Source organism: Taudactylus pleione, unplaced genomic scaffold (assembly GCF_031769625.1).
Source record: "Taudactylus pleione unplaced genomic scaffold, aTauple2 ptg001150l, whole genome shotgun sequence".
Lineage (NCBI taxonomy): Eukaryota > Metazoa > Chordata > Amphibia > Anura > Myobatrachidae > Taudactylus > Taudactylus pleione.
The window spans coordinates 1,310,235-1,454,413 of record NW_028285551.1 but is presented as its reverse complement, the minus strand read 5'-3'; the positions used below and the strand labels follow the sequence as shown (position 1 = coordinate 1,454,413).

The window sequence follows — 144,179 nt, the reverse complement described above, 5'->3', positions numbered from 1 at the left end:
CTGTTGTCATGGATTCATGTTTGCATTCATTTATTCACTAACCTTTATACTTACTATGGTAACACCTCCATCCTGGTGGGATTTGACTGCTTCTCCAAGCATGTCCACTTCTTCGCTTTGGAAAAACTTCCTTCAGATTTACAAATTCTCCCTAGACCTTCAGATGATACGCAGTTGTACCTGTCCTTTGCTCTGGTTGCTGTTAACCACATACCAAATACTTAAAATGGCTGTCTAGCTGAGCTCCAGGAGTGAATGATTGCTATTTGGCTGATGAAACAGACATTATGATAGGAACTGACTGCCAAAGAACACAACTACCGACTTATGCTTGAGTGTTCAGAGGTGCTGAATCTTGGTGTTGTCCTGAATTGTGCCTCTCTCAGCCAAAGAATGCTCAGCCAAAGCATTTATATAGGAAATACAGTGGCTGAGCCCCTCATTCACGAAGTATCATCCTTAGAGGATGGTACCTGTCTGTGGACTTGGGTAATGGCATTTTTTTATTTTCTGAAGATGTGGATGGCTACAGGAACAGAAGAGGACCGAAACAAGGGGTTGGTGATTATGGATTTTTTTTTTACAGATTACGTGGATGCTACAGGACAAGTGGACATGATTGGCTACAGGGATTATAGGTGAGTATGTGTGAATGTGCATGTATGTTTTTAAAATCCTACTGTCACAGTGTGTGTTGTGGTAATTTTAATATTTATTTTTCAGGTGAAATAGAGGTACCAGCATGCCCTTAATGCCCCACATGCTGGTACTTGTGGTTCTCCAAGAACAAACCTGCAGGAGAGGCTTGCTGGGACCTCTAGTTCTACAGTAAAAGACAATATTAATCTTCTATTTTTTGTACACAACCGGCACCCACCACCCAGGGGTGCTAGGGATAGCCCCAGCTATCAGCCCAGGTGTGGGGTGCCCTGCAGAGGGGGAACCCCTTTATTGGGGGGGTACCCACCAGCCCAGGGATCCACAGCCTTGGCTGACTAGTGGTCAGGTGTCAATGTTTAGCCAGGAGACCCGGTGAAAGGGTTCCCTAGCTGTGGCATTATACCCCACTAGAATGATTCATGTGCTGGTTTAGGAAAATATGGTGGACCCTTACTCATTTTTCCCCATATTTTCTCAACCAGGAACAGTTCAACAGAGTCTGGTGTTGGTTCTTAAAATACAAGGGAACCCTACCTATTTTTTTCCAGTATTTTAAGAACCAGGACAGGTTCAAGAGACCCCAGATTTTATGGGGGAACCCCACTTATTTATTTTTTATTTTTACATTTCATTATTTTTATACACACATAAGCATGCACAGATCTCATGGATCTGTGCATGTATTGGTGTATCTTGGGCCTGCTCAGGCTAGACTCGCTACTCTGAAGCAGGTCTGTTTTTGTCACAGTTTTCAGTCAGTAATAGTCTGCGAGTTAAACATTCACACTATATTACATTGCCCGCATTGTATCCTCACAATGGCCAAACATTTGGATACGTGTTTTGCCATTGCGAGTTGCGGGTGTGTGAGAAATATGTGAGTATACATGCTCCCACACCCTATTACATAGGGTGAGTTGTAAAAATGTGCAAATTAAGCTCTATACTCACACATTTATAAAACTATTACATCTCTCCCCATATCTGAGATATGGAAAACACTATTAAAAAACAAGCATCAAAACCCAATGAGAATTTTAAAATGGAAACTGAATTCAAACAGCAAATCACAGGCCTCAGGATTGAAGGCAGAGTAACAGCCTAGTTGAAATTAATAATTGATTATAAAATAATATTTGATGACACTATGTATCTGATGAGAAGTTGCAGGAAACAGGGCCTATACGCCTAGATGAGAAACTGGTAATGGATGGCATTGCAAGATACAAAAGGACATGAACGCCCCAGTAAAATATAGTAATTTGCCTATCAAACACACAAGATCTTGGCAAAGCCAATAATGAAAAGTGGTGACCAATGGAATTGAACTTGGGCTCCCCTTCCCTAAATTGTATATTAAAAAGAACATGCACAGTTTAACATAACAAACTCTTCAGCAACAGAGACTGCCACTGTTGTGGCTGAACTGCTTGGATTGTTTGGGCCTCCACAAACCGAGCTACCAATGGGTTTAAGTTGGCTAACAGTGTTGTTAATCATCTCTACAGTTGGAAGATGTCATTATCATCCTCACCCTCATCAGTGTTAATATCATCATGACACAATATTACAGATGTATCTGCATACATCTATCCTCCATGCACTACAAGTCGCGCTACACATAACTTGGGTCCTCCGTTTGACTCAGTAGCGCAGAGCGTGTTTTTGTGCGACTTTTTACCTTCAAATGTGTCTTATTTGCACAGCTGTGTGCGACTACAGGTGTATCTGCATACGAAATGTTACGTTACAGTGTTACAGCTGCTGACATTGTAACGTAGCTTTTCATATGCAGATACACCCACAGTCACCCACAGAGTATATATATGCTGCATTTCATTTTAATCAGCAGAAGCTGCTTGTTCTAACTACAGATCTGCCCAGCTATTTTGTTGCTCATGGCGTGGTGTGCAGGCCTCTGAGTCGCGCCATGGACTTGTGGCATGGTGTGCAGGCCTCTGAGTCGCGCCATGACTTGTGGTGTACCGTGGTATTCTTCAACGAAGGATATGCTATGGCATGTAATACAGTGCTTAACCGCTGGGTGGTGAGTGCTCCACTGTTGTAATTGCATGTAATACAGTGCTTAACCGCTGGGTGGCGAGTGCTCCACTGTTGTAATTTGTACTGAATGCCTTGTACTGAATGCCATACTGTTAAACTTAAAGTAAATTGGATGGATATCACATTCACAGCATTTGCATGTTCGCACAACCAATATTTTTAATGTCACATAATGTACATACAGTACAGTACTGTACCGTACAGTAAGATCTTGCAAATCACTGCACTTACAGTATTGTACATACAGTTCAGTAACTGAACAGTAGAGAAGTTGCCCGAGTTGTTATCACGGTATAACCGATACTGTAGATTAATGAGATGCAGGCACAGCTTTCACTGAGATGGGATGAATTACAGTATGACAATTTTTTTTAAATTAAAAACAGCAGCGGGAGGAGTGCACAAGGATGAGGCCGCTCTGTGCGGTTCAGTGTAGCTGTCGTGTGGGCTAGTGGTTAGGTGATCACTTTGGAAGAATTATGGTCCCGGGTTCGATCCCTGGAAAAGAATATACCGTATACTGTATATTTTTTTTATTGGCACTGTCTGTTCTGGACACTATAGTGAAACTATTTTAGTAGTGTTGTACTGTAATACTGTAGTTTTGTTGTTTAAAAGGCTGCTTAAAAGTAAAACATTACAAACTGATTGTGTGATTAAATAGTGCAAAACTTTCATCAATGTCTGTGCTGTGGTGGCTGTCTGCTTCGAGGGGTTGCAATGGGATTTCATGCGCATGCCCAGTGGAGGGGTTACAATGGGATCTGTGGCGCCAAGCCATATGCCATGTAGCTCTATGCCATGGCGTATGCAAGATCATCACTGAGCATGCACAGTTGGCTGTATTACTGCAGTTGGTATGCTGTTGAATTTTCATCTTTGGTGGGCGCATGCCCAGTAGGAGGGTTGCGATGGGATTTCTGGCGCATGCCCAGTGGGCTGAGAGTCATACACAGTGCATCAGGTCCCTTCCCCCAAAGCAAGCAAGAGCCTCTCATTACCATAATAAAGGATGCTTTGTTAATCCATTTAATGTAATCAGTCAGCTCTGCCCTAGTGTCCTGAAAAATGCTATGAATAGTGACCATTGCCAAGGACACCATCCCCCATCTGCTAGGACAACTAGTGTGCTGTTATGAATGTGTCTGTACTGTATATTAAAAACTGACCGTGCCATTGAATTTTGCACCACACAATAGTGATTTCATAATTGCAGAAACTGGTAGTGAATGGACTGTGTATAGCGTTACACCACAAACTTGTGACAATGTAGTGATAGTGATTTCATGACTTTAGAAATGTTTAAATCCCGTGATGCCCACACTACTTTGCCACTACAGTTATGACTACACTACAGTGCACCACAGATGCCTGCCGTAACGAGTGAATTAGTGCCTGCCTCATGCGTCGTGCGTTGTACGCTGAACGTTATGCATCGTGCGTCATGCCTCACTGGCTATTGAAAATGGCTGCGATACACTTTTATTTTTTAATATTATTATTACACAGTCAGTGTGTAATATGGAGATCCCACTTTCACTGTGTGTGAATCATGACCCGCTACTGTATGATCTTCCATACTGTACGCCATGGCATAATGCTACAAGGGTATGGCTATGGCGCAGCACCACTGGCAATGCATTGCAACCCCACCACTGGGCATGCACCAGAGATCCTATTTGTACCGTAACCCCTCAGAACTGGCTATAAGTCACCACAGCGCCAACTGTGCAGACATTGACGCAATTTTGCGGTTTAAACACAGAGTCAGTTTGTAATGCAGAGACCTCTCTCTCAAACAGAGCCAACTATCAGTTACTGAACTCATTAAATCACTAAAGTTTCCAAGTCTGGGAAAGCATCGACATTGATGCAAGTTTGCGCTCTAAAGCACAGTCAGTTTGTAATACAGAGACTTCCCTCCCAAACAAAGCCCACTACTGTAGCACTTTCTGAAGTCATTAAATGACTATTGTGTATACTATAAGTCTCGGACAGTGCAGAATGGCACAAGTGTGAAAATTCAACAGTACTGTAGGAATACAGACAACTGGGCATGCGCCATGGCATAGCACTACTTGGTTTATGGCTTGGCTCCACTGGGCATGCTGCGCACATTCCATTGTCATTGTAACCCCTCCACTGGGCATGCGCTGACATTGACACAATTTTGCGGTATAAACGCACAGTCAGTTTGTAATGTAGAGACCTCTCTCTCAAACAGAGCCAACTATCAGTTACTGAACTCATAAAATCACTAAAGTTTCCAAGTCTGGGACAGCATCGACATTGACGCAAGTTTGCGTTCTAGAGCACAGTCAGTTTGTAATATAGAGACTTCCCTCCCAAACAAAGCCCACTACTGTAGCACTTTCTGAAGTCATGAAATGACTATTGTGTATACTGTAAGTCTCAGACAGTGCAGAATGGCACAAGTGTGAAAATTCAACAGTACTGTAGGAATGCAGACAACTGGGCATGTGCCATGGCATAGCGCTACTTGGTTTATGGCTTGGCTTCACTGGGCATGCAGCACACATTTCATTGTCATTGTAACCCCTCCACTGGGCATGCGCTGACATTGACGCAATGTTGCGGTTTAAATGCAGTCAGTTTGTAATACAGAGCCCACTCTCTTTAACAGAGCCCACTACCAGTTGATGGTCATAAAAAAATCACTATAATGTCCAAGTCTGGGTCAGCGCCGGCATTGACGCAAGTTTGCGTTCTAAGGTACAGTAGGTACAGTAATAAAAATCCAAATTTCGCTGTTTGACTCCCGAAGCACTGGGCATGCGCTCCATATGTACTGTATTGACTACTGAATATTTTAAGTGAAGATTTAAAAAATAATAAAAAAAAAACATATTTTCAAGTTCTCGAACCCACGGAACAAGAAGAGGGGAGAAGCAGTGAGACTAGGCATTAGACTGCTAGGCCACACGCTTCACCCATTACTAGAGTTCTGTAGTTTGTAAAGTAATGAAACCACTACAATGTCTAAGTCTGGGACAGTGCCGACAGTATTTACATTTGCGCAAGCATGATTTCAACCGCACAGTCAGTGGGTAATACAGAGCTTAATGATTTCAAACTTTATTAGACATTCTTCTACTGCTTTATTATACCGTACATTCCTGATTCCATGTGGAAAACGCTGTAATACTGTATAGTGTACCGAATAACCGCTTCTGTCAACCAATCATCGGGCGGTGATACAGAACATACCGTACAGTACATTGGAAATCACATTCATGCGCTATGTAGTTTAGGAAAAGTGACATATGGTGGGCAAAAAGTTGTATTACACGTAATTACTTTTTTCCAGCGTTACGCTACGCTACATTACTAAACTTTCTTTGTGGTGCGACTCATGGCGTGGTGTGTGGCACGCCATGCGTGGCGTGAGAGATAACGCTGTGATGCCACGTGATACCTGGGCTCATCTGTATTTGCATCACTGTGTGAATAAGATGCAATTGAAGGTCACACAAAAAGACACTCAATGCTACCGAGTCACGCCACGGCATAGCGCGAGTAGAAGGGCTGTTTAGTGTACAAGTTGGCTAGATGTAGGGCACATCTGTAGCTCTTCCCCACTGGAATCCACCATTACATAAGTCTCTGTACTTTGTTGTATTTGGCCGCAAAAGTCTTTCTTATAGAATTTGTAATTCATTTTCATGAACAACAGTTTTTCCACAATCTTAGGAAGTAGCCTCCTATGCCAATCACTGACAGGGTTCCTGGCTTTGCTAAGCACTCTTTCTAAGTACACACTGGAGGGTGGGCAGCTTAAGTAAAGCAAAGCCAACTTGTGCAACGGCCTCCAAATTTCCATTTTTCCTGCCAGTAGTCAAAGTGACTGTCTGACATGCCTATTTGGTTACTGCCATTAAAATAATTATCAACTATTACTGTAATGGTGATCATATCAGATGGAGTCATGGTAGAGATGTCACTAATTTGGGGCAATTCTTTTAGACCTGACCAGATGTCAAAATGTTGTGTTGACTCATTTGCACCATCAGTGGGTCTATTAGGAAAGCTATGTTTTTTTCCTGGCAGCTGCAGTTGCTGGAGAAACTGAAGGAGGAGATGTCACCATGTCATGTTCTGCTTGAGCTGGCAACTTGCTCGCCAGCAGCTCTTTGCATCTCTTAAGATCTGTGTCCATTGGAAAGAAAGACAAAATCTACAATTAAGACCTAGGATCAATCACTGTTGCCAAAATGTAATGATCTGATTTTAAGATGCTAACAACCCTTGGGTCCTGGCAAAGTGAATAAAGGACTTTATCTACAAGTTTGACATACTTAGCGGAATCACTATGCTTCAGCTCCTCCTTCAGTTTCTCAAGCTGCTTTTCCAAAAGTTTTTTTGACAACTCTTCTAGAGTGAGACACTCTTGCATCATCATGTGAGGCAGAAGAATATGCATTACTGACAGCTGTTGCAGAACCACCGCTCAGAAATAAAGGACAAGGCCTGAGACTCCATGCCACTGCGTGTGGTATATGGCATGTTGGCCACTTTATGTTTTTTAATGGAAATGTTCCCTTTATTAAAGGTATTTTTTTGTTTAGCAAAATATGTTTTTTTTTTATTTTAGAAGCCCTGATTGAAGCTGCTATGTCCTGGAGCATATGCTTTAGTAGATGGTGTTGAAGCATTATCATCATGATCACTGGTGGTGGTATCAGCTGCAGCACTATTGCTTGGTTGCTGCTCTTGCTGTTCTATTGATTGATCATTATGTTCCATATCAATGCCTGAAGTTTTTTTAACAAAAAAACATGCCCATAAACTGCAACACACAGTGCAGATAGTATAAGGTGGTTGCCCTTGACCTACTGACCATTACTGTCTGTTACATATCACAGACACGGTATCATGGCCTGAATTTTTTTAACAAAAAAAATAGATTTTTTTCTAACAAAAAAAAATGTGCCCACTGACTGCGACACACTGCGCAGATAGTATAAGGTGGTTCATTAATCAAGAACTAGAGGCCAGAAGTCAGTACAAGTAAATGGAGGTTGGCTATTTAAGAGAAGCTAGATAAAGGTTTTATTGATTGATTAATTGATTGATTGATTACAGTGTTAATGTAACTATAAAAAAACAAATCTAAGACATGGAACAAACTATTACAAAACAAGCATTTTCAGTAAAATCCCAATGAGATTTTTAAAGTGGAAACTGAATCCAAACTGCAAATCACAGGATTTAGGATTCAAGGCACAGTAACAGCCTAGTCTAAGTCGTTAATTTAATTATTAATTATATGATTTTACACCTGGATTAGATGCTGGTCATGGGCGACATTGTAAAATACAAAAGAACATGAATGTACCAGTAAAGTACAGTAACATACACTGCCTGGCAAGCACACACAATCTTTGCAAAACCCATAATGAAAAGTGGTGCATGATGGAAATGTCCCACCCTTATATTGTATATTAAAAAGCACATACAATGTTTAACAAACCAAGCACTTCAGTGACAGGGACTGCAGTTTTTGTGACTCGAGTGCTTGATTTGTTTTAGCCCCCACAAAACAAGCTACTAATGGGCTTAAGACAACTAATCATCTTTACAGTTGGAAGATGTCATTATTATCCTCACACTAATCAGTGTTAATAACATCACACAATATTAGCTCATAGCCACTGAAATCCACCATTACAGAAGTCTCAGTTGTAATTGGCGGGAAAGGGCTTCCTCTTAGACTTTAAGTTAATATTTATGGAAATCAGTCTTTCACATTTTTAGTAAGTAGCCTCCTATGCAGATCGCTGACAAGGTTACCCGCCATACTAAACACTCTTTCCGAGTACACACTGAGGGGTGGGCTGGAGTACTGTGTTATATAAAAAAACACCATTAGCCCTTCATCAGGGTGCAATAAGGGCACCATTAGGAGTAGGACTGTCTATGTAGGACTAGGACAAAAACTGTAATTGTAGCTAAATGGAGTATGTACCTGGGAAGAGTTACTGCAGGGATTGCATGTGTGTTTGTTGTTTATCACTCATACCAACTGCACACTCACACACTGCAAACAAAGAGGTTACTGGTGCTGTTGATTATTTTTTGTTTGTTAAAGTGAACCTGCACTTTTTTTCTTCTCAAGGAAATTTATCACTGCAGAATATTGTTTATCTGTTCAAAAAATACTATATTGTATCTGAGCTCAGGATATTGTACATAAAGAAGACCTCTTGGATTTCAGTCTTTTTTCCGGTTATAAAAACATTTTTTTTTACGTTGTCTGTTGTATATTCCTGATTCAGCTTAGGACGGAATTGCAAAGCTGCATGCAAGCAGCTTGGCAATTCCGTCCTTGCAATTATGGTAATGCAGCAGGAGGCATCTCCCCTCCTGCATGCATTACTGTGTTTTACAATACAGCATCGGATAACCTGCGGGAACACCGGCCGGCTAAGTGACCCATGGGGTCATGCAAGCCGGCCGCCGCAGATGAGAGAAATGGTCCAGGAAATCTCCATTGGCCAACGGAGACCCTGGCCTCTTCCCTCTCCCCCCACCGGTGGTGACACGCCTCCATTTCGGAATATGGGGGCCGTCGCCACCCCCATTCTCACCACAAATGGCAGCAGACTGTCAATCAATGCTGCCAGTCTGCATGCAGGAACGGGTCAGGCACCTGCGCAAATTCCTGACAGTCGAGAATCTGCGTTCAGCAGTGCATCAATGTGCACTGATAAATCAGGCCCTGTGTGAGGTGGTATCCCTCCATCATTCTCACAAAGGAGACGTGTTACTCCTAGCAAGTGAAAACAATTGGCATTAGTGTGTTTTAAAGGTGCTTATGTGAGTCCTGTGCAGGGCCGGATTAAGGTCTGTGGGGGCCCCTGGGCAACAAACATGTGGGGGCCCCTATTACGTGCCCTTTATGCAGTGCACCCAGTAGTAGTGCCCCCAGGAGTGTTGCTCCTTATGCAGTGTCCCCAATGCAATGCCCCCTGTAGTTATACCCCCAGTAGTAGTGTTCCCAATAGTAATGCCCCCTGTATAAATACCCCCAGTAGTAATACCCCTGTAGTTGTTCCCCCAGTAGTCATGCCCCCTGTGTGTGCTCAATAGTAATGCCCTCAGTAGTAATACCCCTGTAGTTGTGCCCCCTGTGGTAGTGGCACCAGTAGTAATGCTCCCCCCTGTAATAATAACCCCCCCAAGTAATGTCCCCTGTAGTAATGTCCCCCTCGAGTAATGCCTCCCCCCCGGGTAATGCCCCCAGTAGTAATGTCCCCCCAGCTGTGGAAAAGCCGCTTGCACTAAAGAGAAAAAAAAATCATACTTACCTTAAGCCCCGCTCCCGCTGCCTTCTCATCCGCTCGGCTGGCGCTGCACCTCTGCACTATGGGAGAGATGCATGACGTCTCTCCCATAGTTCACTGCCTGAGCCGGAAGCTGGAGCTCATGGGTGAGCTCTAGTCTCCGGCTCTGGCTGCTGCTGCGGGGAGGGAGCTGGGTGCCCGCTGGTTACAATCTCAGCGGGCACCTGGTGTCTCCGTGCAGCACCGGGGTTAGGTGTCCGGTGGAGGCGGAACTGGTTCCGTCTCCTCCGGTTCACTTTAACCCTGATGGCTGGGTGTGGGGGCCCTTCAGGTGTGGGGGCCCAGGGACGATCGCCCCTGTCGCCACCCTTTTAATCCGGCCCTGGTCCTGTGTATTTTGTTTCCACTGCTCTAACTTGCAAGCAATAAAGTTGACACTTGAAATACTGTTTGCAGTTATCACCTCTGCCTTACAGTCATAACTTATGTCTTGTTTTAATAACTTTGTTACTACCATATGTGACCCAATGCCTCTGAGTGACACATAGGCCGTCCCTCAGGATTTGGAACATTAATATATAAGTACAACCCATTTGGGTAACAATGAGCAGCTGCAGGAATAAACTCAGGTGCTGATGCATCAGTGCAAGACGTTATTTATCATCTCATTGTCAATGCTCCAGGCTAAGTAAGTATCTGTAATATATACATGTGGGTCTCTTTTATTTTTCTGTAAACTGCATACAAATATTTTCGTAAAGCAAATTCATATTTCAAATATTTTATTTGCAAGATGCATTAGAGTCGTAAATACTATCCTTATTTTAAGGTATTTTAAGTTTTGCAATATTTGTGCAGCCTTATGAACTGCTGGGTAAAATGATGTGTTTTGCAGTTATTGCATGTTTAGGACTAATCTATACCTCTTGTGTAATTTTATAATTGCCAACCATAATAAAGACAAATACAAATGTTACATTTATAAACAATACTCTGCACATTTCAAAATTAGTATATATTAAAAAATATATTCTTTGCTGTTGTTTTTTCTTTCTTTTTAGACACTTGCTGACTGACATGTAGGTAAAGTAAGTTGTATTAATGCTAACTTAAAGTATACATTTTCCTGTCTGGTTTTGTGTTAAGTTATGGGACTATGTAGGGAACAGAGGGGGTGATTCAGGCTCCGATGGTATTGATATCGCCGCTGATAACATGGTAGCAACTGCAATAGCACTATTATGGTAATGCAGCAGGAGGCATCACACCTCTTGCTGTATTACTGTTCCGAGCTGGGTCCATGGAAGCAGAATCGGAACATCTGCGTGATCCTCTGCTGGCCATAGGGTCTCTCTAGATGACAGCCATTGGTACATAAAAGAGGCAAGGAAATCTCTGTCAGCCAACGGAGATCCTGACCTCTTACCTGTCCCCAATGGCGGCAACATACTTCTGTTTTGGGAAACAGAGACCAGGGCCGCCACCTTCCAGCCCAGAAATGACAGCAGACTGTCAATCACTGACAGTCTGCTGCTGCTCTGCGTGCGGGATAGCAGACCTGTACTGCACATGTGCAGTGTGGGTCATGAGCCGGCGCAGTGGAGGAACAAACGGAGATGTGCGCTAACCATTGGGTTAGCGCACATCCCTGAATCAGGCCCATAGAGCCAAATACAACTCTTATATTATCTTTAATCATTCGTTAGTAGAATGTACCCAGTCTTTGCCAATCCTGAATGTTTTTGAATTTTCAGTGTTGACCACACTAACTCCACACTGTTAGGCCCAAATCTCGCCATGTTGCAGATATTAGTGGTTTGGATAGAATTTTGTAAAAGCTATTCACACTATTCAGTTCAACCCTGATGATGTCAGATTTGTGACACTGCTGATTGAGCAGCTGCCTCACAAAATATATGAAATGCTGCTAGAAAAGTAAAGGATAGACACATTATATTACAGAATGTACCTAGCTAACAACTAAAGATAGGATGAGGGGGGATATTTTGAATATGCTGGTTGACGGGATCCCGGGTATCGACATACCAACACCGGAATCCCGATGCCCAGCATAATGCCGATGAAGCTATCCCGAAGACATCAGGATACCGAGGTCAGCATCCCGACCCCCGCCATCCAGAAGGTAAGCATATGGGTGACTATTACACTTAGCCCGGGGATGGGGGTTAGCTTTAAGGACCCCCAGGGAGAGGTCAGGGTTAAGCACCCCCCCGGGGAGGGATAGGTTTAGGGTGCGGGAAGGGGAGGTGAGTGTTAGGTACCACCAAGGGAGGGTTAGGGGGGAGAGGGGGAGGGTTAAGGTACTTACCACCCCTGTCAGGATTCTAAACCTTCAGGCTTCCGGCATCGGGATTTGAACCGGCGGCAATTCATACCCAATCCCGGATGAGGGTTATAGCTGCAAAGTAGAACCATTGAGCTTGGCTCTGGTTACATGCTGCCTGATTTTTGATCTATTGCAAAAATACCATATATGTGAATATAGTGTATGTACTTTTATTACATAGTGCAATCACATATAGTACATTAGGGTGGACTAGTGATTTAGTGCTGGTTCTAGAACACAGTCACCATCAAATGGTCTTTAAGGAGCCAAAATCAGGGCATGAAAGTATTTTCAGCTCCTTATGATGTTGCCCTGGATCTTACAGTATCTAATGATATTTTACCTGTTTCCTATGATACAGATACATCAGTATAAATCCCGATGGACCTGGAAAATGTGACGTGGCCAACAGAATTCATTCTCCTGGGATTCTTCGAGTGGCCAGAACTTCATCTCATCCTCTTTATTATATTTCTCCTAGTCTACCTGATGGCACTGACTGGTAACTTTACTATAATCATGGTTATTTCCTCAAACTCCAGCCTCCATACTCCCATGTATTTCTTCCTGTGCAACCTATCGATCCTTGATATTACCCTCATATCTGCTATTATTCCCAAACTGTTAGACATTTGCTTAACTGAACAGCATTCTATTACTTCCATGGGGTGCCTCATCCAGGTGTCTTTTTTTGTCATATGTGTTGTGGCTGAATATATGCTTCTAGCTGCAATGTCCTATGATAGATATGTGGCCATCTGCTGTCCATTGCGTTACTCTTCTTTGATGAACCTGAAGATCTGTGTCCAGCTAGCTCTGACTTCCTGGGGATTTGGTCTTATGGAATCACTGTTCTTAACTGGAATCGTTTCTCGATTTTCATTCAACAAATCCAATAAAATTAATCATATGTTTTGTGACCTTAAATCGCTCCTCAAGCTGTCCAGCAGCAATACTCAGGAAGCAGAACTGGCCATCCTTGTAAGTGGAATTCTGTTTGGATTCATTCCTTTGGTCTTTATCCTGGTGACCTATGTCTTCATTATTTACAGTATCTTAAATATACGAAGCAGTGAGGGAAAACAGAAAGCATTTTCTACCTGTTCTTCCCACCTTACAGTGATAGGCTTGTTCTTTGGGATTATCCTAATTATGTATATGAGACCAAAGTCTGCCTACTCATTAGAGCAAGACAAGGTGCTGGCTATTCTGTATACATCCTTCATTCCTATGCTTAACCCTGTGATCTACAGCCTAAGGAACAAAGATGTACATAAGGCTATAGAGAAATTTAGGGTACAGCTTACAAGGAAATGGTAGCATCCTGAAAAGGAACCTAGTTAACATACAACAGACAAGTCTCCAAGTCCTTCTAGGAGTATTCTAGCCCTATGACAAGAAGTAGTTGAGAAGTGGAAATGAGGTTCCAGGTTACCAAGGTGTCCTACTAAGGAGTAGTCAGAAGCACAGCATGGCAAACACTACGCTGTATGTGGGAATTGTTGGGGCCTCCTGTATAAACATCTACTGTAGATATGAGGACACAAATACTGCTAATATAATACACAAACAGCATATACATGGCAGAAGCACAGATTAGTGTAAGACACTGATAAACAAATAGAAAGCAAAATGAAAATAATTATATATATATATATATATATATGTCCCAAAAATAACCGGCACTCTGAGACTTGAATCAATATAAACATGTATTAGAAGGCCTTCTAATACACGTTTATATTGATTCAAGTCTCTGAGTGCCGGTTATTTTTGGGACATATCTGACATTATTTTCTGAGCACCAGAGCATTTGCATTTTTTAAGAGGAGTGCCAACAAAATAGGATTCTACATTCTACATATATATATATATATATATATATATATATATATATATACATATGTACTGTATATATATATGTATATATATATATATATATATCTCCACATATCAGAACGCATACACCTACAGATGCAACTCGTGGGTGCTAGGTTAATTCATCCAGTACTAGCACCAAAAGTTCTCCAGCAAGGTAAACTTGAGAAAAACCAGCACACCACCACTTAATTTAATGTCCAAAAAGAATGTATTTGGTAGAAAAAAATATATCATCATATAAAAGCCATCATATAGACAAAATAATTATACTCATCCATGTGCTGTGGAGGAGTATTAGCAGCATATAGAGGCAGGGATGGCCATATACTGCCTCTATATGCTGCTAATGCTCTTTCGCAGCACATGGATGAGTATAATTATTTTGTCTATATGATGGCTTTTATATGATGACGTCTTTTTGCTACCAAATACAATATTTTTGGACATTAAATTAAGTGGTGGTGTGCTGGTTTCCTCGAGTTTTACATTTGCTGGAGAAGTGCTAATACTATATATATACAGGTTGAGTCTCCCATATCCAAAATGCTTGGGACCAGGGGTGTTTCGGATATCGGAACATTCCGTATTTTGGAATATTTGCATAATATAATAAAATATCTTGGGAAAGGGACCCAAATCTAAGCACATACAGCTTTTATGTTCTATATACACCTTATACACACAGCCTGCAGGTAATTTTATACAATATTTTCAATAATTTTGTGGCTCAAACAAAGTTTGTGTACATACATGAAATTCATTTATGTTTCATATACACCTCGTACACAGAGCCTGAAGGTAATTGTATACAATATGTTTAATAATTTGTGCTTTAAACGAGGTTTATATACATTGAACCATCAAAAAGCAAAGGTTTCACTATATCAGTCATGCTAAAAAAACTCTGTATTTCGGAATATTTGGATATGGGAGACTCAACCTGTATATAATATATATATAAGTTCAGCTATGCAATTTATCAGATGAGGATGTTTTCATATGTTCCATACACAGATCAAAGCCTCTGAATTGGTAAGTCTGAAGGGCCTCTACCAAACACTTGGCTGTCTATCTAGTTTTCACTATTGTGACTTGTGAGTATAAATCTGTCTTGGATAAATAAATTGTGTTTTTATGCACTTGGGGCCTGATTCAGCAGTGCTCTCCCAATTTTTGTGAAGCTACGCATGCACAGGACCTATTCTGCAAATGTGCAGAACTGGTTCTGCAAAATCACACGCAGACCCCCATATGCCTCTGCCTGATTGACAGGCAGGAGTGTTTGTGGGGTGGTGCGGGGACGGGGTTGGCCTGCTTTCCCAGAAATGGGGGCGTGTTGCCCACCTTTTTTCTGGGAATGGCAAGGCCAGGATCTGCATCAATGCGGCAGACTTCCTGGCCTCGAAGGCTGACAGGACCAGGCCAGGCTGTGGTAAGCCTCAGCCTAAGGGGCAACCATTGCAACCGATGGTCACGATGTAAGGATTGCAGAAGCAGCAAGGTGATGCCAGCATTTTTGCAGGACATAATTGCAAAGCCACTGAATAAGGCCCCTGGTGCACTATAAATGTTGGTTGTTTTTAGAATAATTGTCCTCGTCAAAAATAAGGAACACAAGTTGGGCTGACCCTCTGAATTTGAGGGATTGATGCTTCATCCTTATAAAGTAGCTACATTTGCTCACAAATGCTATGGTTTTCAGGGCCTGATTCAGCAAGTTTGCATTGTGATCGCAGTGGTTTGGTTTTCTACGCAATATTGTGATCCATAGTGAATCAGGCCATCAGTCTTTTGTATAGACACACACATATGTATGTGCACTCATGCAAAAATTAAATTAGCCCAAATGTTTATATTGCCAAAAACAGCAATGTGATGCTTTCTCAAGCTTGGGTCCTGATTCAGACCCACTCGCAGCCGCTCACTGGGTCTGTGGGTGTTTTTTTTTTCTCTGGCTGCTCGCAAAGCTGTGGGAGACCACCCACAGCTTGTGCGAGCAGCCAGGAGACCATCATGATTTTCGCGACCCTCAGCCTTGCGACAAAACCTTCGGTAGGATCTAGGCTGCCGCAAGGCCGAGTGGACTCCCTAAAACAACCTATGTCACCTGAGGTCAATCAAGGAGATGGCCCCAGTGTACCCGGCACTAAAATAACCAATATAAAGGTAGAATATAAAGTACTAAATAAATATCCAAGTACACAGTGCTGCAAAATCTAAATGTCAGTTGCTAATCTGACACAAATAAAGGACACAACCCAGAAAAAAGTGGAGTAGACTGTGCTACTGTGACTAGATAATATCATGTGCTTGATTGATAATTGATAACACCTTAGCCTCTCTGAATCAAGAAATAAACAACATTTATTATAACATACAATAAAGTTTAAAAATAGATAAAATGTATCTCTTAAATAAGAGTATAATTCAAATTGTACAGTTGTTGCAACAACTCATATGGCCATAAAAAGTATCCACCCGTAGTTCTTTTACCCAATGCGGAATATTACTTTGTTGTAAGTTCAATTAGTGACAAATAACGGGTCAAAAGCTCACCATTTCTCATATACACATAGTAGGAGCAGTCTGCACAAACTTGATGTAAATATCCAGTTAGTACTTGTAATATACCGGACTCATGTAGTGGAGATATAGTGGCGGCTGAAATAGGGCTTATGTCCGCTCTGTGCTGCAGTCCTGGGTCGCTCCCCCGTTAACAGCAGGCAATGGGCTGGACGTAGCCCTCAGTGTGGACAGAGCCGTAAATTGCCAATTGGTATAGATGGTAAGGTGGCAGCTGTAGTGGGACTGGCACCCGTCCTGTGCCGCAGACCCAGGTAGTCTCCCATTGCCAGAAAACAATGCGTAGAGCAACAATCCACCAATAACTGAGCCGCTAGCCTTAACACTCCGGTGTGCTGGGAGCTCCCATCTCTCCGTGCCTCGTGGATGATGGTGGCAAAATACAAGCCGCTGAGCTGCTGAACACTAATCACAGTGTTTAACCCCTTCGAAGTACACCGGAGTGTTAAGGCTAGCGGCTAGAGAGTATTCTGCAGTGTTATGGACTAAGGTACATTCCCCTTCCTACCCCTATGTCATGACTTTTTGTATAGGTTTGGATGGCCTGTTGCTCTTCCTCCATTTTTTTAAGCATATGAAGGGTGGAATTCCACCTGGTCACTACCTATTGCTTCAGTTGGTGGCATGGCAATTGAATTGTTCTTGCAGCCACTGCAATCTTCTACATGCAGTTGCTGAATGCCCAGAAACATTTCTGGCCAGGGACAGCATCTCCTGAATGCCCCTTTCATTTTTTTTTAAATTCTGAACCACCAAAGTTATTGTGTTGTTATCAGCAATGACAAATCCTGAGGAGAGTCCTAGCAGGGTGAGCCATTTTGCTATGACACCTCTGAGTTGTTCTAACAGGTTTACATCTGTATGCCTCTTAGGGAAGCTGGTGAAACAGAGAGTAGCCTGCCTGTGAATGAGCTGGTGTTGTGTGGTAGATACAGCTGCTGAAGGTGATACACCAACCCAGTGGGCTGTCATAGTCATATAATCTTTTGTTTGACCAGGACTGCTTGTCCACATATCTGTGGTTAAGTGGATAGTGGGTACAATGGCATTTTGTAGGCCAAGAACTATTTTTTATTATGTCTGAGTACAGGTGAGGAATCAAGATGGAAATTGGTAGTGGAGAAACTATCTAAAACCACATGCACTGATGGTGGATATTCGATACAGATCTAATGCTAGCATAGCCGTCTTGGCTTCAGTGATCCACTGAGCAATTGGATAGCTGCTTACATATTTGCTTCCTCTTGCAAAGGATTGTTTAACAGTCAACATTGTTTGAAACTAGTCTTCTGGGTTGAATTATTCACCCCCAGCAGCAGAAGAATCCTGGATAGAGAAGGAATCAGTTAGCTTTTGCAAACTGGATGCAGGATCTTCAATCGTTAATGAGGAGATTGATAATTAAGGTGTTTGTGGTGGAGATTGCATGTGCTGGGATCTATCTATGCTCCTGGCAGCTGATTCTGGACTGCTTGTATTTTTTATTATTGTACAGGATTTTTGAAATTCTTACAAATAATTTGCATGGACTTGCTGCAAATGACGTAACAGGGAAAAGGTTCCGAGATGGTTATCGACCCTACCTCTACTTACTTTAGCTTCACAAATGGTACAGATAGCTTGATAAATGTTGTCAGGACTTGGGTAAAAATAATTCCACATGAAAAAGGTGGCATTATTGGTGTTATGCCCAGGCATGACAATGTCCTTTTTCTTATCATGGAAAAGAACTGCTGCTACTAGTGGCTGACTTACTTTTACACAAACAAATTCTCATCATCAACATTCCCATTAGTGTCAGATGCACATAAAAACCCTCATCCTGTTGCACTTCCACAGTAGCATCCTCATCATCATAAATTTACTTTTACTGCTGCTCATCTCCACATTGCAGAGGTAAAGGAAATGGTGGAAGTTTTGGTGAACTAATTTGCCTTTTTTAAAAGTGACACATTTAGACATGTAGAGTGAGAAGGTGTTGCATGTGGGGTTGCAGAAGATGCCGGACTTTGTGTAGCTCTGGCTTCCACAATAGGCATTCTAGTGCATAAAATATCAGTAGCAGGACCACCACTTGCAAAGAAAGACCATGGCCTGAGCTTTTCCTTGCCACTGCATGTGGTGTTTGGAATGTTGCCAATTTTAAATTTTTCAACAGTAATTTTTCCTTTATTATTAGAGACGATGTTTTCTTTATCATTCTGAAATATTGTTTAGATTGCAGTTGCCCTGTCTTAAAGTTTATTTCCCCTGAATCACCTTTATTAGATGTTGAAGTAGTGGGTTGCTGTTCCTGCTCTTCTATCGACTGATCAATATTGACTCACAGCATATAGAATAAGCCAGGTGACACCCTAATGACGTTATGTTTTGTTATTGCAAGTTTTATTGTCACATTTTTTAACTGTGCCTGAACTTACAACAAACTGCCTCACAGCACCCTGAGTATAAGCCAGGTGGCACCTTAATAATTATGATATATTTTTTAACACAATTCTTATTTTACATATTTTTAACAGTGCCCGAACACACAACAAACTGCCTCACAGCCTTCCTAGTATAAGGGTGCCCCCCTAATAATGACATATTTTTTAACACACAAGTGTTATTTTACATTTTTTTAACTGTGCGTGAACACACTACTAACTGCCTCACAATGCTCCGAGTATAAGGTTGGCACCCTATTGATGGTATTATCAGTTTTTTTTGTTTTATAAGTGCTCCAGTAGGCTTTTTAAGTAACACAGTGTTGCAGTCCACTCTTATGGCATTTTTTGTGCCTCACGGTGCTGCAACAGTGCCTCAGTAGGCTTTTTTTATTTTAGTAACAAACAAAGTGCTGCAGACCACTACTACGGTGTGTTTTTTTGTGCCGCACAATGCTGCTGTCAGCCCAAAATACACAGTGCTCCTAATCATTTTTATATATATATATATATATATATATATATATACAAAGTGCCCCTATATACTGGAATAAGTGCCCTTTATGGGCTTTTTCTGTCCTCGCCTCTTATTGGCGTTTATTCAGTGCTGCAGCCCAGTCCCCACACCCTCTCCCTCCGGTCACCACTGTGAAATGGCGCCTGATTACGAGGGAGGGATTTTAATATGCAATCCAAAATGCGCAAGATCTTATGCCGGGAAGATGACATTTTGCCTCATTTTGAAATCCAAAAATGGCAGGAAGCCCTGAGCCCTGGCCCCTAAGTTTGGGTATGTTCGGAAACTGAACTGCACATCTCTGTGGAAATCCAGTTACTGTAGAACTACACATCCCAAAATGTCATGCCACAATTTTAGCAAGCCCTTACATGAAAACTGTGGCAAGGAATGATGGAATGTGTAGTTCTGCAGTAGCTGGAATGCCACAGTTTGGCTACCCCTGTATTACAATATATTATTTGATTGTATTTTATATATGACCCTGGAGGTATCTACTGTACTGTATGATATTAAACAATGGTGACAATGTCCATGTCGACATTCTAAATATAATGTAGAAAAAAAAGGGGAATTTTCCCTGCAAATCCATGGGAAGCTGCTAGGCCACGTCATGGCTATTTTTGGGGTGCCCTGCGCCCCGGACGTGAACCCCTTAGTGATAGGGACTGCTAGTAACAGAGAATCCGTGACGAGGCCTAGCAGCTTCCCATGGATTTGCAAATGCATGCAACTAATATCTCTGAATTTCTATCACCATATAGTCTTCGTGTATTGTTGCAGGTACAATTCAGTGTGCTGAGGAACAATAGGGGGTTAAATCCCCCTTTTTTATCTACTTGGTATGACCCCCTCCCTTTCATGCACCTGAAGAGTACTGCCAGATTGATTTGAGCAGCTGCCATTTTCTGTTTGACATTCTAAATATGACATCCAGACTGTATGTACATTTTGGTGTCGGTATTCTGAATGTCAACTTTTTGTATCACACTCCTCTCCTTGTGTCTTTGATGCTTTGGGGTCTATTTACTAAGCAGTGTTAGGAGACAGAGACCCGTATTCAATTTGGGAGCGAAAAGTCCGTGCTGGACTTTTTGTTCCACAACAGAGCTTTTCCTGGGACAGAGGACCTCATTCAGAGTCAGTTGTTGCGGCCGCACGGTCGTACGCCACCGATGTTCGCTAAACTGCGCATGCGTAAAGTTCGCAATGCGCGTGCGCAAACTAGCTGTTACGATCAGAAATTTCTCTCTCCTTGAACACAGCCAGGTCGGTAGTTTGAGTGACAGAATGAGGCGTTTGTGGGTGGTAACAGGGGAAGGTGCTTGAAAACGGGAGAGTAGAGATCCGAACGAAGGCGTGCCTAATTATGCGAACGGCATTTTATGGGAGTGCATAATTAACAAAGTAGTGTCATGGCACACGTGACATGGGTGGTTTGTACACTGACCTGATCGTAGTGCTTAAGAGAGGGTATGGTCAACCTTAAGCTCTACGATCAGGCCGCAACAACCAACTCTGAATGAGGTCCAGAGTATCGGGAGCGCGCCCGCTTTATCCCCATATTCAATTTAAAATCAGCGAAAACGGGACCCGGCGAATTGGGATCTATGAAAAAAACGGGAATTTTCAGGAAATAATTGTAGGGTCCCCTAAAGATGTCCAGAAATGAGAGATAACTATGGGTACCTCCGTTTTTGCCTGCAAAAGAAAGTCGGGTTTTTAAATAGCCGCGACAGGTGTTTTTTCCCGTCATTGAAGAAAAGATGCAGAAGAGCACTTAGGTTATTGTTTTTTTTTTTTTTAAGTGGTCCCATCAAATTTGAGGTAGATAAAAATGGGTACTAGCATATTTTTAAGTCCCTAAAGTCATTTTTTTTAAAATTCTGCGAAAATGCACCTGCCGCTATTAGCCTATTCTAGAAAACACCTGCCACATATTTGCAGAACTTCCCTGAACCTATTTCCCTATTTTTAAACACTGTTTCCACTTTATTTGGGGTGTCCCTATTTATTAAATTTTTTTTCTACTTTTTTTGACACAGTTTATTTTAAATGACATTCCCAGGGGTGCAGGCTATTTTTTTTTTAAGCCTGCACCCCTAAACCCTAATTCTGCACTTTTTTTCGCCATGTAAAACATGGTGAAAAGTTTTCCCCGTTTTTATTCAAAGACTTTTCGAACCTGCAAAAAGTTTTTGAAATTGAATACAGGGATAACTGAAACATGCTAAAATGATGTCATCACCGATTCTAACTTTTCGCATCCAAATTGAATACCCCTCAGAGTGAAAAGTGATAAGGTGCCAGCCAATCCAATAACTGCCATCTCACAGGCTGTGTTTGAAAAATGACATTTGGGAGCTGATTGGCTGGCACCTTATCACATTCTTATCACTTTTCACTCTGTCTCCTAACACTGCTTAGTAAATAGACCCCTTTATCTGTTAAACTTCCTGACTAATTATGACATTCTTATTTAACTCACTTTACTAACTTCCTCTTTCATTACATGTATTTATTCTTAATCAATTATTTACTGTAAACATTGTGCAGGTTTAGTTTATTTGTAGGACATTACAGTTTTATTGTTTAAATGTAATGTTAACTTTGTTAATGACTGTATCAATATTTTTGTGAAATGTGCACTATATTTTTATAGACATCTTGGCACCACTAATGCAAGAAAAAAGAGTGGTTCCAAAGTGGAATACTATTTTATGTAATTTGGAATATTTTTCCCTTCTAGGTCATTTTCAAGTTTTATAAACTTTGTATCTTAAAAATGTTTTTTAATGTGATGAATCACAGATTAGTATTCGTATTCTGTTATTTAGTATTATATTGTATATTTGCTGTCTTTTTCTAATAAAACATTCAAAATATATAGTGAACTGTGCCTCTCATTCATATCTTTGTTTGTGGCCTTGTACTTCCAGTCATAGGACCTCATTTATTATATAGGACATAGGACCTCATTGATGATACACTCTAAATACACAGTGAAAACTAGTTTGGATGTGCACAAAATATAGAAAAAATGGGTGCAAAAGACTGGGGACAGGTTTACAGGCAAACTGCTGCTTCCAGCAAAGATGGAACATTGTAACCTCCATAATTTAGACTAAAAATAAAACGGAAGTGCTGCCTGTCAGACCATTTAATTATATATTATATAATCATAAAATAACATGAAACATTGAAATAACTCTGCTGCTGAATACAGCATAAAATTACATATTCAATGTTCAAGGTATAATGCAAAACAGACTATTATTATAGCCTCGTAACCGGGGTGTATCTATAATGGGTGCAGGGTGTGCAGGGTAAAGGGCCCCCGGGTCCAGGGGGGCCCCGCAGTGCACACCCTGCACACATATTATTTAAAACTCACCTGTTCGTGGCCCCGCGTCAGGTGTCAGCGCTGCACAGAACACCGGAAAGTGGCCACCGCGGCCATTTTTCCAGCGTTCTGCGCATGCGCAGTAGACTCTGGGCACACTCTAGTGCCCAGAGTCTACTGCTTCTGCGGTGGCTGGCCAGCCACATCAGTTGGCTGCCGGCCACCAGGGAGAGAGGAGGGGGCCCTGCACAGGGAATGCACATGGGCCCCCTCCTCTCTTATGACACCCCTGCCTCTGAAGTGTGTTAAATATCTACCTAAATATGTGCAGTTTCCAATATAATTGTCCAAGTAAAAAAAGTGGTTATTAGGTGGTTAGTAAATACACTGGAGTTAGTTCAAAGCAAAAATAGCTGTATTAATTGGAAATATGACCTTGGTGTTAATATAAAATCCAGTTGAATTATGTGTACTATTTATGGTAATAAGAAGAGTAATTGAGAACACCATTGGAATCATCAGATGCTCAGCACAGCCCAATCCTTAACTCAGTGGTTCCCAAATGCGGTCCTCAAGGCTCCCCAACTGTTCAGGTTTTAGAGAGATCCATGGTTAAGCACAGGTGGGTAAATCAAATTGACTGAGATACTAATTAAGTCACCTATGCTCAACCATGGATATATCTAAAACCTGAACTGTTGGGAAGCCTTGAGGGCCATGTTTTGGAACCTCTGCCTTAACCAGTGCTTTGGTTTATTGTGTAGCAATCTGATACTACAGCCATACTCACAGTTATATGCACTTAGGGGTGAATTTACTAAGAATCATGTCTGGCCCAAGCTTAAACAGGCTTAGCATCGTAGGGACAGGGGGAGTTTGTCAGCTGAAACACTCCAACTTACTGAGAATAATGTTTTGCTGAATCGTATATTCTGATGGTGTATGAGATTGCATTTTCTCCCCCCATGTTCCATGTGTCTGACTGTGGCCAAACACTTCTGAACATGAAGCCTGCACAAATAAGTGAGATCCAGGCTTGTGTGTGTATAGTGTAAAAAAAGTGTAAAAAAATAGAAGAAAATGGCATTAGATCCCCTCCCCAAAGCATAACCAGCACCTGGCTTTTTGAGCCAGTCCTGGTTCAGGAAATGTGGGGTAAGGGGTTCCCCTATATTTTAATGAATCAGCATCAAGCTCCTGGGCTGGTCCTGGTTGAGGAAATATGAGGAAGAAATGCATAGGGTTCAATCATATTCCTTTCAAACAGCACCGGGCTCTTGTAATGCCACATGCTTCACGGGGTCCACCGGCCAAAGCATTAACCCCTCAACTAGTCAGCCCAGGCAGGGAATTCCTCAACAAATGGGGACCCCCAAAACAGGGGTCCCCTTTCCTGAGTATACCCCAGGCCCAGGCTGATAGCCCAGGGCTCTTCCTTGCACCTTTTGGTATTGAGTGCAGGGGTAATGGTAGTAATAATAGTACAATATTGTTTTTCACAGTGGGACTATAGGCACCAGTGTAACAGCTATTTGGCAATTGTAGAACTGCAAGTGCCAGCAGGCAGCCGAAACCAGTACCCCACTGTGAAAAATGATTAAAATAATGATAGTACACACACACTAAATAATGTAGTCCTTAATTAAACATTCACTCAATCATTCACTTGCACTCAACCCCTCTCACACTAAATGCTTACCTTGTCTCTTGTGCAAGTTGGTCCTCTTCTCCAGTAGAAGTACCGGTCTTCAGAAAACAACAAATGTGTTACCAGGTCCACATATCTACAGTATTGTACTTGGTGATTGATAGTCAGCCCACAAGGTTCTCTGCACTTCAGGAGCTCTTATCCAATTAGCAACTGTTGTCTGGGTAACCAGCCACTGATTGGCTAGTACTTGTACTTGAATTTCAGAGTCTGTACCATTTGCTTTTATGGCAGTAACTGAGCATGATACAAGTCATGGACTTTGAATCCAACTTGCATCTTCTTTTTTGGGTATGTGTACAAAGGTGGCATTTCCAAAAACTCTGAGATGCATGACACTTAGTTTTCTTCCTGACCACACTTCTTTTGGTATTACATCTTTTTATTCATTTTCCAGCACAATTATTTTCTTTTTCTAGACAATTTCTATTACAGATGATGGGAAACAGTCATGGGGACCAGATTTGTAGCAAGCTACTGTTTGCAAACCTATTCATGAAATAGTCTGAACAGTGCTAAAGTGGTTATACAGTTATAGATATATTAACCTAAAAATTATTTGTTTAATAAAAAATTAAACTGTTTGTTATATGTTAATCTAACACAATATATGTTACACTAATAAGATTGAATAGATATAGGACACAAATATCTAAAATAAGTTCTGTTATATCATATATTGGAAGCAACCCTATTGAAAGTATAACACATATTAACAGTAATTGTCATAGGCAGTTCATTATGGCCACATATATGATGGTTTTCTGGATTACAACTAATTAATAAAGTAAATTTTAGCAGTTTGTTGAAACACCATGCAATCAGTAATTAGCAAAACTGTATTGCAAAATGGTGGATGGCTGATTGTTATCTCCAGCTAAAGAAAAACAACTAAAGTGATCTTGGTCTGGATATGGTATAGGGGTAACTTAATGTGCTTTATTGTTAAACACAGCCCACAACTTCCTCAGTGTGTGGAGGGGTGGGTAAAGCTTGTGTCTGGACTTCTATGTCTGTTAAATAAATAATATTTCTATTATTTGGGATTGGGATCTGAGCATGACAATCTTTTGTTCCTTCCTTTGACATCATTTTTTTTAATTATCCTTCACATACACATATGATATGAATCTAGTTTACTTGCTAGACCCTCAAGGCAACAGCCACTTATACAGTTACCTCTAATTATTGTAAAGTGGGCAGTAAAATGTAACTACATTTTTCAAGTCTTCATTATTTACCCTGGACAGCTCAACATTTAAAAGACATAACTGCAGTAACAAGCATGGCAAATATATTAGAGGATTTCAAAGCAAGGGAAAACCTCGCTAAAGCTATGAAGGAGGTCCATCTAATGAAAAAGGATGATTTGATTCAATACAAACATAAAATGTAAAAACTTAAATTAAAATGCTAGCCAAAAAAAAACCTTGGAAAAACTAGGCAATTTATACAGAAGCTGATACAGAAAATTAGTCATAGGTTTCAATTGAACATAATGTTGCATTTATTTCCAAATTCAATTGTTCCTCATATAGTATTAAGAAAATGATTCACGATAATTCTGACATTCTCAAACTGAATTCTTTTCTAAGGCTGATTATTCGTGATTACCAAGAAAGAATAAAGCCTTAAAAATAATTATTAGCCCTGACTTTATTGAAAACCATGAAATAAATACCTATAATGATCTTTAATCCCCAATTTACCTGGTTTCCATGAAAAAATCTGTGTTTTTTTTAAATGTGGGAAAAATACATGTTTAATTTGCAATCATGTACAAGACAAAATATATAATGTAGAAGAAAAATTGCATATTATAAAAAGTTTTATTAATTGTGATACTAAGGGGTAAATTTACTAAAGTGAGAGTTTTTAGATTTGGAGATGTTGCCTATAGCAACCAATCAGGTTCTAGCTATTATCTTCTAAAAGGTGTTAGTTAAATGTTAAGTAGAATCTGATTGGTTGCTATGGGCAACATCTCCTTATGTAAAACTCTCACTTTAGTAAATTTACCCCTTATTATGTTGTGTATTTATTAACATGTACATGTAACAATACATATTTTGGGAGAACTACAAGAGAGAAAGATTTCACAAACATTGCAGACATGTTTTTCACAAGAACAACCACAGTGTATTTTGACATTTTTTAGAATGTCATAATGGGAAACCATACGATATGAAGTTTATAAACTTAGAGCATATTCCAGCTACAAGGGGGAGAGGCGATAGATTTAAAACCCTCTGCCGCTAGTAATATTTCTGAATTTTTATAAGTCCATAGCATTGACTAGAATCATCTAAGGAGGGTTTTTTTGAGAATATTTAAAATATGTTAAGAAAATATAGTATATGTCTAAAAGAAGCTCACATGAAAAAAAAACCTGCACAAGAGTCAAAACAATAATTGCTCAACAGATCATGGTCACTGTGCCCATATCTCTTTTTTATATTATAACATTTATCAATCATATATTGTTGAGAGGTGCACCTTTGAATATAGTTATGTTAGAATCAACCATAATATTTATATCTCTCAAGAAGAAAGATAAAGATAAACACTTATAACATCTATGAATTTATACTAATTTGAAGATGCTATTTTCATTTTCTCTGTTAATATTGTCTGTGCCAATGTGAGTACAATTTTATTAGAAAATAAAACATTTTTGCTACTTAATACATATATGAATAACTCTCCTTTTTGCTACTCTTTACAAATATACTGTATAATATAATAATTTAATATTAGTATTGGGGTATTAATTTTATGTTACTATGGACAATGTCCCGTTAAAATAAATACTGTATAAGAAAGATACATATGGGTAATTTTCTTTGAACTAAAACAAGTTTATCAATATAGATTATGATTTACCATTTATTTATAGATCTCATAAAGACAAAAGGAAGAGGAAAAATTATATTCTAAGTAGATAATTGGATAATAATAATAATAATAATAATAATAGTAATAATAATAATAATAATAATAATAATAATAATACATTGACTATGTAAGAAATACTTTATCTCATCTACTTGCATAAAATTAAGAAAAAGTTATATTAATAGTTTGAAATATGCACCTACTATGAGAAGATAATTGCATTATTATTTTGTTCTTAATAATTAATGATCTGTAACTTTCATCCTTAATCACATGTATAGAGGTTCATTGTATGTATAATTCTTATATTTGATAGAAAAGAGATTTGTGATTACATAATTCTTAATACTAAATCAAACATAAATCAATACTTAATCATCTATATGTGTTAAAATACATTTAACTTGTTATCCACACATCCTGTTAGGATGGAACAATGTGAAACATTTGTTAATTTATTATCTTTATACCTTCATTTTGTAAGTTTTTAAGTTTTATTAGAGCATAATGAAGAGAATAAGTAATTTGCAATAGCACCACCATGAGAACCACATTTATGCAACTGATTTGTTTTAGCTAATTAATGATAAGCTTTTTACAGATTGTTAAAGATGCCATCATTATGCCTTTGACAATGTTGCATCACATAAGGAAATGCATTAGGTGATGGTAGGTGATGTTAGAGGTTCCATCCACATTGATCAGAGATTCAGTGGTCACCGTTTTTACCAAATTTTACTCACATGAATTTTGCGACATGAATATACCCATACAGAGGACCAGGTTAAGAAGTTCAGCTTTGTCTGCTAATCTACCAAGAGAATGTAAAGCGCTAATAGGGTCTAATTAATGTGCAATATATTTGGTTAAAATAACCATTAAACTAAAATAAATCTAATGAACCAGTTCATATGAAACATATATACATTTTTACTGATTAAAATTGTGTAAAAAATACTATAAAAATATATAAACACAAAGGAAGGTCAAATCATACACAATGTATACAATATATGCTTACAATAAAAAACTAATAATCTTTATTGCCTTAAAAAAAACATTGGAATTGCAAATCTAAAAAATTGGGCTATGAAAACAGGCATTGACAGTAAAAGTGACCTACCTATGTGCTGTATGTTATGGCCGCATAATATCTCGAGTGGTGTAATCTGCCTGAGCTCTTCTTCATTGGAGGAGAACTCCAGTCAGAGTGGTGGGCCTGCACCTGTACGATCTGCTCAGTCTGCTGATTAGTCATGTTATCCAGGGCTGGTTCTAGACCAAGTGAAGCACACGGTGAAAATTTATTTTGGCCCCCTCCCCATAAGAAAAAAGAACTTATTAATGTTTCAGCATAATGATACGTGGTGCAAGGCATGGCACGGGTCACTCATATCGGACCTCTGACTTTTCACTTTTTTATCCAGATTGTGTATTTTTTCCTTCATTTTGCATCTTAATTCAATAATAGAGTACTATGGCCCTGATTCAGACCCGGTCGCTCTGACAGAGTGCTCGCTCTGAATCAGGGCCGGGCATTTTCTTTTTTTAGAACGGCCTCCTGGCTACTTGCATAGCTGTGGGTGACCACCCACAGCTACAGCGAGTGGCCATTATGATGGTCGCGATGGTCAAGACCATTGCGACCATCGGGCTTGCGACGAGACCCTTGTGGTAGGGTCTCTTGGCCGCAAGCCCCAGAGAGCTTTTGGCTCTAACAGAGCTGGAATCTCTCCACTGACATCACTTGTGATGTCAGTGGGGCCACCCCCAAATGACAGGCATTCTCATGGGAATTCCTCCATTTGGGCAGCCACCCCCCTGGCCTGCCCTCCAAAGGGGGCGAGCTGTCACTAATCATAGACAACTCGCACCCTTTGTTGCGAGACCTGGAGCAATGTAGAGCCGGCTTCGTCATGCGCATGCACTCTGGGCCACCATCAACCCGGTTGCGAAAGCGCTCAGCGCTTGCGACCGGGTCTGAATCAGGCCCTATGTACTTAAGATTAGTATTTGATTCTGACTTCTCTATAGCCTACACTATATTAATGACCCCACACTTCAACACTGACCCCTCTGTACCCTATACTACATCAATGACCCCTCTATACACTATATCACTAACCCCGCTATACCCTACACTACAACATTGACCCTTCTATACCCTACACTACATCACTGAACTCTCTATACCCTACACTACATCACTGACCCCTCTGTGCCCTACACTACATCACTGACCCTTGTATACCCTACACTACAATACTGACTCCTCTATACCCTACTGTGCACTACATTACTGACCCCTCTATACCCTGCACTACATCACTGACCCTTTTATACTCTACACTACATCACTGACCCCTCTATACCCTACACTACAATACTGACCCTTTTATACCCTACACTACATCACTGACCCTTTTATACCCTACACTACATCACTGACCCCTCTATACCATAAACTACATAACTGACCTCTATATACCCTACACTACATCACTGACCCCTCTATATCCTACACTACATCACTGACCCCTCTATACCATAAACTACATAACTGACCTCTATATACCCTACACTACATCACTGACCCCTCTATATCCTACACTACATCACTGACCCCTCTATACCATAAACTACATAACTGACCTCTATATACCCTACACTACATCACTGACCCCTCTATATCCTAAACTACATCACTGACCCCTCTATACACTACATCACTGACCTCTCTATAACCTACACTACATCACTGACCCCTCTATATCCTACACTACATCACTGACCCCTCTATACACTACATCACTGACCCCTCTATACCATACTTGACATCACTGACCCCTCTATACCCTACACTACATTATTGACCACTTTATACCCAGTGCCCAGAATCAAATCTAAAAGTGCAGTGTAAAAATAAAGCTGTCCAGATTTATGGGCTACATGCAAAAGCAGCCAGTATTTACCGCACATGCAAAAATAAATGTATTTGCACCCTTTGCAATGCAATAGGGATTGTCCAGGTGCAAAGTTACTTGCTTTTTTGCTGCGCCAAGTTTAAGCCCCTTTGTCAGAATAGCACTTGTGTAAATTCTCTACATTGTGCTTTTCATGGCCAATGGAGTTCACTACATCATAGACAGACTGTAATAACTGCCTTCTCAGGGGCAATGAAGTTTTATGAGCTAGAGTATCCAGAATCCTTCATACACTGACACTATACTATGCACCATGGCACATTCCTCCTCATAACTGAAACAAACATTGCACGTTACTTAATCTTGCCAGATGCACAATAACTTCCTGCCTCCTCTTCACTACCTCCTCTGCCCTATCTTCACCTCCTCAATTTACTGTTGGGGTACCTGTACCTCCTTCTACTACTCTCTAACCTCTTTATTCAAACTCCTACCACTCAATGCAGAATAATTAAATGCAATAGAAGCAGACAATAGCATGCAACCCTCACACACATATAGCAGGACAGACAAACAAACATAAAAGACAAGGACCAAAAAATTAATAACGAAAAATATATACTAGACACACAAAGGCAAAAATACAACGCAATCAGAAATCGCAATAGAATATCAAACAATCCACCAACCTCAACCACAATCTCTTCCAAAACCTCAAACCCTCAATTTAAGCTTATATAGGACTAATTAGGTCATACTTCCGTGACTTCAACCATCCAATGCCTAAAATGGTTTCAGATAGAACACATGCCATGTAATGCAAGACACTATCAAGTTGGAGAGGTTTTCTATGAGTTTCAGCTTCTGGCCAATCGATGGAAGTCGCATCGAGTTACGTGGGTATGCGTTACAGTACATGGGTACGAGTTACATGGGTACCTTCAAACATGCTGACTGTTACTTGCAGTGAGCCACGATGTGCCAGAAATGCACAGTCTATGACATTTACCCCTTTGTATGTGTGGAGTTATTAAAACCCTTGAGAATCCAGCAAACATCACTAACCTGTTGAGTAAAGCTCCATATGATTTATCTTGACTTTTTAAAACCTTAAAAATTTAATTTTACATTATGGGTGGAGTTCTCCATTCATGTATTTAAGATTATATTTTATTAGCCAAACAAATTAATCAGTTTAATTATGCTTAGGGATAACTTTTCTTAAATGTAATCTAGATTACAAAAAGTCTCATCCAATTCTGAAATGTAAACTGGTACTGTATAATGATAGACAATGTAAATTCTCCAAGCTCCAACTCACATAGGACCTAACATGACTATAAATACTGTACCACACTGTTCTTCTAGAGCACAGATACAGAGTTTCATCTGACAGGTATATTGCATTTCTATAACCAGAAATGTGCAGACTCTATCTAACATCTGTAATAATAAGGTTATGATTACTAGATTTTATGTTATAAATGTATTTTTTATTTTTTTTACCTAACTCCATTAGCAGCATTTAGCTTCCAAATGATTTGCCCTTGTTACAAACAATAAAACACAACACGACTAAGCAAATTTTCTAGGATTTTATCTGGTTTCTTTCATCTCATGACAATAATTTAACAGACAATTTTTTTAAGTGTTAGTAAATGTGTGATTAGCCCCAGAGACACAACATCGATTTAGATCAATTTAAAATTGATCAAAATTGACCTTTATACTTTATAGACCTAAGTTGGGTGCAAAGCAAATAAAAAAAGCAAATAACTTTGCACCTTGGTAAAACCTTTCTGCATTGCAGGTGGGGCAAATATAAAATGAACAGAGAGCTTTAAATTTGAGAGGTGTGTGTCCAAACCCACATGTAAATGTCCAGCATTTACTGGCTACAGTACATGCGAAAGCAACCAGTATTTACCCTGCATTAAAATTAAAAATGTATTTTCAACCCTCGCACTGCAATAACGTGGTTTGTCCAGGAGCAAAGTTACTTTTTTTGTTTTGCTCCTAACTTGGAATCACCCTCTATATATTGTGGCTCCATCTGTAGCTATATCTATACTGTAAAGCTTTTCTTGTATAGCAATGTATTGTGGGGGGAGGTTTAAGCGCAGTAAATATTAAAATCATTATTATAAAGCATTTAGACAGCTAAGCAACAATACAAAAGCAAAGCGAGACTGTTGTATAGTGAACATGTAATATTGTATGCATACTGTGGGGATCAAGATCGCATGGCCGGTGGTTCAAATCCCGACAGTGGAGGCCCGGCAGAGGTGAAGATCCCGACAGCAGGTAAGGTGAGTTCAAACTAACCTAACCCCCCTAACCCTAACCCTCCCTTAGGGGTGCCTAACCCTAACCTCCCCCCCAAGTGCCAAACCCTAACCCCCTCTAAGTGCCTAAACCTAATCCCCCTTTCCTGCTGCATAAACCTAAGTCTCCCAGGGGAGTGCCTAACCCTAACCTCCCCCCGGGGGTGCCTAACCCTAACCCCCCTTCCCCTAGCCTAACCCTAACCTCCCTGGGGGGTGCCTAACCCTAAGTCCTCCTCGGGAGCCCCTAACCTAATATCAAAGAGCTTTAGATATATGCGGTACAAAACAATACAAAAGCTAACATGACTTACCTCAGTGTTAAAATACTTAATTCCCTGTTAATATTTTTATTGAGGGACTCTGGGTCTGACTAACTGCGAATACAATAGCGATTATGCACACAATTCAACTGCGATAGTATGCTAACTCATTGAGATCACTTTACCGCCCACTTTACCTTACACACATCCGTAATGATTAGCAAGACTGCGAAACCATCAGTATAATTGAGTACCATCGCAGCCTCACGCACACTTGCACAAGGTCTGACCTTACTCAGAAATTGCTAACTTCATCTCACGCTATGAGTCCATAGGCTGCGTAGGGCATCGCAGTGGATTTATGCATGCCCGTGCAACGGCGTTCAAATGCACTGGCACGCCTGCGTTTCCCATGCCACTTCCTACCAATCACTGTGCGATGGGTCTGCGTAGCCGCTGCGATCACAGTCCCGATTGCAGTGGCCAGTTACCGCATGCGCACTGCTATGCATATGCATGCGCAGAACGCAACAAATGTCCGATTGCGTTCCTTGCTGAATCAGGCCCTTCGTTCATTCCTATTAACCATTATTTGCATCACAGTTTTATAATATATTAATTTAGTGTTTTTTATGACAACAATAGAGCCATTGCTATCAAATTATAATGTTATTTGAGTTTCACCAATTTTGACCAATTTTTCTTTACTTTACAGTTATTCTACTTTTTGTATAAAATTATATGATTTACAGATCCAGAATTGGAGCCAATACATCTGTTTAATATCTATCTATCTATCTATCTATCTATCTATCTATCTATCTATCTATCTAGTATCTTTCTATAGTATCTATCTATCTTTCTTTCTACAGTATCTATCTATCTATCTATCTATCTATCTATCTATCTATATATCTAAATGTCTGTATTTCTAAAGTATTTATCTATTCATCTATCTTTGTACAGTATCTATCTATCTATCTATCTATCTATCTATCTATCTATCTATCTATCTATCTATCTATCTATTTGTCTATCTACTCTATCCATCTCATTTCTATCTATCTATCTATCTATCTATCTATCTATCTATCTATCTACATTTTCAGTCTTACAGCAGGATGCTGGGCATGGCAAAAGAAATTACTCACAACCAAACTCCGGAATGCTAAATCCAATAGCATAGCATTCCCTATAGAAACCTATGGGGTTGCACTGCTGTTGGACATGAAGGGACAGCAGCAGATATCAGACAAATATCTCTATAATACATCAGGGGCATACTAAATATTTGCGGATATCCCCAGAAAACTGAAGTTTTTCGGGGAATATGCCGCAAATATTTAAAGATAAATGAGCCCCTTACTGTACCCATAATACTCCTGATATTATACCATTTTGCATATCTTTTCATTTTAGATTAACTTGTTGTTTCTTATAAGGATTGTTTGTACCTTCTCCCTATGGTGCTACGGCTCATCCTTAAAACATTGTTTACATTTACGGCTACAGTAGGTGTGATATTAAATGTTAAGAAATGGAAACTTGGAATGGAACAGAAGTCACAGAGTTCCGCCTCCTGGGATTTTATGAGCTGCCTCACATGCAGTTCTCTCTGTTCATTACCTTCCTTTTAGTCTACCTTACGGCATTGTCTGGGAATGGAACTATCCTCATGGTCATTTATATGGAGCCAAGTTTACATACACCCATGTACTTCTTCCTGTGCAACTTATCTTTCCTTGACATCACTTTCATATCAACTGTTCTCCCTAATCTTCTACACATCTGTCTGACTGGGGACCAGAACATTACCTACCTTGGCTGTGTCACACAAATGTTTTTCTTCGTCATGTGTGTAGTGTCAGAGTATTGTCTTCTGGCTGTCATGGCATATGATCGATACGTGGCTATCTGCCATCCTCTGCGTTATTCATCTCTTATGAGCATTAGGGTTTGTATCTGTCTGGCTTTGGTCTCATGGTTCTGTGGCTTACTAGACTCAACAACTTATTTATCATTGTTGGTACAATACTCCTTTTGCAAGTCAAACATCATTAATCATTTATTTTGTGACCTTAAACCTCTACTAAAACTTTCCTGCAGTGGGACCCAAAGTATAGAGGCAGCTATACAAGTGTCTGGGGCACTATTTGGATTTACACCACTAATATTTATTTCAATTTCCTATATTTTTATTATCTCTTCTATCTTACGTATTCGCTCCAACAAGGGGAAACGCAAAGCCTTCTCCACTTGCTCCTCTCACATTACGGTTATCATTCTGTTTTTTGGAATTATCCTTGGGATGTATATGAGACCCAAGAAGGCCTATTCCATAGAACAGGACAAAGTATTTTCAGTGCTGTACATATTTTGCATCCCACTGTTGAATCCTGTGATATACAGTCTGAGGAATGATGATGTGAAACAGGCTTTAAGAAGATTGACAAAAAAGTTCTGCAGATGACAATGAAAACTCACATTGGACACAGATAAAACCATCTACTAATTCTATCATTAGTGCCTTGTTTGTTACAAATAAGTTGTTCTTATCTTCAACATTTAATAATATGTTGATTGCTTTTATATCTCCAAGCGGATATTGAGCACGCAAACATTATTCACTGTAAAAAAAACATTAATAAATTAAAATAAACAGTGACATTTAGTAAGGATATTTTGTATTACCCATTCTTTTTAGAATTAATTTTAGAAATAAAATAATCTGTAATAAGTACATTTTTAGGATATATAGCTCTAATTTATAGTCCTAAAGTGTTAAAGTGTTAGCAAGGTGCACTTTGTAATGATGATTGAAAAGGTGAGTTGATGAAGGTGCTGTGACCTAGGGATCATAGTAACAATGTTATTATAAACGTTGGTAGTCTATTTACTGATATATTTTGTGGATAAAAGTGCTATGTCCATTTTATGTCAAATGTCAAATTTATTTTTAACTGTAAATATCTCAGTTTCTTTGAAATGTACTGTAAGATATGTAACACCTTCATCCACTTGCCTCCTCTATTGTAACTTTCAGACATGCTCATTTCCATGTGGACCCACCAAAAAGAGACACAGTGATTTTTAAAGAGGTAATTCCTAAAAGTGTAATAAGTACAGTACAGGTTTAGTTTCCCATATGCAAATATTCAGAAATATGGAATATTCCAGGTTATGGAATTTTTGGAGCACGACTGTGATAGTGACACATTTTCTTTCTGATAGGTTAATGTACACAAACTTTGTTTAACGCGCAAAATTATTAACAGTATTGCATAAAATTACCTTCAGGCTCTGTGTATAAGGTGTATATGAAACATAAATGAATTTCATGTATATATACTAGGGATGTGCAGGCTCGGATAGGTTCGAGTTTGCACGTGGAGTTCGGATTTTTCCCTCCAAAAAAACGGAACTCAGAACGAGGCAAAACGTCATCTTACATGGACGAACATCATCATTCCTGGACAAAAGACCAGGAATGATGATGTTCGTCCATGTAAGATGACGTTTTGCCTCGTTCTGAGTTCCGTTTTTTTGGAGGGAAAAATCCGAACTCCACGTGCAAACTCGAACCTATCCGAGCCTGCACATCCCTAATATATACAAACTTTGAGCCACAAAATTATTGAAAATATTGCATAAAATTACCTGCAGGCTGTGTGTATAAGGTGTATATAAAACATAAATGCATTCTGGGTGTATATTTGGGTCCCATTCCCAACATATCTCATTATGATATGAAAATATTCCAAAATACAGAATATTCCGATATCCAAAATACTCCTGGTCCCAAGCATTTTGGATATGGGAGACTCAACCTGTATGTGAAAGATGGAAAAATAGATACATTTGCCCATAATTGACCTGGTATCCACATTGTTTTACGATTAGTAAATTACACTTAGGGCCTGATTCGGAGACAATGGCAATGCCGATGTTATCACAAATGGATGTTTTTATTTTCAACTGTGTACTTGTATAAGTCACACTGCGCATGTTCTGCAATGGTTCAGTGACAGCAGTCACAGCGAGGATTTATTTGCAAAGTGATTGAAAGGCAGGGACCATTTGTGATCAATACTGGGGAGGTGGCGTGTCATGCCAGCATTTCGGAGATGTCACAGCTTGCAATGGCAATCCCATTCACAGTAAGAATGGCTCCAGTATCTTACTTGTGAGGCCTTTCTGCGCAACCATTAAGTTGCTCCGAAGGTTGATGACTGACTGATATGCATACATTGGTTGTGCTTATGTGCAGAAGAGGCGGATCTGAAATGTGGGCTTCCCAGTAAGATTCCCCGAGACTGCTACATTTGCATATTTTTGCACGGCCGCTGAGCGATGGATCACAGCTGCAACAGCATTTGTGACCGTATGTGAATCAGGCCCTTAGTGACTTTCATCAGCATTAATTGCATTCTCAATTATTTAGTTTTCTTACATCAGCAAGACTAAACGTCATCAAACACAATGCAAGTTCAATGGACACATAGGACATCTGTTACTTAATTGTCAACAAATTACAGAGTGTAAAGGCCCATACACATGATGTGTGTATGAGCCGACCTCGTCAGCAATGGACACATCAGGGGTACTGATGCCAGCATTAAAGAACGGCGAGGGGCATTCGGCAGCATGGCATTGGTAACGATATCCCCAGATTGAGCTGCATGTACAGCCGACTGGGGATATCGTTAATGATCATTGGTCATTCAGACCATACACACTAGACGATATGAACGATATATTGTTGAACAATATCATTATCATTCATATCGTCCACTTTTATCGTCTAGTGTGTGCGCGGTATAGGATCCCAATGGGCATCTTATCAAATGTTTTCATGATAAATGCTATTGGTTCCTGTTGTGGTCATCTGCCAACTGTGGGTCTGGTAGAGATAGATGCAGTGGTCATATTTACCCAGTTGAGTGATGCTTTGCTACTGAGCATGCTTGAAAAGCTCAGAAATCTCTTGCTGCACAGGGGCAAACCAATGTGTGGGATACTTTTTGCAACTGTGTATGGCATGGCTAACACTTGAGAAGGGTTCAGTGATCTCTGGGTCTATCAGGGTGAAGACTGGGAGGTGACTAAAAGTGATCGTAAAAAGGGACTGTTCCATGGGCGTGTTAGGGGAGTGTCAGGGGCATGTCTGGGAACTCTGCTATATTCCCAATCACAGATGCTATGATTCAGAGGCCATGTTTAGTTAAATTTGAGGAGAGCCGAGGCTACCGCAAATGTGGATGGTGCAACCGATGTTTCATCAGTGTTGGTGTATTTACAATCTCCAGCACAAATGCACAGCCTGTGGAGCACAAAGCGAAGGCTGAGATTAGCATTTGCATATTCCTGCAACTGCTATAGAGAGGCGCTGTGACCACGGTTGCATTAGCAACCATCTCTGAATCAGGTTCTGTGTTAGCAATGCCCTGTTGGAGCTGGTCTTTCTGCTAGAGCACCTTACAGCTGGATCTTTCAGATTTGGCCACACTTGTATGTACAGGTATAATCAAAGCTGAGAGAGATCCAGCCTTGCCATTGTAGAGTGTATGACCAGCTTAACAGAAAAATAAAAGTAATTTACAACTTGTGACTGAAGGTCTGAGGCAGAGATGAGCGCTAATGCAGCCGCAGCTCCGAATTTGTATGCAGCGGCTGTGCGAAAATATGCAAATTTTGCAGCCACTATGATATGTATGGAGACAGCTACTGGTGTCTTTGCAAATCGAAGCATCTGAGCACAAGTTCTTTGATAAGCAGCCTACTAAGTAACCTTATGGTCGTGCAGAATGGGCACGTATACTGACATGCCGGAGCCATTTTTACTGCGTATGAGAATGCAAATACAGGCTGCCACACTCTCCAAAAGCGGTCTTGACACTTCTGCATTTTTGTCACCACTCCCCCTTACCTCCCTTAAATGCTCTCCGACTGTCAAGCACACTGCAGGTAAATAGTCCTTGATGCCAGTGGACCTTGACGTCTGCACAGTTTACCGATAATAGCTCAACTACATAAATATTGGCATTGTGTCCATCTTTGAATCAGGCCCTCAGAGCAAAAACATGGAAACATCTCATCATTTGGGTGATGGGATTAGCAACTGACATTGGAAGCAAGCTTTAGACTAATGTCAATGAGAACAGGAAAAGGAAGCCTACTGTAGGGTATCACATATTTTCTTTCTAAGCTAGTCATAGGGGAAGTTTTTAAACTAAACAAATGTAAAGACAACATGGGTCCAAAACAATGAGGATAAAGGGTTTATCTACTATATGACAATTTCTGTGCACTTTCCACACCTTTTTGCAACTTATTAGAATGGAGAGTAGTCAGAACTGTGTGGGCCCCATATAAAATTTTTGAAGGGGCCCCTCCCCAATGCTTCTAGAGAGACACCTTTCTCCACTGTGGTTGTTTATTTTATGCTACAGTGTAATAATATTGCCCATTTTATATCCTATACAGTACTAGTGTAATAGTTCATTTTATGCCCCATAGACGTTCACATAATACCACACAGTGCCACCAGTTCATATTTTGCAACACTGTATTCCCCCTTTCCAGTTCACAATTTGCCATGTTGTAGTGTTGCCAATGCACAGTATGCCACACAGTGCCTCCAGTTCACATTATGCTACACAGGCAGGGCCAGATTAACAATGGGTCACATAGAGTGTCAGCTCCAGGCCTCCACATAAAAATAGGCCCATCATCATGACAGCAGAATGATAACTGGGCACCAGCTGGCCACATGGTCAGCCATATATCAGAACTATTCTATTTCTATTTTCCTCACAAAATTATATATTTTTAATACTTGACATATTTAAGGAGACAGCGGGGCTGATAGTGTAGGGAGAGCACACTCCCACATAGCACTGACCACACTCACACAGTACTGGTCACACTCACATGACACTGACTACACCTACACAACACATGTCACAGCTCCTCTGCTTCATAAAGAAGAAGGCTACTCTCTGACAGTGCTGGGCTTAGCTCAGCTGTGTTTGTGAGTGTGAAACAGGAATATGGCAGATGGATCTTATCAGTCTGGACCTTTACTGAAAGCGAAAGACAGAGATTGCAACTGGTGAGTCCCCCTTTTCAGTCCTGAGCAATGGACCAGACCCACTTTCTAAGCAGGCAATTTTGGGAACTTAGCAGACAATTAAATGAGCTAAGGGCCTTTATCAGATATGTACATAAACCCAAAGGTTTTATGTACACACCTGTATCTAGTTGTTGGTGTGCGCATATGAAGAATGGGTCCTGTGTGAACTCTCGTAGTCCCCCCTTAGCCGCAGCATGAATGACATGCTGCGGCATTTGGGGGGTGGAGTGGGGGTGGAGACCATTGCTGTTCTACAAAATGGCTGCGTGCACCCCTCATTTTGCAGGTATGCCAAGTCCAAGGACTGCATCATAGGCAGGTGTGCCAAGAGCTGTTCTGGGCCCAGGTAAAAAAGGCATGGCCTAATCACAGGAGGTGTGGCCATGCCACCTTAGCAAAAAAATAGTAAAGACAACATTTTTGCAAAGCTGGGCTTCTGTGATGTAAGAGGGAGGGGGGAGGTGCCAGGCCCCTCAAGCAAGTCTGGGCCTGGGTAATTAGTACCCTCTTCCCACCCTCTCAGCACCCCTGATCATCGGATGCATACTTCCTGGACCTGGCAGAGTGGTTCCGACTGGCCAGGCTGAGTAAGCTTCAGCTTCTGCAGAATGGCCCGAGAGCAGCGACCATTGTGACCGATGGTCACGATGGTCTTGTTGGTGATCTACAGACACTGCACTTGGTTCGCAGATGCATGCAAGGGAAGTATTTTTCCTACAGACTCCTCCTGCTGCACTTGCATTTTAGTTGGTAATACCATTCACATCAGAATCATAATACGAACTAATGTTGATGGGTTTCCAATAACTTGCACAAAGCAGCCTTTTATGTGTCCAATCTTCATTAGGAATATCACTACATTCCAAAATACATAAACAAAAAAGAGGAGGAAAAGAATGGACTCAATGAAAATTGCTATTGATTACCAAAAGAATAATGACTCAATAAAATATGTTCCTGTTGTGAAGATGTTGATGCTTCAACCAATTATGTTGTTCATCCAAAAGTCTTATCTTGATTCAGCTCTCTCACGTTGACCATATAACAGACAAAAAACAACAAATGTGTAGAGTGTTTTTAAAACTTTGTCTATTGTACCCGACGTCCACTTTGTGAATGATCTTATCCACCATAGTGAAAAAGGGTAGTGTCCCAATCCAGGATCTTATGAGTGGCAAAGATAAATGTCTATAACCCACTCACAATCTAATATATTTTCAACATGCCCATGAAGGTGTCTTTATATGTGTTCAACATCCCATGTAGTTCCGACTTGGCCAAAAAATGCATACCACACTCTATATTATGTAGCTGTAAATGAATATATAACGGCACCTTTAACAGGTTAAAAACAAAGAGGGAGAGACATTCCACGCTCATGGAAAATGCGTGTTGTCAAGCATGTTAAGATTTCTTTAATGGCTTGTTCCTTTCCAATCCCTCTTACACCCCAATACACCAATGTATGGGCATGACACCATAGAGATGAAAAAATATGTGTCAAAAATAGTGGTATCATGGAATTTATTTTAAAAACACATATATAAAAACATACATCCCATAATTAAGATCAAAATACAATAAATCTCCACAGGTTAAAATATTAAAACACAAATGTAGATCCAGAAGGTATTAAAAAATTAACCAAAGTAACAGAATCCAGACAATGAAACAGGTCCAAACTTCATACCTCTGGTGCAGTAATAGAAATGTAGCTCACACTTCCTCCTTGTCAATGCATTTTGGCTCAATGAGAGCCTCTGTCAAGACATCTTGTGCTACAGAAGTATGTGGTTTGAACCTGTTTGACCGTCTGGGTTCTGGCACTTGGGTTCAATTTTTCATACCTTCTGGATCCTCATTTGATCCTCATTTGTGGTTTTACTATTTTAACCTGTGGATATTTATTGCAAATTAAGAGTATCTTTCTATGCTGTTTTATTGGACACACCTATCTCCAACATAATTTTTGATGGTTCAAAAAGCTTTTGTTAGAAGACCATTCTGTCTCAAGATGTCATTTAGTTTGCCTCCAAAATGACAACAAGGAACAGACCAAAACCCACCTTTATTGGAGGCCTAACTATTGGGATCCTGATGGCAGCAGAAATAAGGGATATTGCTATGTCAAATGCTACTTTGGACCAACAAAGGTGTATTATTCCTATAGATATAGAGAACAGGCTGTGCATGCAGTAAACTTGCAACATTTAAACATTTTAGTAGGAAACTCCAGGAGTGATCCAACACTTTTGCTGGCCTATACGGACCACTGCCCAACTAGTGACTAGTGGCTGGGGCATTGTGGCCAATATTTCCCTCACCAAGAAAATGAGGGGCAGGTGTTCAGGCCAAGGGCCTCAAAACTGTACAACATGCCCAGTGACTGAATTCCAATTACAACAAGACCTAATGCCCTAGGGGGCTTAGGAGCATTAGCGGTCATTGGTCACTGTATTCACCCGGGGCAAGCAGAGGGCAAAGAGTTCATAAGCTCTTTATGATAAAACTCTCAATTGCCTAAAACCTTGTCTGTATTCTGGTGCAGCTTACCTGGTATCTTCTCCACATTTCCACAAAGTCTTCTGATCTTGACCACATCATCTCTATTCTGGACTTTCTGCCATCTTCTTTCCTGCTAGGACACTTCTCTCCAGTGTCATCTCTATTATTCTTCCTCAAGGTCCTCTTTGCTGCTCTCTCAGTCAATGACTGAATTTCCTTTAATTGAGATGGCCAATATAAGCCATTATAAATGGGCAGGGCAATTGGCCTTAGCCCTGTTTTGCTAACTACACCAGCCATGGATTGGGAGATATTGAAACCAACCAATCAGTGAATAATCAGAAGAAGGAGTGGGGATCATGTAAGTACCATTTTCTTTTTAGCACCTGTTAAACCTGGCTTTGGAGATCCATTACAGTATATATGTTTGTATGGAGTCATTGAAACCCCATGAGGGTCTTGCAAAGAATGTAAACCAGATTATTTACACTATTTATTTTATATTGAACCCCAAAAACAAAATGGCACAACACCATTCAAATATTTCTAGTCTATCCAAATGCAGCAATATTTGATATTCAACCAGTTTAATGATCAATTTAGTGAAAGTCTTTTTACTCAACCAGTTTTGAAACATAAACTGATTATCCATAGTCATGTCATTTAAATTCTCTAAGCTCCAACTCACATAGGAAATTACATGACATGACTATAAAAATCCATGCTGTTCTTTTAGTGCACAGATACAGTTTCAACTGATAGGTAAGATGTGGCTTTAGATACTGTCAACCCTATATCATTCCATGTTCATGAAGATGCACATTTTCTCTCTTTATCATCTATCCCAATTGTATTATGATCAACAGATTTTATGCTATTGATTTATTTGTTTTCTTTTTATCCAACGCCCTTAGTAACATTTTTCTTACAATTTTTCTTCTAACTAAAATGCCACAGTAAAGAATGCTTTGCTTTTTGCTCTTGTTATCGAGTGTATGCTACAAAAGCATTGACGGACAAAATACAGCTTGACAGAGAAAATAAAATCTTGTGGTTTAATCTGTAGTCAAGGTAAGAAAGTTCTGTCATGTCCTGCCATTCTGAGTATTGCCCTGATTTGCAACCAAAGGGAATTTTTATTTAAACAACTTTTTATTGAGTTTTCAAAAATAATTGTACAGAAATTACACTATAGCAGTAAAGCAGTATTGCTTGCAGCGGTAAAGATTTTAAGATAGAAATTGTTCATATTTGTATACAAACCTTTAAAAACAGAATAAATTACATACAACCCGTAGTGTAAATATATACAGCCCAGAAAGCTGGGTCATAGCTGGACTGAAAAAACCCCAGAAAATTATAATAAAATCCTGACTCACATGCACCTACTGAAGACTAACAGCATTAGGCACCAAAATAAAAGCAAAGTTTATACTGAGATGTCATGTGCATCTAATGTAATACACATTTTGAATGATCACAGAACTCCTTATGCTCAGTGAGTAAAGAACTAAATAAATGTTTAACTGATCAACATGAGTGAAGAAGGAAGTAGCTGGCCCATAGTCAACATTGTTGATAGATAGAGCACAGGAAAGTATCAACTAGGGGGCTGATCCAGTATTTCACGTATGTGCAATGCTGAATGCAGACATCCGATTAACGGGAATCTGCGTGTTAGCAGGACCCGTTCTGCAAATGTGGTATGTCAGCCGCATTTTCCGGGTGTGGCAAAGCCAGGGGCTTTGTCCACAGATGCAGTTTCTTGGGCTTGCAAGCCGGCCAGCCTGCATAAGCTAAGGCTTACTCAGCTGGCTGGCGGCCCAGCGCCGACCAACATCGCAACCGATGGTCACGATGGTGCTCCCATTCTGTGACCTCCGTCGCAGTGTTGGGATTGCAAATGCAGCAGGGGGTGTCAGATACCTCCTGCTGCATTTGCTTATTTGCAAGGATGGAATTGCAAAGCTGCCTGCGTGCATACATCATATATCTATAGCTTGCGTGCAGCTTTGCAATACAGTCCTAAGCTGAATCACCTCCTAGGTCTATCTAAAGTTCTATGACACTTTAGATTAGATACAGTACATCCCACTTGAATGGATTTCTGAAAATAAATACCTATATACACCTATAAGATCTTGTCCAAGAACAGGAACAGGAGCACTGTTTCACATTTTATTCTCCTATACTTTCTCCATGGCCGTGGCGGGAGGGGAAAATGTCCTTTTTTTGTTTTAAATGGAAAATAGAGGGGCTGATTTAGAGTTGAATTGGCTGAATGGACATAACTGGGTGAAATGGGGCCCTTGCACATAAGGTTAGTTTAGTGAGGGCATGTAGACAATTGTGGGTTATAATGCATATAGAGTAGCAGAGGACACTCTCAGTGGCCCATATGAAAATATTCAGATTCTGCAAAACAAATTGTTTGCTTTTGTTGTGTACAATGTTACATGTGTGCTATTATCATGAATAGGCCCCTGTAATATAATAATGTACTGATAATAGATATCTGACCTCTCTAGGAGGCCTAGTCATCATCACTTATGGGCCCTATATCTTGACTCTCTATTTATCATCACCAGGGCCGGCAACAGGAAGTTTGGGGCCCAGTACATTAATGTCTGCGAGGTGCCCCTTACCACTGCCCTATCCAACTGCAAAATGATTATTGCTAATGATACACATGTAATTAATTGACAGAAACTTTAAATAAAGTATCAAAAGTATTATATGAAACTACAGTATACTCTCCTCCTTAGGGTTGGACTGGGCTGGTCAGTCACAGTCTTTTGATACTGCTGTGTATTGCTGCTGCCAGGAATTCTGGACACCAGATGGTCCGGGTGTATATAATGTGGGCACAGCTCACTAGATCTCATGTGGATGGCTAGTGGTGCAGTGCAGTCCATGGGTATGATAGTGCTCCTGCATCGCAAGTGAACGCAGTGCTGCATGTGATGTCATTATGCCAAGTTGCACAGACGCACTGTGCACTATGCAGTGCCCTGCAGCAGGGGGCTGACCAGAGGTGTTTAAGTAATGGACGGACCCACTGTCTTGTCTCTCCTCATTATATTGTTCTGTGGCCAATGCGGTACACTAATAATATCCTACTACTCCCACTGGCTACCGCTGAGTGTTTTGGAGTCAAGGAAATCTTGGGGCCCCTTGGTACCTCATGCCTCAGTAGAGATGCCCCCTAGTACCCCATTGCCAGGCCTAATCATCACTAATGAGGCCATTGCACGTGCGGAAACGCTAGTTTCCGCATGTTTTTACTGAAGGGACTTTTCATTATTAGGGTCCCGATGGGGCTGCCAAGTAGTCAACAAACTCTAAAAACTGCAGAAGCCAATGCCATCTTCCGATGACGCTTGTTCCCTGACCCCTGTAAGTCATTCCACTAAATACCTCCACTCCAACAGTCTGCAGGAGCCAGTGCTATCTTAAGATAGTGCAGGAGCCAATGTTATCTTAAGATAGTGCAGGAGCCAATGTTATCTTCAGATGATGCTTGTTCCCTGACCCATGTAAGTCATTACACTAATTAACTATACTCCAACTATCCACACATAACTTTACTATTGTTTTCTTTCTACAATCACACAACCTGCTGACCCCAGGCCAACAATGCTGACTGGACAATGCAGTCCACCAAGGACCACTGCAATCTGCCTGCATCAATTTGCAATATGTTGTACTGATTCTCATGTATCAAACTCCTATTTCCCCACAGAGTGTAAGCTTGTGAGCAGGGCCCTCTTACCTCTTTGTCTGGCTACTATTACCCAGTCTTATTTATTACAGTTTTGTTTCAAATATAAAAATAATAATAGCCAGGACTGTGATTGCAGCAGGCAGTATAGAAAGATATACAGGACAATCACATAGTTCTGTATTGTAGTATAAAGTATAACCAAAAGAGGACCAGTCACAATCATAGTGGGAAATATACTAGATGTTCTTAGGGCAAATAGAACCTTGGAAGTCACCGACCAACGTGGTGTTCCCAGACTGTAGCAAATCTTTTAAAAACTATATGATGATAAAAGTACATTTAATATATACATATTTTATATTATAGGACTCAAGGGTACACAAATAAAAGCTTTTGGGATTTATAGTGAAACAAACATAAAACAGCAAATGTATACTGTCAAGCTATTAAACTCCTCACAGGACCTAATCTAACTACAGTAGTAATATAAATGCACAAAAATAAGTTTAAAAAGGTAAACATATAAAGTGAGTGACTGTGGACATGACATGAAGGAGTAAATGTGAGGATAGGAAGTGACATACAGTATGTGCAGAACATTATTACAATGTGAACCCATGATCTATGCATAAACCAAAGCAAACCAAAATTATATATTTTATAATGCACAAAGTAGTAACGATTCAATACCAGCAAGTGAAATTATATGTACAGTAATAGAAAGAAGGCTAATTAAAGTAAATTAAATAAGAAACCAGGCAATAAAGTAACATTATTAAAGGACCACTGAACTCTAAACTCAACAAGTCATAAGGTAAAATACATTGGCCTGTGCTCATCTAATATTCCATGGCTATTCTGTTAATAATAAAAGCTTTTTGTTCCACTCATCTTAGGACAATTTAGTGGTGGGATCTGGTTCAGGCCATAAAGACTGTATTGCTGTGCCATGTCTGACCTTGCCCCATGGATCAGGGTATGAATTATCCAAGCCACACTGTGCATTCCTGCAGGGTCTGCTAGCGTTTGTTTTCGCACATCTGCAGTAAATGTATTATCTCATTTAGAAGGTGTTGGGAAATTCCATACTCATCTAATTTCATGGCAGAGCAAATCATTTAGCAGGCGTACAAAGGTCCAGCGGGTTGGGTATGATATGCCGGTGTATGAGATGCTGGCAGTTGAAATACTGATGCCGGCATCTCAATCGTGCAGAATCCCGACAGAGTCAGGTAAGTACCTTAACCCTCCCCCTCCCCCCCGAACCATAACCCTCCTTTGGTGGTGCCTAAACCTAAACTTCCCCTTGTGGTGCCTAACCCTAACCTTCCTTCAATGGTGCCTAACCCTAACCCCTCCTTCCTGCACCCTAAACCTAACCCTCCCCGGGGGTTGCCAAACCCTAACCCACCCGGGCAGGTTCCTAAACCTAACCCCCCATCCCTGGGCTAAGTGTAATACATACCCACATCCTTATGTTCGGGATGCCAGGGATCGAATGCCGGACATTGGTATCCTTCTATGTTCGGCTTTGTGGCATCGGCATTATGCCGGGCATCGTGATTCTGGCATCGGTATATCGTCGCCCGGGATCCTGTCCGCCGGGATCTTAAACATATCCAGCAACACAATGTTCAGGTTCTACATTTGCTTCATCATTGTGCAGAATACAATTTTCCATATTACTAGTATATTTTCACATATTAACTTTGCTAAATGTATAGTCCATTAATATACTGCAGATGGGATGGTGATGGCACATTTCTTCTGCCTTGTGGTGTATTTAGGGTAAGAATGGGAATTACAGCCAAAATATGATCTTGTGTGGCAGATGTACAGTACAATAAGGCAACAATGTATTTGAAGTGGTTGGAAAATGTCACTCACCTCCTGTCTTATCATATTTAATTTGCCATATGGTGCTTTGTGCTCAATGACTAAATTACTTGCTAAAATCATTGAGCAAATAGCATGGATGTATAACTGCTCTGTGATACCCTAGTGAATCCTTTTAAGTAGTTTTCTACTATGTAGTGGTGTTGAAGACACAACAAACTCACCACTCCCAGGTGCTTAATGCAGTCCATTCACAAATAAAAACATAGATGAAATGAGTCCTCCCTTGTCTTTATTCCAGTAAAATGTCCCTTAATCCAGAAAAACCACAGCAGTCATAGGATAACAGATGTGTGTGCAGCAGGAATACATCTTGCTTAACGCGTTTCACTAATACCCTGCAGTTTTATCAGAAGTATTCATCTCTAACCTTATCATATTTAATGCACCCTTAGTACTCCTGAATTTTATTCCATTTTGCAATGTTTGTCTATTTTTGCAGATCACTAAGCCTGCTATGATCTTGGAAGTTATACCTATTTGATCAGGGTCCTTTAATTATTCTCCCTGTGGGAATAGAGCTCACTTTTTACCATATTCTTGATAGTGTTATGGTAGGTTTGAAGTTACATGTTGAGAAATGGAAACTTGGAATGGAACAGAAGTCACAGAGTTCTGCCTCCTTGGATTTTATGAGCTGCCCCACATGCAGTTCTCTCTGTTCATTACCTTCCTTTTAATCTACCTTATGGCATTGTATGGGAACAGAACTATCCTGCTGGTAATTTCTATGCAGCCTCGTCTACATACACCCATGTATTTCTTCCTGTGCAACTTATCTTTCCTTGACGTCACTTTCATATCAACTGTTCTCCCGAATCTTCTACACATCTGTCTATCTGGGGACCAAAAAATTACCTACCTTGGCTGTGTCACACAAATGTTTTTCTTTGTCATGTGTGTAGTGTCAGAATATTGTCTTCTGGCTGTCATGGCGTATGATCGATACGTGGCTATCTGCCATCCTCTGCGCTATTCATTTCTTATGAGCATTAGGGTTTGTATCAGTCTGGTTTTAGCTTCATGGTTCTGTGGCCTTCTAATCTCATCAAACGACTTGTCATTATTGGTCCAATACTCCTTCTGCAAGTCAAACATCATTAATAATTTATTTTGTGACATTAAATCCCTTGTTAAACTTTCCTGCAGTGGAACTCAAAGTGTAGAGGCTGCTATACAAGTGTATGGGGTTTTAGTTGGATTTATACCGCTAATATTTATTACAATTTCCTATATTTTCATTATCTCTTCTATCTTACGTATTCGCTCCAACAAGGGAAAACGCAAAGCCTTCTCCACCTGCTCCTCCCACATTACAGTGCTCATTCTGTTTTTTTGGAATTATTCTTGTGATGTATATGAGACCAAAGAGGCCTATTCCATAGAACAGGACAAGGTCTTTTCGGTACTGTACATATTTTGCATTCCAATGTTGAATCCTGTGATATACAGTCTGAGGAATGATGATGTGATCAGGCTTTAAGAAGATTGAGAAAAAAGCTCTACAGATGACAATGGAAACTCACATTGGACACAGATAAACCATCTACTACTGTACTTCTGTCGTTAGTGCCCTGTTTGTAACAAATGCATTGTTCTTATCTTAAACATGTAATAATATTCTGAATGCTTTTGTATCTTCAGGTTGACATTGAGCACAAAAAAATTGTAACCAAGGAATAGTGACAGTTATTAAGGGCATTTTGCATTTACCCATCACTCTTATGATTAATTTAAGACATAAAGGTAGCCGAAACAAGGGATATTTTAGGTGGAAAATGTAATAGCTCTAGTTAATCATTCTAAAGTAATATCAATAAGGTATTTTAAGTGATTTTTGTATCTTTTCAAGTATGTTCATTTCCATGTGTACTCACAATCACACATTGTGATGTTAGAGGTAATTCCTAAAAGTATGCTTTGGGTGCAAATCTATGTACAGCACGAGCAAGATGGAAAAATAGGTATTTTTGCTAATAATGAAATGGGCTAAAAGTGCTAAACACATTACAATTTTATTGAACACATTGGATACCTGGTATTTAATTGTCAACAAATTGCAAAAACAACCTAATGAGCATCTGATCAAATGTTTGTTATGATAAATGCTATTGTTGCTGACCCCCTATCAATACGCTTTCAGATCCTTCCTGCTAGAGAAGAAAACAGCTGGATCTTTAAGATTTGACTAAAGTCCTATGTACAACTGTGACAGGGCTGTAACAAGGAGTGTGCGAGCAGTACGGCCGAACAGAGTGCAGCGTTCTGTGGGCGGTAGTGCCCTGCTCACCCACAGCTCCTGCATCTGGCTAGCAAGATGCCTGTAATGGCACCCTGCTGCCAGAATCTCTGCAGCTGTGCCACCTGGAGCATCCTTAGGATACTCCAGATTGTCACAAGGCTACCCTTACAGCACCCTGAGGATGCTCCGGGCATTGCTGTAATCACCCACTCCCAGTGCTGGGTGCAGGCCATGCCCTCTCCACGTGGTGTCATAAGGAGGGGGTGTGGCCTGCAGCAGGCATCGGGAGTCCTAGCTATGGCACTGAACTGTGACCAAGTCTGAGAGAGACCCAGCCTCTCTGCAGTTTCTCTGCAGCCTTGCCATTGTAAAGTGTATATGGCCAGCATAACAGAAAAATAAAAATAATATACAACTTGTGACTCACAGCAAAAGCAGGAAACATCTCTCCATTTGTGTTATGAGATCAGCAGCTGACATTGGAAGCAAGGACCTGATTTAAAGATGTACGCTATCCTGATAGTCACTATTGTTCTGATAGTGATCCCAAGCTGTGACCTCGGATGCAGAGCTGGGATCATGCAGGTGCAGCAAGGACTTCTCCTCCTGCTGCATTGGCATTTGAGATTGACGGATCTGAAATTCCGTCCATCTCTGATACAGCCCCTAAGCTTCAGAATGAACACATTAATAACCAGAAAAGGGGAAGTTTCTAAGCTAAAAAAATGTCAAATGCAAAATATCTAACTACAACAAGGGTCCAAAATAATGAGGTTGAAGGGTTGAAATATTATGTTAGTAGACATGTAGGAAGGATCATGCCAGAATTCTCCTTAAGCTGGCCACACACTAGACCAACTTACATCCAACCAGCCAACTTGTTGATTGGTTGGAATGAAAATCAGGTAAGGAATGGGAGTAAATGATGATCAGCAATTGCTCCTAAATGCCAGAAAACCGATGAAAATGGTTGTTTAGACAAGTTTGTTAAATGTTTGATCTAAACTATTTGTTCAAACAACAGTTTTGGTCCATTTTCCAGCATTTGGGAGCAAATTGCTGACTGTATTCCTTACCAGATTTTTATTCCAACCAATCAACTAGTTGGCTGGTTGGACAGATAATCTTTAGATGTGTGGCCAGCTTTAGGGTAAAGATAAGTTTAAGATGTGCAGTGAGGAATAGCAGGAGCTTCAACCAGGCTCTTCAAATGGGATATGAAGCAGAAAAGATGGTCCTAGCTCTTTTAGAGAGATAATTACTAAAAGGGTCTCCAATTGGATATCCCAAAATATATGTTGATATATTGACTATATAATGTTTATATACTGTACAATTATCTAGCATAGCTTTCATGGGTAGAGAGGTTTCCATAGGGATCTTGCACATGTGTGGTCTGATGACTGAGCATGTGCAGTAGCGAGGCGGCCTCTTAACTAGGCAGTAAAGTGATCACTTTAGCAGATCCTGAGCCCCTCAATGTGTTTTTGTAGTTCATCATTTATTGCTGCGATAAGAAATTATAATATATATATAAGAAAAGCAGAGTGCACTCACCAGGGTCTTTTTTTTCCAAAATGAGCTGTATTTATTCACAAAGACATTATAACAACAGAAGTCAACGTTTCGATCACATCAAGTGATGCTCCTCAGTCAAACCATAATTGAAGATAGCAGGGACATTTAAACAAAGACATAAAGACCTTACAAGGTGCAGAGAGATTTAGATTTGGGAAGGGAGTATCCAATATCTAAATTACAATGTAAAAAGAAGTGTATAAATAAGCTGTCCAGCATTTGTGGGCTGCATTCATGAAACAGTCAGTATTTATGTACTCTGTATGCAAAACTAATGAATGTATTTGACCCCTTGCATTGCAAATTGTTTGATCCAGGTACTGTACATAGGATTTTTGCTTGTTTTGTTTTGCTCCCAAATCAGAATCAACCCCATTAGGCACAAAGAGAATAGACAGAAACCTATTTTAGCTTAAACTTCAATAGAATTAAATACCTGATGCCACCAAGCAGTCTATTTTCATGACAAGTATTGTGATGTGAGAAAACTTTACTGTGCTTTCCTGGGCATACAAAAATTAAATTGTATTACTATCCATGTATATTTCAATTTCCATTTGCTTACAATTTGTTTGGCAATAAAAATTAAGTTAATACCATGTGTGGATTGTTAACAAATTGTACATTGCTAGATGTGATGTGATTCCCTAATGGCAATTGATGCCTTTCTAGAAACTCAATAAAGGTGATTTATTAAGCTACAGTACAGAATTTGGACGTGCAGCACAGGCTGCTATGTGATGTAATGTGCCTATATTTGTACTATTTCCCCACTTTGTAGTGAGCCTTACTGTATCCTGATGCAACAACCTCTGAAAAATCAAGACCCCAACAAGCACAATGGTCTATAGGTGGTCATCGCAGGTGAATCTCTCCCATGGTCACCTTACTCACAGGAATGCGATGGTCCAACAATAAGCAAGTGTAATGCTGAACTAGTCCACCAGAGTGTACATCACATTTTCTTTATTTCTGTTCACTGATTCACTCAACATTATTGCAAAGAAATACACACAGCCCTCCCTCAACAATTCTGGTTAAAAAGAAATGTGCACCAACCATGCTGGGCTAACAAGGTGTGCTGACCCCAATACTGCTATGTGGACAGCCAAACTGCACAACTGTACAATTTACAACTGCCAGATAAGTATTGTGCACTAAACTATCTGACTATCCAATGCAATACAACACAATGCACAGTGACAGTTACAGCAGACAGTGTACAACAAGGAGGCAATACTATACATAAAATACAAACAGGATCATACTAAAAGTCTGCCTTTAATGGATGCTTTACTATTGGGGAATCTGGGATATCTCTATCCAAATGGTACTTTGGCCACTAAAGGGGTACTATGCCTTTAAATATGGGGAACTGGATATTTCAATTTGGCAGGAAAAAGGCAGCATTATGGTTTGAGACTGTCCAGGTATGATCAAACACTATTGTAGCACTACACAGGCCAATCCCAACCCACCTAGTGACTAGTGGCTGGAGCACTGTTGGCAATAAGTGACCTTACCAAGGAAATGTGAGGCAGCCTACAAATGTGCCCAGGCCTAGTGTTTCAAAGCTACACAACAGGCCCAGTGCCTGTACTCCAATCAGTGCAGGTCCTAACACCTCCTCTTTGGGAGGTAGTGGGCCAAGAGTCATTGATGGTAAATGTCTCTAAACTGACATTTCCTTTTAGCCCCAGAGTAATACATCTAGGTGGATGAGTGGGGATTTAAGTACAAAAAAATCTTACCTTCCATACCTTCTTCACATAGGTAGAGTATAGGGCAATGCATTGATAATATCTTTTTTCCCAACCCCCTCTTTTACTCAAGGCCTTGTCTGTACTCTGGTGCTGCTCCTCTGAAATATTCTCTGCTTGCCAATGAAGTTTTCCTATATTGGCCCCATCAAATTCTAGTCCAGACTCTCCGCCATCTTTCTTCCTGACAGAATACTTCCCTCCAGTGACTTCTCCATTTTTTTTCCTGGATTCGCACTTTGTTGGTCTCTCAGCCAATGACTGAATTTTCTCTTATTAAGATGGCTAATACACTTTACTTTAAGTTAGAGTTTCCCAAACTCCTCAATTACAGTCCAAGTTTTAAGGATATCCATGCTTGAGCACAGACAACTTAATTAGTACTGCAGTCAATTTGATTTAACAATCTGGACTCATCATGGATATCCTTAAAACCTGGTCTGCAATGACAGAATTTGGGAAGCTCTGCTGGAAGTCATTATGAGTATGCAAGGCAATTGACGATAGCCCTCTTTGGATTGTTGTGCCAGCCACTGATTTACTGATATTGAATCCGAGTGAGTTCACTTTGGCTAGTGCAGTGAGATGATGGAAATTAACTGGAGTAAGAGTAGGGACTAGGCAAATACCTTTTTCTTTCCAATTACTTTTTAACCTGGCTCTGGAGATACGCTCCTGTATTGTATGTTGTTTGTATGGAGTCATTGAAACCCAATTAGGGTCCTGTGAACAGTGCACACCTTATGAGTTAAAGTTTTAGAGTTGACTAATTGGAACCCCCAAAGACCTCAGGATTGGGATAGGTGGGATCCTGGAATTTTGGTCTAAAATTTGTGGGCCTATAATCTCGGGATTGGAAATTCTAATCCTGGGATTTCAGGACTATTGAGCGCATGTGCTATTTAGTTTTTTCATGCCGGGCAGCGCTGAGCACCTGTAGCACTTGCTCACACACTGTCCGGCTGCCCCGGCCCCCAGCTGTGTGGCTGTGCGCAGCGTGGCATCACGTCAGAGTTTATGCTGTGTAGCCCCATGCCTTCAGCCATTCTTGCCAGCCACATTGACTAACTCAATCACGGGTATCCCAGGAATTGAGATTTTTCAATCCCGATTGAAAAATCTACCTGGGATTGGCCTCCCTAAATCCATTAAAAAATAAATAAATTCTGTTCATAACCAAAAATATTTTATTTTCTACCAGTTTAATGAGCCCTTTTTCTAAATATTTAATCAATTTAGTGAAAGTCTTTTAACTCACCCAATTTTGAGCTGATTATGTATAATCATACTGTAATCAATTTAAATTCTCTAAGCTCCAACCCACACAGGACATAAGATGACTATAAGTACATTCTATTCTTCTGTCAAGAGCACAGACACAATGAAATTTATATCAATTTATAAGCAGAAAGATGCAATTGGGATTCTCGACAGCCTTGTCTTGTTTCTTTCATCTGATAATAACAATTCATTGGTTTTTAGTCAAGGTAAGATAGATCACTGTCCTGTCCTGCCTTTCCTAGTATAGCCCTGATTAGTACATTTTAAATAATATCCTTCCTATGCACCTAGACTAACAGCGTTAGGCAGCAAAATGAAATCAAAGTTTTATTGAATATGTCATATGCATACAGTATTATCAGTTAAACATTTTAAAATCAGAACAACACACTATGGGAAATAAGTTGGGAGGAAGTACTGTCAGTTGTTTATGTGAAGAAATAGCTCTTTTAAGAACTCCTTATGCTCAATGAGTACAGGGCTAAATAACATCAAAATATAGGTTGTAACTTTATAAAATGATATGCAGCTTATTTCAAATTATGTATATTTTCCAAGCAGTATTTGGCACAGGCCAATTGTCTACAGAACTATTAATCAGCAAAGAAAGGAACATGTGTTCTGAAAAAGTGGAACAGATCACAATGATACATGTATTTAAAATAATATATTCAGCAAGTTTACCTTCACATCGTGGGGCTGTTATCAAAGATTTTTACTTTGGAGTTTAAGCTTATATAAATTTTATTTTGCAGAATCCTATTAATAGCACAAATTTAACATTGTACACACAGAAAACAAATACTTTTTCTTGCACGATCTGAACATTTTAATATGGGACACTGATAATCTCCATTCCTATAGGCATTATACTTCTTTTTATATTACAGGCTTGCTCATATTTAGGTACCTGCAGAACCTTGCTCTGTTCCAACAACCTTCTTATCACATCTAGGGCATGTCCAGAGGGACATTTAGGGGCCCGTTCAGAGTTCCCAGAAAGTGGGCTGAAATTACACTTAATTATGGAACTATATATGGACACTTACCAGTATGCCATGCAACTGTAACACCCCCATGCATATTCTTGGTGTCATCATTATCAAGACTTGCACCAGCCCGATATTTGGTTAAAGTGATGCATCTGAAACGCGACAGGTCCCTGCATATATACAACTTGCATATCCCGCAATTCCATCTACATGCCCTCACTAAACTTACTGTACCCTGTGTGCAAAAGCCCCATTACCACCAATCTTAGCCCATTTAGGAGACTCAACTTGGCAAATTATTCTGCAATGTACTGTTATTCTAATTTCTATATAATATATAACTATTTATTTACCTGAAATTAAATTAGACAAAATGAACCCATCTGTTTAAAATACATCTATATCTATCTATCTATCTATCTATCTATCTATCTATCTATCTATCTATCTGTATCAGGCAGTCTAGAGAGAGCAATAGACCAATCATGTAGTATTGTAGTTTAAACAAAGTGTAACCGCAAGAGAACTACTCACAATCGTAGTGGTAAAGATATGGTACATAGGAAGGTATTTAGGGAAATACATCCTTGGATGTAACAGATCATAATATCATTCCCAATCAACAGAAGATGTTTACGAATTACAAAGATCAAAGTACATTCCAAACAAATGTGGTATAATTAGACACAATGGTATACAAAATAAATTGGGGGAATTTATATTGATAGAAAAATAAAACAGGAAATGTATATTTTCTGATATGAGCCATAAGGTAAAATACATTGACCTGTGCTAATCTGACATTACATTGCAATTTTATTTAAAAAAAAAGTAGTTTCTACACATTCCATTACATACTCCTCCCTGTCACAAAACTGGGACTTAGTCACACTTATCCTGTCTGGCGGTACTTCATCAAGGTGGCTCATTCCATCCCAGAGCACTGTCACTGCATTCCTGATGGGAATGGGCGCAGCCATGCTGACTTTCATCAGGTGGGCACTAGTATTCAGTCTCTACTTGTCTGCTGCATTCACATGACAGCCTCCTCCTATCCTTTGCAAGTACACCCTATTTAAGACTGCACCTGCCACTAGCACATTGTCAGAACAATGTGGTTCATTGCCTCTTCGTGTGCTCACTCACCAGTGTGTATGTGCTACCTCCGATCTACTGCCTGAGCCTGTACTGCTGTTTGCTGGATTCCTGCAAGCCACTGCTGCTTCACCTACTCTGCATCCTGCTCTGTGACCAGACTCCAGTCTGCAACTTACCAGCCCAGTTCATGTCTTCAGACCCATTCCGGTTCTATTATTGCTATCATCGGTCCGAGCCTGGTACAAGCCTCCAGTTCCATTCTGGTTATGTTACTGCTATCATCTGCACAAGCCCAGTTCAAGCCTCCAGTCCCAGTCCAGTTCTGTTATTGCTATCACTGGTCCCAGCCTTGTTCTGTTATTTCTATCATTGGTCCCAGTCCAGTTCTGTTATTGCTTTCACCGGTCCCAGCCTGGTTCAAGCCTCTGGTCCCATTCTGACTCTGCTAAAGCTATATCCATTCCCAGTCTGGTTCAAGCCTCTGGTTCCACTCTGGCTCTGTTGCTGCTACCTCCAGCCCCTGTCTGGTTTAAGCCTTTGGTTCCATCCCAGCCCCAGTGCTGTTACCTCTGGTCCCAGCCTGGTTCAAGACCCTGGTACAACTCTGGCTCCATTGCTGTTACCTCCAGTCCAGGTCTGGTTCAAGCCTCCAGTTACACAATGGCCCCATTGCTGTTGGCTCCAGTCCCAGTCCGGTTCAAACCTCCAGTTCCACTCTGGATCCATTGCTGTTACCTCTGGTACCAGTCCGGTTCAATCTTCCAGTTCCACTCCGGTTCCACTGCTGTTACTTTCAGTCCCAGTCTGGTTCAAGTCTCCGGTTCCATACTGGTTCTACTACTGTAACCCCCGGTACCAATCCAGTTCCAGTCTGGCCCAAGCCTTTGTGGTACCTTTTGGTTCCATCCTGTGCAGTAGTCTGAAGTCTCCTGAGTGTACCATAGACTTGCGTAGTGCTTCTATTGCTACTGTAAGTCTTCAGCCTAAAGTGATCCTGACTTCAAGCAAGTCCACTGAGTACATCTTTCCTGCTCATTGTGGGTTCAAGTGAACTTTACCTACACTGCACCAGATTATTTGCTGCTCTGCAATTGTGTTGCCTGCTGTATTCTCAGCATCACAGTTCCTGACCTAGCTTTGGGACTCTCAACTCACCATACCATTGGTACCACTATTGATGGTGGATGTTGCCCTTAGAGTCCTCTCTTTGAGTTTTAGGGTTCATGCTGAGTCTCTGCTTCAGCATTCACTCTGGTTACTGGGGACTGGATACTGGAACTAGATTTCTCTTTGAGGGTGTAGGCTCCAGTCACACTGCTCTGGTAATCAGTTTGCATAATCTGCTAGGAGATTCCAGACGGGCTACAAATTTACTGCATTACTCGCTGCACTGTACCCTGAGTTTTCAAACACTGGTTCTGGCCCCTTATCCCTTCATTCAGGGTAAGTTGTTGAGTTCCACTCAATTAGTTCCAGGGGCAATTGAAACTCAGGCCCAAGCTACTACGGATTTAAATACAATCATTCTACCTTTATCCCAAAACATAGCTACTACCCATAATGCTGCCACTAGCAATAGCTCTGGGGTCAAAACCCCAATTTCTACAATGGATTTCATCAGTCTCTACCAGTGGTTGCTTGTCCAATATCTGCAGCAAATGTATTATAGCCCATATAGAGATGAGCGAAACTGTGTTGTTACATTTCATGCACATCTCACTTTACAGTACAGCAGACATTTCTCTTATGTGCAAAGTTCCAGTTGCTCATTTGCTTCATTATTCTGCAGAATGTAATTTCACAGTTTATTAGTACATTTTCATTTTGCTATTTTTTTTTAGCCTATTAATTTATGCATTCACTCTGCCTTGTGGTGTATTTGAGTTAAGAATGGGAACACAAAGCAAAATGTGAAATTGTGTGGCAAATGCAAAATAAGGCAACACTTTTTCTAAAGTGGTTTGGAAATGTAATTTATCTAATTTATCTCCAATCTTATCACATTTAATATACCCAGAGCACTCCTGATATTCTGCACCATTTTCATTGTCTTAATTTTTACAGATTCCTCAAGCCCTCAATAAAAGTGGAGAGGAAAAATACAATCCCTTATGGCACTTAATGATCAAATACTAATTACAATTAGAGATGTTAGCAGACCCTCATGTTTTAGTTTTGGTTCTAAATCATCATCATACTTTAGTTTTGACAAAACCACCCTCCAGTGTTTTGGTTTAGTTTTGGTTTTAGTTTCCTTTAAAAATTTATATAAACTGGTAAAATCATGTAATTTAGACCTGTTTTTGTTCTGATATTAACATAAAAAAATAATTTCCAGTCAATTTTTACCACCTCACAGTGCCGGAATCACAAGGGAGGGACTTGAATCCAATCCATAACACGCCAGATGAGCTTTTTAGAACTGAGTTCTGAACTTGGACTCAGTTCTACTCGGAACCCCAAAGTTGTGTGTTTGGTTTTCAGCAAAAACAAACTGCTCATCTATAATTAAAATGTGCTTTAATTAAAACAAATGACTGCCATTTCTCAAGAAAAATGTATCAATATATAATAAATTATATAATTAAAAAATAGATAAACCTATCTAGATTAAATGGGTATCGGCACAAACTAATTTATATATTCACATCCACATAAAATAAACAATATAGCTGTATAAAAAATAATATCACCATAAAATTATGTTTCACAACATAATAAACAGGAACTAGCATAGCATTAGAGTAATGAAATATATAGCATTCAGTCATTGCATTCATTGGGCAAATTGTGTAGATATATAACTGCTCTGTGGAACCACTTTAAGGTGGTTAAAACAGTCCATCCACAAATTAAAATGTTAGCCTCCTAGATCTTTATTCCAGTAAAGAAGTCCTCTTATCCAGAAATAGCATAGCTGTGATCAAATGACAGATGTATGCGCGTTTCACTGAACTGCTGCAGTTTTATCAGTAGTACAGTATTCATTGCTAAGCTTATATTTAAATTACCCTTAGTACTCCCAATACTCTTCTCCATTTTGCAATTTGTAAATTTCTGCAGATTATTAGAAGTTATACAGTAACTGTTTGAAGCTTTTAATCAGGGCTTTTTGATCCTTCTTTCTATGGGGCTAGAGATTGTTTTTACCATATTGTTGATCGTTTAATAGTAGGTTTGAAGTAAAATGTTAAGAAATGGTAACTTGGAATGGAACAAGTCTCAAAATTACAGATGTGCGCAAATCCCGTGTTTTGGTTTTGGGCAATAATCATCATGTTTTGATTTTGGCAAAACCACCCTTAAGTGTTTTGGTTCAGTTTCAGTTTTGGATTTCTTTTAAAATGTATAAAGACAGCTAAAATCATGTGACTTGGACCTGTTTTTGTTCCTATAGTATTATTAATATCAATAACGTTAATTTCCAGTCATTTCCAATTTTGACCACCTCACAGCACCTGAAATCACAAGGGAGGGACTTAGGACTGATTCAGACCTGGACGGTATCTGTAGTCCGTTTGCAATTGCCGGTGGTTGCTAATCTGCGCATGCGTATGCATCGCAGTGCTCATGCGTGATCTACACTGTGCGATCACAGAACCCTCGCTCACCCAGCAAAACCAGCCCAGCAGAGTGAGTGACAGGAGTGGCCATTTGTGGGTGGTGACAGGGGCAGTCCAGTAAAAATGGGGGGTTGGAGATGCAAACGCAGGCGTGCCCGAGTGTTTCAATGCCATTTTAGAGGCGTGCATAATTAACAGGCAGCGTCATAGTACACGTCACCAGCCTTTTTTTCCTCTGTTTTCCTCGCAATGCTTGCAGTAAAGAAAAGCTACCACAAGCACTGCGTTCACATCCGATAGTGGTCGATGTACCAATGTTTTCATAAACTTCCAGGAGATGACGTGGAGCAGTGGGCGTCTCTGCATACGCTAAGGGGAGTCTGCTTACACAAAGTGAATGCTCGTACAGGTACGATGGGCGTGCTTATGCCTTGGCGAGCGATCGCTCCCCGCCGCGTCACTTTCAAATATTTGCATACACATCATGCGAGCGTACGCTCATAGCGACCGGGTCTGAATCAGGTCCTTAATTCAATCCAAGACACACAAAATCCGTTATTTAGTTCCAAGTTGTGAACTTGGCAAGCAGACCCAAGTCAGGACTCAGTTCTACTCAGAACCTCAAAGTGATTCGAGTCGGGACTGAGTTTGACTCGGAACCCCAAAGTTAAGGTTATCTCTAATTAAAATAGGCTTTAAGTAAAACAAATGGCTGTCACACCTTCAGACATTGCATATGCATTGATTGAACAACAGAAATAAACAATGTGAGCATCACATTTTTCTAGGGGTGTGCACCGGCCACTTTTCGTGTTTTGTGTTTTGGTTTTGGATCTGGATCTTTCTTCGTGTTTTGGATCTAGATTGGTTTTGCCAAAACCACCCTTCCGTGTTTTGGGTTCTGGGTTTTGTGTTTTGGATCTGTATTTTAAGAAAAAAAAAAAGCTTAAAAACAGCTAAAATCACAGAATTTGTGTGTTTTTCTGCTCCTATGCTATTATTAACCTCAATAACCTTAATTTCCACTAATTTCCAGTCTATTCTGAACACCTAACACCTCACAATAGTGTTTTTATGTCCAAAAGATTGCACCGAGGTAGCTGGATGACTATGCTAAGAGATACGAGTGGGTGGCACAAACACGTGGTCCATCTAGGAGTGACACTGCCATGGCAGACAGGATGGCAGTTTGAAAAACTAGGCCCCAAACAGTACATAATTCAAAGAAAAAAAAGAGGTGCAAGATGGAATTGTCCTTGGGCCCTCCCACCCACCCTTATGTTGTATAAACAGGACATGCACACTTTAACAAACCAAACAATTCAGCGCCAGGGTCTGCCACACGACTGTGGCTGAAATGATTGGTTCATTTGGGCCCCCACAAAACAAGCTGGCAATTAATCTGTCCCTGCACAAACTGGCTCTACGGATGCAAGATGTCATCCTCATCCTCCTCATCCACCGATTCCTCACCCCCTTCAGTGTTGTGTACATCCTCATCCTCACAGAGTATTAATTCTTCCCTGCTGGAATTCACAACCACAGGTCCCTCTGTACGTTCTGGAGGCTGGTCTCCCTGGAAGAGTTGATAATTCATTTTATGAACATCATCTTCTCCACATTTTGTGGAAGCAACCTCCTACGCCTTTCGCTGACAAGGTCCCCGGCTGCACTAAACACTCTTTCAGAGTACACACTGGAGGGGGGGCAACTCAGGTAAAATAGAGCCAGTTTGTACAGGGACCTCCAAATTGCCAGTACAGGTACGGACTGTCTGACATGCCTACTTGGATGCTGTCACCGATGTAATCCTTTAACAGACAGACGCATGCTTGTCGCTGCTGCTTTGAGGATGCAGGTGCGGCTACAGCCCACACAATTCACAAAGACAGAAAAAAAAGAAGAATTTTTTATTGATTGTGGAGCGCACTTTGAGGGTTACACCACCCTTTAACAGACAGACGCACGCTTGTCGCTGCTGCTTTGAGGATGCAAGTGCGGCTACAGCCCATCCAATTCACAAAGACAGAAAAAAAAAGAATATTTTTATTGTTTGTGGAGCGCACTTTGAGGGTTACACCACCCTTTAACAGACAGACGCATGCTTGTCGCTGCTGCTTTAAGGATGCAGGTGCGGCTACAGCCCACACATTTCACAAAGACAGAAAAAAAAGAAGAATTTCTTTATTGTTTGTGGAGCGCACTTTGAGGGTTACACCACCCTTTAACAGACAGACGCATGCTTGTCGCTGCTGCTTTAAGGATGCAGGTGCGGCTACAGCCCACACATTTCACAAAGACATAAAAAAAAGAAGAATTTCTTTATTGATTGTGGAGCGCACTTTGAGGGTTACACCACCCTTTAACAGACAGACGCATGCTTGTCACTGCTGCTTTGAGGATGCAGGTGGAATCTAGAGGGGATTTGGAACCGGGGACACACTACCTCCATCAATTGTCTAAATCCCACTGCACTAATGGCGGATACCGGACGCACGTCTAACACCAACATAGCAGTCAAGGCCTCAGTTATACGTTTTGCTTCAGGATGACTGCTGTCGTACTTCATCCTCCTCGCTAGGGACTGTTGGAGGGTCAATTGTTTAGTAAAAGTAGTGGTGCTCCTACTTCCTCTCTGGGATGATGAACAACTCCCAGCAGCAGCAACAGCACTAGGAGGAAGTGGTTCTTGATCTTTCCCTATTTTATTTTTATCGGAGAAAGTTTGGTCCTCCATTTATGTTATATTGATATATATGTGCGGCTAAGGCGCACACAAACGCAGAAAATATTTTTTTATTTTTGCTGGAGAGTAGTGCACTTTGTGGGTTACACCACCCTTTAAGAAATGAGCCAGCCGGCCCTTTACTTATGGGACACAGGCGCACGCTTGGCGCTGCTCCTTTGTTGATGCACGTGCAGCCACAGTGCACACAATTCACAAACAGAAAAAAATTTTTAATTTTGTTTGGAGTGCCCTTTGGGGGTTACAGCACCCTTTAGCGGTCAATCCAGCCGGCCCTTTATTTATGGGACACAGGCGCAAGCTTGGCACTACTTTGTTGATGCACATGCAGCTACTGCGCACACAATTCACAAACACAACAAAATATATTTTTTTATTTTGTTTGGAGTGCCCTTTGGGGGTTACAGCACCCTTTAGCGGTCAATCCAGCCGGCCCTTTATATGGGACACAAGCGCACGCTTGGCACTACTTTGTTGATGCACGTGCGGCTACTGCGCACACAATTCACAAACACAGAAAATATTTTTTTATTTTGTTTGGAGTGTACTTTGGGGGTTACAGCACCCTATAACGGTCAAGCCAGCCGGCCCTTTACTTATGACACAGGCGCACGCTTGGCACTACTTTGTTGATACACGTGCGGCTACTGCACACACAATTCACAAACACAGAAAATATTTTTTTATTTGGTTTGGAGTGTACTTTGGGGGTTATAGCACCCTTTAACGGTCAAGCCAGCCGGCCCTTTACTTATGACACAGGCGCACGCTTGGCACTACTTTGTTGATGCACGTACGGCTACTGCACACACAATTCACAAACACAGAAAATATTTTTTTATTTGGTTTGGAGTGTACCTTGGGGGTTACAGCACCCTTTAACGGTCAAGCCAGCCGGCCCTTTACTTATGACACAGGCGCACGCTTGGCACTACTTTGTTGATGCACGTGCTGCTACTGCGCACACAATTCACAAACACAGAAAATATTTTTTTATTTGGTTTGGAGTGTACTTTGTGGGTTACAGCACCCTTTAGCAGTCAATCCAGCCGGCCCTTTACTTATAACACAGGTGCACGCTTGGCACTACTTTGTTGATGCACGTGCGGCTACTGCGCACACAATTCACAAACACAGAAAATATTTTTTTATTTGGTTTTGAGTGTACTTTGGGGGTTACAGCACCCTTTAATGGTCAAGCCAGCCGGCCCTTTACTTATGACACAGGCGCACGACAGGCACTACTTTGTTGATGCACGTGCGGCTACTGCGCACACAATTCACAAACACAGAAAATATTTTTTTATTTTGTTTGGAGTGTACTTTGGGGGTTATAGCACCCTTTAATGGTCAAGCCAGCTGGCCCTTTACTTATGACACAGGCGCACGCTTGGCACTACTTTGTTGATGCACGTGTGGCTACTGCGCACACAATTCACAAACACAGAAAATATTTTTTTATTTGGTTTGGAGTGTACTTTGGGGGTTACAGCACCCTTTAACGGTCAAGCCAGCTGGCCCTTTACTTATGACACAGGCGCACGCTTTGCACTACTTTGTTGATGCACGTGCGGCTACTGCGCACTCAATTCACAAACACAGAAAATATATATTTTTTTTGTTTGGAGTGTACTTTGGGGGTTACAGCACCCTTTAACGGACAAGCCAGCTGGCCCTTTACTAATGGGACACAGGCGCACGCTTGGCGCTGCTCCTTTGTTGATGCACGTGCAGCCACAGTGCACACAATTCACAAACACAGAAAAAATAATTTTTTTTGTAGCACTTGGGGGGAACACCCCTGACGGACAGAGCACCCCCTGGACAACACTACAGCACCCCTTTAGGACTGGGACACTGCACAGGACTTTGGAGTGGACACAGCCCCTATGGACAACTGACTGCACAACACAGTCCAGCCAGCCCCTATGGACTTTGAAGTAGTGGACACAGCCCCTTTGGACAACAGCAGCACAGCACAACACAGCCAGCCCCTATGGACTTTGAAGTAGTGGACACAGCCCCTATGGACAACAGCAGCACAGCGCAGCACAGCACAGCACAGCACAACACTACTCTGCACTACACTACACTGCACAGCCCAGCCAGCCCTAACTCCCACCCTCCCTCTTCACTGTCCACAACCGAGTGAGAAAATGGCGCCGACGTGGGTACCTTATATAGGATCCAAAACCCACGAGACCCGGAAGGCGGGATGATGATGTTTTGCCTCGATTTCAGATCCGAGTCAGGTGGGAAAAGTCGAGCCTGACTTGGATCGGCCTCGGATTGGGGGGGCTCGGGGGGGTTCAGATTTCAGAAATCCGAACCCACTCACCCCTACATTTTTCAAGGAAAATGTACAAATATATAATAAATTATATAATAAAATAATAGATAAAGCTATCACCAATGGATATCTGCACAAACTAATTTATATATTCATATTTACATAAAATAAACAGTCTGGCTGTATATAGAAAAAATATTACAATAAACAATAACTGTCACAAACTAGCATAGCATTAGAGTAATGAAATATATAGCATTCAGTCATTGGGCAAATTTAATGCGGTTCACTGATCTCCTGTAGTTTTATCAAAATTGTTCATTGCAAATCTTACATTTAAATCACTCTTAGTACTCCTAATACTCTACTCCATTTTGCACTGTTTGTCCATTTCTGCAGGTCCTTTAAGCCTGCAGCCTGCTGCCCATCTTAGAAGTTATACAGTAACTGTTGGATGCTTTTAATCAGGGTATTTTGGTCCTTCTTCCTATGGGGCTAGAGCTTGCTTTTACCATATCGTTGATAGTTTATAGTAGACGTGAAGTTAAATGTTAAGAAATGGAAACTTGGAATGGAACAGAAGTCTCAGAGTTCCGCCTCCTGGGATTTTATGAGCTGCCTCACATGCAGATCTCTCTGTTCATTACCTTTCTTTTAATCTACCTTACGGCATTGTCTGGAAATGGAACTATCCTCATGGTAATTTATATGGAGCCACGATTACATACACCCATGTACTTCTTCCTGTGCAACTTATCTTTTCTTGACATCACTTTCATATCAACTGTTCTCCCTAATCTTCTACACATCTGTCTATCTGGGGACCAGAAAATTACCTACCTTGGCTGTGTCACACAAATGTTTTTCTTTGTCATGTGTGTAGTGTCAGAGTATTGTCTTCTGGCTGTCATGGCGTATGATCGATACGTGGCTATCTGCCATCCTCTGCGTTATTCATCTCTTATGAGCATTAGGGTTTGTATCAGTCTGGTTTTAGCTTCATGGTTCTGTGGCCTTCTAATCTCAACAAATGACTTGTCATTATTGGTCCAATACTCCTTCTGCAGGTCAAACATCATTAATCATTTATTTTGTGACCTTAAATCACTTGTAAAACTTTCCTGCAGTGGAACTCAAAGTGTAGAGGCAGCTATACAAGTTTCTGGGGCTCTCTTTGGATTTACACCACTAATATTTATTACAATTTCCTATATTTTCATTATCTCTTCTATCTTACGTATACGCTCTAACAAGGGAAAACGCAAAGCCTTCTCCACTTGCTCCTCCCACATTACGGTGATCATTCTGTTTTTTGGAATTATCCTTGGGATGTATATGAGACCAAAGAAGACTTATTCCATAGAACAGGACAAGGTCTTTTCGGTGTTGTACATATTTTGCATCCCAATGTTGAATCCTGTGATATACAGTCTGAGGAATGATGATGTTAAAAAGGCTTTAAGAAGATTGAGAAAAAAGCTCTGGAGATGACAATGGAAAATCAAATTTGTCACAGATAAACCATCTACAACTTTTTACAAACTTTCTCTTTACTGCCTTGATTGTAACAAATGCATTGTTCTTATCTTAAACATGTAATAATATTCTGATTGCTTTTGCATCTCCAAGCTGACATTGAGCACACAAACATTGTGCACTGAAAAAATTTATATAAGCAATAGTGACAGTAAGTGCATTTTGCAATTACCTATCACTCTTATGTAATAGCTCCAGTTAATAGTTACTCAATACAGTATATCAGTAATGTGATATTTCAAGTGATATTTGTACTTTTTCAACGATGTTCATTTCCATGTGGACCCACAATCCCACAGAAAAGACAAATATTGATCTTAGAGGTAATTCCTACACATGTGATTTTGGTACGAATCTATGTACAGTGGCCCTCATTCAGCAGTGTACTAGCACTATCAGGAATCTGGGCATGTGCAGGACCCTTTATGTGCATGTTCAGAACAGGTCTGCGATCCCGCACGCAGTCAGACAGAAGACTGTCAATAATTGACCATCTGCTGCCGTTCCTGGGTGGGGCGGTGGCGGTGATGGCCTCTGTTTCCCAAAATGGAGGCATGTCACTACTGTTGGGGGGAGTAAAGAGTCTAGGATCTTCTTCGACTGATGGAGATTTCCTGGCCTCTTTTGTGGATCTGCGGCGGCCAACTTGCGTGATCCCATGGGTCACTTGGCCAGTTGATGGACACGCAGATGATATGATGCTGCATCCTAGGACGTAGCTCAGATCAGTGAAACATGCATAGGGCATGACACCTCCTGCTGCATTACCACATTACATCCCCTACTAACATGGTAGCAGCTGCGATAGCAACTCGCTTTCTCATAATGAAATGGGCTGTGCATCCACATTGTGCTATGATTAGTAAATAACTTTCATAAGCATAAATTGCGCTTAATTATTTAGTTCTATTACAATCAGTAAGATCTTAAAGTGCCCAAACACAATACAAGTTTAATGGTCACATATGACAGCTGTTACTCAATTGCCAACAAGTTGCCGTGTAAGATCCCAATGAGCATCTGATCAAATGTTTGTCATGATAAATGCTATTAGATGTTGACCACCTTCAATCGTGCATATGGTCATCGTCCAACTGTGGGACAGATTCAGAGATGGACGCAACGCCGATGTTTTCGCAAATGGATGATATGCCCATGCATATAAGTCACGCTGTGCATGTGCCACGATGATCTTGTGATGGCGGTCGCGATGAGGATTTATTCACAAAGCGATAGACAGGCAGAGATCATTTCAGAGTGGTAACTGGGGGGTTGCGACTCAAATGCCGGTGTGTCACGGCCATTTCAGGGGCGTGTCTCGGTCCAACACTGTTAGTAGTATACCAACTAGATTTGGCCCCTTAATGTTCACCACAAATTCTTGTGTATATTTAAAGGGGGTGCAGCCTTTTGGCAACCATAAGACCTAAAACGCCAAAGAAGAAAAAAAAGCGTTGTCCTGTTTGGCACACTAATTAATGCAATGTAACCTTTATTAAATACAATTAAAATATGTAAGCTAAATCAGTGAAATATTAAAAAACAACAGTAAGTGTATAAAAAGGTGAATAAAGTGATTAAAAAACAATTTGACCCACAGTGTGTTTATTTGTTGTTGTACATTAGCAGCATCTGTTTTATATTGGATGTTGATTCATTCAATGTTGGTAATTCAGTTCAATAATAACATGTTAATATATTACACCCAATAAAGATTTGTTATTCATACGATGGCTGGCTACATTACACATTACATACTATTGTAGGAGATTCTCCTCCAGCAAATTTCTCAATAGAATGTTATACAGGTTGAGTTTCCCATATCCAAATATTCCAAAATACGGAATATTCTGAAATACGGAATATTTTTAGCATGACTGAGATGGTGACATCTTTGCTTTTTGATGGTTCAATGTACACAAATATTGTTTAAAGTAGAAAATTATTAAAAATAAAGTAGAAAATTATCTTCAGGCTTTGTGTATAAGGTTATGGATTTCATGTATGTACACAAACTTTGCTTAAACCAAAAAATTATTGAAAATATTATATAAAATTACCCGCAGGCTGTGTGTATAACGTGTATATAAAATATAAATGCATTCTTTGTTTAGATTTGGATCCCAATCTCAAGATATCTCATTATAATATGCAAATATTCCAAAATACAGAATATTCCCATATCCAAAACACCCCTGGTCCCAAGCATTTTGGATATGGGAGACTCAACCTGTATGTGTATACACCTTATGCATATTAGGCTGGCTATCTGAGCACAGAAGAACAATCTGATATAATAAATCAGTTTACTGTGATTTAAAAGTATTTGCAATCTACCATATACCTTCTGTTAAATCAGCAGTTGATTACTTCCACAGAGCAGTGTTAGACTTCATAACATTGCAATCATTAAGATCTTGTGGACAGGCTAGTAGTCATAATTGTTATTAATCTCATTCAGGGATATTGTAACTCTCTCTATGTGGTTTATGGACTGCACCTGCTCCTAGATAAAGCTAGTTACAAAGCATTAACACAGTGTATCTGCCTTTACTGATGCTTGTAAATGTGATATATCAAGTTCCTTCTGTTAAGTCAGCAATTAATTACTGCCAGAAATTAATGTTATGTTTCATAGCATTGCAATCAATGAGCTCTTTTAGGCAGGTTAGCAATCACACTTGTTTTTTAATCTTATTCAGAAATGTTGTTTATATTTCTCTATGTAGTTTGTGGACTGCTCCTGGTGTTAAATACGGGTTGGGTATGAAATACTGATGGCTTACAAGCCGTTCATATCCCGACGAGAGAAGCCTGACAGATTAAAATCCCGATGCCGGCTCGTAAGTATCTTTAACTCTCCCCTCTCTCCCCCATTAACCTTAACCCTCCCTTGGGGGTGCCCAACCCTAAGAATCGGGGGGGTGCCTAACCCTAAGTCTGCCCCTGGTGCCTAACCCCAACCCCCCCTCCCCGCACCCTAAACCTAACCCTCCCCGGGGGGGGTGCCTAACCCTAACCTCCCCCCGGTAGTGCCTAAACCTAACCCCACTTCCCCTAGCCTAAACCTAACCTTCCCGGGGGCTGCCTAACCCTAAGTACCCCCATGAGTGTCTAAATCTAACCCTTCCCCCCACGGTTAACATGTCGCGACCCCTGGCTTATCTACGTTCGGTGTGCCGGGTGTCGGGATTTCGATGGCCATTCTGCATGGCCAGGGGTGCCGAGAGGGGGGGGAGTGGGTACAAATTACCCGGGCCCAGGTTTGCTGGAGGGGCCCGGTGGGAGCCCAGGGCCAGTAGCGCCCACCCTCCCTTCTACATCACAGCAACCCAGCACACGCTGCTGTGTGCTGGGCTGCAGTGGGAGGCTAAGCAACAGCTGGACCAGTCTCCTATACCTATGGTGGGAGCAATCATGCTGATTGCCCCCCCATTGGCTGTGCGCCAGGCTGAGGGGCTCACAGCACCTCCCTCCCAGCACGCAGCACCACTATTAGGCCTAAGGGTGTGTGACCATGCCTCCCGCGATTAGGCCACAACCCCTGTCACCCAAGCCCGGCGCGGCTCTTGGCAGCCATGTGCATGGCCATAGGGTTACTCACACGTTTGATGATGAACCGATGTTCATCGGATGGTTGCGTCTTTGTACACATGCCGTGGACTTTAGACGTTGCATGTGGACATCTCAGTACAAACCCCAGAGTCGGCAACATTTGGATATTTTCACACATCTGCTGCATTCAGGATCACAGCTGTGACAGCATTTGTGATTGTCTTTGAATCAGGCCCTGTGCTGAGAATGTGCTGTTGGATCCTTCCTGCTAGACCAGACGGGCAAGACAGATGATGTAATGGTTAGCATTACTGCCTCACAGCACTGAATTCGTGGGTTAGAGTCCCACCACGGTCCTAACTGTGTGGAGTTTGTATATTCTCCGTGTTTGCGTGGGTTTCCTGTTTCCTCCCACACTCCAAAACTATACTGGTAGGTTAATTGGCTCCCAGCAAAATGAACCCTCATGTGTATGTGTGTGAGCATGTGATAGGGAATATAGAGTGTAAGCTCCACTGGAGCAGGGACTGGTGTGAATGGCCAAATATTCTCTGTAACAGTGCTGCGGAATATGTGTGTGCTATATAAATAACTGGTAATAATAATGAATAATAATAGACCACAAAAATGCTGAATTTTTCAGATTTGGCCACACTTCTACAGTACGTACAACTGTGACCAAGTCTGAGAGAGACCCAGCCTATCTGCAGTTTCTCTACAGCCTGGCCATTGTAAAGTGTATATGGCCAGCTTAACAGAAATCTAAAAATAATATACAACTCCAAGCAAAATCAGGAAACATCTCTTCATTTGTGTGTGATGAGATCAGCAGCTGATATTGGAAGTAAGCTTCAGACTGAACACAATAATAACCGGAAAAGGGTATCACATAGTTTTTTTCTAAACTAGTAAAAGAGGAAGTTTCTGAGCTAAAAAAAATGTAAATACAACAGGGGTCCAAAATAATGAGGTTGAAGGGTCGGATTAATATGTCAGTAGAAATGTAGGATGGCTCACGCCCGGAACTCCTCAGGGAAAAGATAATTTAAAGATGTGCAGCGAGGAACAGCAGGAGCTTCTACCAGGCTCCTCACATGGGATATAAAGCAGAAAAGATGGTTCTAGATCTTCTTGAACTTTTAGGAGATAATTATAAAAAGGGTCTCCAATTGGATATCCCAAAATATATGTCAATATATATATTATATAATGTATTTATACTGTACAATTATCTAGTATAACATCCATGGGTAGAAGGGTTGCCGTAGGGATCTTGCTCATGTGTGGTCTGATGACCAAGCATGCACAGTAGCAAGGCGGCCCCGTAGCCAGGCAGGAAGGTTGATCACATTAGCAGATCCCGAGCCTCTCAATGTGTTTTTTTAGTAAATTTTAGTGATTCATAATTTCTTATTATTGCAATAAGAAATTTTAATATTTGGGTCTAAAACATTATAAGTAATAAACACCCCCTCAATAAGGGCAATCCAAAGAAAAGCAGAGTGCACTCACTAGGATCCTATTATTTCTAACAATCTTTTTACTCACAAAGGCATGATAACAACAGAAGTAAACATTTCGGTCACATCAAGTGACCTTCCTCAGTACATAAGCCACACCATAAGTGAAGATAGCAGAGACATTAAAACGAAAACATAAAGACCTTAAACAATGTAGAGAGATTTAGATTTGTGGAGGGTTTGTCCAAAATCTAATTTTCAATGTAAAAATAAGAGTGAAAATACGGTTGCCCAGCATTTGTGGGCTACATGCAGAATCAGCCACAATTTACCCTGCATGTAAAACTAATGAATGTATTTTCACCCTTTGCATTGCAACATGGTTTATCCAGGTACAAAGGTTACTGCTTGTTTTCCTTTTCTCCCAATTCAGAATCAGCCCCATTATGCACAGAGAGAATGGGCATACACCCACCTTAGCTTGAACTCCAATAGGATTAAATATCTGATGCCATCAAGCAGTCTATTTTCATGGCAAATATTATGATGTGAGAAAACCTGACTGTGTTTTTCTAGGTGTGCAAAAAATTTTTTATAATAAAATTCATTAATATTTCAATGTCCATTTGCTTACAATTTATTTTGGCAATTATAACCAAGTTAATTCCAAGTTAATGTGTGGATTGTTCACAAGTTGTACATGGTTAGTTAGATGTGATGTGATTTCCTAATGGCAATTGATGCTTTACTAGAAACTCAATAAAGGTAATTTATTGAGCTTCATTAAAGATTTTGAACCTGTAGCACAGGCTGCTGTGTGATGTTATGTGCCGATCTCTGTACTATTTCCCCACATCGTAGTAGGTCTTACTGTATCTTGATGCAACAACCTCTGAAAAATCAAGGCCCCAACAAGCACAAGGGTCTGTAGGTGACCATTGCATGTCTCTCCCATGGTCACTTTACTCACAGGAATGTGAGGGACTAACAATAAGCAAATGCAATGCTGAACTAAAGTACTCTCCAGAGTGTACATGACATTTTCGTGATCTCTGTTCACTGATTCACTCATCATCATTGCAAAGTAATGCACACAACCCTCCCTCAACAATTCTGGTTAAAAGGAAATGTGCACCAACCATGCTGGACTTACAAGGTGTGCTGACCCCAACACTGCTATGTAGCCAGCCAAACTATACAACTTACAACTGCCTGATAAGTATTGTGCCCTAACCTGACTAGCCAATGCAATACAACACAATGCACAGTGAAAGTTACAGCAGACAGTGTACAACAAGGAGGCAATACAATACATAAAATACAAACAGGAACATACTGAAATCCTGCCTTTAATTAAGGTTTGACTATTGGGGAATCTTGTATGTTTCTATACTAATATGAACTTTGGGTCATTAAAGGGGTACTATGACTTTAAATATAGGGAACTGGATATAGCCACTTTGGCAGGAAAAAGCATAATGGTTTGAGAATGTCCAGGTATGAACAAACACTATTGTGGGACTACACAGGCCAATCCCAACCTACCTAGTGACTAGTGGCTGGAGCACTATTTGCAATAAGTGACCTTACCAAGGAAATGTGAGGCAGCCTACAAATGTGCCCAGGCCTAGTGTTTCAAAGCTACACAATAGACCCAGTGCCTGTACTCCAATCACTTTTGGGGAGTAGGGGGCCAAGAGTCACTAATGGTAAATGTCTCTAAACTGACATTTCCTGGTTGCCCCAGAATAATTAATCTAGGTTTACTAGTGGAGGTTTAAGTACAAAGAAAGTCTTACCTGCTATACCTTCTTCACTCAGGTAGAGTATAGGGCAATGCATTGATAAGCTCTTTTTGCCAATCCCCTCTGTTGCTCAAGGCCTGGTGCTGCTACTCTGGAATCTTCCCTGCTTGCCCATGACATTTTCCTATATTGGCCCCATCATATTCTAATCCAGGCTCATGGCCATCCTATATTGGCCACATCATATTCTAGTCCAGGCTTTCCGCCATCTTTCTTCCTGACAGAACACTTCCCTTCAGTGACATCTACATTTTTCTTCCTGGATTCGCCCATTGTTGCTCCCTCAGCCAATGACTGAATTTGCTCTTCTTAAGATGGCTAATACAGTGTACTCTATGTCAAAGTTTCCCAAACTCCACCATTACAGTCCAGGTTTTAAGGATATCCATGCTTGAGCACAGGTTAATTAGTACCTCAGTCAATTTGAATTAACCATCTGGACTCAAGAATGGATATCCTTAAAACTTGGACTACAATGGCGGAATTTTGGCAAACTTCTGTAAGTCATTTGGAGTGTGCAAGGCAATTGGTGATAGCCCTCTTTTGATTGCTGTGGCAGCCACTGATTTGGTGATATTGAATCTGGGCGAGTTCACTTTGGCTAAGTGCAGTGAGATAATGTAAATTAGCTGTAGTAGGAGTGGGGACTAGGTAAGTACCTTTTCCTTCCCAATGACTTTTTAACCTGTCTCTGGAAATACACTACAGTACTATATTTTGTTTTGTATAATTAAGGTCCTGTGAATAGTGCACACCTTATGAGTTAGTGGTCTATTTACTAAGCTTTGTTAGAAGATAAAGTGACGGAGATAAGGTACCAGCCAATCAGCTCCTAACTGACATTTTTCAAACACAGCCTGTGAGATGGCAGTTAGGAGCTGATTGGCTGGTACCTTATCACCGTTTACTTTATCTCCTAACAAAGCTTAGTAAATAGACCCCTTAAAGTTTTAAAGTTGACTAATTGGAACCCCCAAAAAATAAAATTTGACATAGTCCATTTGAATATTTTTTTTCCTGTTCAACACCAACAGGATCTTATTTTCTTCCAGTTTAATGAGCTATTTTCCTAAATATTTAACCTAGTTAATGAAAGTCTTTTGACTCATGAGATGTAAACTGATTATGCACAATCATCCTGTAAGCAATTTAAATTCTCTATGCGCCAACCCACACAGGACATAATATAACTATAAGTACATTCTATTCTTCCGTCAAGAGCACAGATACAGAGTGACATTTATATCGATTTATAAGCAGAAAGATGCACATTTTCTCTCTTTACCGTTTATTCCGATAAGATTATACTTGACAGATATTATGCTATTGACTTGTTTTCTTTTTACCTTAAACCCATAATGGCATTTATATTCCAAATAAAATATCACAGTAAAGATTGATTTGCACTTTGCTGTTGTTCTCAAATGTATGTTGCAAAAGATTGAAGGACAAAATACATCTTGACCAAGTAAAGAAATTGGGATTCTCGTCTGCCTTATCTTGTTTATTCCATTGGATAATAATTAATATCTTGTAGTTTAATCTGTAGTCAAGGTAAGAGAGATATCTATCCGGTCCTGCCTTTCCTAGTATAGCCCTGATTTGTAACCGCAGGGTACATTTAAATAAAATCCTTTATCCTTTGCACCTAGACTAACATTATGCAGCAAAATAAAATCAGTTTATATAGAATTTGTCATATGCATAAAGTGTGGTAGAGATGTGCGCAGACCGCCGTGTTTTGGATATGGATTCATCTTCATCTTTTGGTCTTGGTATTGCAAAACCAACCTGAAGTGTTTTGCTTTTGGATCTGTTGTTTTTTTTTTTAATTGATAAAAGTTTTCAAACTAGCTAAAATCATGTAATTTATGCAATCCAAAACCTGAAATTTGGATTTAAAATCCAAATTCTGAACTGCGAAAAGATCAGAATCACAACTCGGATTTATCCGGAACTCCTCAAGAGATCAGAACAGCTATTCGGATTTACCTGGATTCACTAAATTCGGGTGGATTCGGATTTCTGGGGAACCGAACTGCACATCTCTAATAATGAGTTAAACATTTTAAAAATCAGAATGACTCACTATGGGAAATAAATTGGGAGGAAGTACTGTCAGTTGCTTATGCACAGATACAGCTCTTTAAAGAACTCCCTAAGCTCAGTAAGTACAGGGCTAAGACAATTAAGAATGTAATTTGTACTTATGAAATAATATGTAGCCTAAATCAAAATACTGTATATTTTACAATGAGTAATTGGCACAGGCCAACTCTCTACAGAATTATTAATCAGCACAGAAAGGAAAGCTTGTGTTCTGAAAAAGGGGAACTGTTCTCAATGATACATGTACATAAATCTTCACACTGTGGAGCTGTTATTAATGGTTTTTAACCTTGTATAAATATTATTTTACAGGAGCCTATTCATGATAATAGCACACATTTAACAGTGTACAGTACACACCAAAAGCAAATGATTGTTCCTGCACAGTCTGAACATTTTAATATAGGCCACTGATAATCTCCACTCTTATATGCATTGTAATTCTTTTTACGAGTGGTTCAATAAGTAAGGTCACAAAACCTCTCACGTATGTAATGTTCTCTATTTCATTCTAATTTTCAGCCAGGCCAGAGCAGGTAGACCACCGCTCCCCCTCATGGCCATTACACTGTACCTCATATCAGTCATACTGTCCCAACATCAGTTGTAAGATGGCAGGGCTGACAGAAACATGGTCAAATATTGAGGTAAGTAGTGTGATCAGATTTCTGCATCTAAAGGGCACATCAGCAGGTGAAATTCATCACCAACTTCTGGAGGTGTATGGTGATAATGTCATGTCACAGAAACAGGTTTGGGTTTGGTGCACGGCCTTTGATAACATCACAACAGATGTTCAAGATGAGCGGGGATCTTGCCGGCTAAGCATGTCCACCACAGATGGCAATTTGTGCCTCATTGAAGGTCTGATTTAGGAGGAAAGATTAATTCCAGTTAGTGATATTGCTGATGAACTGAATATCTCAGTGGGTAATGTGCACAACATCGCTCATGAGCATCTGGGGTACAGGGAAAAGGGTTCACAATGGTACCGGAGCAACTCACAGAAGTTCACAAAACCAATAGTATGGGATTGTTTCTCGTTCACTTGATGTGTTACCATGAAGAGGGAGTGCAGTTCCTGCAGCGTATTGTTACAGGCGATGAAACTCGAGTGCATCATGTGACACTGGAGACAAAATAAGCCTCCATGACATTGAAACATGCATCGTCCCCACCAACAACTCCATCAGCAAAGGAGGTCATGGCGACCATGTTTTGGTGCCACAAGGGCCTGCTTCTTATTTTCCTCACCAAAGGAGATACAGTGAATGCTGTCCACTATTATGACACATTGAGCTAGTTGCGGAGGGCAATTCATTAAAAAGACCTGGGCTGCTGCAAACAGGTATTGTATTGCTGCATAATAATGCCAGGCCATGCTCAGCAAACCTCCTGCATGAGTTAAACAATACAGCATGAGTTGTTATGGAGCTACCACTGGGAGGTACAGGATCATTCTCCCTACAGCCCGGACCTGGCACCTAGGGATTTCCATCTCTTTGGACCACTGAAGAAGCACTTGGGTGGAAGGCGATTCGAGACCACCAGTTCAGCAGGCCATCATGTCCTGGGTTCAGGTGCTTGACACTGATTTGTTATATGCCGGGATAGATGCCTAGGTGTACCCATGTGAAAAAATGTTTAGCCAAGTATGGGGACTATGTGGAAATGTAATCTGTACCAAGGCCATACTATTGATTAGACATATATGTACAAGTTTAATACATTTACACAATGAGATGTCTTGTTACCATATTTAATGAACCTTCCTCCTATATTACAGGCTTGCTCATGTTTAGGTGCCTTCAGAACCTTGATCTGTTCCAACAACCTCCTCATTAAATATTGGACATGTCCAGAGGGCCATTTAGAGGCTCATTCAGAGTTATAAGAACCTGGGCTGAAATGACACTTGCATTGCATGCATGGAACTAAACATGGACATTCACCTGTATGCCATGCTGTACACATCTATGCGAGTGTATCACCCCAATGCATATTTTTGGATACGTAGCCACCATTACTATCAGTATTAGTACCAGCATAGTGATGCATAGTGATGCATCTAAAATGTGACAGATCCCTGCTATCTATCTAACTATCTATCTATGTCTATCTACCTATCTTCTATATATAATATATATATATATATCACATATCTATCTATCTATCTATTTATCTATCTAGCACATATCTATCTATCATACTACCATATACCTATCACATATCTATCTAGCTATCTATCTTAGATATATATATATATATATATTACATATATATCTATCTATCTCATATTTATCTACATACTACATATATATCTATCACATGTCTATCTATCTATCTATCTATCTATCTATCTATCTATCTATCTATCTATCTGTCTGTCTGTCTGTCTGTCTGTCTGTCTATCTATATATCTATCAAATATCTAGCTATTATATATCTATCACTTATATGATATGCTATCTATCTAGATATCTATCTATCTGTTAATCTGTATGTTTATCTATCTATCTACTTTATATATATATATATATATATATATATATATATATATAGCACATATCTATCTATATATCTAGCTCATATCTATCTATCACATATAAATCTACCTATCTATTGCATATCTATCTATCTGTCTGTCTGTCTGTCTATCTATCAATCTATATATTTTGATAAAGGGGTCTGTGCCCTGAAACGTTGAACACTTTGCTATGTCAGTGTGAAATTGTTTTGGAGTCCTAGGGGTAAATTTACTAAAGTGAGAGTTTTTAGAAGTGAGTTTTAGAAGAGATGTTGCCCATAGCAACCAATCAGATTCTAGCTATTATCTTTTAGAAAGTTGTAGTTAATATTAAGTAGAATCTGATTGGTTGCTATGGGCAACATCTCTTCTAAAACTCACTTCTAAAAACTCTCACTAAAGTCCAGGAATGATGATGTTCGTCCATGCAAGATGACGTTTTGCCTCTTTCTGAGTTCCGTTTTTTTGGAGGGAAAAATCCGAACTCCACGTGCAAACTCGAACCTATCCGAGCCTGCACATCCCTAATATATATATATATATATATATATATATATATATATATATAATATGTATATATATACATATAGAGAGCACATTTCTATCTATCACATATCTATCTATTTATATCTATCTCATATCTATATATATAGTATTATATATATGTATATATATAGTATTGTTCTGGTACGCAATATATATTAATTACGGTATTGTTTCTTAAACAAAATACTACACTATATATGTGTTTTATCTGGCTCTGTTTGAGCTCCTCCTATTAAGGTTTCTGGATATTTTGGAGTCCCGGGTCCATCCCACCACATGGAGTCCCAGTAAAAGAACTACAGATAAGCTTAAAAGTTTTATTATCTGGTACGCACATTTGTATTTGAGCACGTGCATTTTTCCTTTATAACTACTACACTATCAGGCGCATGTTCTTTCCAAACTTCACTTCCAGATCACATTTGTCCTGATTGCCATTCTGGAACACGGAATGCCACCTTCACCAGAAGGATTAAAGTGTCACACCTGTTAGCACTAATTGGATTTTATATAAAATATTTCCTGCACTGCAGTGCAACACTATTGCAGACTTGAACCAGTGCGCCATTCTATAAATCCTCTACAATATATATATATATATATATATATAGCACATATCTATCTATCTATCTATCTATCTATCTATCTATCTATATATCTATCACATATCCATCTATCTATCTACATATTGTGGTTGCATCAGGCAATGTAGAAAGAGAAATAGGCCAATCAGTATTGTAGTACAAAGAGAGTGTAAACACAAGAGAACCAATCACAGTTAGTTGGAAAAGATACAGTACTTCGGAAAGTACCTAGGGTAAATAGAACTTTGCATGTCACAGATCATAGTTACATTCCCAAACAGTAGAAGATGATTAAAAATTACAATAGATCAAAGTAAATTCCAAACAAATGTGGTATGATTAGACATAATGGTATGCGATATAATTTGGGGGGTTTATAGAGAAAGAAACATAAAATAGGAAATTTGGGATATGCTCGGCATCCCGATGCCTATATTAATGGTGCTGGAATCCCAATGCCGGTCAGAATCCTGGTGCTGGTCAGAATCCCAGCACTGACATCCCAACCACGGTCAGAATCCCGGCGTCAGCATCCTCAAGGTAAGTAGCGGTGTTGGGAGGAGGGTTAGGTTTAGGGGTTAATGTTAGGCACTAGGGGGTGGGTAATGATTAGGCACTAAGGGGGGAGTGTTAGGTTTAGAGTGCAGGGAGGGGGAGGTTAGCTTCAGGCACTAGGGGGAGGTTAGGGTTAGGCACCAAAGAGGGAGGGTTAGGGTAGGGAGAGGTGGTAGGTTAGCATACAAGTGTCGGTATGTTAACCCTGTTGGGATTATGACCACAGGGATCCCGACTGCCGGAATCCCATACCCAACCCGGAAAAGTATATTATAAAAATGATTAAGGCCTCATAAAGTAGGACAGCTATCTCCATCCATAGTAGTCATGTACTGTAAAGGCTCCGAATTAAGAATAAAAAGTAAATGTATGATGTGATTGAGCATTTAAATTACATGAATGTGTAAATGTGAGGATAAGAAGCGATGTACAATTTTTGTAGAAGATGATTACAATTAGAACCAACAATGCTATATACATAAGTTAATGTAAATTTAAAATATCATTGTTTAATAAATATGCAACTTCATAATATATATTATAATGCAACAAAGTAGTTATTATGTTAAGATACAACATTACCAAGTGAAATTATATATTACAGAAAGAGGGCCAGTTACAGTAAATGAAAATAGGACAGCAGAAAGCTACAACTCCTCCCACTACAGAAAGATATAACTCCTCCCACTACAGAAAACTACAACTCCTCCCACTACAGAAAACTGTAACTCCTCCCACTACAGAAAACTGCAACTCCTCCCACTACAGAAAATACAACTCCTGCCAGTACAGAAATTTCCAACTCCTCTCACTGCAGAAAGCAACAACTGCTGCCACTACAAAGATACAACTCCTCCCACTACAAAAATCTACAATTCATCCCACTACAGAAAACTACAACTCCTCCCACCACATAAAATACAACTATTCCCACTACAGAAAACTACAACTCCTCTCACTACAGAAAGCAACAACTCCTCCCACTACAAAGATACAACTGATCCCACTACAGAAATTTACAATTTATCCCACTATACAAAACTACACCTCCTCCCACTACAGAAAAATACAACTCCTCCCCCTACAGAAAACTACAATTCCTTCCACTACACAAAACTACAACTCCTCCCACTACAGGACAATAAAACTCTTCCCACTACAGAAAAAATACAACTCCTCCCACTACAGGAAAATAAAACTCCTCCCTCTACAGAAAACTACAATTCCACCAACTACAGAAAAATACAACTCCTCCCACTACAGGAAACTACAACTCCTCCCACTACAGAAAAATACAACTCCTCCCACTACAGAAAACTACAACTCCTCCCACTACAGAAAAATACAACTCCTCCCACTACAGAAAAATACAACTCCTCCCACTACAGAAAACTACAACTCCTCCCACTACAGAAAACTATACTCCTCCCACTACAGAAAAATACAAATCATCCCTCTACAGAAAACTACAACTCCTCCCACTACAGGAAACTACAACTCCTCCCACTACAGGAAACTACAACTTCTCTCACTACAGAAAAATACAAATCCTCCCTCTACAGAAAACTACAACTCCTCCCACTACAGGAAACTACAACTCCTCCCACTACAGGAACCTACAACTTCTCTCACTACAGAAAAATACAAATCCTCCCTCTACAGAAAACTACAACTCCTCCCACTACAGAAAAATACAAATCCTCCCTCTACAGAAAACTACAACTCCTCCCACTACAGGAAACTACAACTCCTCCCACTACAGGAAACTACAATTTCTCTCACTACAGAAAACTGCAACTTCTATTTCTTAATTTTTAGAGATTCCTCAAGTCCTCAACACAAATGGAGAGGAAAAATACAATCCACTGTAACCCTTATGGTACTTGATACTCAAATACTAAATAAAATTAGACATGTGAGCAGACCCCAGTGTTTTGGTTCTAAATCATTGTCATGTTTTGGTTTTGGTAAAACCACCATCAAGTGTTTTGGTTTGTTCTCAGTTTTGGATTTCTTTAAAAATTTATAAAAACAGCTAAAATCAAGTCATTTTAACCTGTTTTTGTTCCTATAGGACTATTAACATCAATAACATTCATTTCCAGACAATTATGACTATCTCACAACACCGGAAATCACAGGGAGGGAGTTATTCCAATCCAAGACACTCAAGATCCATTCTTTAGATCCAAGTTCTGAACTTGGGGAGAACACCTGAGTCGGGACTCAGTTCTACTCTGAACCCCAAAGTGATCCCAGTCGGGATATGGTTCAACTTGAAATCCAAAGATCAGGTGTGTTCAGTTTTCAGCAAAACCGAATGGCTCATCTGTAATTAAAATAAGCTTTAAGTAAAAGAAATTACTGCCACACCATCAGACTTTACATCCACATTTATTGAGTAACAGAAATAAACAATGTGGGCTTCACATTTCTCAAGGAAAATGTATGAATATATAATAAATTATATAATTTAAAAAATCAATAAATAAAGCTATCACATATACGGTATAATGGATATCTGCACAAACAAATTTATATATTCACATCTAGATAAAATAAACAATATAGCTGTATATAGAAAAATAATTACAATAAAATTATAATTTTCACAGCATAAATAACTGTCAGGACCTAGCACAGCATTAGAGTCATGAAATATATAGCATTCAGTCATTGGGCAAATTGTGTATAAATATAACTGTTCCGTGTAACTACTTTCAGGTGGTTAAATTAAAATTAAATTAAAATTGTAGCCTCATATGTCTTTATTCCAGTAAAGAAGTCCTCTCATCCAGAAAAAGCATAGCTGTGATCAATGACAGATGTGTGTGCAGCAGAATTACACTCGCTTAATGCGTTTCATTTATCTTCTGCAGTTTGATCAGAAAATTTCCTTGCAAAGCTTATATTTAAATCACCCTTAGTACTCCTAATACTCTATTCCATTCTGCACTCTTTGTCTATGTCTGCAGGTTCTTTAAGCCTGCTGCCTGCTGCCCACCTTGGAAGTTATACAGTAACTGTTTGATGCTTTTCATCAGGGCTTCTTGGTCTTTCTTCCTATGGGATTAGAGCTTGTTTTTACCATACTGTTGACAGTTTTATAGTAGGTGTGAAGTTAAATGTTAAGAAATGGAAACTTGGAATGGAACAGAAGTCACAGAGTTCCGCCTCCTGGGATTTTATGAGCTGCCTCACATGCAGTTCTCTCTGTTCATTACCTTCCTTTTAATCTACCTTATGGCATTGTCTGGGAATGGAACTATCCTCATGGTCATTTATATGGAGCCAAGTTTACATACACCCATGTACTTCTTCCTGTGCAACTTATCTTTTCTTGATATCACTTTAATATCAACTGTTCTCCCTAATCTTCTACACATCTGTCTGACTGGGGACCAGAAAATTACCTACCTTGGCTGTGTCACACAAATGTTTTTCTTCGTCATGTGTGTAGTGTCAGAGTATTGTCTTCTGGCTGTCATGGCGTATGATCGATACGTGGCTATCTGCCATCCTCTGCGTTATTCATCTCTTATGAACATTAGGGTTTGTATCTGTCTGGCTTTGGTCTCATGGATCTGTGGGTTTCTAACCTCAACAACTGATTTATCATTGTTGGCCCAATACTCCTTCTGCAAGTCAAACATCATTAATCATTTATTTTGTGACCTTAAAGCCCTTGTCAAACTTTCTTGCAGTGGAACTGAAAGTATAGAGGCAGCTATACAAGTGCATGGGGCACTTTTTGGATTTACACTGCTAATATTTATTACAATTTCCTATATTTTCATTATCTCTTCTATCTTACGTATTCGCTCTAACAAGGGGAAACGCAAAGCCTTCTCCACTTGCTCCTCCCACATTACAGTGATCATTCTGTTTTTTGGAATTATTCTTGTGATGTATATGAGACCAAAGAAAGCCTATTCCATAGAACAGGACAAGGTCTTTTCAGTGCTGTACACATTTTGCATACCCATGCTGAATCCTGTGATATACAGTCTGAGGAATGATGATGTGAAACAGGCTTTAAGAAGATTGAGAAAAAGACTCTGTAGATGACAATGAAATATCACAGTCGATATAAATGAACCATTCGCTACTTCTGTCCTTATTGTCTTGTTTACAACAAATTAATTGTTTTCACATTCGGCATGTAATATTATTCTAAATGTTTTTGAATCTTCAGGTTGACATTGAATGCACACACGGATCACTGAAATAAACATGTAATAAATGAAAATATACAATAGTAACACACAGTAAGGACAATTTTCAATCACCCATTGCTCTCATGAGTAAGACATAAAGGAGACTGGAACAACAATTGTTTAGAGGAAAATTTAATATACTGTAGGTACAATTAATTAAATAATTAATTAATCAATAGTCCTAGGGGTAAATTTACTAAAGTGAGAGTTTTTAGAAGTGAATTTTAGAAGTGATGTTGCCCATAGCAACCAATCAGATTCTACTTAACATTTATCTAGCACTTTCTAGAAGATAATAGCTAGAATCTGATTGGTTGCTATGGGCAACATCACTTCTTAAACTCACTTCTAAAAACTCTCACTTTAGTAAATTTACCCTCTAAAGTAATAGAGGTTGGACTTTAAAGTGACATTTTTACCCTTTCAACCATGCTTAATGTCATGAGGACGCACAATCCCACAGGACGCACAATCCCACATATATTAGACACATGAGCCTATACATTATTGGGCTGTGATTGGCCATCAATAATAAAGTATCCAAGAGTTGTGGCGGTGAACACTTTAGTACTGGAGTCTTATCACTACCACTTTTACCACTAATTAATAGCAGTGAAATTTTACAATGCTGTTCGGTGTAAGTGTAGAGAGGGCCACTGGATTTCCTTCCAATAGGAAGATCAGGCCACAAATGCTGTCTGATGATGATATTAGTTCCTGCAACTTCTAATCTTTAAGTCTTCAGAGTTTGCTGAATACTGAATACTGGGCTGCCACATTGGGCCTCTACTAATGGATGGGCCTGTTATTTTTAATACATGTGTAAATGAATGTTCTCGCATTGTGATGGTGTCACACTGCAGGGCCGGGTTCCCAATTAGCAGCTGCTGTGACAGGATCTGGCAGTGGGGAGCATCTGTCAGGTCCCTCCTGTCCTGTAATGCTGCAGAGGGTGTTTGATATTTAGTTGCCGGCTCTCCTTTGCCCTTAGCAGCCTTAAAGGTTCTCGGCTGTCATTCTTTGGGCGGCCAGTGTCCTGTGTTTGGAGTGCCCTCTAGAGGTTGTGTATGTGAAACTTCAGCTTTTTTAAGACTTACGATTGGCTGCCTATAATGTTAGCTTGACACTTAAGTCAAACAGACCAGCCTCAAACAACAACCCCCTCTAAGAACCATACTGGTACCCAATTGTCAGGTCCCCTGCTTGTGCTCCAGCATTATTTCTGTTCTTGTCAGATTGGTTCCAGTATACCAACCCAGTTTATATCTTGGTTCTGTACCTTTGCATGTAACCCCTAACAAAAAAGAATTGTTATCCACCCAAGAACAAGTGGACCAGCCCTGTACATCTCCCCAAAACAGCTTAAATTATCCAAATATACTTAAATAAAATTTTCTGATTTAGAAGCACTCTAAAGGTTTACAATACTACAGTATTATAACTTGAGATGTGCGGTTCAGGTTTCTTGAAATACAAACACACCGAAACTTAGGGGTTCCGAGTTGACTGGGTCCCAGCTCGGGTCTGCTGTCAGTTCGGAACACCTCTCAGAATTCCAATCCCAGAATCCTGACCGCTGTTATCCCAAAGGTAAGTAGTGGGGCTAGAGGGAGGGTTAGCATTAGGCACTAGGAAGAGGGTTAGGTTTAGGGTGCGAGGAGGGGGAGGTTAGGTTTAGGGTATAGGGAGGGGTACATTAGGTTTAAGCAATAGGGGGGAGGTTTGGTTCAGGCACTGGGGGGGAGGGTTAAGGTAGTGTAATATGATCAGGGTAGGGATCCCTCTCCTGGGGTAGATGGACACCTCCTTACACACAGCAGCTAGGAAACAGCACTCCAGTCGTGGGTTTTCGTGCAAGCTGGTCGGCACCAGTTTTTATTGTGCAACACCAATAGACAAATAAACAAAACATAAAATAACTCCTAGCCCAGCTGGGCACTGACTAGACAGGTAATTTCCACTCTACAAGTGGCAAGGCCTACTGCCTCACCACAAACACAGCACTTTCAAAAGGTCACAGTGTCTCTGAACAAACCTCTGTGTCTGTTCTCCCCAGGGTGTGTGAGACACTGCATCAAAACTCTACACAGCTCTTATGAGCCACTTCCAGGTGTAATCATTAATTAGCCTCGTTTCAGGCTGAAAAGCCCAACACCTGAAGCGGCCCTGTGGATGGAGCCCTCCCTTCTCTCTCACACCCACACCCCCAGGACCCATTATCCAGCTTTTACCAAAAGCCGACACTCAAATCTGCCTGGTAAAACAGACTTTTCCTGAGGGTTTAATATACATATGACAGGAATCTGGGACACACATCATATACGCCATCCCTAACTTTTCCAGTGCTCCTATCACAGTAGGGAGAGGGGAGGGTCAGAATACCTACCAAAAGGTGTCGGTATCCTAACCCTGTTGGGATGCAGACATCAGGATTTTGACAGCTGGGATCCTGAGTGCCAGCATCCTGTACCCATTACCTTAGTAGAACTTACTTGATGCCTTTATAATAGAAATTTAAGTGCTTATATCACTGCTAATTTCAAGTGCTGCTATCATAAGTGTCTATTGCACCTCCCCGCCCTCAACCCCAACTAGTGCAGCTACACTATGTCACCTGTGACAACCTGCACACAGAGTCATGTACACTGCTGCTGCCACTGCCGCTGCACGCAGGGGCCAAGGTGGTAGGAGTAGTGGTGCCACTGTTGGATCCAGCTGCTGTACCCCAGGAGATTGCAGGGTCATTTTGGTTTCAGGCTGCTGTGGGTTCTGTCTTGACTAGTGGGTGTGTGGTGAGGGGCATGTCTGGACATTGTGATTGGGCTCTGGTCCCACCACATCACCCTCAGTGATAGCATCCACCCTCCCCACATTTGGCATCCCAAAGACTGTCTTTAGGATGCTGGGACATAAGGCCTGATTCGGACCCGCTCACTAGGCTGCGTTCGCATGTAGCCTGTCGAAGTTTGCAATCTGCGCATGCGTACGCATCGCAGTGTGTGTGCGCGAACCAGTCCATGTGATTGCGAAGTGATCACCCCTTGTGCATAGACGCCTTGCTAACTTGACTGACAGGACGAGGCATTTGTGGGTGGTGACAGGGGATGGTCGATGGAAACGGAGGAGTGGTGGTGTGAACACAGGCGTGTCTGAGCATCTTAACGCTGTTTCAAAGTCGTGCATAATTAAGACGCAGCATCATAATACATGTCACTTGGCTGATTTTTACACTGAAGCACTCGCAGTGCTTGTGGTAGGTTATGGTCTACCACAAGTGCTGCATATGCATCCAATGGTTTTCAATGTCACCGATTGTTGCATACACTTCCTGGATGTGATGTGTATTGTGAAGAGAAAGTGGGCATCTTAAGACAGGCTGGTGGGCATCTGCATACACACCGCAATTACATGCCAAGACATAGTAGGTGTGCTAATGCCTTGCTGTGCAATCGCAGGATTTGCATACTTTGGCAGCGTGCAAACACATATAGTGAGCGGGTCTGAATCGGGCCCTCAGACCCCAATTGCGGTATGATTCCGGGAAAACTGTGATGTATAGTGACCCTAAACCCAAGGTACTTAGTAATTTATTGTACAATTAATGGAAAAGTAGCAGAGCTCCTGAGGGAGGTCTGGCACTTGCATAGCCTTGTCTAGAGAAAGATCACAGTTTTCATTATGTTTGTGTCACTTGCAGAGTGGGAATTGATGTAGTATTTTCTTACCAACCTTTAATACATTTGTGGTCCTACCTCCAGAATTGTTCTCCCCACATGCCCCTTATGTGTCATTAGACCCATCACTAAGTCCCTTATTTTATTTTTCTATGCACCCCGTGGTTATCCTTCCATGCATCCCCATTTTGAAGTTCACCTTGGAAGAAGAATTAAATGCACTGATTGATCTGTCTGAGTGCAGAGTGGATAGACTTCTCAGTTATATGTCAGCCCACCCATTACAATAAGAAACATTCTCAGAGTCTCAGATACTATTTTTTTTATAAATAATGTTTCCCTTACCGAAATATTCACAGCCTTTAAGAAAGACACATGTGATGAAACGCATCAGAAAGATTCTATGGCTTATTAGAAGAAAAAACTGTATTTTAATCTCAGCGGTTGCTGATACTATTTATACTTATTCTTTGAACAAGCCATTTTGGACACCTGAGATCTTATGATCTGACTGGTGAGGATAAGCACTATTAACCAGCGCCGATAATAGGAAATGTGCTCTGATATCTCTGCAGCTCATGCCGATGGAGGCAGTCAAGATTTGGCAGAGGAGACAATACTATCATTGATCCAAAAATGTTAGATGTGTGTAATTGTCTGTCCCATCAATGGAGACTCCACTCCAACACCTCTACAACTTCTGCAGGTGGTGAAGATTTTACGCAAGCATTATTCTTGTAAATATTGAACAGTATGTCTCTATTTGGAAGGTGTTTCACTTCAAAATGATCGTAGACTGGGTGATGTTCAGCCTGGTGGCTTGCTACATGATATATCGGCAGTGGCATTGGGAGCACTCAGCCAGGTGTTTGTCATTAGCCCTGTTTACAAATAATAGACACCTGCATTGTACTCCTGCCTCCATAGGGACGACTACTACTCCTAGTAATTAGCAGTCGAGGAGATACAATTGGGATCTACAACCACTAGCTTGTTACATACCAACAGGATCATCAACATTCCATTATAGTAAGCTTCCAATGGCCCCATTTCGTATTACTGAAAGATAAGATGGTAACTATCCTGCTATAGTGAGTTACAGATGGGCCTAGCCAGTTTGTTGCTCCATATGCCATGCAGTGAGCCATGCATCTCACTCCACACAGTACGCCTTGAGTCACACCACACAGAATGTTTCATAATGGAACATAGCATAGCACTGGAAAAAAGTCATAACATGTAATGCAACATTTTGTCCACCAGGTGTCACTTTTCCTAAACTACACAGCGCATGCGTCTGATTTACAATGCATTTTCTGTATCACCGGCCGATGATTGACTGACAGAAGCTGTGATTCAGTACAGCATTTTCCTCATGGATTAAGGGCTGTAGAAGAATGTATAATAAAGTTTTAAATCATTACATTAAGTGAGTGTGTCTGTACTTTTTTATAAAAAATATTTCACATTTCCCGCTTCATTAAAAGTTGCACACACAACTTTTAATGAAGCGGGATAAATATTCACTAATGCTCCCCAACCATCATTTGCTTCTGTTCTATGCCGCCGAACTCAGGACCTCATTCACAGCCGCTCGTAAGCAGCCGCTCGTTCATTCCGAGCGATGTTCGCACATCTGCGCATGCGTATGGGTTGTAATACGCATGTGCGAACCAGTCAGTGTGGTCAAAAATCGCGTGCTCACAAAATAGCGAATGCCTGCTAATTTGAGTGACAGAGTGAGGCGTTTGTGGGTGGTAACAGGGGAAGGTGCTTGAAAACGGGGAGTGGAGATCAGAACGCAGGCGTTCCAAACAGTCAAAATGGGCGTTTTAAGGGTGTGCATAATTAACAAAGCAGCATCATCGACCACGTCAGTTGGGTGTCCTTTAGCCAGAACTGCTCGCATGATTGCGGTAGGAAAATACAACCACAAGAATAGCGAGCAGTTCATACGCCTTTCGATGTACTCGATTAATCTAATAAATAACGGAGATGACATATGATGCGAGCGGCCAGGGGGCGTTTTTTACAAAATCACGACCGCATGTTTTGTTAGCTCGTTCAGACATAGAGGCGTGAACAGACCGCAAAGAGCGAACGGTCAATTTAAATAGCCAGCCCCTTTTTCTGAATGAGCAAGCGCAAATAGTGTCCGGCTCTGAATCAGGCCCTCAATACATTGTCCACAACTTCATACCACCTGGCATGACTTGGTGGTGTGTGAGTTCTGTCATTTATACAGGTATCTGTGTTGACCAAAAAGATGCAAACCGAGCAAATGAAGTTCAGTATTGTTATCAAAGCCTACTAAACCCAATACATTAAGCAGAAGGTAGTAGCGCTTTGATGATGAAACTTCACAAACAATTGTTTAAAATTGCATAAACCATATAGGTCACTTTAATAAAATATATTGCACTAGAATCAATAAAAACAATTATAGCAAGCCAATGTATACACCTAGTATAGGACCACATCAGGACACTCCCTGTTCCTATAATACTGCTGGATACTTGGGTAAGTTTATGGGCAATACTGTCACTTGGATATTTGAGGTGGAATTGTCCATTACATTGTTACCGGATAATGGTATAGGCACTAAATCCAATACAATATTCAATTGTCCCATATATAATTACCAGATCCTCATACCGATAGGGGGAATACTCCTATTGACATACAGGGGAGTACCAAAAAGACGCACTCCCAGCATTGCATAAAGACCGAGCAATTAAAGTTCAGTATTGTAATAAAAGCCTACTATACTCAATACATTGTCCACAACTTCATACCACCTGGCATTTCTATGCTACTTTATGCCACTGTACTGTTGATGCACTGTGTGCTCAAGAAAGTGGTGTTCGGTGCTCCATACAGTACCCACATAGTGCCTTGCTAGTCGCACTATGGCGTATAGAGTCTCAGTACTGCGCATGGCCAGTGGAGCCAATCGGGAGTGACACAGTACATCAGCACTAGGCAGATGCACTGTGTGCTGTATACAAAAGGTGCGGCTTTCAACACGGCTGGCGTGTATAGGCTAGTAGTATGGGTGACCACAATGCAAGCATGAGCGTCCCGGGTTTGAGACCTGGTAAGGGATATTTTTTTTATTTTTAGAAATCTTCACTACAGGACTTGGTGGTGTATGAGTTCTGTCATTTATACAGGTATCTGTGTTGATCAAAAGACACACTCCCAGCATTGCATAAAGACCGAGCAATTGAAGTTCAGTATTGTTATCAAAGCCTACTAAACTCAATACATTGTCCACAACACAGATTCCTGTATAAATGACATAACTCACATGCCACCAAGTGATTTATTTTTAATCCTGTAGTGAAGATTTTTTTTTAAATTTCCTTTTTCAGGTCTTGAACCCAGGATAAGTACTGTGCAAGGCGCTCACCAAATCTCTAGCCCACACGCCAGCCGTATCAAGAAACGCACCTGTCGTGTATGTGATGTGACGTCTGCGAATTACAACAGGCAATGTGTACAATGTCAATAGCAGGTTCATCCGTGTGCGCTCCACCCACATTATGCTGTTTTTAATAAAAAAATGTGTCTTCCTTTCAAAATATTACACTAGTACATGTAAATACAGTACCTCGCCATTAGAGAATAATTCATCCAGTCTCATTGAAAGCTGTGCGTGCATCTCATTAATGTACAGTATCGGTTATACCATCATAAGAACACGGCAATTACACTGCTGTACAGTTATGTATGTGTACTGATTTGCATCCCGTTCTAAGAGCTTATGTGATATTAAAAAGATTGGTTGTGTGAACATGCAATGTGCAAATACACAGCATGAAGGTGATATCCATCCAATTTAACAGTATGGTATTCAGTTGTACAAATAAAATCAGTGGAGCACTCGCCAACCAGGGTTTAAGCGGTGCATTACATGCCATGGCTTATCTTTCATTGTAGAGAACCATGGTACGCCAAAGTACAGCCATCAGTGGAACTATTCTCCTCCTCCCCAGTCAACCTATTGTAAAGGCATTGTTTGATACATACAGAATATTGGAGAGTCTTGCACATAGTGGGTTGTTTTCAGTATTTTGCTTGCTTAATTCAAGAAAGATATGTAGAGAACCATGGTACGCCAAAGTACAGCCATCAAATAACGGTCCATGGCATGACACAGAGGCCTGAATGGCGCGCTTTGAGCAACAAAGTAGCTGGGCCCATCTGTACTTTGATCTATAGACATATTTCCCTTTTGGAATGATTAGAATCTGGGGAGATCCTCTCTATTAACCCCCTTAATGTACATTTGATACAGTTCTATAATCCTAATTTACGAAGTTTTTATGTGTTCATGTAATTGTTTATTTTATTAATAATAGAAAAGAACACTGATAGGCTTATGCTACAGTTGTATTAAATACCTCCTTCACCTGTAGTGCTTATAAACACAAAGCTTTTGCTTCAAAGCGGATTTCACATCTTTATTTTTCAGGCTGTATATCAATGGATTTAGAATTGGAACAGCAGCTGTGTTAAAAAGAGAAAACAATTTGTTGTACGCTAAACTATCTGTTGTAACTGGTCTCATATATTGTCCTAGGAGAGTAGTGTAGAGCAGAAGGACAACTGTGAGGTGGGAAGAACATGTGTAGAAGGCTTTGCGTCTACCAAAACTGGTACGAATTCTGAGTATGGTGAGAATGATAAAAATATAAGAAGTAATAGTTAAACAAAAGGGAAATAAAATCAAAACAACCATTCCTTCAGTATTGAACAACATCTTCAAAACAGATGTATCATTACAAGAATGATTTATGACAACTAAAAGGTCACAGAAGAAATGATTGACTATATTAGAATTGTAACAGTTATAACCTGTTACTAAGATAACATAAGGTATTGTTTCCACAAAGCCGAGTATCCAACAGACTGCGGCCAATAGAACGCACACTCTAAAGTTTATGATGACCGTATATCGTAAAGGGTTACAGATGGCTGCATAACGATCATAGCTCATAGCTGTTAGGAGCAATAGTTCATTATTAAGAAAACTTCCAAAGAAATAAATCTGTGCTATGCAGTTTCCATGTGAAATAACTCTATTTCCAGTTATACCTATGAGAAGAATGTTATGTAGAGTGACCGTGGATGAACAGATGTCAACGATGGACAGGTGCCCTAGGAAGAAATACATTGGAGTGTGGAGATGGCGATCCAGGCAGACTAGGAGAAGAATGGTCATGTTACCACCAAGAGTGATGAGGTAAATTAGCAGAACCAAAAGGAAGACTGGAACCTGTAGCTCTGGGACATCTGTGATCCCCTTAATGACAAAATAGGACACCATGGTCTGGTTTCCTTTTGCCATATATTATGAGTTTTTACAAGAATATCTGTGGGTTAATAGAAAACAAGTTAAAACAATTTTGATATATGATAAAAAAGGCTCTAATGGTGCTGTGAGTAAGATTGTCTATGTAAATTAAATATAATACTTAATAAAGCTGCAGCATCTATGAAAGTCTTTGTGTTGGGAACAAATCTCAAAAGGAAAAGAGAAAAAAATAGAGAGAATGTGCTATAGTAAAGTACATTAAAACTATAGTCAGGTATGGCATGAGAATGCAACCTCCACTGACCTCTCTCTGCCCCCTTCCAACAGGCTAAAATTCTACCATCCTGAAACCCACTCTCAATTTCCCCAGTTGATCCTAATGGAAAAGGAAACTGTCACACACTTTGCCAGGCTCTTAGAGATCAGTTTATGCTGTCTCTAAAGCCTAAGACCTCTCTGACTCTCCAGCCTTAGGCCCCCTGTCTCTTTCTAACTTCATGCCCTTTTTGCTCTCCAGCTTCATGACCACTTCCATGTGCTTCTCCATCTCCATGACCCCTGTGGCTCCATCTACAGAACCAACCTGTGTTTCGAGCCTCATGACCCACCCTGTGTCACCAGTCTTATGCTCCCTGTGTCTGTATAGCTGGCCCCATTCAAAATTGTTCACATCAGCCCCCGCTTACCTTCTGACTGACATTCTTCTGGCTCCAAAGCCTGCTCGCTCCTCCATATTATGGCTCCAGTGTATGGCCTGGCTCTTCCTTTCAGTTGTTTTGCCCCCCCCCCCAAAAAAAAACAGGACTTGGAGATGCTTAACTGCTGCAGACCCTGGTGTGGACTGTGCTCCATGCTGCAGCCAGCACCCTGAGTACTTGCTCTGGGCAGGCAATTACAGATATCACTGTGGTTGACATTTTGGCCACTCATGTTGTAGGTGGAACTTGAGCTTGAGTACCATTTAGCCTTGGTAATTGTACTGCTGGTGGTACAGTATGTGTAGAATCACTGTTCTACAGTATTTTTGTAATTTAAAGTAGAGATGTGCAGGTTTGGCTCTCAGAGAACCAACAACAACCAAATTTAGGGGTTCTGAGTCAAAATAAGTCCGAGTTCAGAATCACTTTGGAGTATCGAGTCAAACTGAGTCCCGGTTCATATCTTCCCGCATTTCGGAACTCAGATTTTAAAACTGAACTTGGGTTTTGGATTGCATATAAACAGGTCAAAATGACATAATTTTAGCTGTTTTTTAATATATATTTAAAAAAAACTACAGATTCAAAACCAAAACACGGGGGTCGGCGCACATCTCTAATTTAAAGAGACAGTAACCAACCAGCTGTCAACCTCAACCACTACTCTGTTTCTCTTTAACTGTGTTTACCAGAGTGCAATATACCCTAGACAATGAGGTGTATTTTTCAAGTTGCAATATATAAAAATCTGTGATTATTGTTGATTTTGCCAAAATAATTAAAAATGGCAAATTTATAAAAGGCAAAATCTAGCATATTGGGTAGATATAGTGGGAAAGTCCAATAACACACAACAATTAGCTAGTGAAAATTAGAGAATAAAAACAAATGCCAGTGTTCTACCAAGGAACACAGTAAAAAAAATGCACACATGAGCGTAGTCCATGTTACCTTTCCACTGAAGCTGCTTTCTATTCAGCTGGCATTGAATAGCAAAGAATGCAGCTGAAACACAGCTATGAATAGGGATAATAGATACCTAGTGATTGAAAAGACTTGTGTGAACTGTGATTTTTTTTCTCTGTAAACTGTATACATCAATAACTTATTTACATACTAGACATTGTGATTCAGATATCATGCAGTATACACACATAAAAGTCATACATAATGGGATGAATGGAAAAACCTCTGATTTAGAAAAACTGGTGAATTTCCAGTAAGTTTGATGATGTCGTATGTAATAAAGGCAAAGTCAATAGAAATTCACCTGATTACTCTCACCTGGATGCAAGTCACTGCCCCAATTTTTGGTATGTCAAAAATACAAGTGGTCAGATGGTTAGCGCACTTCTCCAATGGTTAGCGTATATATATATATATATTTATATATATCTCTCGTGTTTATGCATGTGTGATATATATATATATATATATATATATATATATATAAAAATCTTGCGTTTGCCACTGTAACCCTCACCCCTAACCCTCCCTTCCCGGTGCCTAACCCTAACCTCCCCCCTTAAAGCCAAACCCTTACCTCCCCCTCCCCGGTGCCTAACCCTCCCCCCTTAGTGCCTAACCCTCCCCCTAGTCCCTAACCCTAAACCTAACTCTCCCCCTAACCCCCGATGCTTACCTTCAGGATGCCAGCGTTCGGGATTCTGGAGCCAGGAATCCGGCTCCGGTATTGCGACCGTCGGCATCCCTCACGCCGGGATGCTGACTACATCCTGGCATGATGCCTCCTGCTGCCGTACCATAATAGTGCAACTGCAGCTGTTAACATGGTGGCAGCTGCGATTGCAATAGCGTTGTACCTTGAATCACCCCCCATGTGCCGTAATACTTTGCCACTACTTACTCAATCAAGGGCCAAGAAAATAATAAGTAGATGGGCCATAATTATTTAATTAATTTATTATTTGGGCAATAATGTTAAAAATAAGAACAGTTTAAATTATAAAGACAATAGTATTTTTATGTTAATAGTGGTCATATCAATGAATTAATAATGTACATGCATGCTGGCACTTCTAAGGGCACAAGTTTTCAATATACAGTAATTGTTGCTTCTATCATTAGTTAATTCATTTGGCTCCAATTAACATAAAATCTTATAGTCTTAGTAATTTCAAATGTTATTGATTTTAAATAATATTGCCTCCAATAATAAAAGCATTACATAATTATAAACCATCATTATTTTTATTATTTTGTGGAGCCCTTAATGTAGTATTGGTAATAAGTGACGATGTAATGCATATGTTTAAAGTGCTTCTTTATTATATTCTGCTTGGACAAATAGGTGAAAGTGCATGCACAGTAGTTTGAGCAATCTCTTTGGCCAGAGCTATTTTCTATTGTTTTCAGTCAGTTTCTGGTGAGTTTGTCCTTTCCTACTTACCTATCTAGAGATGTGCGGATCAGTTCTCCAGAAATCCAAATCCACCCGAATTTTGTGGATCCAGACAGATCCGAGTCACAGTTCTGATTTTCCCGCAGTTCGGAATTCGGATTTTAAATCTGAATTTCGAGTTTTGGATTGCAAAAATTTACATGATTTTAACTGTTTTTAAAAACTTTTTATCAATTTAAAAAAAAATCCAGATTGAAAACCAAAACTAAAACACTTGAGTGTTGTTTTGTAAAAGCAACTCACTAAGATGAATCCAGACCCGAAACCAAAACACTGGGGTTGGTGCCCATATCTACTCTACTAGATCGCTGTCGATTTTCATTCTAAGCGTGAACAATGTGTTCTATTGCAATTGAGTCTAATTGTGACTCCTACACTGCTACAAACACATTTGCGTCTGTTGCCATTGGTACATCTGCGACTTTATGCTTCCTCTGCTGTAAAGCCAAGTGTCTGAAAGTGCAAGGACTAAATGCCCAATATGAGCATCTATAGATGTTGAAACTATGCTTGGTTAATCTTTATACGTAACCATCGGTTGCATCATCAAAACTTTCACTAGCCCCTTATAGAGTATGGCCTCCAATGGGAGTGATTAAGCATCTGAGTTTGCAATCACTTCCGCAACATACTTGCAACCAAGGTTGGAATGGCCCACAGGGGTACAGGGGAAATCCCTGGTGGGCCCCACTGCCTGTGGGCCCACATCCCTCTTCTAGGTATCAGATTCCAGACCTCAAATTATAGAATTTTACTCTATTAGATGGTCAGTTACCTAGAGGAGCAGGACCACTGATCAACATGGAGGTTTGGTTACCTTCATTACAAACTATACTAAGATTTACCTAATGGTTAGCCAAGCAGCTGTGGTTGTTGGCCACACTCCCTCTAGTGAATGTCCACTTCGCTAAGCATGGGTTCCTACTACTGCATTCCCCCAGTAGGCCCTTCATGCCCAGTGTGACACTGCCTGCAACACTCTCATAACATGCCCATAAAGAGGTACATCTTCATGCATCTACAAAGCCACCTCTCAGTTACCACCCAGCAATACCCAGTATATTTCCAATTCACTTCATACACCATGCATCTTAATGCATGCACCAAACAAATGTTTAGGGATTTTCACAGCAGTAGCAGTAGCAAAAAATCACGCAACTCCGTAAGTATTGCCACTGCATGTGACTCAGATTCAGGATCTTGGCGTGGAAAGTCACCGGAAACTGGCTGCAATTTCTGGTGATTCTAAAATCTAAAAAGAAAAGAAAAGCAATGGAGAGATCCTACTTTAAAGGCATCATGCAGTGTTTGCTTTTTTGTAGAATTATTCCTATGTGAAAAAATATTTCCTAGTAAATTAATTGATTCACCCAAATATTTGGCCAAAATGTACCTACCATCTGCTATCCACCTGTGCAGTAATTCTCTCTATAGAGAACATAGCTTTTATAATCAGACAAATCAGGTATGGATCCATGCTCAGAAGGTCTCAAAGGACCAATTAATCTAACAGGTGCCTGTTCATTTTAATTAATGATTGCTGTTACCTTAATTAGTAGAATGATTGGCAGAATGTAGCTCATACACTGGAGACTGTGGTCTTCATTCAAAAATAGAGATGCACAAATTAAATTGTGTCTGCACACTTACTATTTGTTTCATCTTTTTTTTAATAAATACCTATCTTAAAATTTGTGCAACACAAAATCAAGAGCAATTAATAAACCATTTCCACTAAAGCTGGGAGACAAGACCCATTCTGCTCAGTACAGGGCTGTATCATCTCTGAGGGGGGCAACCAGCTCTGTTTTATTGATTATGGGAGTTATTCAGCAGAGGATGCATATGTGTGCCTGCACGCAGATTCCCAATAATCAGGAGACAGTTTGCTGCTATTTGTGGATGAGGAGAGGGCGTCGATGGCCACCGTTTCCAAAAACAGAGGCGTGTCACCACTGGGGGGGAGGGAAGAGGCCAGGATCTCCATTGGCAGACAGAGATTTCCTGTCCTCTTTGTTGCATCTGCAGCAGCCAGCTTTCGTGACCAAAGGGTAAAGCTGCATTACCCATTGCATTACATATACTAAAAATCAGGTTTGCCATCTATAATAACTGCTGAAGATCGCTGTCAAATTGCTGTTTAAAAATCCAGTTTTTACTAACCATTGGATTTGAGTGTTAATAGTAGTCCATCGTATATTTTCAGTCTAAAACCCAATCAGTTATACCCCTTACCTCAGCTGGATTCCGTCATCCATCTGTTGCAGATTTGAAGCACTGCACAGATCATTATGATTTGTGCAGACCTTGTTTTGTGTAAAATTATATATATATTTTTTAAATGAATGGGGATACCCTCCAAAAACAAATCAACCACGGACCTCTCAGCCTGGGCTGGTATAAAATAGGGGGGATAATGCTATAGCAGGCATACACACAGCATGGGATCCCCTTACCATAACGTTAACCAGTCCCAGATTGGTCAGCCCAGGGCTGGATCCACAAGTCCTAATGTGTCCTAATGTGTATCTCAGCTACACAAATTTTAAGTATATTTGTATCTTTCAAATTTGCAAATAATCATTCTCGTTTGATCTATTTCTACCCAGGTTTCCTTCCAGCCATCTTCTATCAAGGACAAAGACCAGGGGACAACCAAAATGTTCAGTAATTCCTGAAAATGTAATTATTTTAGGTTCTATATTTTTAATAATTATATTTAAATTACATTTTTATTGAAGAGGTGTAGGAAACAGAAAGAATAATAAAGGGTAAGGTAAACAGATTCTGGTACATACTGTATATAGCTAATCATCAGCATCAATAGTAAACAGGCAAGTTGTTCAATGATAAGTATTTTATCAGTTTTACTAGAGAGTGACTACTTATAGCAAGATTCAGAGTAGAGTAGAGAAGAAGAATGAGGAAATGGAGAAAAAAAACTAAGTATCAGGATAAAGGAACCTCAAGACCACAGGGAGTCTACATAAATAACGAAAAGGGCTTATTATGTTTCAAAGTGGTCAAACTATGACTCCAATCATCCAGGAAACTGTACGGGTGATCGCAAATGATATTGGTGATATGTTCCAACTTGCACACCACCCACTGAATTCCCTGTTGATAATTTGTGAGAGGTTAAGTGGGTTATAGTTTTTCCAGTGGGCAACCATTAAACACTGGGCAATAGTGAGAATATGGTTAATAAGCATCCAATTGGTCTTAGGGGTGCCAGCTATGGGCCATGTGGGAGGTGAAAGAAAAAGTTGGAAGTAATGAACACCTGGCCAAAATATTGTGATCCTGGGGCAGGACTACAAAATGTGAGACAAAGTTCAATGAAAGCTGCCTTTTTGCCAACACAGATTTGAAGGGAAAGATAGCATGAGGTCTCGAGGGTATCATATATCAGTGAAAAAAAAGATACAAATTTTCTTTGTGTACAGATCAAAGATCTAGCAGCCCCTTTGCCAACATTCAGGGCAGAGGCATGTCCTTCCCCTAGTAAACATTGTAATGAAGTTTGACCAATTAATGGTATGTCTGGAGTAAGGAATTTAGCCCCGAAATGAGACCCTTGGAGGCAGAATACCTCAAGGGAAGTGGGGTTGCTTGGTTATTTGTTTTAATTTTACTGTTATAGAGGTGATGAATTTGAAAATATAGATAGAACCCACTGGGGTGCAGTTTAAAATAGTCACATAGTGCTGAGAATTTTGTGGAGGATCAATGGGGCATAATATCAGGGAAAGACTTAATATGTGAGTGAGTCTAGTTAGAGGTCCATCCTGGGGTGAATGCTTTAATAAAACAGCAAGGGGACCATTCCGTCTGGGTTGTCTACTAGTTTGTATGTAAAATACAATAATTCCAAATAAACAGTTTCAAGTGGATTGTGTGGGGGAGAGGTACTGTACTAGAGGGGTTCATTCAAAATAGGGAGTAGGGTGAGAACATACCTATGAGGGATGCCTTTACTTTCTCTCATATCCAAGTATGGATATTAGAAGGTGGCAAAATGGCTTGCATTAGGTGAGTGGCAAGATAGTACTTTTAGAGTAATACATTATATTCAGACTGATCCTGGGCACTCTATTAAAGCAAATAAATTGGGATATTTGTGCCAGTAACTCAGAGGAGGGGACTCTCACTGGAAGGGTTTAAAACAAATAAAGTAGTATGGGTAAGAATTTTATATTTACCAATGACTGTAACTCTACCCAACCAAAAGATATAGAGCTGGTTCCAAGTCCATAGATCATTCTTCAAAAAATCAAATAGGTGGGAAATGTTAGCTAAGTATTGGTCATCATAATATTTCGTCATGTGGATTTTTCAGGGGTACCACTTCAATTTGCAGTAATCTGTCAATGTTGCTAGTCTATGTGTCACAGATTTGGTGCTAAAGCTTCAGTCTTCCCGAGGTTAATTTTGAAGTGTGAATGGTGGCTGAAGATTTCTGTTTCACTCCAGGAAAAAGGGAGGCATATGTATGGCTTAGATATTTTGAGGAGGACATCATCTCCATAATCCAGGATTACCAGTGTGGTTATTACCAAAACCAATATGTTAGGTAAAAGGTTAACAAATTACTGTATCTAAAATAGATATGAGTGGTTCTGTTTTGGCTTGGATCTTCCAGATAAATTCAGATCTCAGAATGAGGCAAAACGTCACCTTTCAAGGACAAGGACGACATTTTGTCCATGAAAGATGATGTTTTGCATTTTTCTCGGATCCAAATTTAGCAGATCTGAGCCAAAACTTAACCGCTTAGCTCTAATTCAAAGAGCAAAATTGGCCTGTAGCAAGAACACTGGTTGGGATCTTTACCAGCTTTCACAATGGCCACTATATTCACTCTGGTGGCGGTCCCATTAAACTTCCTGCCCTTGAGGATAGAATAAAAAGATACAGCAACAATGGGAGCAGGCATAGGGTTAGCTTTTTATAATAGGAGGTTATGAAACTGAACTTGGGATAGCATTGTTCTTGAGCAATTCTATTGTTTGGAGGAGTTCCTCTGCAGATATCTTTGCCTTCAGGTAGTTAGGAGGAATTCCTCTGCAGAGATCTCTGCATTCAGGGAGGATAATTTAGATACTAAATGGAGTGGGGGATGAAAGTCAGCTAAACATTCTTTGATTCCAAACTCCAGATCTTCAGACCAGGAATCCAAACTGCACAGGTTATATACTTTATAGTAAAATGTCCTATCTGCAATTTTCTACATTTTGAAAAATGGGTGGTTAGGTAAGTCCTTTGTTGATTATTGACAGTATCATATTTTAAATTCCCTTGGATCTAAATTGACTTGTCAGGATATAATCTGTCTTGCCTCTCTAATTTTTGATGGAGCCAGTGAAGTTTATTACAGTAGTAATTTTGTCAGAAAGTATCTTTTTGAGTTGGCCTATGATTGCTATAGAGGATTCAAGTGATGCTATGTTGTTTTTGATGGCCTTTTCCTTGGCAGACACCATACTGATAAGTACATGCAAATGGTCACATTGTGCACCTCCTAAATTGTTACATGAGGAATCCTCAGGATGGAGTTTAATTCTCTGCATTGGAGATTTTAGCTATGTGCTCTTTCTTAAGAAGGAGACCATCATGAAGATACCAATGATACTGAGGTGGAAAAATAGCAGGCATATAAAGTAGGAGAGTCACTGCTGAGTGGTCAGTCTAGGACACTGGAGATATTTCTGAGGAACAGAGCAATAGTGTGGAGAAGTGGTCAATCAAAACTAGGTCTATGTGATAGTCTATATTATGTAGGACAGAGCAGTGCGCAAAGTCCTTGTGATTGGGTTAAGGACAGGCTGACCATCATAGAGATTATACAATTCAAAGAGGAATGAGAATTTATTAGTTTTTCTGATGCTTCTGCAAGCAAAAGGGAATGGGGAAGACTGATCAAAAGTAGCATAGAATGATTTAGGAATACATGAGAAGCCTGAATGTAAATGAGTAAGATGAGTCTCCTGCAGTATGATTTTGTGGGCTTGTGAGTCATTTGGAATTAATTTTATACAGCTTTGTACTCATTCTTATGGTCATGTAGACCTTTTGGCTAAACATTGAATAGGCTTTGTGTTTGTTGCCTATATATCCAGATTTATATGGTTCCATTTGCATGGTTAGTATTTAATTGACAAATGTTTCCCAAAGGGTTGTTTATATCGTGCTCCTTCTTTGAGTGCTTTAGCATTTTTTTCGCATTGGTGCATGATGGCAGAAACAGGGAGTTCTGAGTGGTTCACTACCTCAATGATCTCCTCTGTATTGAGCCAGCAGGCTCTCCTTCTGTGTGAAATTGCTTTTTCCAGTGCAGGTATTTTATTCAGTTCTGGGAGTTCCAATAGTGCAGGAAATACCTGAGGGATCAGTTATGTATTTTTGTCTTGGGTATTAAAAGAGACACCATGGCTGTTTGTTGTAATTTAACAAGTGATAATGTACAGAAATTAGTTTCTGCGATTGAGGTAGTCCTGGAACCTAGAAAGATGATTATGTGGTAGTTGCAGGCTTTGTTGGGCATGTTTACTTTTGCTTGTAGGGTTATACTTGCCTGTTTGCAGATGTGACTTGCATATTTGGTCCATTTTTCATTCCATTTTCAATGGCACACTTCTCTGGCCAGCTCCCATGCAGGCTAATGCTGATTTATAGGCTGTTCACTGATGCTGCTGGTTTCTCTAGTTTTGGTGCAAGCCTTGATGGATCATGGTGCACTGAGCCATGGCTGGAGGAATGGATTAGAGAGGGTTTGACCAGAAACTTGCTCCTTCATTGTGGCATTCAAACTCTTGGGGGAGCATTTACATGACCCCATCATAGTTATCTTGTGTGACAACCTGGGGGTTGTTCAAGCCATTAATTGCCAAAGTGCCTCTTCATTGCCAGTGGTGTGACTGATTGATAGGCTGGTTTTGAAATTGCTTGGTCTGGGATATTACTTTTCAGGCTAAACATGTTCCAGGGGTGGAAAATTAAATTGCTGATGCTCTTTCAAGGTTTAACTGGGTTAAATTTAGAGAGCTAGCACCTGCTGCTACCCTTGATGGTGATGTGTGTCCTCATGTGTTTGATAGTTAATCCATCCAGTTTGGAGTAATTAGTGAGGTGCTTAGTAGTCCCTGGGACTCTCCACTCCTTCGAGATTGCATGGTCGGAATATGAACAGTACTGTGTCTCTTCTGTGGACAGAAGTAAGAGTGAGGTCAATAAAGCGCTCTCATAACTGGAACTGCTGTTCCATGATGTTTTGGTCTGGAATTACGATTTATTATGTAAGCTTAAGAAATCGAAAACTGATCAAACTGGTGGATTTTATTTACAGGATGCAGGATCTGCCTGGTATCTATAATACACATTTATTAATGCATTCCCAAGCTGCTGGTGCCTGGTTGATCTATGCGAATGGGGCTTCACTGGGGCAAGTGCCAGTTTGGTCATGTTTAGATTGAAGTGTTCCATTATTTTTATGGGACTTTATCCCGATGAATACGGTACCGATTTGTTCTGGATTGGAGCATCCACTTCCACTGCTGCAGCAGTGCTGTCCACTTCCGAGATCCAAGCTTTGGGTGTTGAAAGTTAGCTTTTCTGTTCTATATACAGGCTGGAAAAGTAATTGTTCATCCTGTTACAGCATATGTTAGAGGTACTAGACTACTTGCTGTATTTTGCAGTGGTCTGTGAGGGAATTGTTTTTCATACACTAAAGGCATCAAGTAATTTAGTTTAAATATATGATATAGAAAAGATTCTGCAGGTTTTTTTCCCCCTGGTCTGCTTATTATGTCTTACTAACCAGTTTTTGTGTTGCTATTGTTGTTATTGTTTTGGCAGTGATATGTTAGGACTATACTTGTTTTTGCGTTTACTTACTTTGATGGTTACAATTAATGTTTTTTTCTTTTACTTTTCTTTAAATGGTGTATTTTGATGTTAAGCCCATATGGATTATTTGGCATTCTTTTGTTTATTGGGCGACAATGTTGGACTTGGCTTTTTATTAATTTCAGGTTCCTTTAGCCATGGATATGCATTGGCTTGGGTATCATGGGATGTTGTGGGTGGATTTAAAAAGGCAGTTGCTTGAGATGGTTAGGCGTTTTGGTGCTCCAATATTTGTGATCAATTACCTGGGTGGTAATGACTTAGGTCAGTGTACTGCACATCTTTGGATCTCCGTTGGTACATTGTGTATGAGTTGACCTGTTGCAAAGCCATTTTGTAAATTTGGATGGTTTGCCATCATACCATGCTGTCAGAGGTGAGCTTTTGAAGCTAGGTGCAGTTATGGATGAGACTCGGTAGAAGGTCAACTCCACTGTTGCTCATTTTAGGTATAGTTGAACACCATCTAATTAGATTTAGAGATGAACATTTATTTCAGCCTCATAGAGTTCACATAATGGCTGAGAGTCTTTTCTTGTTCATTGAAGATTTATTTTGTGGCATCAGGAAGTTGGTTTCATTGTTCTACTTTTCATTTAGCATATAGTGGGGGTCCTGCTATTTTTAATACTTTTCTGTGGTGGTAATCTGTGTGATGAAGATCATTTATAGGGAGTTTAGTGAAGTGCAAGCCAGAGTTACCAGGAATCAAGGAATTTACTATACAGGTTTTACAGTGACAACATTGGAATTCTATTTGGTACCAGATTACTAAGAGGATTGGAGTGTGACTTTCATTTTACTTCTAATACTATGTGCAATTGGGGGTCTCTATATTACTCTGCTTTTGTTCCATTGGAAAATTAATCCCAAATGCCTAGGAAAAAATCATTATGGATTTACATATTCATTTCTGTCTTGGACTAAAACTCATTTGGAATATTCACTATCAGTTACAACTTCAGAAGTGTATGTTAAGCCACAGTGAGAGGAATTAATTTCCAATAGCACAATTCATCTAAGATATGCTTGAAATTTTAAATTGCATTGATCTTCTGCTATAATTGCCAAAGTCGGTGAAGCACCAAATTGTCCCATTGGGCATATCATGGACATTGCAACGTAGCTGCACCAGAGAACTTCTCACAAGCTGTGCTTCTTATTTGATCTGAGGATAGATGTATGTGGGCACATCTGTACCTCCCTTTACAGTCATTTCATGATTGCCTCTCTTCAGGCGTGAGTTGTTGGTAATTGCCATACAAAAGAGACAAAGTAGAAAGTCCCTCTAGTATAATAGATTAAAACAACATTAAATAAAGACCATTTATTCACAATTTCATTCACATTCTAAGTGTTTCACAATAAAACATGTAAAACATCTAAAATGAACGCTGCTGAATCAACTCTCCTAACTGATATTAAGATAGTAACAGATCTATAGACATCAAGCTCCTTAGATGTATGTAATCAAAGGTCCAGATAAAAGATCTTTCTTTGACAATAATTCCACCAATATGTATCAACTACAATGTCTTTTTCAATACAGACTTAGAGAACCTTATCTTTCAAATAGGTACATTAATTGATCGTTGTCCTTTGTTAATAAGACACATGTGGCTGTAGTCTTGACTGACTGACTCATCAACGCCCAGCTCAAACCCCTGGACCAACAAACATCAAAATTGGGGAGTTTATACCTTCTATGATGTAAGTGCCCACTAAGAAGGATTTAAAAAAAAATTTGACTCCTAAGTGGGTGAAAAGGGATAAAATGTTTCCTCCCCCTGTGCAATGTCCTAAATGACTGTCTCATCTTGGCTGCAGCACAGTTCAATTTTCAAACACCAACTGTCATCCCAAGTGCTGGCAATTATCACTGGCAGTTTGTATGGCTCCTCTATTTGAAAAGTGAGGGAAGGGAATATGTTACTACACAGGTGAGGGTGAGGAATGAAAAATCTGTTACTACGGACTGAGGGAAGGGAATGTGTTACAACATGTGAGAGGGAGGGGAAGAGGTGAGGGAGAGGAATGTTTTACTACAAGGGGTAGCTGGGGTAATGTGTTCCTTCAAAGGTGAGAGCAGGGAATAAGTTACTACAGGTGTGAGTGAGGGTAATGTGTTACTACAGCTGTGAGGGAGGGATTGTATTTCTACACAGGTGGGGGAGGGGAATGTCGAAAGTGTTAAAACATGGACAAGGGAGGGAGATGTGTTACTACAAAGGGGAGTGAGGATAATGTGTTACTACAGAGGTGGAGGAGTGGAATATGTTAATACACAGGTGCGGGAGGGTAATGTCTTACTATAGCAGTGAGGGTTGGGAAGTATTATTATAGAGATGAAGGATTATTGTGTTACTGGAGTGGTGAGATGGAAATGGAAACAGTAAATATCTAAGGTCTACCGAGGTAAAATTGGGTACATCAGCTAGTCTAACATATAGTATATAAATGCTAATTTGTAACACATATATATGGGATCATTTAATTTAATTGTTAGAGCAATTACCTGGTTAAAACATGTGATTAGAAAAAATGCTTAAAATAGCAAAAAGCACTTAAATCAGATAAGGACAATAAAGTGTTAGATATAACCAAGGTACAATTTTTTTTAACAAATTTGCATTTTAAAATAGTGTAGAATATAAAATGTTTAAGTGAAAAAAAGAAAACGTGTACGTACAGTAAGATGTATAGACTGAGATTCAAAATGTTGAGACTGTATTAAAGAAAACATTATTAATGTCCTTAATCACAAGGGAATGCAAATGACTAAATATAACAAAGGCAATAATCCCATTACCAGGTTAGCATTGCCTATCATTCACTAAAGCCAATCCAGCTAGTTTAGGTGAAAGAGATATGGTATATAGCAGAGGTAAATATATTTACTAATATCAGAAACAGAAAACTAATTTTACATAAAAGTTTTTGTTGGAATAGTTTACTTTTTTGGAGTTGATATATATGGGTATCTCTTATCTTAAATGCTATTGTATGTTAAACCCAAATGGGTTGATTCAATTAGCTGCAAGTCCCATGCAGCATGAATCATTGCAGCTTTATGCTGCACTTACGATACCTCCAAACTGGCATATCTTGAAGTGGACCTGGGGCATATTTCTGTTCCTCTTTATTTGTATGTAAAAAAATTACAAAATCAACTCAGTACCTTTCAGAAAAAAAATATTTACCCTTTGTCAGAAAGAGTATTACTGCTTCAAAGTGTTTTATTATGCACAAACATTGTATAAAATTAACTGACATCCACAGTTATTAAAATGAACGTTTCTTTCTATTTGATTATTTTAAGTTTTCTTAGCACTTCCATAGTGTTTTTCAAGTAAGGATTCAGTACAGTCTCTAGGTGTGTCTAGGAAGTGTTAGTTTATGAAATTAGATCATTTGCAAGTACAGGTGGAGTCTCCCATATCCAAAATGCTTGGGACCAGCGGCATTTTGGATAACGGAATATTCCGTATTTTGGAATATTTGCATATCATAATGAAATACCTTGGGAATGGGGCCCCAATATACACAAATAATGTATTTATGTGTTGTATACACCTTATACACACAGTCTGCAGGTAATTTTTTACAATATTTTCAATAATTTTGTGGCTCAAACAAAGTTTGTGTACAGAAATTAAATTAATTTATGTTTCATATACACCTTATACACACAGCCTGAAGGTAACTTTAAACAATATGTTTAATAATTTGTGCCTTAGACAAAGTTTGTGTACTTTGAACCATTAAAAATCAAAGGTTCGTTATCTCAGTCATGCCAAAATTATTCCGTATTTCGGAATATTCCACATTTCGGAATATTTGGATATGGGAGACTCAACCTGTACTGTAAAGATTCTGTACCAGTCACAACTGATCTACCTACTCACTGATTTTAACTTTTATAAGTTTTTGGTAATATATATATATATATATATATATATATATATATATATATATATATATATATATAGCACTGGTATGACTAGGTAAGATTTTATTACACAATATTTTTCTTTATTAGAGATAGCAATACTTTTTTATGTGTTCATCAAACGAAGTTAAAGCTTGTTTAACTTTTGTTTAATGTATTACTTTTTAATCTCTCATACCATAATTTATGCTTATATCTTTCAGTTGCCTTCTAATCTCCTTGTCATTTTCTACAACTAATCAACATCCTATTGTTAGGTTACAGGTCTGGATACAGGTCTATTTAGAATAGTATTTTATATTTTCTTTGACAATTTACTCAAAGGTTTTCCCTAGACATCCTTTGTTTTGTGTGGCATTGCAAATTTATATATTTTTGATAATGCCTAGAGATATTTTACTTAGATTTGTTTTTATATCTATAAATGTGTTGAAGGCATCCATTTTATTTGAAGGTGTGAATTACAGCCAATTGTTTAATACATATTCCTCATCTTGGGTTATGTGATATTGTACTTTTTAAATTATTATATTTAAAATTATATATTTTAGTATCCTCTGTGATTAATTTTTTGTTTTCCTCTAATTTATATTAAAAAATTTTCTGATCTATTTTGTACTCCCTTCTCTCTATTTTCAGTTCTTATTTATATTACCTAATAGAGAGTAAAATATACCCATAATGTATTTTTCATTATTTTTATCCCAGTCTCTTTTTCTACCTCTATGATTAAGATCAGTGGTTCTCAAACTTGGTCAGCAGGTGCACAGGTGTCTTCATTACTCACTGACACATTTTAAAAGATCCACAGGTGGAGCTAAATATTTCACTTGTGATTCTGTAGCGAGACATAGAAAAAATGCACTGTTTGGGGTCCTGAGTACAGAGTTTGAGAACCTGTGATGTAGATATTTATGATTTTTTTTTGTCCAACAGTAACTGGTAAAATTTTTCTCCTATACTGGGAGTCAAAGTTTGCAAACTATATGCTAAATAAATGGGTGTAAACTGAACTTGAGCATGCACTCTTAATCTTTGGCTTCCTTGAGAAGATAGTGTCACATGTAAAGTAATGATTTTGCTACCAATGCAAAAAGAAGAGTGTTTATTTTTGGTCACACTTAAGTTACATTTCTATTAAAAACCTCCTTCACCTGTAGTGCTTATAAACACAAAGTTTTTTCTTAAAAGCTGATTTCACATCTTTATTTTTCAGGCTGTATATCATTGGATTTAGAATTGGAACAGCGGCTGTGTTAAAAAGAGAAAACAATTTGTTGTACTCTAAACTATCTGTTGTAACTGGTCTCATATATTGTCCAAGGAGAGTAGTGTAGAGCAGGAGGACAACTGTGAGGTGGGAAGAACATGTGTAGAAGGCTTTGCGTCTACCAATACTGGTACGAATACTAAGTATTGTGACAATTATAAAAATATAAGAAATTATGGTTAAACATAGAGGGCCGAGGGTCAAAACAACTATTCCTTCAGCAATAAATAAAATCTCCAAAACAGATGTATCACTGCAAGAAACTTTTATGACTGCTAATAGGTCACAGAAAAAATGATTGATTATTTTAGATTTATAACAATTATAACCTGTTGCTAAGATAGCATAAGGAATAATTTCCACAAAGCCAAGTATCCAACAGACTGTGGCCAATAGAGCACACACTCTAAAGTTCATGATGACTGTATATCGTAAGGGGTTACAGATGGCCACATAACGATCATAGCTCATAGCTGTTAGGAATAATAGTTCATTATTAAGAAAACTTCCAAAGAAATAAATCTGTGCTATGCAGCCTCCATGTGAAATAGCTCTATTTCCAGTTATACCTATGAGAATAATGTTATGTAGAGTGACTGTGGATGAGCACAAGTCAACGATGGACAGGTTCCCTAGGAAGAAATACATTGGAGTGTGGAGATGGCGATCCAGGCAGACTAGGAGAAGAATGGTCATGTTACCACCAAGAGTGATTAGATAAATTATCAGAAACAAAATGAAGACTGGAACCTGTAGCTCAGGCACATCTGTGATCCCTTTAATTATAAAATAGGACACCATGGTCTGGTTTCTGATCTCCATTTATTACGTGTTAAATAATATCTGTGGGTTAAAAGAGAAGAAGTTGTAATAATCTAAATATTTATGCTGTTATAATAATTTTTTTATTTATAAAAGTTATAGAATTTCATAATGAGGCTTAAACTTTTGTGCAATAGACAAATGTATTTTGATCATACACATTAATTAAAATCTCATTTAGATAGATTGTCCAGATAACATATACAGTGTGAGTCAATGTATTGTTTCATCTTCTCTGTGTATATTTTACTTTATATTTGTTTATATCTAGACTTGTTCTCAAATTTTATCATTTCATGAAAATGGTAGGCAGATAAATTAAGAGACTCTGTAACAATAAACAGCTGTATGGCTTGTTACTTCATTAGTAGGTTTGCCAAATTCACCTACTTAAGGTACATACAACTACTGTAGTTGATTGGTTGAAATGAAAATCTGCTAAGGTATGAAAGCAAATGACAATCAGCAATTTGTTCCCAAACGCCGGAAAATGGACAAGAACTGTTGTTTGAACAAATTGTTTAGCTCAAACATTTAACAAACTTGTCTGAACGACTATTTTCATCTGTTTTCTGGCACTTAGGAGCAAATTGCTCATCATCAGTTACTCCCATACGTTACCAGATTTTCATTCCAACCAATCAACTAGTTGGATGGTTGGACAGAAAATCTTTATGTGTGTACCCAGCCTTACTTTTGTTATGAGGGAAATGTAAAAGCATAACTTTAAAACCAAAAGAGCAAAAACAAAAATATAGGTAAACAATAGGTGAACTACCCCTTTACTGGGACAATTCTATAGACTGGGAAGTGGGTATTCACCTTGAAATGTATTAAGCAAATGAATATGTGTAAAACATGAATTTCACTTCTATCCTTTGTGATGCATAAATGAAACATATAATGTATGGGTCAGTTTACATACATAACAACACAGATACATTTTAAATTAAAACCAACAAAATTCATTGGGACAATTCCCAGGTCAGGTCAAAGGCAGCATGAAATATTTCTTTGTAGATTTACTACACATTATTCCTTTCTAAATATATTAGCTAATAACATAATTGTTTCACCCAAACATTTTTCAAAAATGTTAAGATGAATGTAACAGCGCCATTAGATAATAAATGGCTTGAAGTAATAATAACAATTTATTTACAATATAAATACAAAAATATAACTAATTAATACCCAAAGCTAAAATAAATAGATATATGCAAACTTTTCCTTAAATAAGGTAAAAAGTCCATGCATGGGACCCCTGAAAGTAATACTGAACTAATGTCCAAAAACAAGAATTGCCTATGGATTAATTACCATCTGGAGAATTCCCAGTCGGTGTGCAATGAGGTCAGAGGAATAGGGTAAAGTCCATTTAGTTACTTTAGCAGGCAGTCTTTGCAGAGTGCTGATTATTCAATGGAACCTGTAAACCCGGTCACTGACTTTTTTTTCCTATTGATCATATTGGTCAAAGATGTTGAAATGCAGGGTGTCCCCATGAGGAAATGGTAGGTGGCAATCGCCCCACAGCTTCTTTAGCAGCAAGTACAGTATCTTTCAAATTTGTACCAGCTGTTGTACATCTGTGTGTTATTTCTCACTATAGAGAACAGACCCTTTATACTCTGACACATCAGGAATAAATCCACGGGGACTAAAATGGTCTCATAGGACCAGTTATTGTACCAGCTGTCTATTCATTTTAATTGATGATTGCTGTTACACTAATTAATAGATACTTTGGCAATTGTAGATAATTCAGTCTACAAATTAGGTGGAGTCTAGGGGCCTCATTAAAAGTTATAAGTAAACATACAACTTTTGCACTCGCAGTAACATGCACCTCCATTCTTCCTGTTTTACACCTGTATATGGAGAAACATGTATCTCAACATAGTGTGCAACTTAAAATCAAGAGCATAGATGGGACCTGAGCAAAAATGTTCCATCTTGGGCTAATTTCTACTAACCTAGAATATAATGAGACTGAGTTTCTCACATTATAATAGGGCTCTACCTGTCATAATGTAAACAATATCCTCACTAGGGCAGACAATTCTGTTCAGTGTTAAATTCCAATTGGAATTCATAAAGTAGCTTCACCTAATTATATCCAACAGGGATCGAAGTAATAGCTTCACCTAATTATGTACAATTAGGATTACTATATTGGAACTATTATAGCAAGCCTTTTGGACATTATTAGGTGAAGAAGGACCCCTTCAACTACTTTAAACATTCAAATAAAACTCAATTTGTTTTTAATATTGTTTCTAGTTAATTATACAGTTTTCCATTTATTTATATTGTTCAAAATATTTCCATGCATTAGCGGTTACAATTAAATGTAATCAAACACACATAATTAAGTGTTCAGCATTATGCACCCAGTGTTTCAGGAAGATGTCGGAATTTAGAAATGATTGCTGGTTACAAGGCCGAATAAAGGCATGTGGGGGCAACATGGCAACTTAGCTGTGGGGTCCCCCTTCAAGCCACACAAAGCCGAGCCTCCCCCCCCCCCCGAAAACCCCACACAAAGACACTACTCACACATACACATAAACAGTATACACACAATAACACATATAAACACATTAACACATGCACACCAACACATATGCACAATATCACATACATACATACTGTACATATAGTACATACACACACTAAAACAGTATACTTACACTTGAAGCAGCAGCAGGTTGCAAAAGGACCCAGTGAGCACCTCCTCAATTCGTTAGGTTCCGCCCCCCGTGATTAATGACGTGATTTGCGGGGATATGGGGCAGGGCTTGCCGTATTGGCTCTGCCCCCAATGCGGCCAGCTGAGGCATCAGCGTGGGTCGGAGGTATTTAATCACAGTAAAGCTGACCCTCCCTCTCTCCATTAGACAGCCAATGCAACAGCACTGGCTGTGCTGCTCCATGCAGTCTGTTGAACGGCGCTGCTCCAGAGCTTCTACCCGGGAACAGGTGCCGCTGGACACCTGTTCTCGGCAGGGTCACATTGACCTTGTGTGGGGGCCCCTCTGTGTGTGGGGGCCAAGGGACGACCACTCCTGTTGCCCCCCCTTAATCCGGCTCTGGCTGGTTATAATTACAGAATCCAGGTTTATACTTGTTTCAGGGCCAGCACAAGTCCTAATGTATCTTTAATTTTGCAATAATTCATTCCTACTTGATCTGTTTCTGGCCAGCTGTTTCCTCAAGGCATTCTATACCAAGGGCAGAGGGTAATAGACTAAAGAGAACAGGGGACTGAAAAAATACCCAATGTTTGCAGAAAATGGCCTTATTGTAAGTGCTATATTTTAATTGACTAATTATTTTTAAATGTTCTGTGCATTCAATCAATTGTGAGTTTCCACTTAATGTACGAGTAAATCAACTAAAATATGAATTGTAGAACACTCAGAGTTTGTTCATTAACACAACTGACCAATTTTGTCTAATCTGTCCATGTGTAATAGCCTCACTGCCCATGTGTAATAGCCGCACTGCCCATGTGCAAGAGAGCCGCACTGCCCATGTGTAAGAGCCACACTACCCATGTGTAATAGCTGCACTGCCCATGTGTAAGAGCCACACTACCCATGTGTAAGAGCCGCACTGCCCATGTGTATGAGAGCCGCACTGCCTATGTGTAAGAGCCGCACTACTCATGTGTAATAGCCGCACTTCCCATGGCAAGAGAGCCGCACTGCCCATGTGTAAGAGCCACACTAACCATGTGTAAGAGCCGCACTGCCCATGTGTAATAGCAGCACTGCCTATGTTAATAGCTGCACTGCCCATGTGCAAGAGAGCCGCACTGCCCATGTGTAATAGCTACACTACCCATGTGTAAGAGCCGCACTGCCCATGTGTAAGAGAGCCGCACTGCCATGTGTAAGAGCCGCACTACCCATGTGTAATAGCCGCACTACCCATGTGTAATAGCCGCACTGCCCATGTGTAATAGCTGCACTGCTCATGTGTAATAACTGCACTGTCGATGTGTTAGAGCCACACTGCCCATGTGTAATAGCTGCACTGCCCATGTGTAAGGGCTGCACTGCCCATGTGTAATAGCTGCACTGCCCATGTGTAATAGCTGCACTGCCCATGTGTAAGGGCCGTACTGCCCATGTGTAAGAGCTGCACTGCCCATGTGTAACAGCTGCACTGAACTTGTGCAAGGGCCACACTGCCCATGTGTAATAGCTCCACTCCCCATGTGTAAGAGCTGCACTGCCCATGTGTAAGAGCCGCTCTGCAAATGTATAAGAGCTGCACTGCCCATTTGTAAGAGCCGCTCTGCCCATGTGTAAGAGCCACTCTACCCATGTGTAATAGCCGCATTGCCCATGTGTATGGGCTGCACTGCCCATGTGTAGTAGCCACACTTCCCTTGTGTAAGAGCCACACTGCCCATGTGTAATAGCCACACTGCCCACGTGCAGATCATATCTTGTGATGTTGCTTACAGTGCCACAAAAGCTGCAGTATAATTGACATGCTACTAGCATTTGGGGCGGTGATGGGCAATGATGGGCAGGGTTCCAGAAAATATATCCCACATTATGTTGGCTCCATTTACTGGGCATGCCAATGCTATTGGCGCAGCCACTGGCTTTGGCACACCCAGGAAATGAGGCCGCCACACTCCCATTTTCTGGAACGCTGCCTGTCACCATCCCCCAATGCCAGCATCATGTCAATCATGCTGCGGCTTTTACAGGACATTGCGAGCGGCATCACAGGATATGATCTGCACATTACGCCATGTGTAAATAATGAACATTCCTTTTGGCCTACATTGATGAAGATTTTCCTGTTTGACAAATTGGAATAAAAATGTTTTAAAAGTTGTATTTTATCCCTATCTTAGGGATAAAATTACTAAAATTCGAGTTTGGTCAAGTTGACAATCTCGGGTGAGTTTAGGCATGTTTTTCATCTTGCAAATTTACTGAAGCCAAACTCAGGTGAGTTTGGGAGAGAGTTCTTTAATCTCACTCGTAAAACTCGGGTGAGATTGCAAACTCAAATCTTTTCACCATCGGGCAAACTCGGAAGTACTTTTCATGAAAAAGATGCAGTTTGCAAATTTACTAAGATTCGAGATTTCAATCTCGGGTGAGATTAGAGCAAACTCACGGAGAAATTGAAGTTTCAAACACTCACCCTCCTAAGCTGGGAATTTGCCAGAAACATACACAGGTGATTTTTGTATGTTTCTGCATGTGTAGTTAATGTATAATGTTTTTTTTATAAAAAAACGATGTAGGGTCCCCCCCAAAATCATAACCTGCTCCGTACTGGTCAGCCAGACCTGGTTCCAAAAACTATGGGGACCAAAACGAGTAGGGTTCTCCCGTAATCAAGGACCCACCAGCACCTGGCTGCAGGGCCAGTGCTGGTTTTAAATATAGGTAGGAAAAATTGCGTAGGGGTCCCCCTATATTTAAAACCAGCACTGGACCCAAACTGACTGGGGTGTAATGCTACAGCCAGGAGACTCTATTACCGGGTCTCCAGGACCAAAGCATTCTCATCCCAAGCTGGTAAGGCCAAGCCGGGGATTTCAGGGGAGGTGGGGACCCCCATAAGAAGGGGTCCCCCCTCTCCCAAAACTCCAGGATTGGTCTAGAGCTCAGGGCTCTTCCCTGCACCCCTGGGCTGTGAGTATGGGGGTAATAATGTTTAAAATAGTAGAAAACTATTGTATTTTACAGTGGAACTACATGTGCCAGCATGTCTGCCCTTTTGCACTTGTGGAACTACATGTGCCAGCAGGCGGCTGGCACTTGTACCCCCACTGTAAAATAAATAATTAAAAAACCACAGTACACACCAAAAAATCCAGTAAAATTTTATTCCATACACCTACTGTATCCCACTCACACATACCTACCTGTACCAGCTGGTCTGTCAATTTCTCCATGTAGATTCCATGGATGTACCTGGAAAAAAGATCCCATACTCACCTCCATCCTGGCACCGCTCTCCTAAGCATTCAAGTAACTTGGCAAAATAAGAAAACGACTTCCGCGAACCATATGAACAAGCTAAAGTATATGTTGTAACAAATACTTACACCTCGCGAAATGACATATGACCCGTATCATCTGTTAGTTCCCACAGGCCACTAGCCAATCAGTGTCTGCTTTATATGTAGCAGCCGCTCATTGGCTGGTTACACGTGGGTAAGTGTCTATTTCTCCTATATAAGTTATTTTGGAGCTACAGTACATTTTGCACAATATCCACTGGCAGCCTTTGGCATGCTTATCCATGTAGTACCACAAGTAAAAGCATGCACAACTGTCAGTGGCTGCCACGACTTACAGGTACATGTAGCTTCACAAATGTTTTGGCCATTGTTGCATATTTGTCACTCCAGTGATCGCTATGTTTTATTATTACTATTATTCTAGTACACACCACCCCAGGAATCTCATTGATATTCAGCACAGGGTTGGGTGACTCTAGGAAAAGTGCCCATTCATTCATCTTTTGCAGTTCCCCTTTATAGTTTGCATTCCTGGGCAGAGGGGACTGTAATTGGTTGGCTTTGTGAAAGGGGGAGACTATGCAGCTAGGTTTATAATTTTATCAGTCTAACCTGCCCAAGCCTATAGTTGTCTACCCACTTAACAGGAGACCTCATGCAGTTTGTACTCTTACACTTTAGGTAACCAATCAAAATCTAGAGAAAAAATGAAAGGGGCTACAGTGTATTTCATCATTTATTTAGTAATTTAACTGCAAAGATATGTCAGTATGCAATATCGGGATGCAATATCAGGATGCAATATCAAGTTAATGATGATGACTGTCCAATCTTTGCTCCAGCAATAGCTTTAAGCTCTAGCTGCATCTACACCATGGATTTTAAGTACTACATATTTCAGACATTCAAAGCACATGTTAAACAAAGCAAATGTTCAGACACATTTCTGCATCTACACTTGGTTTATACTGCACTTGTATGTTTATGATAAAGACTTATACTTGTATGTAAATGAGATAATCTTATACGTATGTTTGAATTGGCTTTCTTTAAAAACATTCTACAAATTTTCTCCTACAGGGCAATGTTTTAAGGATTTATGTGCATGACTGCATGTGGGATATATAAATTAAATCACCTGTGGGTGCTTTGGTAATCCTCCAACATAGTTGGGAATCTTGCTAAGAGATTTGAGAATTTATTATCTGAAAGCATACATCCGCCCATGGGCGTAACTACCATAAGTGCAAGGGGTGGAGCTGCTATGGGGCCCAGAGCTAAGAGGGGCCCAACTTCCTTGTCAACGTTACATGTGTAATATACATTTTTTACCATTGAGTGCTACATAGGGGTCCTTAGAAACTTTTGCTATGGGTCCTTCATATACCAAGTTACACCCCTGCATCTGCCATTACAAACTGACCAATGCAATTGATATAAAAAAAACATGCATTTTATTGATTGGAAATTAAAATCAGCTCTGTATTTATATAAAACTGGCAAAATATTATATCTACAGTAGTCCATCCCTATGGTTTCTTTAAAGCGGGATTTATAATTTTCTCCACCACCAAGATTAATTTAGTAATGCACGTCTGCATGGGTTTGTTAGCCAAAATTGCAGGATCTGTGGATGCACAATACTTTTTATTGATATTTATTGCCAGTGCCAGTAGGCTTCTTTCACCATTGACTGACACTAAAGTAATGCATGATGCATTTCTGTATAATCTTTAATAGCACAAAGGTGTGGTAGTAAATATGAACACATGGGGTAATGGCTAAAGGATAGTCCTAGAATGCCCCCCAGCTCCATTTTCATTTGTCCTAAAATTAGGACTGTGACCTTACAAATTGTGAGACAACTCTCTACTATATATTGTTTTTTTCCTTCTATCTACCTATGGCCGAAACTAAAATGATTTATCTATATGCAAGTCTTAGTTGTCGTGTTTGCCCCCTACTGTGTACAAATGACAATGTTAACTATGTATTGGTCCATTTTGTGTTATGTGTGACTGTGTACATGTTTGCCAAATATTGCATCTGGAATGGTGGCCATGTTGTGCTCATCCAAGTGTGTCCACAAGACTATACTTTATGATGCCAGATCTTGCTCTGTCTTTCATTATTTACCTTTGCTAGAAACATTACAACTTGGCAATTAATTAATTTATTAAATTATATTTCTTCCTTACACAGCAAGGTTACTGATTTATGTTTGGGAGGTAGTTAAAAAGTTGACAGTGATGCTGTTGACAGTCAAAATATTGACAACGTCATGTTGATGGGAGAGTGCCAACATGGTATTAATGCTATTTGAAGTATGTGAACTGTGACAGCATTATAACTTAAACATGATGCTTTACCATCATGTTCACACAGTTCAAATACTTTAAATAACATGAGTACCACATCTGTATTCTCTTGTCGACATGTTGCTATTGAAATTTAGACTGTCAACAGCAGTGGAGCTGCATCACAGTCCAAGATTCAAATAGGGGAGCCATACCAACTGCCCTTCCAAATACTTCAAACATTGCCTGCCAGGACTCAATTGCATTTGGTCTGTCTCCCATTTTTGACTATTGGCCTGTGCTACAGCCACACCTCTGGAGCTGCCACTGGTCAACAGTGTCACTGATGGCGAATCATAGACAACCCTTATTGTTATATAAACAGATTGCTCAAAGTGGTCACCTATGTGTGCTGTATCGAGTCAGTCTCATGCGTATGATCCTGTAATGAACTAAAGAAGTTCTGTATGTAAAATTAAATGAGGGAAAAAGACAAAAATTGTAACACTAAATGTATATTTATTATGCTAGACAAAAAGCACAATACTCCTAATTACTAAACATAGAAAATTATATAGAGATATTAAAACTTAAAATAGAAATAAAAATAAATGAATGTAGAGATGACCAAAAAATAACTCAAAAACACCAAAAAAAACACTAAAAAAAATGTAACTGAAAAAACTGATGAAACTGATGGGTGTGCCCCACCGGTTACACCCTTGGTGACCTGGGAAGTGAGTCAGCTCTTTTAGGGAGCGGACTGTCTGTAGTATACCTACATGACCCTAGGTACCATATGTTTGCAAAAATGTCTGAATAAAAAGGGGTGAACGAAGTCTCAGCCCTAGAATGATGACATCAGAACACTATATAGGTGATGGGGCTGAAAAACACCTTCTATAGATGACAGTTAAACCGGGAGAAATCAAGGTCCTAGGTGAGCCCCTATAGGGGGTGACCTATCATATTAAATAAATGTCAACTGCAGAGGTATCTGGTGAGATAAAGAAATGTCTGCTTTTTCCACAATTAAGAAGATAGAATAATCTGCAATAATCTGGTTCACTGGCTCCACAGTGGTTCTACAGACTTCATGCTCCAGGTGACTGCAGTGGTTCCACAGACTTCATGCTCCAGGTGGCTCTGCAGTGGTTCAACAGGCTTTAGAGTGCTGTTTCAGGCACCCCACAGGAGAAATGCAGGTGTCACTGGGCAGCGACAGTGCCACACCCTTTGAACTGCACCCTGGGTGGTGATGGTTGTAATGGTGATCCCAGGCTATGACCTCGGTCGCAGCGCTGTGATTGCAGATGCATTAAGGAGGTTTCAGATGCTTGTGTGCGGCTTTGCAATTCCATCCTCTGCTGAGTCAAGCCCTTAGTACTGTATGAAACTTTTGTTTGGTTGATGAATGTTCAAATGCTGAGCCAATGGAGATGAATGTACAATTCACACATTTAAGGCATTGGTAGCTTCCAGGTTTGGTGGTGAGCCATGTTCGTTGCTGTGGTAGTCGATGCATGGAACAATCTGTGTCAACTAATAGGTCTTTCAAATTAGGGCCCCTTTTATAGGCAAATCTTGGTCTGTGCTGAATGCCTTTGAAAGCACTGGTTCTGTGGACAATTATATAAGACATTTTTCTTGATATACATAGATGCTACCATGTATGTACTACAAAAACTGAACATTTCAGGTGCTGATTTGGCTTCATCCAATATTTTAAGTCGTAATGATTCCTGAGAAAGTGAGCTCACGCTCATCACAGCATCTTTCACATCATTTCTGTTGTACTGTTTTTGTGTAATGTTTTGTAAAGGGTGCATCCGATTATTGTCATTAGAGGTAATCCTTAGTACTCTAAGGAGTTGGGAGTACGGTAGTCCCTTTTTTAAGGATTCTGGATGGAAACTTGATGTGAACAGCATTGTATTTTCATCAGTTGGTTTAGTGTAAATGAAGGTAGAGAGAAGATTATCTTTCAACAAAATAATGAAATCCAAGAAATTGATGGTGGTCCTACTGAAGGACATGCTGAAATGTATGGTACTTGGTAGATGATTAAGGTGATGAATAAAGGTAAGTAGTTTCTCCTTAACACCATGCCAGAGTAAAAAATGATCATCTATGTATCTGATGTCTAGACTGATATTAGATGAAAATTCTTTACAATAAAAAATGTTTTCTTTCACTGTCCGCCTTGAACAAACTGGCATATGATTGTGCCATGTTTGAGCCCATAGTGGTACCCTGTTGTTGAATTTAAAAAAATATTTCCAAAAAGAAATAAATAACTTAAAGAGGGTGACATCGATAAAAAACATAAGGTATTCAGATGGTGGACCTTTGTATTCTGGATTTGTCAAAATGGCTTTGTGACATGCTTCTATCCCCAGTTTATGTGGAATACTTGTATACAGACTACTGACATCCAAAGCAAAAAGTATTAAAAATATCTATTGCCACATAGGGTTAACAAACCAAGTAATACCGCAAATATAGCACATACTTAATTAGTTTAAGCACCATCCTGTGTCACCATGCACCATATGGGTCATATTAAATGTGTCACATATCACCTTGCTAGGTTCAGGTACTTGACATGGCAGTGCCACTTTGCTGCCATCATGAATTTGGTGGGTCACCAAAAGCCTTCCCTCACTATCAGTCCCTTCAGTCAGTAATGTTGGTAGGGTTCATGCTGCACTCTTTCCCATACCAGGCGCTGCCATCTTGGCCATGTCACATGATATCATTTCAACCAATTAGGTCTGCAGTTCTGACCACCTAACTTGTACAGGTGGTCAGAATTGAAGGGTGCCATATTTAAATCACCTACTACATTCTGACCTTTGTCAGAACAATATAACCCTGGCTCCAGGCTTAAGTTGCAGTTCTGATCTTGTTGAGTTTACCTGTGCAGTTATCATCAGCCTTGCAGTCCTGTTCTGCTCATCTCACCTACACAGCCTCAGCCATATCTCTGTTCTGTTCACCACTGCAGCCATCATCATAGTTTCCTATCCTAATGAACACACCAATACTCTCTGCTGTTGCAACTAAGTAGCACTGTCTTCTATCGCCAATGCAGACACCAGTATGCTGTACTGTTGCAGTTAAACAGTGTTATCCACAATCACCAGTACTATTTGCTGCACAGTAATCAGTGCTGTCTTCAACAGCCATTGCAGTCTCCGGCTCTCATCAGCACTTCAGCCTCCAGCAGTCTGCTGATATCCTCACTGTATTGCTCACTAAGCAAAGTGTAACCAGTACACTGCTTTGTTGCTTCATCCTGTAGGACCACTTCCTCTTGTGACCCACCCTTCTTAGAACATCTGTACCAGTAGAAGCCATGTTCTCCCTCTCATGACAAAGAGATTCATAAAGCCCCCACTGCACTCACACCCCAGCTACCCCTATGGTCCATGAACCGAGTTCACTTCATTCTAGAGCTCTGACAACATAAGGTTGGAAAGGGCACTGTGTCAGGTAATATGGGGGAAGTAGACATGTTCTACATCATGTCTTGTATCAGTCTGAGGGAGGATTCATGTGGTGTGGGGTGAAAGTATATGGGGGATGGAGTAGGGGATGTGTCAGGTAATGTTGGGAATGTAGTCATGCATATAAAGAAGCAATGTTTTGCTGTCCTAGACATGAGGGGATTCTAGGCAGACATAAAAGGGGATGAAAGGACCCCGAGGGATATAAAGGAGCATCAGGGTGTTCTGGGATGGCATATAAGACCATGATTTGGATCTGTGGCATATTAACTGGTATCAGGGTGCTCTGGATTGGCATACTGTATATGAGCATGATTGGGATCTGTGGCATATATAGATGCATGAGGAGGCTGACAGCTGGCATATATGGGCATGATGGGGTTTTTTATTAGAATGGCAAGAAAATAAATTGAAATCACACAAAATAAATGTCTGTAACCCTGCCGCGGTTTGGACCACTTCCCTGGCCACACCTCCTATATTTAAGGCAAAATCACTAGACAATCAATTGCAAAATGACTTCACAAAACATATATTTTTTTATTTAAAAATATAAATTGCCAAATAAATGAACATGCAGTTACATAAATGACAAGTTAGCTTGAGGATAAAACATGTCAGAAAAAGAGGTGGTTGAGATAGGTGTGACAGCTCAAATAAGAGCTAACTTGCCTGTCATTGTGTAAAAATGGAGAAACAGAGATTCAGCATATACTGTACATATAAATGCAGAAGGAACAGCTTGCGTGTTTCACAGAGGTAGAAGAATTTCTAAGGAGCAGTGGCAGATATAACCTAGGTGTTGCATGGCTGTAGCCCCCTCAGTAAAATCTGCCACCCAAGCGTAGTTAATAAGTGTTTTCAATGGCAGTGGAAGTGACTGCCCATTGGAAGCGTTACCGACTAATTAAATGTAGAAGAGACAGTTGCAGGAGGAGGGGTTTTCTTACCCCTGGGACGGCCAGTCCATACCGTGATTAAAACAGAGAGCTCTTCCAGTGCACCTGGCAGATGCTGCAACATTCCCGATCTCTAAAAGGACTTCACGCAGCACAGAAAGACGCAGCCTATCTCAGGCAATATGAAAAGGGCTGCCACTGCTAAGGACTATCATATAATCATAACCTTCATTAGTCATATAACACTTAGATCCTTAGATCTAGTAGGAGATTCATTTTAGCAACAACATAAAGATTTTGACTTGTTCTCACACTAATTAATATACGCATATTGCATCTATACAACTCAAAAAATCAGACCGTACATAGAAAAAACTGTTCTCTCTACAATGGAGAATAATTTCCATAAGAATACTAAGGCTTATTGACCCGCATTAACAATTTTATAAAATGTATCTAAGAAAATGTCCTAGTGTTAGGATCCGTGGGAGTGGATCATCTTGGTGGCAGGTCCCAGTCATAGTTGCGACTGATACACTGCGTCATGTCTTGATCCATGTTCCCGATGTTGCAGTTACCTCTTTTGGTGTGTTCCCCCATAGAAGCAAAACCCAACGCTTCACAGTAAGCTCATAAAAAATGGGAACTAGACTAACCTTCTCATTATGCCTGTACACATTAGACATGACTTTACCTCACCACTACTATCAGTGCATTTGACCAGTTACTTAGGATTACTGGTCTGCTGACCATCAGACATTGTGATGGCTAGAGCTCCGCCCCTCACAGCTAGCTGTTTCTTAAATTCCCAGGACCTTCTTCTCCAGCGCTTATACCTACAACTTGGCTGTGAGTTCACCGCACAATATTCCATCTGTTCCAGCAATATCTATCTGTCGAATTTGTATTACTAAAACTATAGCATCATATTACTTTGGTTAATCTGCCATTCACGGATATTTATATGTAGGACTGTGAGACTTTGACCACCTAGATATTCCCTAACTGCTAAATACTATTTGTTTGCAGTGTTATACATTTTGGTTCTACAAAGACTATCTTTTATTATTAACACAGCCATTTGCTAATCATTATGAGGTGATATTGTTATATGTGCTCTCATGCTTTAATTTTTATCTTTGTGTTTTTATGTACTATGTACTGATTTTTATTGTACATTGTTTTACATATTAAAACATTCCTTATAGATATGTGCGGTTCAGTTTTCCTGAAAAATGAACACGTCCAAACTTTGGGGTTCCGAGTACATTAAAGTGCCAGCTCAGATCACTTTTGGGGTTCCAAGTAGAACCAGGCCCCAGCTTGGGTCTGCTGTCAGATCAGAACTTGGATTTAATAACCCAATCTCAGGGGGTTTGGATTGTATGTAAACAGAATCAATTTACATGATTTTAGCTGTTTTTTACCAATTTAAAAAAATCCCAAACCAAACCGAATCCGAACCGAAACACTTGAGGGTGGTTTTGCCAAAACCAAAACCTTAACATTTGGGGATGATTTTGTCAAAATCAAAACTCGGGGCTCCATGCACTTTTCTTATTCCTTATTGGTACATCTGACTCCTGTTAACCAGTTATTTATTGTAAGGATATAGGGTCTAATCAGTGCTGCCTAATCTAGCTGGTTCCCTTTTTAAATGCTTTTTAGCATATGTAAACCCACACACTATTAACTTTCAGGCTAGCAGCAGCTTATCCTTTTTTTTGACTAATTGGTAGATTGCGTTACATTTATATTACTTTTTTAGACTGGTACTATTTAAGTTGTTAAAAAAAAACTCTGGGCCTAATTCAGAGGCGCTCGCTGTTTTCTCTTCCCCTTTATTAATAAATAAGTATTTCTGGCCCCACAGATTCATAACTAAAATTATCTGGTGCCCCATGTATTAATAATTACCTTAATGCAGGTTTACTTGGTGCCCTTTTTAAAAAAAAAAAAAAATCTGGTGCCCTCTTATTAATCAATAAGTTTATCTGGTCTCTCCTTATTAATAATAATAAAGTTTGTTGCCCTTCCTACTAAAGGGTCATATATTATGCTCTCAGTGTAAACAATAAAAATAATAGAGGCTCATTAATTTTTCAATACTATTTGTGACTATTATTGTTTTTTTGTGTGCTGTAAACTTATTAAAAAATAATGTTCCTACAAAATTTCTGAAGTGTTTTGATTATTATACTTAAATTTCTTTTTTGATCTGAGACTGTCCAAGGGGATTAAAAAAAGAACCCTAATGAACTGATCTTTGGCTCCTAAAGATGTGTCCTTATACACTTAGGGCCATATTCAATTAGGAGCGAAAAGTCCACTGCCGGACTTTTCGGCGTCATCGGAGGTTTTGCCGGCGAAAACTTAGTGGTGAAGAATAGCATTTTGCTACTTTTTTTTTTTTTTAAATAAGTAGTCCCATCAAATTTGGGGTACATGAAAATGGGCACAAGCATATTTAAAAAGCGCCAAAAATGCACCTTCAGCAAGCAGCTACATCAAAAATACACCTCCCCCTTACTTGCAGACCCCCCAAAGGCTATTTCGCTAATTTTTGAATTTGTACCCCCATTTTTAAAAAATTTCACCCACTTTTTCAAAGTGCTTTTTTGGGGTGTCCTTTGTGTTTTTTTATGTGTTTTTTAATGCAGTTTGCATCATGGGGGGTGTACAAAGGGTACAGAGGGGTTTCCGCACCTCTGCACCCCAAAACCCCAATTTTGCACTTTTTTCCGCCGGGTATTCATAGGCGGAACTTTTTTGCCTATTACATTGCATTGCGTTTTCGCAATGAAAACGGCGAAAATGACGTCATCGGCGAAATCGGCTTTTCGCTCCTAATTGAATACGGCCCTTAGCATCTTTATGCCATAGTGTAGCAAACATTTTCACTAAATCTTGCATCTTAGCCACATCGTAGCCACATACAAAGCCGTACCACAGATGTTAGGTTGCAAAGAAATCGGTACAACCTATGTACAAAGATGAAGATTCAGCATAAATGGGAGGGAGGAAAAACCTTGGCCCCTACATTCAGAACATATTTAATACAGATTTGCGAGTTAGACTGACACAGATGTACAAGTACTGTACTGCAAGCCCCAGAAGTCAATGTATACTAGTTTTGACACTTCCATTTTTAACAATGCAAGTAAGATGCAGATTTTGAAAAAAGTCGCGAGGGCCCTAGCATGCCAAGAGGGGCTAATTGACATGCCTAGAGCAAATGTCTCACATCTGTATTTTACAGACATGCAGCCTATCAGGAGTGGTCTTTCACTTTGAATAATTATAGACCATGCCTGATTGTCTATCTGTCTTTAATTTACATACATCTTTAAATATAAATAATTCAATTTGTTTTGTTCTCTGGGCCTGATTCAAACCCGGTCGCAAGCGCTGAGCGCTCGCAACCAGGTCGATGGTGGCCCAGAGCGCATGCGCACGACAGAGCCGGCTCCGTCGTGCGCATGCGCGAGACCCGGATAGCGATGGGCCATCGCTCCAGGTCTCGCACCAAAGGGGGCATGCTGTCGATGTTGAGTGACAGCATGCCCCCTTTGGTGAGCAGGCCGGGGGGGTGGCTTCCCAAACGGAGGCGTTCCAGTGGAGAGATTCTGGCTCTGTTAGAGCCAAAATCTCTCTGGGGCTTGCGGCAACGAGACCCTACCACAAGGGTCTCGTCACAAGCCTGATGGTCACGATGGTCTTCACCATCGCGACCATCATCATGGCCACTCGCTATAGCTGTGCGTGGTCACCCACAGCTATGCGAGCGGCCTTTCTAAAAAAAAAAAAGACCGGCCCTGATTCAGAGCGAGCGCTCTATCAGAGTGACCGGCTCTGAATCAGGGCCTATGTGCATAATAATGTGTTCCAATTTTTCACTCAATATTTCTAGAAAAATAGACTAAACAATACTTCATTTTCTTGTAGTTAAAAAATAAATCATATTCTCTAAAGTACTCTGGAGCACACTGGAAATGTGCCCTAGTGTTTTAACACCTTTAGAGAACTGTCCCTAGGTAAACCTCAAAACTATTTAATCTTTTGCTTTGAGCATAGACATAAGCAAAGCATGATAGCCATTGCCAGCAGGTTAGTGGAAACGGTCATAATTGCAATATACGAAACAAATGTAATTTCAGAGACACATTTGCTAATGTCATCAGCTTTTGTTCTATAATAGCTCAGCCACTATGACAATTGTATTTTTTTTTTTCGACAGCCAGTTCAAATGTACTTTATTGAACTAACAAACTAACTTCATATATTGAGGAATTATGTGAAAATGTAGATGGGATCGTGTTTGCTGAGGAACGGGCAGTGATAGAATTGTGCCACACAGAGAGTTTTGAATTGGAGCCAAAAAGGTAAATTTTTGTCTCATCTGACCACAAATTCTTATCTCACAACTGGGCAACTCTAATGTTATCTGGTCGCTCATGATGTGCTTTTATGTTGTTTTTCTTCAGTAATAGTTTCTATCTTGTCACACTCACTCCAGTCTCAGCCACTGAACTCTGTAGCTCCTTAAAAGTGATAGTTGGCCTCTCTGTGGCTTCCCTTACAAATCCTCTTGCTATAGATGTGTTCTCATACTCTTAGTGTCTATGGGGTCTATTTATGAAGCCTTGGATGGAGATAAAATACCAGCCAATCGGCTCCTAATTGTCATTTTTCAAACATAGCCTGTGACATGGCAGTTAGGAGCTGATTGGCTGGTACCTTATCTCCATTCACATTATACCCATCCGAGGCTCAGTAAATATACCCTTATATACCATATGGTGCAAGACATGTGGCGCAACTAAGACGCTCCCATAGAAGTAACGTACCATATCTTTCTTACATTTTGCATTGAAGAAGCAGCAAAAAGCTGCTCACGGGGCACAATTCAGAGATTTACACAATGCCAATTTTTACGCAAATCAAGTGAATGTTTGGCATTGCACATGCATGTAAGCTGCACTGCGTATGTGCATCCATTGTTTTGCGATTGCACTCACACAGAGGATTCATTCACAAAGTAAGTGACAGGTAGTCAGCGTTTGGGGGAGGTAATGGTTAGGCAAACACCGGCGTGTCAGACCATTTAAACACCATTTAATGGGCTTGCATAAATTGGCTAATACAATCTCCTTCACAGAATGAGAGCTCTCTGCATGTCAGGTGAGACTTGACTTACAAGCTGCGTGACTATCCGATCTGCATCAATGTTACCGATGTTTATACGGATACACATCATCAGACAGATATGAGAAGGCAGCAGTGGGCGTCCCTATGCTCATGTAAGCTTGGTAATATTAGCATACTTTTGCAGCTGCATTCCGTGTGAAATTGCCGCTGCGCTTGCATTAGCGTGCATCTCTGAATCAGGCCCACGGTGTACTAGAGAAGCAGGGTTGCGACATTAACCACACAGGAAATAGTTTTACACATGTACAAAGTCGCAGTGTAAGCACAATGGAACTTTGCGTGATGTAAATCAGCAGTCACTCACATCAAAGCCCTTTTTACACAGATTCAGGCTCAGTGGCACACAGATGTACAAATGTGGCACATCGAATTTCACATGTAGAGGATAATTGAAAGCCATTTGTTAGAGTAATATCACCTCTCTGTGTGAACTTGGAGCTTCCACAACACAAGGGGTGAACATTTATGCACCATTTTTCAGATTTTATTTAAAACAAAAAAAATCTGCAAACAAACAATAAATTATGAGTTTTAAAATGTACTTCCGGTGTCTAATTTGCAATAAAAATACTGTCTGTGTAAGTGTCATTTGAAACACAGGCATATCTATTGACTTTTTAGGGGGTTGAATAATTTGGACCATATCAAGATTTTAAAATATTTCAAAATTACTCCCACCCAAAAAGAAAAAATGTTTTGTAATGACTAAAGATTGCATAAACTTCAGTAAAATGTCATGTGCATTTTATGAACTGTTTGTATATTACATTGATCCTGCTAACTTTTCTGGTATATTATTATTATTATTATTACTATTATTATTATTATTATTAGATTGATGATGCTGATTATATATTTATTTATGTATTTATTTATATAATGCAATCAATTTATCTAGAGCTGTACAGAGAATACATTTCATTCACATCAGTCCCTGCTCTATTGGACTTACAGTATAAATTCCCTTACATATAAAGGCACATACATACTTGTGTTAATTTTGTCAGCAGCTGATTAATTTACCAATATGTTTTTGGAGTTGGCAGGAAACCGGAGCACTCGGCAGAAACTCAGTCAAACATGTGGAGAACATAAAAACCCACAGATAGGCCATAAATTTAACTAATGACATCAGTGCTGTAAAGCAGTAATGAGTAACCATTTTGCATTATATATATATATATATATATATATATAATTTATTTATATATATAAAAAAAAAAAATTCCAGACTGACTGACTGATCAAACCCCTGGACCTAGAAACATGTAATTCAGAAAGTATATGCCTTTCATGATGGAGACACCGACTATACAAGTATTATCGAAATTTGACTCCTAAGGGGGTAAAAACGGCTAAAATCCCCCACCCTTTGAGATATCCTAACTTTACAGATAATTTATAGTAGAAACAATGGAAAGCATCATCTAACTTGTTAGTGAAATTGTATTGTTAGCGTCCTAAATAGCTACTAGACCAAGCTTGTAATAATTGTTCTCAATCATTTTGGCATCTAAATTTATGATATTTTATGCAAATATGTAGATAAATAAAAAACACCTGAATAAAATTATGTTTCCCAAATAAATTTTATATTTTTTGTAGAAAATGCATAAAAAAATTTAATAAACTGTTGGTGAAATTGCATTTTATAGCTGCTGATAACAAAGTGTTGGTAAGTTAGTTAAGGAAAACAGTAGTCAATGTGCATTTCAAACATTAATTGATCATGCCCGGTTAATGGATAAAGGTTAGATAATACTACATTTTGTTTTATTTTTAAAGCAAATTTTTCTTTAATTTGTTTAGAATTTTTAACCTATATTATGATTGATTAATTTGTTATTACAAGTTTTTTTAAAATTAGCAACAAAAGACAGCAATGGAACAAAAGAATCTGACCCTCGTGACTTACTTCATAATTAAAGGAATCTCAGATGTTCCAGAACTGAAGACTCCAATTTTCCTTTTGGTTCTACTTATCTATCTAATGACTATTGGAGGCAATGTGACCATTCTTCTCCTAGTCAGCCTGGATCACCATCTCCACACCCCCATGTACTTCTTCCTGGCTAATCTGTCCTTATTAGATATATTTTCCACGACTGTCACCCTTCATAATATTCTTGTGATGTTTATAACAGGGGATAACACAGTCTCATATGCCAGTTGCATGTCGGAGATGTATATTTTTGGATTCCTCCTTTGCGATGAGCTGCTACTATTGACCGCCATGAGCTATGATCGTTATGTAGCCATCTGTAATCCTTTGCATTACCATATGGTCATGAACCGTCTGCTCTGCATTCTGCTGGCTATTGTCAGTTGGCTACTGGGTGTTTTAGAAGTGATCCCCTATATTATACTTTTGTTGGGTTTTACCTGTTACACATCCAACATAATAAATCACTTCTTCTGTGATCTGGTTCCTCTCATGATTCTTTCCTGCAGTGACACCACAGCTTTGGAGATTTTGAGCGTGACAGAAGGACTACTCCTAATTACATTCACTCCCTTTATTTTGACATTCATATCATACATTTTCATCATTTCTACCATACTGAGGATCCATTCCAGCACTGGCAGACGTAAAGCCTTTTACACATGTTCCTCTCACCTCACCGTAGTCATCCTGCTATATACCATTCTCTTCATACAGTATTTGGTGCCAACATCATTGGATACTACAAAGTCCAACAAGTTTTTCTCCTTATTTAATACAGCCTGTATACCGATTCTACATCCACTGATCTACAGCTTAAAAAACAAAGATGTCAAATCAGCAATGATACGAAGATTAAGATGGTTTAAATGTTTTAAAGGGTTTAAGTGACAAATTTGTTCCCAAGTTAAACTGTCCCATAGTGGGGCATATTTATCAATTATCAGGTTTTAGACCCAATAATTGAAATTTCTAATCAGCGCTATTCGCAGCAATAAGGGATTAAATAACAATCAAATGTATGAATATATAACCACATAGACTCTCTTCATTCCTCTATTGGTACTCCAACACATGTGCAGTTTGCTGACCATGCATGTCCAGTGGCCATTGCCATGGATGGTTCCAGGGAATCCCTCTCCCAAAAAGTTTTGCAAAATGTAGCCCATGGGCTAAATGTAGCCGGAGCTTGGTAAATCTTACAGCTATGGGGGCTGCAGCTACTGTTGGACATGGAGGGATCACAGCAGATATCTCTCTTTGGTACTTTCAAGGCTTAATTAATATTCACAGGTATCCCCCGATAACTGCTGCTTTGGAGAATCAACCACAAATGTTATTTGATAAATAGGCCAAAATATACAGTATGGCCAGTAAAGATGATATATTTTCATTGCCTTGTCATTGTAGATACAGTAGTTGATATAGGGAAGTTACTGGGACTGCACAGTGGAGTCACAGTGGTTAGCTTTGCTGCCTCAGAGTGCTGTGGCCACTGGCTAGGGGTGTGTCCAGTGCATTGCCTGTGTAGAGTTGAAGTAGAAGCCCAGAGAGGAGATGCAGCTGACCACTTTGAGGGGGGGGGGGCTAAGCTCTTTTCTTCAACATCATTTTATCCCCTGCTTCCGCACTACAGAGCTGCGATTCCTGGTATTATCTCTCCCATTCTACTTCTAGGAAGTGGGCAGGATGTGGGAGATTCACCCACTCTTCCAGGGGTGCAGGGGCCTACCCAAAAAATCGTGAGTCTCCCGCAACTTCCGGAAGAGTACGTTAAGAGATGATACCAAGGAATATATTAACTAAAATAAGGTAGCAAATTATACATTTGGGCTTCAACATAACTTTTGGAACCTTACACATAAAAGAGCTGATCCTCAGTCACACGCAAAGTAGCTGTAATTACTGGTAGCCGTGGAAGCCTGATTTCCTACCATATGCTAATGTCCTTTCTTTCAAACAATGTGACTCTTTAGTAGATATTCTCTAATGAGCACCAGATAATGATTGAAACCATGCACAAATAAATGTAAATTTTCCCATAAAGGGCAAGATCTCCCCCTTCTTGTGTCAAAAGGGGTTTTAATCATTTAATGTAGGAGAGTTTCTAGTTTAAAATTGGTAGTCCTTGTTGGGATACCATGTAATCCCTACACATTGCAAATATTTAAATCAATATGGGGAATATTACCAAAGAAAGAAAAATATCCTTTTTATGTGATGCTTTTCCAATGAAGTCATTCTTTTTGCAATTCTGGAAATGTGGATTAATGCAAGAACCACAATGCATCTCTTTGTGGTGAAAGATGAAAGAAAACACATTTGCTTTTTGTTGAGTTTCAAAATAAAAAGGAAAACATTTCAGGCTATTTTGATCAGGATACATTTTATTTGGTGTGTAAGAAGGAGCAGAAAATTCTCAGTAGCAAATGATTCAAAAACAGAGTTGTCTTCACTCAGGATCCAAAGCCTAACCAAACAAAGAAGTCAACAGAGCGCTAATTAAGTTTGTAATACAGTAATTACCAAATATTACACAAAATGTGAGAAAATCCCAATTTTAATTGAAAAGTGTTTAAAACTATATGTAGCCCCTGCGTCACTTGGAAGAGAGGAGGGTTATACTGGAAATCTAGGATAATCAATTTCTCACATCTAGTGCCTTCACCTGGGTAATGTGCTTCCTTTTGACAGAATACATAATTTCAGGGGGTTGGGTATGGGATCCAGGCTGTCAGGATACCAGCTGTCAGAGTACCAACAGCGGCATCCCAACAGTCACAATTCTGACACTAACCGGTAAGTTCCCTAATGCTAACCCTTACCCCTAACCCTTCCTCCCCGGTGCCTAAACCTAACCTCCCCATCTCCACACCCTAAACCTAACCCTCACCCCTTAGTGCCTAATCCTAATACTTACCCCTGATACTTACCTTCAGGATGCCGGTGGTCGGGATTCCGGCACTGGCATTTAGACCATCGGCATCTCTTCTGCCAGGATACTGGCTACATACTATTTTGGGTGATGTACTGTATTCAGCATGTCTACAATTAGCATATAGATAAAGGCCAGCACCAGAATGTCAAATTTTAACATGTCCAAATGGTTAATATGTCAACATTACAACATGTTGAGATGCTTAAAATGTGCAAAAAAAGGGAGGAGAGAGAAAAGTAGTAATCTGCATAGGATTAATTACAATGTAGTAGTTTATATAATCTACCGTATTTGGATATCATATGATATATTATTGATATCATTTGTATATAGAGATGATATGTGGATACAGATTTACTTCTAACAGTTTTTAATATCTAGGAAATATGTATTTTGTGTTATAATTTCAGTTCTAAATTGAATATAGGAAACTTTTTTTGGATGATCTCATGTAACTCCTCACCATATCTTCCCTGGTGTCGGATTATGCCCTCTCAGTTTTACACTTAAAATGTGGACATATTACGTATATGTCTACAAGGTAAAAATGTTTACAATAGAAATGTTATAGTAAGGGGTAGGGTTAGCTTTAGGATTAGTATTAGGGTTAGGGATAGTGTTAGGGTTATGGTCAGGGTATTAGGGTTTGGGTTAGTAATATGGTTAGAGTTTTAGGGTTAGGGTTATGGTATTATGGTTAGAATTAGAGTTAGGGTTATGGCAAGGATATCAGGGTTAGTGCTATGTTATTAGGGTTAGAGTTAGGGTTTGGGTTATGGTTAGGGTATTAGGGTTAGAGATAAGGATACGGTTAGGGTATTAGGGTTAGAGTTAACATTAGGGTTATGGTTAATGTATTAGAGTTGGGGTTAATGGCAGGGTTATGGTTGGGGTCTTAGAGTTAGGGTTAGAGTTATGGTTAGGGTACTATGGGTAAAGTTAGTGTTAGGGTTATGGCAAGGATATCAGGGTTAGTGCTAGGGTCTTAGGCTTAGAGTTAGTGTTAGGGTTATGGTTAGGGTATTAGGGTTAGAGTTAAGGATACAGTTAGGGTATTAGGATTAAAGTTTGCATTAGTGTTACGGTTAGGGTATTAGAGTTGGGGTTAGTTCCAGAGTTATGGTTAGGGTATTAGGGAGAGTATTTGTGTTAGGGTTATGGTTAGGGTTTTAGGTTTAGTGTTATGGTTAAAATTGGGGTTACGGTTAGTGTATTAGAGTCAGGGTTAATGTTAGAGTTACGGTTAGGGTATTTGGGTTAAAGTTAGTGTTATCGTTATGGTTAGGTTATTAGATTTAAGGTTAATGTTAGGGTTACAATTAGGTTTTTAGAGTTAAGGTTAGTATTAAGGTGTTAGAGTTCCGGTTAGGATATTTGGGTTACGGTTTATGTTAGGGTTATGGTTAGATTATTAAGGAAAGTGTTACAGTTAGGCTATTATGGTTAGTGTTAGGGTTCTGGTTAGGGTTTTAGGGATTAGTGTTAGGATTAGCGATAGTGTTAGGGTTACATTTAACATTGAATAAAAAGGCATAATAATGGTAATGATACAATTTTCATGGGAAAAAAACTGAACAATTTTATAGAGAAATAATATTAAAAAGATACAATGATGCCAACATTTGGTGTAATAAGAAAATTAAATGACAATAGTAGTATATTTGAGTAAGCAGGTTCATGAATTTGCATTTAAATAGCATTGCTACTGTATAAGCAGGAATGAATGTACAGTATAGTCTTCCATAATGTGGACATGTTAAAATTTACAATCTCTGCTAAGATCGCTAATGAACAGGAGTCATAAATAGAACGAGACACCCTGAAATGGAAATGGCACTATTAAAGTAATAATAAATGGTGAAATTAACACCTGATGATTTTGAACTATTGGTAAAAACTCAAAAGTTGAGTTACTAACATATAGGGCCAAATGTAATAGGTAAGAGTTTAGAAAATGTTTTGAAAGTCTTTGCAATGGGATGTAGTCAGCATCCTGGTGTGCGGGATGTCGATGGTCAAAATCGGGATTCAGGCACCAGTGTCTCAACTGCTGGCATCCCGAAGGTAAGTATCGGAGGATAAGGGAGGTTAGGTTTAGGGGTTAGGCACTAGGTGGAGGGTTAGGGTTAGGCACTAAGAAGGGAGGGTTAGGTTTAGGGTGCAGGGAGGGGGAGGTTAGGTTTAGGCACTAGGGGGTAGGTTAGGCTTTAGGTACTGGGGAGGGAGACTTAGGGTTATGGTGCAGGAAGGGGGAGGTTAGGATTAGGCACTGGGGGTTAGGTTTAGGCACAGGGGAGGGAGTGTTAGGGTTAGTTGTACTATACTTAACTGCTGCTGTAGGGATCTTCACTGTCGGGATGCCACTGTTGGTATTCTGACCAGTGGCATCCCGACCGCCTGAATTTCATACCAAACCTCTTTGCTATAAGTCATGATGACGTAGATTATAGCAAGGAATAGTCATTGAAAGATCCCCATGAGACACCATAACTTTGCTCAGAACATCTAATGTGTCACTTCTGTAGGGGTTATGATGACAAACGTTGAGAGACTAAAACAGTGCCCATTATCACTCTAGGGAGTTTGGGCAAACTCATGGTTCCTTCCAAGATCATTATCCTTTCAGGTCTGTTCTGGTGCTTGACAAGATATCTTCTGCTGGATGGTTGGTTTCTGTGGAGTTACCCTCTTACAGTAAAAGGTGTGTATCTACATTGACATCTCCTTGACTTTCACACCCACAGATGATGTCAGCAGCACCTAGTTGGGTCCTTCCTATTGATCTGTTAAAGAACCAGAACATAAGAATCATCTTGTCATTTTTAAATCTCCAGCTTTCATAGAGTGGCATGTGAGTGGCAGCTTCAATTATCTGCCAACCACCGAGGCTTGTAATTCCTTTAAAAGATTAGTCATATTTATCAAATACTTCACAGTCACATCCTGAGCAGTAAAGTTTGTTAAAGTGCTTAGAATTTCAAAGGGCCTCTTAGTGTGTTCCTAATGGCATGCCTCTTTCCTGTGGATGGTAAGGAGTGTGCAAATGTTGCTTAATACCTAACAGATCACACATTTTCTAATATAAAGTGCCTGTAAAATGTGTATGTTGGTCAGAGGAATTTACCTGAGATATTCTATATTGCATGCAAATTCTTATATCAATATTTTAGTTATTTTACTAGCTGTCTGTGAGGCCGCATTAGTCTTTAAGAAAATGAGATAGCTTTCACAATGTTTTGCAGCAAAAGTAAAGAACATGGGTGCATGCCAGTAGGTCTTAATCGGTCTTACTATACCTGTCTTATCCACATTTGTCAATTCATGTGACAATAAATCCAATGCAGGTAGAAGAGATTTAGGCGCCTCTCTGTGCTGCACTCAGTCCTTGAACACCAGTGAGTAGTGGTGCAAGTAGACAAAACTTCCTTATGGTACTATGAGCGCGTGCTGAAGGCCAAAAAAATGGGTGTGGTCATTCAACACGAGGGATATGTCCGTTTAAAATGGGGGTGTGGCAGCATAACATGCCACCCATTTCTCGTAACTCTGAGATCATTCCTCTCCATTCCATTCCAAATACATCTAACATATATGGTTGTTTCATTGCAACGAGGAGCCTCTGAAGAAGCTGATCCTCCCCAGGCAGAAAGTGTCTTCAGTCAGTATTTATTATTATTTACTGGAGTAAATATTATTATTGGAGATCACATTGTCCAGGAGATGCATGTTTGTGTAGGAATATAACCAACATCATACAACAAAGGTTCCACCATACTCGTGCCCCTGTATCACCTCCAGCCTCCTACCTCTTGTGTCTCTCCAGCTTCCTGTTTTTACAGCATCCTGCTCCCTGTCTTTCCAGCTTCCTGTAGGGGGACAGCCACTTGCACTGTCACTCCAGCCTCCTGTCTTTACAGCCTCTTGTATCTCCAGCTTCCTGCCCTGTCACTACAACCTCTTGTCTTTCCAGCCTTCTGACCCCTGTGTCTCTCAGCCTCAACTCCCTTTCCTGTGACCTTTAACCTCCCCTTCACACTGTGTCTCTCTGCCTCCCTCTCACCATGTATCTTTCAGCCTCTTCCTCTGCATCTCTCAGATTCTGTCTCTCAGCTTGCCTCTCTGCATCTATTAGCTTCTGCATCTCTCAGCCTCCTCTTCTACTATCTCTCAGCTTCTGCATCTCTCAGCCTCCCCCTTTGCATCTCTCAGCCTCTCCCTTTGCATCTCTCAGCCTCCCCCTCTGTGTCTTTCAATCTCTACATGTTTCAGACTCCCCCTCTGAATCTCTCAGCCTCCCCCTCTGCATCTCTCAGCCTCTGTGTCTCTTGCTCTGCATCTTTTAGTCTCACTCTATGCATCTATTAGCATCCACCTGTGTCACTCAGCCTCCCCCTGTGCCTCTCAGCCTCAACCTTTGAATTTCTCAGCCTCCCTTCCTGCATCTCTCAGCCTCCTCCTCTGCATCTCTCAGCCTCTCCCTTTGCATCTCTCAGCCTCCCCCTCTGTGTCTTTCAATCTCTGCATGTTTCAGCCTCCCCCTCTGAATCTCTCAGCCTCTGTGTCTCTTGCTGGGCATATTTTAGTCTCACTCTCTGCATCTATTAGCATCCACCTGTGTCACTCAGCCTCCCCCTGTGTCTCTCAGCCTCACCCTTTGCATCACTCATCCTCCCTTTCTGCATCTTTCAGCCTCCCTTGCAGCATTTCTCAGCCTCCCCCTTTGTCTCTCAGCCTCCCTGAGTCCAGCCCAATGCAGCCCACACTTACCTCCTCCTGCTGCTGCTCCTTTGCGCTGGTGGCATCGGCTCCTTTATTCCATGTCCACCAGTGCAACATCATGACATCACACCGCTGTGTCTGTGCATACATTTTTTTTTATTGTGCCGCCCACCGGCAGCTGCCTCCTCTCTGTGCAGTTTGTCTCGTTTTCATGTCAGAGCATATTCTGTTGGCTGTAAGGTAGTACTGGCTAAGAATTTCTTAATGATACACCGTACTGCCCCATACCACCATACTTGCACTGCTGTTGCTTAGCCTACTACAGTAGTATATGATATTAAGATGGTTGTGATGATATCTTCTGTCTACAAAGTTTCTAGATATGCCCAATACACCAGCTTAGTCTCTCTATATGCCTCTGAAGACCACTTTCTATGATAATAAGTCATACTCTTTTATTGACTTATGATTGACAACTGGTCTGTAAATACATTTTGGTGATATTCCTATATTGTTTTTCTCCTGGTCTGGCAATAAATTTGTGCTTGTATTTTAGGCAACACAGACCTCGGACATTGCCCAGCTATGTTTTGCTGGAGGCCCTGTCCACTTAATAATTTTTTTATTATTTATTACCAGTTATTTATATAGCGCACACAAATTCTGCAGCACTTTACAGTCCCTGCCCCAGTAGAGCTTACAACCTATATTCCCTACCACATACTCACATACATACACACACTAGGGTTAATTTTTTTTAGTACCCAATTAAGCTACCAGTATATTTTTGGAGTGAGGGAGGAAACCGGAGCACCTGGAGCAAACCCACACAAGCACAGGGAGAATATACAAACTCTGCACAGTTAGGGCCATAGTGGAAATCGAACCCACAACCTCAGTGCTGTGTGGCAGTAATGCTAACCATTACACCATCTGTGTAGACCACTTATATTAACACAAACTTCCTGGAGGTCACCTCAGCTATTAATTACTGGTGCACTTTTAAGGCCATTTCACACAGTTGGGGGGCGGTGGGCGCAGTGATCCACCCTACAGATTGAATTTGGAGGGTTAATTGTGAGGGTTTGGTTGCTTATGAGACATAATTTTGTATCTCTTAATAAAAATAACCCCAGAGACCCAGGTCTTGTAGAAAACCTACAGTAGCTGAAACTCAAGAAAAAAAAATGCTTTCTATTTTTTATTCATTCAGAGGGCTATAGCTCCCCATAAACAGAAGTTTTATACCCTAGTTAACTGAGTGGGATGTAGTCACTATCCTGGCTGTCAGGATGCTGGTGCTCAGAATGTTGGAACCTCTGGCATCCCAGGGGAAAGTAGTGGAGTTAGGGTGAGGGTTAAGCTTAGGCACAAGGGGGGGAGGGTTAGGGTTAGGCTGTGGTAGGGGGAGGTTAGGTTTAGGCACAAGTGGAAAGGGTTAGGTTTAGGCTGCGGGGAGGGAGGGTTAGGGGTAGCAGTAGGGTTAGGATACCTACCAACAGGTTTTAGTATCTTAACCCTGTTGGGATGCCAGCATCGTTATTCTGACTACCGGCATCCCGTTCCCAACCCAACTGAGCAAGCTCGCTTACGGAAAAAAAAATCAATGAATTGCTTTATATATCTATCTACTGCTTGTTTTCAACATCTGGGATGTATCTAATCACTTCGCAATGTATTATGATTATTTAAATACTCTCATTTATGATGATTCTGTTTCCCAGCCCACTGATAAGATATTCTTGGAAAGAGATAATAATCTGACTTACTCCTATTGTCTCCAGAGGATGTGGTTGCTGTCTGCCCTGAATGGAGAAATTAACAAATGAGTGCCAACACTTTTAAAAAAAAGAGAGAGCACTGTGCCCTGATAGCTTCACTAATAATTCATGTAAAATATTCTGTGAGTGTTTAGTATCTATTCTTACTAACATTAATAATGGTGTTACCCATAATAATTTTTCCCCAGATAAATGTTCAAAGCTCAAATTGCAACTATTGCCAAGCCTGGCAAGGACTCAACTCTTTGTCAAAATGATCACTCAATAGTCCTATTAAATTTACTACAATAATTTCTAATTACTGATTAAATGATTGAACCCTCTACCCCATAGTTTACTCACAATGGATCAGGTGGGTTTTATTCTGGGACTGTATTTTTAATATTCTATCACACCACACTCTTGGTGATGAAAGCCCTTACTGTTGTCCTTAGATGCAGAGAACCATTTTATAGATTGCATTGGCTATATCGGTCTAAGGTCCTTGTCTGGTTGGGTTTTTATTAGAGATGTGTGCTGCCCCTGTATTTTTGGTTTGGGATCTGTATTCATCTTCGTGTTTTGATTTTGGTTTTACAAAATCACCCTTAAGTGTTTTGGCTTTGGTTTTGAATCTAGTTTTTTTTTTTTTAAATGATAAAAAGTTTTTAAAAAAGCTAAAATCGTGTAATATTTGAAATCCAAAACCCAAAATTCATATTAAAATACAAATTCTGAACCATGGGAAGATCAGAACCACGACTTGTATCTGTCCAGATTCAAGAAATTCGGGTGGATTTAAATTTCTGAAGAACCGAACCAAACATCTCTAGTTTTTATGGATTTCTTTCTATGGACAATCCTCTCCTTGTACACAATGTCTACAGTTTGTTCTGGGTTTGTAAGCAATGGGTTTTAATCCCCCAACCTTGCCATATATTGTCTTTTCTTCCTTCAGTAAGGGAAGTATAACAGTCTGGTGTAGAAGTTTGATGTTGCAAAATTGATAATGAATTTCTGGATTTCCAATCCAAATGGTAATTGGAACTATAGATCTCCTTGTCAGATAAGGAGTGGGAATTACTTTTCCAGAGTAATTGTATAAGTCATGTAGAAAAATGCTTATTAAACTTGTCGTCACACCAGGCATGCTGCATAAAATTTAACCTGTACAGTAGTTCCAGTTTTGTTGGAGGAGCTGTTGCCAGGTTGGGGATATTTCACACGTGTTCTGGGACTGCTCTGCTGGTCAAAATTTATAGAAAGAGGTCTTCAATGAAAGTGAGAAAGTCATGAGTATTAAATTCTCCCCCATATGAGTTGACATTTCTCCACCAGTACACAGCACATCTATCCTCAGAGGCATAACAAGGGTGGAGTGAGCAGGGCATGTACCCTGGGTGCTGTGGCAGGCCCGGTAGAGGGTGGCACTGCTGACCAGGTCAGTGGACCCTGTTTTAACCTCCTGAACCCACTGGAGTGTTCGCTACCTCCCCTTGATGTCGTGGCTACCATCCACACAGTCGGTGAACCCTTGGAGTGTGGGATCAGTGCACCCAAGTGTTGACTGATTGTGTGGAAGGTAGCCACAGTGTCAGGGGGAGGTAACTGCAACATTCCACTCAGTGCAATAAAGTGTTTTTATGATGCTGCACATGTGATGTCACTACATCCACACCGCTGCAACTGAACAACAGATAAAGAACTGCTGCAATGGCAGAGGATCAGGGCAAGCAGAAGATCCAGGGAAGTGTGGGTACTGGCAGGACCAAGGGGGATGCATGGCGGCTAAGACAATGGAGTGATATAGGAAAGGGATTGGCTGAGGCAGTGAAGAGGCACATTAAATGGGGTGGTTTAAGCATTGGAGAAACACAGGAATATAGTAGATTTTTTATCAATTATAATGAAAGAAAAGTCTACCAATCACAGGTGTGGAATAGACTAGCATACGCTATCATTCAGTAGATGGAGATTGAAGTGTATTTGCCAGTCCATTTAAACAAGTAAGCGGGGAATGCCATTCATTCTTTTGATGAAGCTGCTGAGAGAGGAAAAGGTGGAGAAACGCGTAAAGTAGGAGCAGCCGGGTGTACACCTATTTGGCTCCATAACAACCATATTGATTTATAAACACAGCAAGTCAGAGAGACTTTTATTATACCCCAGTAAGCTGCATCATTAGGGATCAGCAGGAGCGGGGGAACGGCAGGACTCAGCATTGCTGCCAAGCCTTTAAGTGTCATTTGAAAAGACTGTGTGGTCTGACATGGCTTTTGAATTGCAAACTGAGATGGTTCAAAAAGAACATTAATTAAGTTTATCCATATCTAACATCTTCAGAGCAATCATATGTATGGGAAATTATTATAACAACCTATCTTATTACAACTAACAGTTTTTCGCAAATAATCCTGTTAAACATCATTATACTAATTGAATTAACTCCATCTGCTATGGTTGGTTTTATTTTCTCCGAAGTACAGTTGGAAATGTATTGCATGGATTGTTACTATACTAACCATATATCTATCAAGGATATAATAACTTAAAAGTGGATTGGAACTCCAATTGTGCTGGTTGGTGGTACAGTATATATTTAAGATTGGTTCTGTGAGGAGATTTTTTAATAGCAATTATTGACATTAATCATTTGGTTTAGAAATGTTAATTTTTCATTTCATTGCATGCAACAAGTAATTATCGTTGTCATTGTAACACGGGCATGTTTAATATGTGTTGTGGAGGTATTAATATTTAATGTTACAGTCTGTCAGAAAGAGCTTATTATTGTGTTTAATTTTAATTTGATCCTTATTGGAGGGCAGGTGCATAACTGGACCTAGGGGGGCCCCATAGCAAAATTTTCATGGGCCTCCCTAGGTCTGTGACACCCTCCCCCCACACCATCCTCACTCCCCTCTCCTCTACTGTAGACTTACCTGCTCCGTGGTCACCCTGAGCAGGGCAGGAACACTCCCTCTTCTGGTTGGTTCCATCTCCTCAGTGCTCACTGATTGATGCTGGGAGAAGGTGGCCACGCCTCCTCCCAGTATCAGTCAATGAGAAGACAGAAGAGCCGGAGTCGGAGCCAATTGGGAGGACGCGACCATGGAGGGGGGCTACAACCAGGTAAGTCGACTTGAGGAGAGGGGAGTGAGGAGGGTGAGGGTGGAAGAGAGTTCGGATGGGGGCTGCGGACTGAGGCCTGGCACCATAGGTGCAGGGGGAGGGACGGGCCCCGGTTTGGTATAGGCCCCATAGCAGCTGCACCCCCAGCACCTACGGTAGTTACGCCACCATTGGAAGGGTATCAGTAACCCTCTGATCTGATGTGCATCCTGTCATACTGATTTATATGTGAATCTGATTTTATGTGTTCAAACATTTCTAACTTGTCACTTTGGGGTAGATGTACTAAGCTTTGGAGAGAGATAAAGTGCCAACCAATCAGCTCCTAACCAGTGGTTTGATTATTACCCTGAACTCTATAACTCACCACGGTCTTTCTCCATCATCTGATCAATCTTGGTCTTTATCCCTCACTGTGCTTGTTGCTCATTCTCTGTTACTGTATTTCCTTGTTTTACTAGTATTATTATACCAATTTTATATTAAAGTTACTGCTGTATGTCCTTATTTCCCTTCCTCTTGCCTTCCCCTAGTTATGTCTCCCATTGTTCTCCCTTTTTGTTTTTGCATTATTTTATATATACAGTGTCAAAACTGGATTATTGGCTGAGACAAGATCAGTTTAAAATTGAAGCGTGCGCAATGCCATCTTGCAAATGGCAGCTAGACTCCATTTTAGAAACAAGAATTTGCAAGATACCATTTTGTGACCAGCGTCACTTTAAGATACAACTCAGGAGCTAAGAAAAGATGGCAATGTTTTTGTTA

The 144,179-nt window shown here is 40.0% G+C and overlaps 4 protein-coding genes across 4 annotated transcripts; all 4 read left to right on the top strand.

Moving 5' to 3' along the window:
- Nucleotides 1-12,756: 12,756 nt before the first annotated feature.
- LOC148453463 (olfactory receptor 5AR1-like) lies at nucleotides 12,757-13,695 on the top strand. Its single transcript, XM_088462109.1, has one exon. The coding sequence runs from the start codon at nucleotides 12,757-12,759 to the stop codon at nucleotides 13,693-13,695; it is 939 nt and encodes a 312-aa protein (XP_088318235.1).
- Nucleotides 13,696-34,776: 21,081 nt separating this feature from the next.
- LOC148453462 (olfactory receptor 5AR1-like) lies at nucleotides 34,777-35,709 on the top strand. Its single transcript, XM_088462108.1, has one exon. It carries the CDS (start codon nucleotides 34,777-34,779, stop codon nucleotides 35,707-35,709), a length of 933 nt encoding a protein of 310 aa, XP_088318234.1.
- Nucleotides 35,710-66,604: 30,895 nt separating this feature from the next.
- Nucleotides 66,605-67,537, top strand: LOC148453461 (olfactory receptor 5AR1-like). The gene has a single exon (XM_088462107.1). It carries the CDS (start codon nucleotides 66,605-66,607, stop codon nucleotides 67,535-67,537), a length of 933 nt encoding a protein of 310 aa, XP_088318233.1.
- Nucleotides 67,538-83,858: 16,321 nt separating this feature from the next.
- On the top strand, nucleotides 83,859-131,753 carry LOC148453460 (uncharacterized). Its single transcript, XM_088462106.1, has 5 exons — nucleotides 83,859-84,783; nucleotides 91,989-92,074; nucleotides 93,200-93,293; nucleotides 130,576-130,595; nucleotides 130,788-131,753. Exons 1-5 carry the CDS (start codon nucleotides 83,859-83,861, stop codon nucleotides 131,751-131,753), a joined length of 2,091 nt encoding a protein of 696 aa, XP_088318232.1.
- The last annotated feature ends 12,426 nt before the right edge of the window (nucleotides 131,754-144,179 follow it).

Coding starts and splice junctions, on each gene's coding strand:
- LOC148453462 (XM_088462108.1), top strand. CDS start 34,777: ATGGAAACTTGGAATGGAACAGAAGTCACAGAGTTCCGCCTCCTGGGA.
- LOC148453461 (XM_088462107.1), top strand. CDS start 66,605: ATGGAAACTTGGAATGGAACAGAAGTCTCAGAGTTCCGCCTCCTGGGA.
- LOC148453460 (XM_088462106.1), top strand. CDS start 83,859: ATGGAAACTTGGAATGGAACAGAAGTCACAGAGTTCCGCCTCCTGGGA. Junction 92,075..93,199: donor TCAAGAAACGCACCTGTCGT/GTATGTGATGTG, acceptor ATATTGTCCTAG/GAGAGTAGTGTAGAGCAGAA. Junction 130,596..130,787: donor CTGCTGATAACAAAGTGTTG/GTAAGTTAGTTA, acceptor TTTTAAAATTAG/CAACAAAAGACAGCAATGGA.
- LOC148453463 (XM_088462109.1), top strand. CDS start 12,757: ATGGACCTGGAAAATGTGACGTGGCCAACAGAATTCATTCTCCTGGGA.